General features: G+C 39.0%; 1 protein-coding gene and 1 long non-coding RNA gene across 7 annotated transcripts; one reads left to right on the top strand and one right to left on the bottom strand.

The window, feature by feature from the left end:
* Window positions 1-23,172: 23,172 nt before the first annotated feature.
* On the bottom strand, window positions 23,173-112,233 carry qkia (QKI, KH domain containing, RNA binding a). 6 transcript variants are annotated; one of them, XM_028001373.1, is made up of 8 exons: window positions 111,833-112,231; window positions 80,813-80,955; window positions 68,868-68,984; window positions 59,275-59,418; window positions 35,289-35,376; window positions 33,142-33,441; window positions 29,773-29,847; window positions 23,173-26,636 (listed from the first exon to the last, which is right to left on the bottom strand). In XM_028001373.1, the coding sequence occupies exons 1-8, from the start codon at window positions 111,975-111,977 to the stop codon at window positions 26,620-26,622; spliced, it is 1,029 nt and encodes a 342-aa protein (XP_027857174.1). In that variant the 5' UTR covers window positions 111,978-112,231; the 3' UTR covers window positions 23,173-26,619. The 6 variants fall into 6 exon arrangements, with proteins under 6 accessions (XP_027857174.1, XP_027857171.1, XP_027857170.1 ...); XM_028001370.1 differs by having other exon boundaries at window positions 33,010-33,441; window positions 111,833-111,977; XM_028001369.1 differs by lacking the exon at window positions 23,173-26,636 and having other exon boundaries at window positions 28,138-29,847; window positions 33,010-33,441; window positions 111,833-111,977.
* A 225-nt stretch (window positions 112,234-112,458) lies between these two features.
* Window positions 112,459-113,228, top strand: LOC114134653 (uncharacterized). Its single transcript, XR_003593436.1, has 2 exons — window positions 112,459-112,697; window positions 112,777-113,228. It is a non-coding gene; the product is annotated as an uncharacterized LOC114134653 (long non-coding RNA).
* Window positions 113,229-144,179: the final 30,951 nt, after the last annotated feature.

Here is a 144,179-nt window from a genome sequence, read left to right as displayed (position 1 = left end):
GATGGAATTCAGAAATTATGGCAGAAAACTTAACTTCTAATGAGTTCATTGTAATAAAAACTCTGCTTCTGTAGAAAAACAGTTGGGCTTAAAAATGACTATTTGTGTGAAATAAAATCATGGACCTGTTTAATTTTATATAAAATGCAAACAAACTGAAGCATTTTGTATTATAATGTGTTGAATGCTTGATGATGAAGGATTCATTTAAATTCCCTTCACGTCTTCCTCAGCGAATAAAGGCCGATAAAAAGACACTCCAGCTGTTGAACAGCAGCAATGACGCGAGAATCAAACATATAAAATTAGGTTCGTATTTTTTTCCCTCCTACTTTGAATTTGCTTTTAACCTCCTGAATTACTACATACAAACCTACAACATTTCATTAAAGGTGCTTCAAGCTCTTTAGAAGATTAAGGCAAAACTGAAACATTTGTGTTGGTCTTTGCACTGGTTAAAAGGGTGGAGGTGCAGTTTTACCAAAGGAGATAATCTTATGAGACTTTCAATGATTATAAATGTTGCTAAGAAACACATTTCAATGCAGGTTTTAGCAACAAATGATGAGGAAACGGGGATTATCTGGAAGGGAGTGAAACACGCTCCCTGGAAGAGAGCGTGTTTCACGAAGAAGGTAAGTTAAGATTTAGCAAAGAAAGGGAGTGTTGTGCATGCGTGTGTGTGTGTGATATTGTTAAGGCGTCCAACTGCTTTTAGATGAGATTGCACACTGCTGCAGAGGCTGAAGAATTTTATTAAGAGTCTTTATGTCTTCTGCCTTAAGACGCAGCGATCAGCATAATCCCTGTTTAAACAAGAGATAATGAATCTCCTCCTTTCGATAGAGGAAAGCATGATGCCAGCGAACGGAGGGAGAGTTGCAGAAATTATTGAATTTGGATTAGGAGAGGCCCATTTTAATAAGTCTGAAGTTATGTCACAGCATTAATGATAAGTTGCTTCAGGTCTGCATGACTGAGCACAGTGCCATGTGTGTGTGTACTTTACATGCTACAAACAGACAATCAAAAATGTGTCTAAACAACAAAGGGAGATTTTGTGTGTGTGTGTGTGTGTGTGTAAAAATAATGACATTTTCCTGATCCTCACTTTTTTCCAGTTGTTCTGATTTCTACTAGATAAATTTAGAGGTGTGGTTTGAATTACGTTTTGGTTAAGGTTAGGAATGGTCAGTGCTAGGGAAAATTTCTGAGTTGGGTATAAATACATTTACAAAAATGAATGGAATTCAATGCAAAGTCCTCAGTTTGCAGGTGTGTGTGGGGGTGTGTATGTATGTGTTCATTTGTTTATGTATCCTGATCAGGACCATTTCTGGTACACTTACCAACCACCTGAAGACCAATAGGCCTGATGGGGACCATATATTGTCATGCGGCAGACTCTCTTGTATGGTTTAGGGTAAGGCATAAATATGGCTACTGACTAAATAAGTGTTTTAGTATAGACTTCTTTCTCAAGTTTGTTCAAGCTGAAATAAAACCCATGAAATACCCATCCATCCATCCATCCATCCATCTATCAATTTTCTTACACTCTAGCGGGTTTGGGAGGGGTGCTGGTGCCCATCTATAGCGAGGCATTTTGAGCGAGAGGCAGGGTATACCCTGGACAGTCTATCGCAGAGCAACACAGAGACAGACAGGACAAATCCATGAAATACCATTTAGTTTAATATCTTTAACCCTAAAGTGTGAGTATTTTGGTACTGGAGCAGAACTTCCACCAACAAAATCAATCCAAACATCTGAATGTGAAGTGGAAAGACTCGTCTAAATGACAGAAACAACATTCTTCAACAAAATACGACACAATCATATACACCAAGCAGCTAAAAATACACAAATAGACGCTAAGGATACATACTAGGGATGCATCAATTTATCTCCCAGTCAATATATCGGTGCCAATTTTCTTAATTTTAGGAGATCGGAGATTGGCTCATTTTTACATGTGAATCTGATCTTACCCACAGATCTTATCTAAAAATCAACCACTGTCCCAACTCTCCCTTGAAAAAAAGGTTTGATTGATAAACCTGCTCACCAGGTCATGTCTGCAAATTTACAGTGAACAATAGTGACCTCATTGTTGCCAGTTCAGCAACTTTCTCGCTGTAGTGAGCAACATTTCAGACAAAAAATTGGTGTTGGTCAAAATCGGAATTGGCAGGTTAGCCTTTTAAAAAGACTGGTAATCAGCGAGCAGCCAAAAAACTGCAATCATTGCACCCCTAACACATACCTGGAAAAACACACAGCAATGACTGTGCAACACAGCTCTACCCACAAAGCAACCCTTTACAAGAGAGCCCAAACTCTGCTCTTCTATAAATGTCACTACTCTACGTGTAAAACTCACTGAACCAGCAGCCAAAGACGAGGAAAAATAAAACTTATTTCATGAAGCCAAAAACCTAAAATAGTTTCAAGCATATCTCTCAGAAAGAGGCCTTGCTGTTGATCTACTTTGTAAAGATTTCCTGTGAAACAGATTTCAGCAAACTGATCATGTGCTGCTTATTGAATGTAAACATTGTTTTTACTTTTGTTCAAGAATACATTGAAGTCCTTACAGACGCTGGTTTTTGCTTCTTAACTTCTTCTTTTCAGTTCTTTTTTGTTATTACTCTGCAGCCTTCCTGCAATGTCAGATAAAACTAGGCGGTATTCCTGAGGGGTGCAGCTAATTTATTTATTCAGACATAAAGATGGGGTGCTAAAATTATGCAGAAATAATAAAACATACCTTGGTTATTTTCGATTTGTTTGTAGCCTATAGTTTCTTTGTTTCTTTTTACACCAAAAGAACTGGATGTAGCGCAAGTTTTCAGAAGCAGGAGCAATAAACATAAAATAGGCATAACATTATGACCACTGACAAGTGAAGGGAATCACCCAGATTAACATTTTGTCATGGCACCTGTTAGGGAGCAGGTGAACATTTTGTCCTCAAAGTTCATATAGAAGAAGAAGGTTTATAGATTTAAATGAGTTTGACAAGGTAAGAATTATGTAGCGATTGGTGGTTATCAAAATTCAAAACAATTTCATCACTTATCATGAAAGCTCATTTCTGCTGAAACGTGAATTATATCTTCCCACTGAGTTAATAACTCCATTCACAAAAAAGTTAATTTTTCTTAATGTCAATTTAAATTGAAAGAGAAAGTTTATCTTTATCTATTGCTGTATTTTATATTTAAGTAAAACAATTTTATTTTATCTTTAAAATACAATTGTCCTAGAAAAACTTTTTTTTTTTACTGACTTTACATTTTGGCCTTTTTTTAGGCCAACTAGGAGTTCAATTTGTTTTATTTTTAAATGGACAAAGCTAAGAAACTCACAAATGGTGAACATGACAGAAACATGTAGGAGGTGGGAGTTGTTTTACCAGCTGCTGTGGATTGGCAGATATGAGCAAAATGTGAGACAGGCAGAGTTGCAGACTTTGATAAGAACAGACATGTACAAGCCTCTCTGCGGCCTCCATGTCTACAGTGAGCATAAACCACATTTGCTGCGCCCACAACAGTTGTTACATTGTGCAAGTGCAAACACCTTGCTTTCCTCGTCTCTGTTGGGTCTGTGATGTCTCCTCATCTGCAAAACAGATTCAGTTCACTCATCTTGAGGTTGTATCCAAACAATGTGGTCACTTAGTGCAAATAAATAGTAAGATTAGACTCTAAATGAGTCAGATATTAAAAACAATTGACATTAATAAACATAATTTATTAATTATGGTTACATTACAGCCACATAATAAAGGTTTGATCAGAGTATGTGGTATCTTGACAGCTGAGTGATTACAAATGAGCAAAACATGCAGCAATTAGCAATCAGTGAGAAATCTGTCCTGCTGAGGAAATACGATGGTTGACCAGCAACGAAACAACAAACAAGACAAAAGAAAAGCAGCTGTTAAGGATAAAAAGGATATGCAAATAAATTCAAATACAATTTCAATACTTAAATCTTATTTGCTTCTTAACTGTAATGGGGAAAAAAGAGAATGAGTTATTTTGAAAAATATTGAGTTGAGAAAAGAAGAAAAAAGCAAAAGCAAAAGGAGGGAAACACTTTATAACTATTATTCCATATAGATATACAGCTCTGGAAAAAATTAAGAGACCACTGCAAAAATAATCAGTTTCTCTGATTTTACTTTTTATCCATCCATCCATTTTCTTACACCACACCAGAACCAAAGACCTGGGCTGATGAGCTGATGGGTTACAGGTGTGGGGAGAGAGAGAGAGAGAGAGGAAATGACACAGGGGGCGAGCAAAGTCTGATTCATTCTCCAATGTGGAAGGTGGCGGTAATGCACCTATAAGTTGTTTGCCAACCGCCATAAAAAAGGAAAGAAGAAGAAGAAAAAGAAGGAGAAAGAAGCAAGGGAAAGCACACTGGGGACTAGGAAATAAATCTAACAAAATAACTAGACATAAGAAGCATCATAAAAACTTCTGACTAGGAAAAGGACTAGACACTGACAGGACCTGAAGTAAAAATAGAAACAAGGCAGAACTAATAGAACTAAGGAACACAAATAATAACAAAACTCAAACAAGATCCTGACATTTTTATAATTTTGACCATCATACAGCTCAAAATTACCAGCCTAGTTTGTCTTATGTATTTTTTATTTCAATGAGAAAAAGTTTAAGGAAGTTTAAGTTTGACTGACAACAGAAAAACAGAACAACCACAGAGAAAAAATTAGATGATGTAATTATCATATTCTACTTTCAGAAGCAGACTTTCACATAAATAAAAAGGTTTGGAGCGTGTCGTATTTTGTTAATATCTTTGAATCTCTTCAATATGAATCAGTAAGGCAGAGATCAAAAGTCACCAATTCATCAAAAACATGGTCACACAACCTTTTTAATATCCTTAAACGTTTTGTCTCTTCATGTGAAGAGATATAGTTTCCTTTGCCAGGTTCTCTTGTCGAAGGAGAAATGAAATAAATTCCCCAGAGGAGTCTACAGGTCCAAACTCGTCTGTTTGTGTATTTACTGTCAAGAGAAAAAACATTCTAAAGTGACATTCAACACATCACAAACTGACAAGAAGGTGAGAGACAGAAGGCAGAGAGCGAATTTATCCGTTTTTATCTCTGAATACTGCAGGCGCAGGAGGCGGAGAGGCTAAAGAACTAGTTTGAACCAGAACGTATGTAAACAGAGCAGAAACACGGTGACCTCGGCTTCGTTACAGGAGTTATTTAGACACGACTAAAGAATGCTTCAACACCCACAATTTGTTTTGGTATTTGTTGGGGTTTTGTGTCCGTTTCTTTTCTGGTCATAGCTGAGTTGCTTATTGTTATTGTTAGAAAGACCTTAACATATTCAGTTAATTTAAAATATTTAGTGTTGTTTATTATTCCTTTGTTTTTTTAGTTAGACTTTTTTCCTTTGGTTTGTAGATCCTTTCTATTTAGTCTAGATCTCTTCGTGTTAATTAGTTTCTGGAAGTTATCGAGTAATGAGTTGATTTAACATTGATTGATCTCATTGATCAACTATGTATTAATTGATAAGCAGCCATTTTCTCTTGTATCAAGAGGGACGACCATCTTTCCATAACACTGAAATACTGTCTGAATAAATAGAAAAGTGTGGTTTTTCTCACATTATTAAACTTAGACATATTTATAAAATATAACAAAACAGTTACTGTAATTTTTCTCTGTTATGTCATATTACCCTCGCCTTTGGAGCACATCAGTCATTTTTGAATGAAAAAATGATGCTGCTCTGCTGTGCAGCACGGCTGAATGAGTGCTATTAAGTTGAAACTGAAGAAGCCTTTTGAGTGCTTATATTTCATATTTCATATATTTTATATTTCATAACAAAAACAAAGTGCATCCTAAATCGGACTCTGTTTGGAGTTCTTCTCTGTCCCGTTATGGGATGACCTGACCATCTTTGTTCTCTATCAACTGGCTTCGCTTAAAGATGACCTCTGCTGGATGGAGGCCGAACTGCAACATAAAAGACGGTCAAAGCTGACGTTAATCGACTGAAACTAATTTTCACCTAAAAAAATAATCAAAAATTAATTATACGTTAACTGTTTGCATCCCTCAGACCATCTGCTCAGAACCCTCTCTCAGCTGTTTAGCACTCCCCTGATTAGACTCAACTGGTTTCCATGTCACATTTAAGGTTTTCCTCAAGACCTGTAACTTTTCCTATTTTTTTCCTTTAAACCCTTTTCTTCTGCAGTTGGTTCTTCCAACAACTACAGCTAGTTTCCTTCCTGCACTGACTCAGCTGTATGTGGTAGGAGCCTACATAGATTTCCCTGTTCTCACTGAGGGTTTGCCTCTTCAGAGCTGTGTGTAAGTACAGCAGCATGGTGCTATATCTCAGCAGACTGTGGAACTGATGTGGCTGTCAGCTTGAATTAGACAACCCTCTTTGATCAGAGGTGAGCCTGCCTGGAGAAGGTTCAGAAGAGGAGGAGGAGAGGGTAGGAGGGAGGAAATGTTGGGGCTCGCAGTGAAGGGCAGCGATGGAGGAGGGGTGGAGGGGTCAGAGGACAGTGGCCGGTGTGGTGGAGGTCGGGAGAAGAGATGTGGGTGACTGGACATTTACAGAACTGATTGGTAGATAAAAACTGAGGTTAAAGGTTAGAGAGCCGTAACGTGTAACGCGGATAAATATCGGTTGTGTGTCTGGATCGCTGGTGCAGCATTTTCAAAGCTGCATTGGGGTTTCAGGTTTTTACAAGTCCAATTAATCTGCATCCAATCTGAACAACTACAAATAATTTATAACTTCACACTTAACCATTCAACACCAGATATATGACCTTCTAGGCAAGTATAATTATTCCCAAAATGCTTCATACTGCAAGCAAAATTCTGTTTTTAAGTAATCTTTTAATTTTGCCAACACATTTATGCTGACTGGAAGTAATGTTATTGCTTTGAAGCAGTAAGATTTAAAAATTAGGGTGCTGGAAAGGAGGTGTTTCAACTTCAAAGGGTTGATTGCTGTAATACCAATTAAATAATTCCAGGTTTATTGAAATGACTTTCAATATGCAATGCCTTTCTTGATAAAAGGCAAGTGATAGTCCTTTTGCAACTTTATTTTACTATTTGAGAAATGCCAGGCCTCATTTCCAATCAAAAGCAAACGTCTTAGTTGAATAAAAATAATTTTAAGCCTGAATCTGTCAGCAAAATGAAGAATTTTATCAGTCAGTTACCAGTTTTATCAGTTATCATTATGACTAAATGTTTAAAGTTCCAGGGTGCAGCTGCAGGTTTTGCCAATTGTGACGTTATGCTTGATATATTCTCCAGAGTGGGAGAGAACGTTGCCTCATTTCTGAAGCCTTGACCTCGTAAACAGAATTAATACTTTTCTCAGAAATGTTGCCAATATATATGTCATTAAACATAGTTTTACAATTTCAAAAGGAAAAAGATCCTTTTGCATCTGGTGTTTACATGGCCACAAAACCAGATGTGTCATTGGTGCTTTTTTGTGCTTTTTCTTTAAGGCAATGTTTGAAAAATCTGTTTTGTTTGTTTCTTTAAAAGCCTCTTAAGAACATCTTGAGATAAAATAAGCATTTTTGACTACTTTTATATCAGGCTTTACTGGTTCTGACTCTTGAATCATTTTCTCTTTTTATATGTAAACATCTCCTAAATATTTCATTAACTGGCATCAGCGTGTTTGTATGTTACTGGTTTATCCAATAATTTCCCCTTACAGACACAGAGACAGCTGCTCTTAATAAACGTCAAGCTTGATTTTTAAAACCTCTGAGCCCCGCGGCTTTTCCTGCCGTCGGCCCAGAGGCTTCGCCTTTCCCTGAGGCCGGGTATTAAAATGCTGCTGGCTGCTCTTCCAGGCCGCCAGAGCTGCAGAAGTCAGACGTTGTTAGTAAAGCCAGGAAAAAAGATATTGGGAAGCATATTTTCCAGCTAATATTACTTCAAACAAAACATATACTGTTTATGAATGAGATATTGTGATAAAAAGTACGTTATATATGAACTTTGAAGGTAGAAAGTGTAAGACAATTGTTTCTAAATGAGGCTCGGCAGCCTGTTGCGAACCATGTACTGATTTTGTGCAGCCCACAATTGCTGCAAAAATGATAACAATTTGACTTTCTATTGTTAATCAGGGCAAAATTATTACACCAAGTGTTCAGTGACTAGGATTTTTGGAGCACATCTATCCATCAGGCACTGATGCACCCAGATGTGCTTTTAAGGAATTTATTAAGCTTTGCTCCTAAACAACCTAAATTATGCTTTTATTACTAAGATTTTACAGAAACAATTACATTATGGTATTGTAAAAAATAATAATTTTTACATTTTGGATCTAGAATAATTTGCACATCCCTTTCCAAGAAAAATTTTACTATTTTACTTATTCAATTAAATTATTGCAGCTTAGTTTATTATTGAGCAGGTAAAAAAAAAGACGGTATTTGTATCTTTTTTCTTCCTCATGTTTTTGGCCTGCAAGTCTTTCTGATTGGACAATTTTAGCCCATAGGACAAAAGGTTGTGGTGTAAGAAGTTGGTGTTGTGAATCTGATGCATTCTGGTCTGATGATGTGAAAAATAAACCTGCATTCGGAGTTTGCACAGCAAGAGCAGCTCACGCCAAGTTTATTGGTTTAAAACAGCTTCATTCGGTTCAAATCAATAAAAAGTTCAGTTGAATTGAACCTGAGTCACAACAAAGATCTCACCTGTGATGCAAACAGTATTAAAGTACAATATGAAAACTTTATTGAGGCAAATATCATCACAAAGCTGAGAATATTTAAAAAATACTTTTTACATAGAGTCACATTGAGCCTAGATCAAAAGGAACACAGTTGCTTAATCTGTGCATGATGCAACGTCTTTACACAGAGGATGCAATACGACCCGATGGAGTTACAGAAGTTCAAGCTTTTCACTGACAGAGTCCATGTCCCAAAGTTTTTTATTTTAGATTCTTAATTTATACATATAAAAAGTGATTTATGAGTGATGTTTTTCTTCCTTTTGTTTTATTGAGCGAAAAGCGAACAGAAAATGTCTAAAAGCACAAGAACCTAAAGGCAGCAGTCAGAATGGAGAGTTCTGTTCGCTCAGTCCATCTCTGAATTATTATAACGCTCTTACATTATTTTGACTCATAAGTGCAGTTAAAAAGCAGAGCAGAAAGAGTCAGAACGGACTGGAAACACTCCGTCTTTATTTTGTGAGTAAATGGCCTGCGTTCATGAACACCTGCCGGGTCAGCGCTTTGAGATTTAGTGCCAGTCCAGAACTTACGAGACAAATTAATCCAAGAGAGAGAGAGAGAGAGAAAGAGAGCGAGAGAGAGAGAAACAGAGAGAGAGAGAGAAAGAACCTTTTTGATGTTTACAGCAGATGCAGGCAGAATTAATTGCACCCACGCGTAGAAAGTACAAATCCAGATACAAAGCCTTCATTTGTCTTATTGAAAACACACAAAGGAAACCCAGTTTTCAGAGTTACTGTCTTCTGTAGGTAATTAGTTGCATTTGATTTTATTCATAGATTAAATGGGGTCTGCTGATTCTGAGGCCGAACCTGAGTGAAGTTTTTCCTCACCCTTTCTTCAAATTAAACAAAACTGGCATCAAACGTTTGTGCTGTTATCGTTTTAAAGATGTTCATAAACATTTCCAGAGGTCATCAAAGGTCAACCAGTTACCATATTTACAAAATCAGATGGAATATGGTGTCAGTCAGCTGGTTTGTGCAGCACAAAAAATTTGTTTGTGCCTTATAATGTTTATGATTGAAAAAAGTTTCCAAATCAGTGATTTTGATGACAAAAAAATGACAAAACAATTGCAAAATGCTGGAGGGACTGATCATTGTGAAAAGATGTTAAATATTATTTAATTTTAAGAAGAACTTATCAACTTCTTAACAGTTTTTTTAACAGATTCTTGGGAACATTCGTGATCATTATGTGGCCCAAAATGAAAAACCATCTTCATGTGTTCAAATGGCCTAGTCAAAGTCCAGACCACTTTTACTGAAATATCACATTGAAAAGCCAATAACAACATTGAAATGTGTGGTTGGGATGTAACACAAGGTGAAAAAGGTTAAGGGGGAGTAAATACATTTGCTTGGCTACTCTGAAGGTAAGTGAGGTTCATTACCCCCCTGTGTAGGTCACTCGACACTGAGCCGCACACCGGGACCTGCACGGCATGCTGGCAAATCAATCTGAGCAGGAAAACAGTCAGTATGGATTCACTTACACAAAAACAACCTGAAACAAACAAATCCCACCCAGTTTCTGCTCCTCAGCATCATTACAGCCTCAGCACTGTCATTAAATATCTTCACAGCTTCAACCTGCAGATGATTACATCCTCACAGCTTCTTTTTGCTCAATTATCAGGAGCGGGAATCTGACTCAGAGGCATGCAGCTTGACTCCAGCTTCCGCTCACACCTGCAGTCATGCGCAGAAAGAACAGAAAGAAATCTGTGATCAGGATGAAGTTTTATTATTCCACGCTTTTTGTGGCAGAGAATAAACGATTGTGTGTTTGAATCGTCAGAGTTTATCTGCAGAGCCGAGTCAGAGGATAATGTGGTTTCTGAGAGCTGTGCTCCACTGCAGCTGGGTTAAGATGCGTGTGTGTGTGTGTGGGTGTGTGTGTGTGTGTGTGTTAGATTGAGTGCTGGGCCAGAGTGCAGCGAGACACAGGTGTATTAAATTGGGTCAGCGTTTTCATTTCCCAGGGTGAGCACCCAAACACACATTAACACCATTCACTGTGAACCCTGACGTAAACACACCTCCACATCTACACACACTTATACAATCCACATCAGCTCACACACTCCGCTGATAAGTCAGATTAAGAGTTATTTTTTGCATCGAGACAAAGATTCCTCCTGAATCAGAGAGTAGAAAAGGAAGGGAGGTTGCTCCTTGGCCCAACATTTGTGTCTCTGTTTGTGTTGAGTGTGTGTGAGGAAGCTGTGTTCACACACAGTTCAAACCTCCGGAGAGCCAAAGTCAGAGAAAGGTCGCTTCCCATCAAAGATGCTCCAGCTTCCGTCAAAAAAGCCAGCGAAGTTTTCAGCCGTGTGCCCATTTTTATGGTGACCGCCCTTCCTCATGTTTACTTCCGCATGACTGAACTCCATCATGAAAGCCGCTCCATGATGGCAGCAGCAACAATGGAGGAAAGCAGCGGGAATGTACAGTACAGCGAAGCTGAACAAATATCAAAGAAGACAAAGAAAAATAGCTGAGAGAGACTCAAAGCGGCACGGAGTTGGCTGTTGCCAGACAGTGGAAACCTGGTCGATTCACGCTGGCGACACTTTGTCAGCCTGCAGTTTGATTCTGCATGAAAAAAAAATACAGCTTTGGAGTCTGTTTTTAATAAAAGAAACGGCACAGACATGAGAATAAGGATCTAAAAGGACGTGAAGCTGTAGCTGCTGACATGCACACAATGCAGACATAATTAGACTATTAGAAACATATAAATGCAGGCTAATTAGCTGAATATATAATCATAATCTCTGTTTTTTTGTAGTAGATGGTTGCGCAAGTCTGATTTATGTTTATTCATGCAAAGCAGTTCTTATGCAAATGAAAAGATTAAAATTCAAACGACACGTTTGTCAGTGAAGGCAGAAAATGATGACATTCCCTTTTATTGCTGTTTTGGTTTGATGCACTGAGCAGCAGGTATTCAGAGAAAGTGTGAGAATTTCGGACGCGTCGATCAACTCTTTCCACCTCCGATATATGTTTAGTATCGATCGATAACGATCTGCTACAGAAAAAAAGTGCTGAATTTACTTACAACGTTTCTGTTTTTTAACATAGAGGTACTGAATGACAAATCTATTTGATAACTCTCCACCAATACAGAACTCTTAGACACACCTATAACAACACAAGCTTGATAAAACATGTAAAAACAACTCAGCTTTAATTTGTTCAGTCAATTCAATTAGGAGTTTAACAGCCAATGTAAAATAAATAATAAAGAAACTCAAAAAATCAATAGGTTCCCTACATTGGTCAAACTTGTAAAATTAAACTGCAACAAATGGTTCAGAAATGCAATTAGGAATTGTAAATTTAATACAAAATAAATAATAAAGCATGACGTTGCTCAGAGCACAAAGCATAGAACTAGATTGAATAGATGATCCCTTATAGAACCAGCAGATTTTCACACAATCTAGATTTTTTTTAATGTCAGGACTGATGTAGATATTGGATCAGGTCATCTCTAGTAAGAAAGCAATAAATCTGACCGTTCAGAAAATCAGACATCTAACTAAAAATGATCCCAAACTATCCAATTTAGCTGTAAGAAGGAAGCAGGGTCTTTTATTTTATTATTATTATTATTATCATTTATTTTATTTTTTTCACAGAAAGTCGCGAAAGATAAAATCAGTACATGATGTAAGAGCAGGAGTTTAACTGAAATACATTGGTACAGAAAATAAGGCAGTCAGAGCAGAGAGTGAATTCAGGTGGAAGTCATCATAAAAGAAATTCTTTTAGAGTTTCAGAGAGACGAAGATAAGAAACAGAATAATAAACATCTCAGAGGTTTTATGCCGTAAAGTTGTTCCAGAGCAAAGAAAGCAGCTAATTTGACTTTACAAATTCTGCCAAGAAGATCCAGAAGTTTACCAAGGTATCTGATTTCTATGCAGTTTACAAGAAATATTTGAGCATGCATGTTCAAATATGGAGCATGTGTGCAGGTGCATGCATGCTCCTAAATCTTATTTTTAGGAGGATCAAATTCATCAGTCTTTCTCTTCTTTTCAGGTTTTCCTATTTTGAGGTCGTCACAGTGAATCATCTGTCTCCATTTAGCCCCGCCCTCTGGTCCTCCACCCTCACACCAACTAACTTCATGTCCTCTTCATGACCTAAAACTAATAGGATATTGATTCTCATGATGACTGGATGTAAACACACGACTGTAGCTGTAGCTTAGCAAACTAAACTTGATTGATGTCCGGCTTAAAAGCTTTTGTTTCAGAGCTGCTGGACTTCTGGAGTAGATAAGGAAAGGATATATTTTCTTACTTGCATAAGAAAGGAAATTTGAGCACAAAGGCAGGAGGAAAAAAATATTTCAGCATCAAATCTAGCAGCTGTAGCAGCATGGTCAGTGAAGCTCGACAATGAGGATTTTATGAGGTTTTGTTCATTTGAGTAATATGTGCCACTTTGTCTCGTCTCTGTTCTGTTCTTCTGCCTGAGACCTAAAAATTGATCCTAGATGATCATCCTGAAGAATGTTTTCTGACAGGAGACCGACTGAAGGAGCTGGAACTCCAGAGTTTGTGTGTTAAATATTTGTTTGACATCCATGTCATGTCGTTTTGTTTTCACTTTCTCTTCTCTCTCTTCATATTTGCATTTAGAGGAAGAAAGGATTTTCTCGTCCATGTTTTGACCTTCTAAATGACCCGTGACATGAAGGTCACTTTGATAGAGGAGACTGTCAGGTCAACATTGCAGCTGCTTCACGTTTCCTCCAGAAATGTCACCCAGTGTGCACCAGCAGATCAGCTAACAGTAATAATAATGATAGTAATCCAGTTTGCAACATACATCCACTTTAATACAGCTGCAAAATCACCTTATTTAGCACAAAAATGTTACATGGAAAGGCTCGGATTTGATTTTTTTTATTATTATCATTTTTTGGGTTGACTTTAATAAACTGAAATGTAAAGGTGTGTTGGTTTTGTATTTTTTTAACCATTATTATTTTCTTTCCCCCTGATGTTAAAGACTGAAAACTTGTGCACTATTATATTTTTTTATACAGTAATTTGTCAGTATTGTGAAGTGTGTCAGTAGGTGCATAGGTTCAATAGGACTTATCTATTCATTATAATCTGTTTGAGTGGCTCTAACAAAAACATTTCGGCGGTGATTTGAACCAAAATCTTCTTATTGCAAGGAAACCAACCGCTCCTCCATGCAGCAGCTGAGAAAAATTATTTACGGCAAAAAATCTGACACCCATACTTTGTGAGATGCATAATTACAACAGTAAAATGCTGTTCTGTTCTGTTTGTTCCTCAAACGCGTCACACTTACGTTATTCATCCATTTCTCGCTACAGCGGGGTCACCTCATCCTGTTTGCTTTTTCTAGTTTGGTATCAAATCTGCCAATTAGAGTGAATTTACCTCAACAGGGAAGCAAAGCGCTGTGCTGTTCTTGGAGGGGGATATGAAGTCAGTAACACACACACACACACACACACCTGTTAGACGATGTCTGTCAGCATTCAGTGACACAGCAGGCCTGCAGTATTCACACCTGTCTGGATCACTCAACACAGAAACAGAGCAGAAGCTGCACTGGTGAGGAGGATTCATCATTTTGTCTAAACAGAAGCGGCGTGACGAACAGTTCAGCGGTTTGGCTTCGGTGTGTCTGTATGGGAACCGTCAGCCGAGCTGTCTGCGGTTTTTCTCCTCCACATGAAGACATTTGAGCCTGGAGATCTTATGACACATCCGCCAACAACTCATGTGTTTTCCAAGAGCTTTTCTTGGAACTGTGGATTCCCTTCAAAGGAAACCGTCACCTGTGCTCTTTGGTAGTTTGGTGATGAATTTCACAAAGTGTCAGAAGCGACTCCTACTTATTCCGTCTGCCTCCAAATAAACTAAAGTTGCTTTTTTTAGTTTGTTTTTTTTCTCGCTGCATATTCTGAAAAACAAAATCCAACAGCTTTTACTGTCACTTTTCACAGGTGTCCAAAAGAAAAAATAGAGATCCATTCATCAACATGTGAGCCTGAGTCCTGCAACAACTGTGGCCTCTGAAGGCCTTTAAGTCTCATGTGGAGTGAGAGACAGAGAGAAACAGCTGCACGCTGATGAATGCCTCGTATTCTTTCCACAGGAAGCAGGTTCATCTGTCACCACTGATGCAACCCTTCCAGTCTCGCCATTCAAAACACACGCGGGCGCTAACGCCGCTTCTCTTTCTGCCATTATACTCCCAGCTGGTCTCTGCAACAAATGCTCCTTTGATGCATCTTCCCGGGGGCCAACGCCAGCATCACCACCCTCCTCCTTTGCTCTTCCTCACTACCCGCTTCCTGCATAACATTAAAGTCACTTCCAGAAGCCCCTTCCACCCTTTCATAAACTGTTGCTCCCCATTGACCCATTCAGAGGCGGCTCCGTCCTCCAGCAATGAGAGAGGAAGACATCCTGTCGTTCTTGCAGAGGAGCCAGCAGGAGCTGCAATCAGACATCTAATTCCAACCATTTAGCTTATTTGTCTTTACTAAATACGGATAAAATAAGAGCAAATGCAAAATATCTGGATTTCCATGTTGATAAATTGAGTAATTTGGCTGATGTATTGTATGGATTCATGCCAGGGCAGCAACGCATAGGGGGGCCACAAAAAGTCAGCAAATCTGTGAAAAAAGATTTTTAAAAAGTGAATAATTTAGAAAAAAAACATACAGATAAAATATTTTGATGGTGTTCTTGGTATTGTACGTTCTTATATTAAGACAAATGTAAAAAAGGGTCTGGATTAATCAATATAAAATCAATGATTTTCTACCATGGTGTCATTTTTGCAGGAACCACCTCTGGAATCCAGCCACTTATTTATCTGCATCTCCTTTACTTCTACAGGTGGATGTATGTTGCCCTTAACTTTCCACTAAAATCATCATTTTCACAGAGTGAAATATAAAATTACCCCCTAAAAAAGATTTTGATGCAGTAAATCTCATTAACCCACAGTGGAGATTATGTGTGTTTATCAGGGTAAATGAGAAACAGCACTTTACATCCAGCTGGCGGATCCACAGGAGGAAAATCCAGAGCCCAGATTAGAGTGAACATACATACCTTTACTCATTTCCCGATGATAGGATTAAGCTTCTGTTTTCGGTCTTTAGTCCTCGCAGGTTGTTTGGACGGCGGCAGCAGCAGAGATTTTCAGGTTTTACACGTCTGTTCTTACCTTTCTGGAAGATTAGAGGCTGTCTCCTGCATCAGGCAGGATGCTATTTGGGTAACAAACCATGAAATCCGGTCATGATTATGGATGTCAAACCTGTGCTATTGATTGCTGCCTTCTGTTTTTAGCTTAGGGGCCACAGACAGAAAGGATTATATCAATATCTTTCCGTTTGTTTCTTTGACCTTTTGAGGCCTGACCATGTAAATTATATTCAGAGTGTGTTTGATGAAAGGGGCAACACAGAATTAAGCTTCAAGTATCTTTATTATTGAGAGACACACTTTATTAAAAAGACAAGGCATGGCGAATGAATGATATGATAAATCATCAGAAGATTATTCAGAGGAATCTGAGCTTTTGTTTAAAATTTGATCAGGTTACTGATACTCCGAGATTCTTTCTGTTTCTGATGCTTGCATGTGCAGAGCTTTGCAAGCTTGAATTTTTTCCGCAATCTGTCACTTTATAACCACAAACTTCAATGGATCTTATGCAAAATTCCATCATAAAGTATAGTTTTGTTTTGTGAGGGAAACTGATCCACATTTTTGCAAGTTTTGTCCAAGAAAATCCAACAGCAATAGATTAGTCGATACTTTATAGAAGCACCTTAGTCTGCAATTACAGCTTCAAGCTTCAGATCCTGAGTTGGTTGGTTCTGCAGGAAGTTTCTTCCTATTGAAAGGTTTTTCTCTTTTCACTGATTGCATTATGGTTGATGATTCAATGCAATCATCAACCATAATGCAACTTTAAGGGAACAGAGTTAAAAAACGAATCTTGGCATCAGTGATTACAGAGCAGACGTTTGGCATTTAGCACTTTTTATATTGTTGTAATTTTATGAGTTTGTACAGTGAATGCAGGTTATATGGGGACTTTCAATGTAGGTTTTATGATAAAAGTTTTATTAGCTCACCTGTTCAGTGACTACAGATGGAAACTAGCTTAAGCTAAATCTTGTACAAAGCATCTTTTATTAATGTTTTTAGCACATTTTCACCTGTTTTAAATAAATGAAACTAAGTAATACAAAGGTCCATCCATCCATCCATCCATTTTCTTACACCCTTGTCCCTAATGGGGTCGGGAGGTGCTGGTGTCTATCTTCAGCTAACGTTCCGGGCAAGAGGCGGGGTTCACCCTGGACAGGTCGCCAGTCTGTCGCAGGGCAACACAGAGACAGACAAGACAAACAACAACCTAGGGAAAATTTAGAGAGACCAATTAACCTAACAGTCATGTTTTTGGACTGTGGGAGGAAGCCGGAGTACCCGGAGAGAACCCACGCATGCACAGGGAGAACATGCAAACTCCATGCAGAAAGACTGCATGGAGTCGAACCCAGGATCTTCTTGCTGCAAGACAACAGTGCTACCAACTGCGCCACTGTGCAGCCCCAATACAAATGTCTACCAGCTAAATCTGCTCATTTTTATCCTAACTGCAACAAAACCAACTTCAACCACTTTTATAAAAATGCTTTATGCTACTTAACATACACTCTGGTAAAATATTAACAAACAGAATTAATTTTAGTCAAATTTGTAGTTTTTAGACTGAACAAAAATACAAATAGAAGCTAATTTAGAAAGTTTCTTGCATTTTAATGAAAATGTCACCACACTACAGCTGGATTTATAGGGAGAGTAAATTACATTCACATAGATTCATTAGGCCACTTATGAAGACAGTTAGTTCCACTTCTTGTTTAAGGAAGTTATCCTGAAAACACAATGGTCCATCACATAAAATTCAATAAAATACACTCAGGTTGGAGGTTGCAATGTGACAAAATGTGGAAAAATTTTGTGAAGAACAACACGATTGCAGGTCACTGCATAAACAGCATTCGGCTCATTCAGGTTGACGTGAGGCTGTTAGCGAGTGGCTGACCTCTGCTATGACTTTGCTGCATGCAGCAAAGATGAGATGACATATTTGTCTCTTCAGCCTCATTTAAGCTGATCTTGCAGAGTGGAAACACTGCTCTGTTAACTTTAAGCCTGATATATGACTGCTAAAGGTACAAAACCAGAAAAATAGGAAAGAGAAAATCTTTATCAAGGCAAAAAATGGCTCAGTTTAATCTGAACTCTTAAGGTCAGCTTTTTGTTCTCCCTTTAATTCCCTGTTGAAGTGTTTCACCTACCTGAAATCTCAGAGCAAATTCAAAGACAGGATGTCACGGATAAAGAAGCAATCATCAGTCCAGGTAGAGCAGTCAGAGTGATGCTTGAAAATATGGTTTTTTTATTGCACACTTCAGGTATTTTTATTTTTTTTTGGAGGGAAAGTGGGCAACAAAAAGTGGCAATACATGTTCAACAACCTCTGAATTTATTACCTTCAATAACAAAAGAAAACACACACAAATAAAGGCTACTTCACATAAAAACTCAAACATAATTCCCAGGTATTAGTGCACCACTATATGAATAAGAAACTAGCAGTTTACAGTCATGCTAGCATAGGTTTCTGAAAAACGTTTAATACTTTTAACTGCATATTCATCACAGTAATAAAAACGAGACAAAGTAAAATCCAGTGGGGATAAACTTGTTTCCATTTTGAATCTTGTTAGCTTTTACTGTTTAACCACCCAGAAGGGTTAACCTGCAGTCTGACTGAACAGAGGAATGTTTGTTAAACAGAAGGAAAAGTCAAGGATTGTTGGTAGATGAACACATTTAAATGCCCCGATAATAACTGAGAACTGAGCCAGAGATGTCAGCAGTGTGCAAACAGCCGTTTCCTGCCCACTGTGGTCCAGTCAGACAAGAAGAAGAAGAAACGAGTTCTCAGTGGTGCAAACAGAAAACAGAAACTATAAATTCAAAGTTTAATGGTGGAAAGCCTTCCAGTTTAAAGTATATTTACACATTACCCTGAATAATTTTTTTTATGAGATAAAGGGAAAGACACAAATTAGCTCATTAATAACAAAAAGGTACAAAAATATATATATTCCAAATCTGAGAGAAAAAGGCACTTCTACAGTCTAACTGAAACACTTTAGGCAGTGATTTTAGTACAAAGTGTAATTAAAATACGATTGAAAGAATTATTTATTTCAGCAATTCATTTGAAAAGGGGAAATTCACATAGATTAAAAACAGACCGATTTATTACTAACTTTTATTTGTTTTAATTTTGATGATTATGGATTACAGCATAATCACAATAAAAAAATTTTTTAGGTAGAAATGCATTGGCCGACAAGACTGAAGAAGAATGCTACCTTGGACTTACTGGAAAGTACAGTGGAAGGAAAACCTGTGCTAGATCACAGGTAACAGCACACTGCAAAAATATAAAATCTTACCAAGTATTTTGGTCCAGTTTCTAGAGCAAATGTCTTAGTACAAGACAAACCTAATTTACAAGTAACTCATCAGCAAGAAATAGGAGCTTGTTTTAAGTTGATAATTCCTTAAAAGAAAAAAGCAGATTATTTCACTCATGAGAAAAAAATATTTTTATTAAATAATCTGCCAGAGAAAGTAGTAGTTTTTCAAAAATATTAAGAAAGTGTTGACTTAAAACACACTCCTACATCTGGCTGAAAATATTAGTTTTGTCTTATTTAAAGTATAATAAGATATTTGCTTTATAAACTAGACCAAAATACTTGGGAAGATTTTGAGTATTTGCAGTGCAGCTGCAGAATGAGCCGCAAAAAGGCCATTACCAAAGATGTTGGTTGAATACAGGGTGCGCTATCCAAGTATATTGATAGAAAATTTAGTGGAAGGAAAAACTGTGTCAGGGAAATGCCCATTCAAGAGTTTGGATGATAATCACAAGGACTTTGACTGAATTTGTTGAATTAGATTTTGGGTTTAATTCAAAACGTAAAGTCTCAGAGTCTGAATGAAGACAGAATCCAGCCGTGTTGGAGTCCACTGGGTTTACGTTTCTTCTGCTGTAATCATCAACATCAACGCAAAACTGGTTGACATTTATCCCTCTGTGTCTAATCTATATAAAATATGAATTTCCCTCTAATTTAATTACTGAAATAATAATTTTTTTCCTATAATATTCTAATTTACTGAGATGCATCTGTATGTGCTTCACAAAAATGAGAAATTCTCTCTGATCTGAACAAAATGGACGGATTTGAGCTGAAGTCGCTTGATGTCATAAGGAAGAGGAAAAACACAAAAAACCAATCAGAGACGAGTAAGTCTGACAACCCTACATTCATAAAGAAAGAAAACTATTTTGGTGCCTGTAATTACATCTCTGCTTCTGCTCGCAAGTTTTAAAGCTGATCAGTCTTCAGATCAAAGCAACAATCTGAATGTTAATTTCAGAGAGTAGAGATGTTAGCTCTGATGTTTTTGTTTTGTTCTTGCTGAGACATAAATGGAATCACCGCGTTTAATGGCAAGGTTATTTTTGCAGTGAAGTGGGGAGGAAAAAAAAGGGGAGAAAAGAGTGTAAAACAAAATAACTCCGGAAGTGCCAGTTGTTGTGTTAAGGAATCAGGATTAATATCGTTAATCGTTTGGTTGAGTCAGTGTCAATACCCCGAATTAGTGGAAAGAGGAAAAAAGCTGAGTGAACCCAGGGAGGAGAAATGATCAAGCAGTACTGGCGGCGCTTCAAATAGAAAAAAAAAAAATAAAACTACCAGAAAAACAATAAGTGGCGGCCAGCTGAAAGCCAAACATTTTCCACTGAAAGTCTGAAACACTGAGCTTGTTTTGATCCCAGAGTACTTCATATTGGCACGGTGCACTGGTGTGTGTCTAAGCAGCATAGATGCTCCCAAATGGCCCAGCCGTAGTTGTTCCATCAATAAGCTGAACGGGGAGAAGTGCTCGTCGAACAGACAACAGCTGGAGATAACCATAACGCCGCCGTTCCCGCGGGAACAACAAAAATGGCCGGCTTTAGACCGTCTTCCATAAATCTGCTCAGAGTGTCAGCTGTAAATAACTCTCCCTTTTTTTTTTTAAATAAATGTGTGCTGATGAGGCTTTCTGCTCTACACGTTCACAGTAACTTTAATCCCTCTGAGATGACTAATGTGAAGTATTTTTTGAACAGATTGTGATGAGTGCTGCAGTAACTAATGGCAGGAGAAAAGCTTTATCTTCGGGGATTAGAGCGGCTCTTAAAAGTGGACACATCCCAGTTAGAAAAGACCGTTTTTATGGTGGAAAATAACAAGAGCCAGGAAAAGTTTCACTGCATTTGATAAGATAAATATCCTGAACAACTTAGCTGAAAATAAATAGCTTAAACTATTCAATTTAAAAGGAGCATTCAGTCCTCCTTGGTAGGTGGCACAAAATTTTGATTTAGCTCTGGATTTTGGCTTTTAAACTTCAGATTTTTTCCGGGTGTCATTTTTTGTTTTTAGTTTGGACTCAATGTCAGCCTGAAATATAAAATTCTTCTTTATCTTCAACTTTGTAGCAAACACCTGAAGGTTTTGGGTTAAAAATGACTTACTTGGAACTCTATCAAAAGAAAAAAGGAACCCCCGTTCCTGATGCCACCACCACCATGCTTAACTGTGTGAATAATATTCATTTTGTGATGTTTAGTTTTGTTTTTGGAGTAAATATTAGAAATGTGGAACAAAGATAAAATTTTAGATTCATCAGATCATAAAATCAACTTTTATTATTTAATTTTAGTCGTGTTGTGATGTTTTTGTTGGAGGGAAAAATGGTTTTCAGGAAGAAAACAATCAGTTGTGGTTCTGCAGCTTCCTCTGTGTTGCTGTTGGCTTTCTCAGAGCCAGATTAGCCTATTTTCAGCTAAACTGTACAGGATATCGGTCACATTAAGATTTTAATATGCTTTGCAATGATTGAGAAAAATCACAAAATTCAAGCAATTTGACACTTTTGAGATCCACATTATGCAGATTTTTAAGAGCAGCCCCCGACTCACAACTGCAAACTCAGACATACAAGCATGTAGCTTACCCTCTCCTTCCTTTCCTGCAGGGTTCAGTGACACAGAAGGACTAAGATTTGTCCATAAAGGAGACGACTGGACGCAGCAGCAGTGCTGGAACCGAGCAGACAGCGTGACAGCAGCAGTGACCACCATCCCAACCGAACCGTGCTCTCTCCTCTGAGGTCAGGGGTGTCCAAACTTTTTGTCATGTTTGACAAAATCACAGTCAAAAGTAAAAAACTGAACATTTTTCATGTTTGCTGTATTAAAAGAAAGGAATCTAGCTTTCAACTTATTTTGACTTCACCTCAACAAGTTTATTCCCAGCTTGAAGAACACTTGTTGATAGATTTAGCCAACTTTCATAAATAAAATAAAAACTGATTTGGGTGCAGCAAAGTCAACTTTTCAGTAAAAGTTTAATTTGTTTAGTTATAAAAAAGTTTAGTTATGAAAAAACTAATCCTTTGTGCCACATTTAACATTTTGCATTGTGTGAAAATTATGCTGGTAACAAATAAAATGTCTCCTTCTGCATCAACCACCTGTGCTGCACTGCAAAAACACAAAATCTTACCATGTATTTTTGGTCCAGTGTGTCATGCAAATATCTTTGTATACGTGAAGTAAGACAAAACTAACTTGCAATTAAAGAGCTTGTTGTAATGTAAATAATTGTGTAAACTTGACAAAAAACTAATAGTTTCCCTAACAGATTATTTCACTTAACACATGGGAAAATGTTTGGTTGTAAGTGAAATAATCTGCTAGTGAACCTAGTACTTTTTAAAATAAATATTAAGGAATTATCAACAAACTCTTCTACCTTGCTGAAAAGCTACTTGTAAGTTAGTTTTGTCTTAATTCAAGTGTAGTAAGATATTTGGACTGGAGACTAGACTAAAAATACTTGGTATGATTTAGTTTTTGCAGTGTGGACAGACCAAATTTGAATTATTGTTGAACAAAATCAGTTAAGAGCCACAAATGGCCCTCAAGCCGCACTTTGGACACCCCTGAGTTAGGTTGTGTCTGTGTGTGCATATGCGTGTGTGTCCCCATGTGTCGGTGAGTAAAAGTCGTGGCCATACGCTGGTTTTAATTGTGTTAGTCCGTGAACCAGACCAGGGTAATAACATTCATGAAACAGGTTAAAAACACAAGACAAAATATCAGCAAGTTAGTAAAATTCTTACTAAGAATGTTTTATTAAAATAAATGCCAAGAGGTTAATAAGAAAAATAACAGCATACACCATGAAAACTAAATGCAAGCATGTAAAAATACTTATGACAAGGAAACTAATAAAGTCGCTAATGAGTTAAACAAGCTGGGAGTTGGCAAGAAAAACAAAAATCTAACAGAAGAAGGCAAAACTCCCCACAGGAGACAGGTTGAGATGGAGAAGAGGTGGTGGGAGGGCAGGGGGAGCTGTGGGTTTCATAAAAATTAAGAAAAAAAAACACTCAGAAACATGATTAATATACATATAAAATGAGATTAGAAAAATACATTATAAACCTGTAACAATGGCTGTTAATTACATTATCATACATGTAGTAGGCAGGCCAGAGAGAATACGGTAGGTATAGAGTCAACCTTTCACCTGATGGACTTATCCAGCCTTTCACAATGACACAGCATGGTGGAACATTGCAGAGGGGATTTTCTTAATACTGTCAGATGCTGATTTGCCATCTCTTTCTCCACTTTAATATTGCATTTCAATTTAAAATAATAACACTGAAGTAGAAAACAAAAAAGAGAATAATAATAATTCATTGACCTTTTGGTGTAACAGCGAGAAAGTGAAAACAGACTGCCGACGGCTCTGTTGGATCCAAGAATTTCTCAATTTAATTTTTCTTTTCACCTTTCAGCAATAAGCTGTCAGTCGTTTCAATAACTGGAAACTATCTGACTGTGAAGCAGGTGCTTGTTTCATTACCCAGCGCTTCCTTTGTCCATTAGAAATCTCATTACTGTACTGATAGTTTGTTGTCAAATTGACACAGAGATATGTGGACCGGATGACGCTGTTAAAACAAACACTTTCCCGTTCGTTTCCCTGAACGCTGCGTATTTTTCTCAGCTCATCATCAGAGCATCTCATGGCAGACTACTTGGTTGCTAATGGCAGTTCAATTTGTTCAAGATACAAAGTAAAAAAATTGTTAAAAAAAGACAATAATTCATATCATCAATAAAATCTAAATTAAAAGACAAGATCTGCTCGTACAGCAGAGTAAAGGGCCATCAAGTGAAGGAAAAGAAATACTTAAAATCATTTTCAGGAAGACAAAAACCATGGCACATATTTTAGCTGGTCAAAACGACTGCTATTCTTTTTGCATAGAGTAACTTGGGCGGCGCCACGGTACGGCGGCGGAGGCCCAGCTCGACTTTTTCCGAGTGTGTAACACTTGCCGTTCCTCTCTGCGCCATCTTGGTGGGTGCTGGATATCCTCTTTTGTTTTTTTTTCTATTTGTTTTATTTTAAAACACAACTGGAGTACTAAAAAACAGAAACCACTGTTGATAAGGCACTTTGATTTGATCATGTCTCGCTCTGATCTCCCATGGTTCTGACTGCTTTAGTCTTTCCTTTTTCCAATTAGATTCCAGGCAACTTTTCCTCACCCACTCGCGTTCAGTTTTCCTCCGTCGGAAAAATTTTTTGTTAATTTTTTTTATTATTATTATTTTATAACTACAAGTAAAGTATCAAAAGCTAAAATTGCCAAAAATAGATTGATTTTTTATCATCTCCAGCACCCTGTAAAATTATCTATTTTTTGTTCTCATCTGTATTTTTATATGCATTGACAGATATCTACATTTTTATATATTTGTTTATATTTATAGATATATATATAAGACGTATGTATAAAGCAATTTGAACAGGCAGGCATGGCTTTCACATCCTATTTTTTCTTGAGATTTAAACAAAGGATCGTGGGCTCAGAAGCTGGACTACCATCAGAGGGAGGTGTGACACATTGTGGATGCACTTATGGATGGTTTGGCATATGTTAGGTTTCATTAGTAAAATAATTAAAAGAATAATATGCAGAAAGGTCAGGATTATGTCGACCTCATGTCCCAACTTACACACACATAACACAGAGGACAAAAATTAAAACTAAACGGAAAAAAAGGAGAAAACAAATCCACTGTAGTAGGAATAAATCTGCAGAAATTGGCCAAAAAAACAACAAACAAAAACAATAAACCTCTTGCTTGTCATGAGTGTCTTTTCCCCTGGCACTTCACTATAATCGAGAAGCATGTAATTTTAGTGTTAATTGCCTGTTTTGACCTCAGGAAAATAAGAACAAATAAAACTGAGCGGGAAAGGGTAAAACTCCTGTTTCAGCTGAAGGCAGGCACCCAAACTAAAAATCACAAAGAGAGCCCTCTGCCAAACAGATGCATAACTGCAGATATATTAGTCACTGAAAACCCTTTGGCTAAATATGCACACAATACTTTTTTTTGTTTTAATCTTTGTGATCACAGCTCAGCTAACTCATGGAGATATTCTTCTAAATGCATCAGGCACTGGATAGTGGATGTAGTGTGGATGGGGCCCACGTCCCCGAAGCCTCACCCCACGTTCGCTGTAGTATTAATCAAAAACACACACACACACGCACACAAACCCATCAACCCAAACTAACCCCTCCCATCACGCCTTTCGTTTTCAGCCTCAAACACTAAAACTCTGTTCTGACTTCCAGAGATAACCACCTGCTTTGTTTCAGTGACTGAAGCTAATTAGTTCAATCTGAACTGAAAAATTAAAAACAATAAAAGTGAAAAAAAAAAAAGAAAAGCATTAAATCAAGACAGGGAAAAAACATAAATCATAAAAAAAGCTCTTTTTGCAATCATTTTAGCCATGCTTTAAAAAAAATAAACGGACAGGAAGCCATTTAGAGGGGCACACCCAGAATGTGTCAGCTCATAATTACAAGCTCAACAACTGAAATACATGTTTGGGGGGGGGAGGGGGTTGGTAAAAAAAATGACAGAAATTAAACATGTTAATGCAAGTGAACGTTCCCGTTCCTTCTGTTTCTTTCTCCGTTGCGGCAGACGGGTCTGAGGGGCGGGCGGGGCAGGTAGGGTGTTGCTAAAGGAAGGTTCTGGGGCAATTTGTGGGTGATCCCTTCGAAACCAAAACGGTCTGCGTCTCAGACTGGAGATGGAGAGCGAGTGAGGTCACCTAATCAGAGTAATTAAAGGTGGATAGGTTCAGGGGTTCTTTATTGCTTTATAATTCAGTGCAGATTCATGAGTAATACCACAAGCAGATCCGCCCGGTGCGTGATTCATGAGGAAAAAGAAAGAGAAAGAATGGGAACTGAACTAATGAACAGAGGAAAAAAAAATAAAATGAATAATCCACAGCTGTGTTGGGTTTTTTTTGTTGTGTTTCAGTGAAGAGTCTGCGTTGGTTTCTATCTTTTTGTCAGAACGTGTTAGGGTAACTGTATGGGCAGGCGCCTCTCTCTCTGCCACTTGCGTCCGAGAGGCTAGCAAAAGGCAATTACCAGTTAACTGATCAGCAGGCAGGCTTGGGGCGGCTCGTCATTGGGTGAAGAGTTCAGAGGTCAGAAGGTCATGTGTTAGTTGCCGGTGGCGGCTAGGTGGTTAGAAACAAAAACAAAAACAAACAGAAACAAAAAAAGATAGAAAGGATATTAGTGTCAGCAAGAAGAGACTGGAATGACATCATTTTAACAATAAAATGAATGCAATCTCACATGTGGTCCCTCCCAACCCGCTGCTATGTGGTGAACCTAGCCTAAGCCACACCCCCTGAATCAGGTCGCTAGGCGGTTGGTTTAATTTAAGCGCACACTGCCCCCGAAACCACAAAACAGAAGCAAAGAAAAGCCGAACCAAAAAAATTAAATAAATAAATAAAAAAAGACAAATTAACAAAAATCTAGTGTTTTAGTGTCTTTCACAAACAGTGTGATTAGTAGTAAGCTGATCAAAATAACTAGTTACGAGGTGCAATAAATAGATGAATCAATGCTTTCTGATTCTCTCTCTCTTTATTTCGCAGTATATTTTTATAGAATATAAATATACACAAAACCATAAATACATTTGATATAAAATGTTCCAAATATAAAATGACAGTACCTCGTGTACAACTGAAATATAAAAAAAAAAGTATTTAGCTTTTTTTCTCAATATATTTGCAATACACTGCAGAGAACGCAAGCTACCTCAGCTAATGTCTGCGCGCGTCTATCTTTTCTAGAAAAATAATAAAGAAATTTAAATCCCGTAGGTGAAATGGTGGCTGGCAGCAGCACAGCTACTTGTCTCTCAGATACAGGATAGAAAAGCTCCCCCTTTGTCTCTGCTCCTTATGAGCAGAGGAGATAAATGATGGATAGGAGCAAGCTTGCTCCTTTTTTTGGGGGGCTGTAATTTCACATCAGAGGAATGTCATTCTACATATTAAACACTGCCTGCAAACTATTCATCTCTTTTAGCTTCACAGCTGCATGAACCGAATCTCTTAAGATCGTTTTTGCCTGAGCTTTGACTTAAACACACACTGTATCTGTTCAGTACTACATGTAAACAAAATGTGCATACCACACTCACCCATTTAGCAGGTGTGTGGATGTACAAGTGCATCTCAATAAATGAGGATATAATTTATTTCAGTGATTCATTAAAAAAGAAACTCATCTAGCATATTGATTCATGACACACAAAGTGACATACTGTTTATTTCTGTTCTTTTAAAGACACTGCTTACAGCTTATGAAAGCCCAACATTCAGTTTTAGCTTTTTGCTAAATAAATTAGCTGCATTTCCATTGACCATATAATTGCGCAAGTTAACATTTTGAAATTAAACCCAATTGATGGAAACACAGCAATTTTGAAAACTCTCATTTTTTGACAAGTTTGGCTCTAGGGTGAGACAGTTTTTTTGGCCCATATGGAAATTGGATTATTTCACAAAACTGCAATGGAAAATCTTTATTTACATGAGTCACATGATCAACAACTGGATGTTGCCTCTGGCACAAAGAAGAAGAAGACGACAGGAAGTAGTACAGTGTCATAGTGCGGCAGTTTTGTAATGACTTATCGCATGGACAAACTTATTCACGTGTGATTTTAATTGTGTTAATGTAAACACAATGTGAGATAGTATTTTTCAAATTGACAAATTTTGTGTACATTTGCAATGAAAACGCAGCTAAAGACTACAACCTACCATATTAACAAAGTTCAGTGGAAGAAAAACGTTTGGCAGAATGAAAATCCCAAACAAGGCTGAAATAAAATATATACACAGATTACGTGTAGCCTTAATATTTGCCTAGCAGATAGTCACTTTACTTATTTGAGGGTTAGCCACAATAGCCATTGCCAATAATAAAAAAATTCAATGGAAGAAAAAAGTGTGGTAAAAAACATGCTTAAGAAGCACCTCCAAAACTATCAAAACCTGCTTTAGTCTCCATTTTACCACAGCAGGTAGTTTGCCAGTAAATTAATCTGGCCTAATCTCCGTGGAGAACCCATGGAGCAAGACAGACCCAACAATGCAGACAAACTGAAGGCCAATATTAAAGCAACCTGGGCTTCCTGAACACCTCAGCAGAACCATGCTATGCTGCATTGATGCAGTAAATCATGCAAATCACAAAGTATTGAGTGCCATACTGAATATACTATTACATGCTGTCAATAGGTTCACATTTCTGTTTTAAAATGCTTACCGACCAGATGTAACATTTAGTTTTTTGGGGTTTTCATTCGCTGCAAGCAATAATCATCAACATCATCAGAAATCATGGCTGGGTGAAAAACGATTTAGTGGATTACCCAAATTTTTTTTTTTTTTAACAATGCAATTTTTGGGTTTTCAGAGCGATGTCAGAGCTCCCAGGTCGGCCATTTTGTTTGACAATCGTGTTTTACAACTTCTATGTATTTGAAGTCTAAGGATCAGGGCCAGACTACAATTTTTACAAGAATAAAGTTGTAATATTGTGAGAATAAAGTAGTAATTTATAGAGAACTCTCATGTGAAAAATAAAAAATTAAAATGATGAATGTTGAGCATCTTGAAGTTGTACTTTGGTATACGTCTTACATATAACACTTAACAGAAATATTAATCATTTAACATGTCAGCATCAAACTATTATCTGTAGCTGGACTTTGAAATTATCTCACAAACAACTGTCTGTTTTAAAGAAAAACAAATTCAGCTGGTCATGTCAGATCCTGATAACTAAGCTTTTTTTCCTCATTAAAATGTTTTTACATTTTTTTTCCTAATAAAATTGCTAATATTATGACTAATTCTCATCGGTGAACAATAAACTGCCCAAATACTCTGTCGCACAAGTCACTGAAAGGATGATTGAAATAAGGGCCATTAAAATCGTAAATCGGATCTGGTATTAAAACATCTGAGATTTTATTTTTATGCCATATTTCCCAGCACTACCAGAAATAAACACTGAAAATGTGTCACTTTGTGTGTAATGGATCACTGTAATAAAAGGCTTTAAATTTCTAATTTTCTTACTAAAATAAATGATTTTTTCAACAATATTCTAATTTATTGAGATTCTCTGCATAGGGCCGGTAAGGTGGGGGAGGAAAACAAAGAAAATAGTACAATACAGACAATGTACAAGTTTCTGACTAAGGCAGTGAGGCATAATAGGCATAATATTCATATAAATGCATCAGTCAATAGCAAAATGTAGCTAGGAGACTAAACTGACCTCTGTCAGCGGTCACAATCCTTTGGTAAGGATGGACCCGCGTGTCATGCCGTCTCACTTTAGTAGCCATTGCACCTAGATTGTAACAGGTCCACAAGGTTAGAAACCGTTCACTTTGAAGAAGGAAAAAAACAGTCATCTTTTACAGTAACAACATTCACATTTCAACCATTAGGACTTATAATGCTTGGATTACACAATACAATTAACATAATACAGATTATGGTACATATACACAACACATATATCTTTTTTTTTTCTTTTTACAAGTAGAAAAACTTGGTAGAAAAAAAATAATACATCTTTTTGGAGATTTGCTTTAAAAACTGTATAACTTAAGTACTAAACTTCCACAGTGCTCAGAGATATATGGAGTGGTAAAGAGTAGGGGGTGCTGGGCTGTCTACAGGAATAATGTGACTCTCCCCGTGGGATCCAGAAGGGAACCGAGAGAAATTTGTCTCTTTATTTTGAAAGGTGGGGAAATCCAATCCAGCTCTGATGGTAATTGAATCGTGGCAGACACCACCTGCCTCTCCACCTCTCCTTCATTTTCTCCTTCCAGCTTTTCACCATTTCTCTCCTGGTCAATCTGCTCACTGACGGCACAGCCAGTCATTTTCCACCTATATCTGTCACAACTGATTTTCCCCCTGCTGCAGAGGTTGACACAGCTTCATATGCATGACACAAACAAACTGTTTGCGTGTCGCAGGACGTGCAAGAGTTATTTTAAAAAGTGATGTGTGCAGGGATTAAAACAAAAACAGAAAGTCTCCCAGAGAAAGCATTGCCATATTATTTGAGGTCTAAATTCAACAAGATTGTTGTTCTGAAACTGTTGCGACGAGTTGGGGTTGTGTCTACATATGTTTACAGAGAATCTACAAAGTCTACACACCCATGGAAACAGGTTATGCTTCTTTTTAAGTAATGATACCAAAACAAATAATTTCACAACATTTTCCACCTTGAATGTGGCTTTACATCTTTCTAACACCTATAGTGTCGCCTTTACTCAGCTCCTTAAGTAGTTTAACAGAAACTCACACCTCAAGATATGCAAACAAAACAATGCACATGTTGGTATTGTTGGGGACTCATTTGAATCATCAGTGTTAAATGGCACCAAAAGAGAATTAAATAGACATTTGGGCCAGTGGTCTGTTTGAAATCAGTGAGATTGTTTCTGATAACTTGCCAGGCTGATACTTCCAAAGTTTCAATCCTCTTGGATCAGAGCTGAAACGATATTAAGATAACAAGAGATAACCAGCTGCAGTCATTCATAACTCTCTGAACCTTTACTAAATGTTCTCAGTCACACCTCCATCCACAAAGATATAATTTTTTTGTAGTTATCAAAACCACCGTTGGACATAATCCAAACTCCACCAACTGTGCTGAATGCCAAACCCTACAGTTCACATCATCAAAAGATCATCATGTCCACAGTGAAGCATGGTGATGGCTGCGTAATGCTTTGCGCCTATTCTTCTTCATCTCATGCTGAAAATTAGTCAAGGTGGAAGGAATTATGAAAAGCCCAAATTCAAGTCAATGTTGGCACAAATTCAGTAACAGGAAGAGGAATTTCCACTTACACCTGGGTGACCAAGATGAAAGCACAGAAAATTCTTTCCACAAATAAACTTCTCGTGCCTTTTTTATTATGTCTGCTCAATAATAAACTAAATGTGCAAGACTTTACCGAAACACACAAAATAGGTAGTGTACAAGACCCAAAGCACACAACTTGCAGCACGGCTCCAAATGAACAAAAGAAAAGCTTCAACAGAGGAGGACTGAAGTCTATAATGGCCCGGCCCGGCCCAAACACAGACCTGAAGAAGGTTGTGCAAAGGAAATGTTCTCTCAATCTGACAGATTTGGAGCATTTTTGCAAAGAAGAGTGAACAAATGTTGTCATGTCAGTACCTCAAAGCAAAAACACAGAACATAGCACTATAATAAAATTATTTCCATACTATAATTTATTATAGTATGTAATAAATTACAGTATTATTCCAAACTATTTATGACCTGTTTTTCACTGAAATGATTGATCTGTGTCTCATTGACCAGGGGTGTGTATACGTTTTATATTCACTGAGCACAACTCTAAAGAAGCCGACGACCTGCCAGTGCCTGGACACAGAACTGCATAAAGCAGAGCCACATCCGTGAGAGTGTGTGAATGCGAGAGGTGTGTGTTGCTGAAGGCACCGATCGATAGTGTGAGTAAATAAAATGCACTAAGCTGGTGTAACCCTGCAAGTCAAAGAGAGAAAAGCCAGTCAGCTGTCCCTGCCTGTTCTACACATGTTTCCCAGCGGCACCCATGACGCTCGGGTCAACTAAAAAAAACAAAAACAAAAAAAAAACGCACACAAAAAAAAGCTGCCGGCATGAGATCTTAGAGACATTAGAGGAGTTTGTGTCAAATAGAGATCCGCACAAACTGACAGAGGCTCTTTTGTCTCAACCTGGGAGGAACATTCCAACAGTCAATAGAACAACATATGCTGCACATGTCAGAATATTCAACAGATGTCTCTTTGGTAGCAGATGTGTTGAGCTTTAAGCACCATTGAGAATAAGAATAATATGTGGAGCTAAATATTTAACTGTCCCTCCTGACAGAAACTAAGGAGGATGTCAGGTAAAAGGTAGAGAAAGCTCAAGTTTAACAGGGGTGAAGCTAAGACGATGTGAGGAAGGGAGGGGGGAGAAAAAAGGGCATACTGGAGGAATTTAATGAACATCCCCAGTGGGAGCGAGAGAGGGACCGTCTCTAGGCATCAAGGCCTGCCCGCAGAGAACAGCGCGCAGAAATGATTTCAAAAGCTGCAGAAATCCGAGGGGATCTGCCGCCAGACTGAATATGCCTCCAGGCCAGTGCATGAAAAGGTTAGAGAGCAGGCTGCATGTACGAAAGTGTGTTTCTGTCAGTGTGTCTCACTTCATACTGAGGCAGATTCTGCTATAAACCTTGCAGAGAAGAGGCGATGTAAACCTGAGAGCGGATTTGTTTGGCCAGAGAGAAACTAAAAACAGTGAAATAAGCTCACTTTTGGAGTAAAAAGAGACTTCAACAGCCCAGCGTTCACACTGTAACGTCTGTCCCCCTTTCAGTATATTGCAGTGTCCATATGAGCCATCACCAAGAGCTCCACCAGCACATCCACCCTGTGAGTTTTATCTGTTTTTATTTTCAGGTGGTCACAACATATTTACCTTTCAACAAGTCCTGACTGTGGCTCATGGTAGCTGCGTCCAGCACCCCGACTCCGGGGTAAAACAAGCTGCCCTCCTGTCCAGGCTGGCCAAAGTTGACCGCTGTACCCAAGCTCCCCCAGGCTCTCTTACCTAGAACCCCACTGTGCTCGATGGGGTACTCCAGCAGCGAGGTGGGTGCCAAGGCGTAGGGGTACTCGTAAGGGGTGGTGTAGATTAGTCCGCCGTCTGGTGTGGGAGGCACCAAGGTGGGGGTGCCGTTGGGCAGCATAGCGGCCATCTGAGTGGGCCGGATGAGGTTCATGATGGGGGTCCCGGCCGGCGTCGGGGGCCGGAGTGCCTGGGGAGGCAACACCTGACCCGCGGGGGCCGCTATGAGGCGGGGGCCCTGAGCGGCCGCTGCCGCTGCTGCAAGAGAGAACGCAAGGGGGGCTGCCATAAGCAAGAGAGCAAAGGACAGGCGCAGAAAGAAAGAAGGAAGATCAAGTGCAGCGTGGTCGATCAATATCACAGATGGACAGAAAAAGGGTGGAAACACAGAGGAGGAAAAGAAAGGTGAATGGGAAGGAAAGGGGGAGTAGGGGAGAGGACAAAAAGAGGAGAGGAGCAAAAAGGAAAATTAGTCCATGCAATGATCATGGTGGTGAACCACAAAAGCGACAGTCTGTTGCAAAAAATCTTTATCAATACAACAAATCAACACAGCCAAAAATAAAAAGTTAATGAAACCCTCCCCACACCAAAACAGAAAAAGCACAAAATACAGCTGTGACCCACTGGACGAGCCCCCATCACCTCCACAGCTACAACCTTAATGGGAACAGTGAGGTACAGAAAACACATGGCAACAGAAATGACCGCAGACAACACCGATAAAAACAGCCACAGTAGAAACACTGTGGGTTTACCACACAAAGGTTGATATTGCAACATATTGCTGATCAATTCAATTTAAATGGATTGTTAGCAGTCAGCTTCTGTTGGATGTGAAAAACATTTTCTAGCAGTTTTCTAAATAAATCAAGTGCTTCAGTGACTGCAGTTAGTTGCTTAGCTTAATGTAACACAAAAAAGAAACAAATAAATAAATAAATGCTTAAATTGATCAATTAAAATGCAAATTTCACACATTGAAGCGCAAATGTGCAGAATAATGAACTCTAGAACCATTTGAAATGAAAGCAGAGATCACAAAGAATCAAAACATGCACAGGTTCTGGACTGGCTGGCGTAAAAGCTCAATGTTAATGAAACCATGTGACTGACATGCAGAATCAAGCGGATGAAAACAAGTGAGGAGGAGGATGTACAGGGGTCTCTCAAAAATTCTAAATATCATTAAAATGTTTGTTTATTTCAGTATTTCAATTCAAAAAGTGAACCCACTACAAGTGGGACACATTTTGAGTGCTAATTCAGATGATTGCAACTTAGAACTAATGAAAACCCACAATTAGATTTCAGAAAATTAGAATAAAAACAAGGCTTTTAATACAGTAATATTGCTCTATTAAACACAATGCCCACCTACTGCACTGTAAAAGATCTCAATACGTGGTCTGGGCTCATTTTGCATTAATTCTTAAGAATCACTGCAAAACACTTGCTCAAGTTTCAAGGACTTAAAAATGCATTAAAAATATACAAAGCCATAAAAATAGACTCACTTTTAATATTTAGCAACACACTACAGAATCACTCACGCATGGGGTGTGGATCTGGTGATGTGCTTTTTTCTACCACAGTTTTTCCTTCCACTCAATTTTCTGTTAATCTTGTTGGTTATCTTAATCCAGCTTATTTAGAGGTGACATATCCCTGAATAATAATTTGGGGTTTTTATTAGTTGTAGGCCATTATTGTCAAAATCAACAGATACTCATACATTTTGGCATAATGAATTGATTTAATGCATAATTTTCACTTTTAAAAAATTAATTACTGAAATAAATAATGTTTTTGATGATATCCAATGTACGGAGATGTATTTATGGATAACAAAGGGCAGGATGAATGGATAATTGTTGAGAAGGAAAGAAACATATAAAAACAGAAGTGGTCCTGGATGTAATGCAGACAACAATCTGATTGTTTAGAAAGCTTGTTAATCGTTTGCTGTGGTCTAAGTTAATGTGACAGCATGAAAACACTAAATCTTGTTACAAATTAATCTGCTGTTAGTTCACAAGTAAGATGAACTTCTGGCCTGGTTACATATGGTGTGTGTTATGAAGATATTAGCCATGTATGCTGCCTACTAGACCGATCAGCTGACTTACGTGTTTTGACATTGTTGTCTCTGTATGTCCCGTTGAGAATAGCCAGCTCCATCAGCTGCATCTTCTTCAAATTGTCTTCACCCTCAGCCTGAAAGAGAGAACCAGACAAATATTTATACATTTATATATATATTTCAGCGACAGACTTCAGACCTAATCCAAACTAGAACTGAAACTAACGATTATTTTAGCAATGGGTTACTATATAAATTAATCTGATGATTAATCAATTAATCACATTAAAAAAACTGGCACATTCTGCATATTTTTCATTTAACTACTTAAGTTTTTTAGAAATATATTCATAGATTCAAATAAATAACTAGAAAATTTCGGAAGAAATTTAGCCGGGGCCTGCCGAGGCGCGCCCGGGGGGTTTGGGCCCGGCGTCGTCTCGCTACAAATCGGCATCGACGCTAAAGAACGCCGCGACGTAATCAGTGGCACGCGGAGAACCGCAAGAACGTTAAGCGAGGCGGACGCGCACCATTCGGTACGATTTAAAATGTTGTCAAGGCTTTTATTTTGGAAGTTTTGTTAAACTTCATTTCAAAGGGCCAAACTAATCCCATGCGTAATAGTCCTTGGGTTAAAATAGTTATATAATGCTCAAAACGCAAGTAGCTGATGTAAAAATATTCAAGGCTTTTATTTTGAAATTTTCAGTATGCTTCATTTCAAAGGGCCAACCTAATCCCATGAATAACAGTCATTGGATAAAATCAGTTATTTAATGCTCAAAACACAAGTAGTAGATGTAAAAATATTCAAGGCTTCTATTTTGAAATGTTAAGCTTCATTTCAAAGGGCCAAACTAATCCCATGTGTAGCAATGCTTTGGATGAAAAAGTCAAATAAAGCTAAAAAGAGCAATTACGTCATGTAAAAATATTAAAGGCTTTTATTTTGGAATTTTTGTTAGACTTCATTTCAAAGGGCCAAACTAATACCACGTGTAACAGTGCTTTGGATGAAAAAGTCACATAAAGCCAAAAAGAGCAATTACATGATGTAAAAATATTCAAGGCTTTTATTTTGAAATTTTCAGTATGCTTCATTTCAAAGGGCCAAACTAATATCATGTGTAACAGTGCTTTGGATGAAAAAGTCAAATAAAGCCAAAAAGAGCAATTACGTCATGTAAAAATATTCAGGGCTTTTATTGTGAAATTTTCAATATGCTTAATTTTAAAGTTCAAAACTAATCCCATGTGTAACAGATACTGAGTTAAATCAGTTATATACAGCCCATAGCAGCAATTAGTTCTAAAGGCCAGTTCAGTCCTGATCTGTTTCAACTGAGGGTTCCACTATAGTTAGAACTACAATGATGCGTATTTTGTAGTCCTAATCAGCAGCCAATAGCCTCTTGAGTTCCGTTGCTATGGTAAATAATGGTCTCAGCAGGTGCGAGCTGTGAGTCATACATGCTGCAGACACAATTGTGTGTTTGAGCCAACACGTTTTACTGAAAAAAAGCATTGGAAACAAATCCTTCCTGTTCGGGAACCGTAATACATATTCGAAAAGCGTTTGGAGCGTATGAGAGGCCTATGTGTCTTCTGCGATAGTCCCGAGATTCATATCTGTACCTCACTCAGAGCATTTACAGCGATGAGAGAAAGAAATGTTGTGCCCAGATCTGAAATTGTATTCAAATACATTGGAGAAAGCCTGAGAGAGCCTGAGAAAATCCTGTCGCATGACTGTGCTCTGAAGCACCGTGACAGAAAACCGTACGATCTAGATAAATTTCGAAAACATTTTACCGGAGCAGACAGGCGTATCAATGTCAGGACCGATTTTGATACCAATCGTGCGATATTTGTGGGCGTGATGGCGATTTCAAAATTATTTTGGGGTGAAAAATTCTCTTCATTTCTCACTCTAGCAGAGGGGCAATCAGTCAGAGACACACTCTAATTTGAGGAAAAATGAGAAACTTTGGGTCGCTTAGAGACAAATTGTGGACAAACCGTAACTGGTATCGACGAGCCGTCTTCACTTTCGAAGAGATCACAGACGTATCTACAAAATGAAATTTGAATGGCATTTCTAGGTGAATTTGTGACGACACAGCAAATCCTCAAAAATAGGGTATTTCTAGGATTTTTCCCATTGACTTATAATGGGATTTTTTTCGTAGTTTTTTGCGAATTATGTCGCCACGTTAACCCCAAATCCCACCAAAAGTAATAGCAATAATGGCGTGAATTTTCTGCACGTTTTGATACCTCATTTGTAGGTGTGCACCAAGCGGTATGAGCCGCATTAACGGTTACGGAAGAAAAATAAAGAATTATAATAATAAAGAGACGCTTCTCTCCGACAATAGTAATAGGTTCCTGCCATTGCATGGCAGGCCCCAATAATAATAATAATAATAAAGAAACCTTTCTTGGGAGAATAGCAATAGGTTCCTGCCATTGCTTTGCATGGTAGGCCCCAATTCAACTCTTTAAAAAAATAAAATAAAGAGACCATTTTATTGCCTTTAGTGAAGGCTTAATCTTTTGTAGCACAGGATGCATCTGCAGCTAAAAAATACTTCCAATACTTCCTAGGGTTGGTTTGTTAATTATTTTTTGGATTAATTGGCTAGAAAAAGGTGCTTATTAGGAAATTTGGAAAAGGTATATAGTTTTTATACAATTTTGGCTTAATTACCGCTATTGCTCTTTGAGCAAAGAGCCCTTTTTTGAGTCTGTACACCCCAGTTAACAATTAATCGATTACTAAATTAGCTGGTGATTCTTTCAGTAATCGATTAATCACAATTAATCGTTTCAGTCTTAATCCCAACACAGTAAAGGAACCTACATGCCAGGCGTTTATGTGCTCCCATGGAGCCGCTGAATCGTTTCAACACGACATGTTAATGTTCTCTACAAGCACTGCCTGGACAGGGCTTAGTCAAACATGGATGGGGATAAGCTAAAGTGCCGTTGTCATTCCAGAGTGGCTTGTTGTTGCTAAAATGCTGACAGAGACATTAAGTGTGAGAATGCATATTCATAATCCATATCAGAATGATAATTACTGTAATTTTCTTTGCTCCCCTGTGCGCAATCAAACTCGCAATAACCGCCCTAGCTAATGTCAGTCCTGTCAATTAATGTTTGGATAAATAAATACAAAAGCAGCAGCCACTGTCATTATTGCCAAATTAGGGAACTGAAATTATTCACGGAAAGCAATTAAGATAGCAACCTCCCGCCCCCCCCACCCTCCTCCTAACACCCATCTCTCCCTCCGTCGCCTCAATCCCTCCCCCATCACCTTGAAACTCCATTTCCCCCAGAGCTACCAGACACTCAATAACCATGACAACACAAAAGCCCCTGTAATTTCCCAGGTAGTGCATCATATTTAAGCTTGGCTGGTATGTGAATCATTTTCCAAAGTGAGGAGAACAAAAGTGTTAGCGGCAAGTTTCACTGACCTCACTCCAACCTAACGTAACTATCGATTTCATGGCTTTTTTGTATCTTTTTGCTAAACGTTTCAATTCAAAAACGCGGACTGGCTGTTCCACCGTGCGCACACCGCATCTTCATGTGAACGCAACAGAAAGAAATAAAAGGCAGCTGACTCCGTTCCTCTATTCAGTCCCGGAGCAGAGGGCCTCTTCGACAAATTGGTAGTTCAGCAACAGCGTGTCACATTCAGAGGATGATGAGGAAAGAATGGATGTGGAGGGGGGAAGAAAAGGAGAACTCAGAGTTAAGCCCTCCCTTGAGACCTCTCATCAACACAGCCACAGTGAGAGAGAGTGACAGAGGCTGGTCTCCTCTGACTAAATATAAGGCTGCAAAGCTGTGTACTGTTTAGTCCGTCACACAACTTCCACTTAATAAAATAATTCTGCCTTCATTTCCTCTGCAGACATCTGCCTGCTTTCTTTTTACAGGAGCACTTTAACAGGGTATCTGTAGGTTTCAGAAAGTTAACTTTAAGACTTTTCAAAGCCTTTTTAATGCCAGCTTGAATGAACGGCTGAAAAAACTATAAAATGTAGGGGATGATTTGGGGATCCTACGGGCTCGTTAGGGATGGCAACAGAAGCAAACCAGTGGCAAAAACAAACACTGTTCACCCAGTTGGTGAAACATCTACACTTACCTGTGATAGACATAAAAAAAAAAGCTAGCTAGCTAGAAAAGGGGTATATTAGCAGATGGCTACCAACCACCACGAGTCACAAAACACACTGAAGATGCCTATGTGCGCCTTTGCAAGATAAAAATGCCCCACAAGAAAAAGTAAAGCTACATATGAGATTATATTGGGCAGCCAGGCCAAAATTTAAGACTTTTGATTAGGCCGAGCTACATTTTTTAATGATTTTAAGGTCTTAATTTTAGATAAATTAAGTTAGGGATTTTTATGGATGTTTAAAATTATATGCCACACATATGTAAGACAGATTTATACATCAAAAGAGATAACTGATTACAATAATCCTAGTTAGATTGCATCTTTATAATATTTATTTATGAAAAAGTCCACCGCACCTTGACCACACCATTCTGTGTTTTCTCTGAAAAGAGTCAGCAGTTGTTTGAAAGTAGGTCATGCCAATGGAGAATAAGAAGTTGCCATAAAAATTCTGAACAATACATTCGTTGCTTTCTCAAGTTGATTTTTTTGGGACTACATTTATCTTTGCCATGGTGATGTATAAAAAGCTGCATGAGAAGAATTATGGCAGGGAATCTCTGGGTATCAACGAACACAAACCTGCTGCCCAATGGAAACGCAGAAAAAAACGGGAAACATCACAACAATGTTTTCATATTTAAAGCGTTGTTGGAAGAAAAAACTGAAGAAAAAAAAGAAGCTCGGCAGCAGAAATGTTAGAGAAGCTTATGTGCATCTACTGTATGTGCATTTTATTATGACAGACGTACAGGTGTGCAGGGGTTTAACAGGCACACACAAAAAGATCCCAATCCAACCTACTCTGTATAGGTGGCAAGCTGCCTGTTGAGAGCAGAGAGAGACAAAACAGAGAGCAGAAAGACAGGGGAGCTCAGATGCTGCAGCTAGGATGAGGTGAGCGCTGCTCTGTGGAGAGGCTCAGCGGAGGGCAGATGATACAGCTTCATGTTCACTAAGAGTGTGCTAGCAAAGCCAGCCAATACAATTGGATTGAGCTTTTAGATCTGAAATAAGATAATTTATGACATGAAGTTATTAAACCAATAGTTCCTCTCTTATTTTAGGCCATACTTTTTCACACTTAGAGTACTGGTAATCATTTACCTATATTTCAAATTTAACGTTAAAGCTTACTGTAAAACGCTCTTCAGATGATGGATGTATAGATGGAAGGAAGCACAATAAATAGGTGGATAGATGGATTATTGAACAAATGATTTTACAAATGAGTGAATTGCTAAACTGATGTGCAGTCAAACGACTATATGAATAAATAGACAAATGGGAAAACAAATGAATAAATGTTAGCAGATCATAAATTGCTTGATCAGTGATTTGAATTTAGATTGGGCCTAAAAAAAAGTTCAACCTGATCCCAAAGTAAACATATTTTGACATATTTTTTAAAAAGCTTTTGCTGATTTTGGTTTTAGATCACCAGTTGAGTGATCTAAAAGTGCAACTTCTCCAGTTTTTAGCTTTTGTTTAACGTCTTCCAGCTCCAACTAGTCTCTTGTTGGGAAAGGACAGCTGCATAAAGAAGTGGATTTAGACAATGGAACATGTAAAGAATACAGAATTTTTTTTCTATCAAACAAATTAAACTCCGTTTTTCTAGACCGCACAAGATTCCTGTGAAACTCCCCCCGCTTCCATCCAGTATTGTGATTCCTGGAAAGGTTTTTAGGAAAAGATGATAAACTCAAAGTGAATGCACACAGGATCATAAAGCAAACAATGATCCTGCCGACTCTGCTGTGGAGAAGCTGGGTTGACTTTCATCATGTTGCCTCATGTACGCTGGGCGGAAGCACAACTTTTACACCACCATGAAGAGCAGTTAAATGTTTAACGTCAACTTGCTCACGGTGTCGTCACAATTAACACACTTCTCAGTCAGCATGCAGAAGCCATAATATGTCAGTCACTCAGACGATGGCGGTGTTGCGATCCCGCAAGAGTTTGTAATGCTGCGACTTTTGAATACCCGGGAGAGGGACGGATGCTGGATTAGAGGACAAGGGGGATCGAGGGGAGGAAGTTTTAGCTTTTCCCTGCCGTTCACACATGCGTGCATGTGACAAACATACACACCCTCCTGTTGCTGTCCATCAGTGGAAAAGCCACTCAATAAAGCCGCTCTATCCACAAGAATCTGATTCAATCAATGAGGCCTATTTGTGAAATCAGCAGAGCGGTAAAAGCTATCAGAGACAAGCAAGACAGAGGGATGAGGGGAACGAGGGATAAATAGGAAGGGAAGAGGACGGAGATGAGCTCTAGTAGGTGAGCCATGTCCTACCTGACAAGCCTGCAATGAGGTCAGCTGACACAAACTACATCATTGTCATGTTTCTGTGTTTAGCGTAGAGGTCCCACGGCCTGGATTTGGATGCAAATTAGGTCCATCTTGGTTGGGTGATTATGTGTTAAACTGTATGTCTTTTAAACTGTATAGGTTCTAGAATATCTCAGAGTTTTAAACCTGTTTAAGAAATATGTTCATCAAAACATATTTGATTAATCATACCAACTTAAGTATAAATAAGTATAAAATGATCAAAGAACCCAATCTGAAAGATCTCACAGTGTACATGCAGTCATTAAAATCCAGTATGCTGATGGATTGTTGAGTCATCCGCGTCAGCAGCTATTGAAGAGCACATTACGGACCAATAACTATCTTTGGTGGAATTATTTCAATTTAAAAATAAAGAGAAAAGCAGGCACAACAATATATTTGGGAATATTTATTGTCTTCTATATCAAACACTTGTCACTTACATTCATCCTTATTTCAAAACAAGACTATGATAGTAAAGTTTTAGTTGTTTCCATTAACCAGATCAATCATTATTTTTGGTAGATATTATATGGAAAAATGTGGGAAGTGTAGAAGAGTAATAGAAAGTCAACACACTCAAAACTCCTAGCATGCGTCCATATTCTGATTAGAGTGAGACCCTTATATTTGCGGGGACTAAGGAGCACAACCACAAGTACTTGAGACTTTCTCTAAAAATGCTTAAAGCTACCAATTTTAATAGTTCAAACAGCAAATGTACACTAATACATTTTAATACACACAATGGAAAACATCTTAGAATCACTGCAGAAGCTTGGGCATACAGTCAATCAGTGCTAAGAAAATGTAATGGTGCTCTTGGGTTGGCTAAATAGCAAATACCAGCCAATAGCTGGTATTTGGTAGTTTAATTAGTGTAGAATTAAACCTTCTTATTTCAGCTTCCCAAACAAAATTTATGGCAAATCAGGCAAATTTTCTGCAAATAATTTGGGGTTGTGTTCCAGAAGAAACCTGGAAACACTAAACCGCAAATAGGTGGAGGTCCAGCAGGCCATTAATGCTAAAACTGATAGCAGCATGGTCATTAATTTTGTAAAAACAGGTAAAAGTGTGTTTGGGAATCTCTCCAAGAAATCTTGTTGAGGCTCCTTACTTTGATGCCTGTTCTGACCCAAGCTTGCTACAATACGAATACATATACAAACTGCAGCTAAAGCCAGATTTCTGTTTATTGCTTTGTTCTGTAGGCGCGTTTGAAATACAACAAGAAACAGATGACTGAGTGTCTGTCTGCACCCAAACTCCCCTTCTGACGCTCCACTTTCAGGCCCTGTCTTTGCCAAAGCAACTGATGTAAACAGCCACTTGGGTTGGGTCGGCTGAATTCGCTCATGTTTATAGCCACAGCTGAGGGGTGGGGGGGATTTTTGCTCATATCTGGAGGGAGTGACTGTGAATGCAGCTGAGCTCAGAAAACAGAATGAAAAGGAAGGGAACAAATAAGTCTAGAAGGAGAAAAGGCCCACATAGCACATATAAGAGGCAGAATGAAAGATCATCTTTGAGTTAGTGAGGAGATGGAGAGATATATACAGAGAAGAAAAGGACTGCTAGAGAATAGGAGACAAGAAAAGACAGAAAGAATAGTGAAAGCCAATTTGTCTGCTCCCCAGTGGCCTGACACTGGCTAAGGCCTGCTTTCCTTCCCTGGCCTTGCTGCCCGTCATCACAAACAAACGCGAGTGTGCACGCCCAACCTCACAAACACACACACACATTTCTGAGGTCTCAGCAGGGCCAGGGTCAGACTCTCTCCAAACTACTCCAATTACCTGAGCAGTAAACACAGCCTGCCCTGGCTGCCACCTGGGAAACAGAGGCTGTGTGTGCAGAGTCCAGAACGGGGAGAGGAAGGGAACGGAGGAGCGGCTGACTACATGTACAGGGCTGGAACTAGTGGTACCAGCACAACTTTACCCCTCCTCCCTGTCACCGCTCCCCTTTTGGTTCCTTCCCAAACTCCAACATCTGGAGGGAAATGATTACTCCTGCCAAGCTGCCAAGACGTCTTATCAACAATTCCACACTCTCCAGAAGCAGAGGGTGAGAGAAGAGGAAGGAATGAGTACTTGTAGCAGGCTTCAAAACATTTCCACACAAAATAAATTACTGACAAGAAGTTTAATCGATTCAAGTCGACTAAAGCAAACTTGGAACATGTATCGCAAACAGAAATAAAAACATATGCAGCTAACTTTCTCCTGGCATTTTCATGGGAGAGACTGTAAATCCGACAACTGCACAGCAAATAAAGTCAGAACATGCTGCTAAACACATTCTTATTCTTTAGGAATTACAGAGGAACCAAAACAAAAAAAATCCATAAAAATGTATTTTCTATGATGAGACTTTCGATAATTCATGGGAGGGTAAAAATAGACAAATGAGCTCAATTTATTTTTCTGTTCCCTTTAATAGACAGAACATTTAATGTCTGTGCTGGAGCACATTATGTTCATGCTTTTAAAAAGAAAAAAAAAATCAGTGCTGTACTTTCAAAGGCAATTTTCTTTCGTCTGCCTTGCTCCTTAGCTTTTGTGATCATATCTACCAGGGGAATTAGGCCTCCACTGGATTTTCTTTTTCCACCAATGACTAACAATGCAATCTCCTGCAACTCTCCTCTCTGGCTTTCTTATACCTTCAGAGTCCTCATGCAAAGCCTCTTTTTATCCTTTGCACACAGCTCTTTTAGTAGTGTGTGCCATTAGCCATGCAAAACCAACAACACACCGGCTCATTAGCATAGAAGGGAACCTGACTGCAGTCAGATTATTACAAACGTATCAGGGCTGCTCCGCCCCATTACTGTCAATCCTGCAGCTTAGCGAAGTACAGAACAGAGTGGCAGATTACAAAGTGAGGAATGAACTGTTCCAATAAAGCCTTTATTTCTGCATCATAACCAACCTCACTAGTGCAGACGCCTCAAACTGAAAAAGTTAGCTCTCTGCTGTCATTGTTTTCTTCTTCCTGCTTCACTGCTGCGCCTCTACTCCACCTGCTATTTCCCATTGCTATGCTTTTCCTGACTTACTTTTGGTCAGATAACTGACAGTTAAACCTACAATTACCTTATGAATGAAAGATCACATGTGGGGTTGCACAAAGCTCTGTTTTCAGGCCACTTTCAATCAACACCTGCATGTTCCTTTAAAAAGAATGATCAAGTCTGATTTACGATTCAGTATTTGTGGATTTTTCAGTAGATCGTACCCAAAATTATTCAGAAAAATCCAGGCTATCTACATATTTTTTCGTAGCGCGTGTCCATGATATTTGAATAAAAATGAAGCTTTGGAACTTGATGCTACTTGACACACTACTGACTGGCTTTTGCAAAGAGAAGAGGAAGACAGTAGATATTACCTTCTGCAGTACTGATAAGATGGTTTCAACTGTGTGTATTGATCGTGTTACATTTCAAAGTCTGCATGGAGTCCATTACTAAATCAGTCTACAACTATTTTTGATAAATTGTCAGAATAAAATAATTCAGGCAGCTGCAGCTAATCCAAAGTGGTCCTCTTGGGACCTGAGCAACACCAAGGAAATGGATCATATCACATCAATCCTTAAATCAAAAGATGGAGTGTAAAATCTTATGATTGCTCTATAAGGCACTAAACTGTGTTGGTTTGGAAAAAGTGTGCATCCGTAATACCAACAACATCCTGAAAATGTAATCCAAGCAGAAAATGTTGGTCTTGGTTATTTATTGGTTGTAAATGTATTTATGTTTAAGTGATGCTTACATTTTTTTTTAGATTCTTTAAGAATTTTTCTCTTAAATATAGATTTTTTCACAAATGGTCCTTTATTTTTCCATAAACCACTTTGAGTTACCTTGTGCCTGAAGGTTGCTAATAAAGTTGCCCAGGCTAGGATAACACTGGTGGGTACTTTGTATGTAAGGCAGAATGCTCAAGAAAAGCGGTAATTTAATTGGAAAAGCATAGTTTCACGCCAACAGCTACTCCCCGCTGTTGTCAGGAGAAATGGGCAATGTATGGGTGGCAAGCACAGTCTGTGCCCCAGACCTGGCAATAGTTCCTAGATCTATGGGGCTTATTACAGCCTTTTATTGGACTGCAGGAGAGTGAAGTGGGCTGCCCTGGTGCTGTGTGCTAACCCCATCAATATCTGCTGACAGACTTATACATAGACTCAGTGCCACCAAAACTAGAAAAGAGAAAAACAATGGGGCAAAAGAGAATTTGTCCTTCAACCCGTTACCTGCACATATAAAGACTCAGAAAGAAGAAAAAGTTGATTTTCTCTAATAAAGACGTTGGCTTGTGGAAAAAAAAATTATTTGTTGACCCGTACAGAATGGGCTGGGATTCCATTTGTTAATCATTACCAGCAGATCAGAGTTCAGTAATAACCTAGAAAATTAAACCTAGATTTTACAACTCAAGTTAGATAAATTACTCAGGCTTATCCATCTGCATCCGTTTTAAGGAACATCTGATGCCAAGTTGTGTCTCATGATATCTCCGTGTTGAACAGCCCAACAAATAAATGCTATCTATCTATCTAAACAGCTGTTAGTTTATCCTCTCCTCTCTTTTAATCATCAACATTTCTCTGCATGGAAATAAAAAAATCTCCACCCTCTCACTCAATCTGCTCTTGCAACCTTTAGAGTAACAGTCCGTTTTTGTTCCATTTCTCTTTCCCCTCGCTCCCCACCCCTGCTTTTATACCTCATTCTGCCATACTGGCAGACGATGTATTGTTCTGTCGCCACGATCCTTTAATGCCATCCAATCGAGCGGGGAATATCTTGAAGGGATTTGGGCAGGGATGATTTGGGAGGTTTAAATGCTGCAAAAGGATTTGCATCAGATTCAGAGATCCTGACTCAAAGCAGATCACTGAAGCCTTCTCTTATAACAGAGATTTGAGAATCTCATGTGAGATGTTAATGCAAACCTTTTGAAGGTTTGTGTGTGTATGTTAGCAAACAGGGATACATTTTGGAGACACCGTCTTCAGGTTGTGTGTCTTAATGGAACCTGACAATGCCAAACATTTGAGATTATTCATTAAGTCCAAAGCTGGCATCAACAACAACCTATTTTCTTATATTTCTGAATTTCTCCAAATAACTAAGCATACTTCAATCAGAAGTAAAATTTGGTCTGCTTCTTAATTTATTTTTGTTTTAAGTTTGTTTGGATCACTAAAATTATAACCATTTGCTGAATGCCAAAAGATTTGCCAGGTATAGATATTAATCAGATTTATAGAGTTCCATGATATCTTTCCATATTTTATTAGATTTTTACATAATGTCCATAATGTAAACTTCTGACTTTGAAGAAAGAAAAAAAAATCTTTAAAATCTCTCACTGTAGCAGTTAGGAATGCTTTTTTTAAATTCCAAATGATATAAACCACACCTGTCTTTTATCAGGTGTGTAAATATCTGGATTATACTGTGAAAATAAAATCCATTAATTTTATCAATGTTTTTGTTTATGTCAAACATGCTATAACTGAAATAGAAACAAGCCAAAATAGCACAAATTTCAATCAGGAACACAACCGAACCACAACAATAAGCACTGGATGTTCTATAACGAAGTAAGAATGTTTTTATTTTAATTTCCTAAGGAATCTGCAAAATGTCTGTTTGAGAAGCAAAGTTCTTTCAAGGTTTTGCAGGGGAGGAATGAATACTTGAACATTGTAGTCTTGTTACAATGCAAAATAACAACCAAATTCCTCAGTAAGAGCTGCATTAAATGAAACAAATTAATGCCACACTGTGGAGGATTAAACAGCGCCACATGTTTAAGATGTGCCTAAATGGAATTTAGGAGCCATTACAAACAATTTGTCCATATTTAAGACTTTTTGTTGTCTAAAGTTGACTTTTAAATCTAAGAGATTAAAAGCACTTTAAGAGACCTTGTGAGTTGGTTTTATGTTCTTTGATGGCTCATTATTATTAGCAGGATGTATATCTGAGATGTTCTGTGTTAAACCATTAAAACATCCCAATTATTCAACTTTAGACCTAATCAGTCTTTTTTTTTTTTAAAACATGCATATCTGTCAGAAAAAAATACTTATTTTTGGACACTGTAAAAAAAGATACACTGATAAAAAATAATGTTAACTAAAAATATTAATAGTGAATTATATCTAATGTCATTGATGACAACTAGTTTAGCACAATATACATCAGAAATTCTCCTATATTTGCATTTGTCAACAAGGTTAGTTTAAGGGGCAATGTTATGTTCTTCAGGCACATAGTGCCATTTTATAGCACAAAAAAGTAACTGTTTTCCTTCAGTTGTCATAAAATTTCTACCTATATCTCCAGATAATCTTGAAATTGGGTGTCTATCTCTTTAAAAACTCAAGTTTTCAGGTGGTCATCCCAACATCGCTCTTTTAACAATGTTTTTACCAGCGTTGCACTGAGAAGAAGCTTACGTAAGGAGCTCAGCAGATGCACAGGTCCACTAGGTGTTTGCCATTGCTGCTGGCTAGTCTGAAGGAGCTGAGGAGTGCAGTCACAGGAGAGGACTACTCTATGAGGCAGCAGCTTGGGAACCTGGAAACTGCAGCTCAGAGGAGCTGGCACTAGATAAGCCCACCTAGGAGTTTTGGACACCTGAATGGTTGCCACGGTAGATTAAAGGATTTCTCAAACGTGCATGAAAGAATCAAGGCAGCACTCCAGGTATATTCTTGATGAAGGAATAGCATTATAACATAATGTAAAGTTCATAAAAGCTGATTTAACATAATTCTGCCCCTTTAATAACATCATGTCATTCACAGAGTATCAAAATGTTTTTTGCTCCATTGGTAGAACTTAACAACCTTCATGTGCAACCACCAAGAGGGTGCAGAAAGCCAATGGTGGGGCAACTATTTGAGCCATTGCCACTCGAATGATGCAGGCTGAGGAAAGAGCTGAATTTGACGAGCAGCCTTCAGGCGCTCTAAATGCTCTACAATCCTATTTCCCTGCCTCCAACACTAGGGCGCATGGTCGCTGGAGGAGGAGACATGAAAGCCATGCGTGTGCGCACGTGTGGGTGTTTGTTCTGACTTCAAATGTTGAACCTTGGCCGCAGAACGGTTCCATCACAAGTTCAGAAACTACTGTGGGAGGATTTGCATGTGTAAGACAAAAAGACAAAGTGGCAGAGAGACGCCGAGGGTTCTGTCAGCAGTCGGCCTTTAGAGTCCTGACTGCGACTCTCTTGAAATCAACCCACGGGAGTATGCACACTTCTGCATTTCCTTGCCTCTCTGTAAAGGGATTAGGGGAACCTTCAAAGAGAGGCAAAGATTGGCCGGGGGCCTGCTTGGTCCCTCTCCACGCCACAGGAGGACAAGGGCAGATTAAAACTGTCCGGGCCTTTTAGCCATCCTTGTTAGTGGACTTCTTTTGGTGTGTAGTGCATTAGGAATCTCCAATCCCCTTCCCCCCTGAAGGAGCCAAACACAACCAGGTAGATTAAGTAGGTGGTTATTTCACAATGATGTGAGGGATTTGGGCGGTTGGGGACCGGAATGCGCGTGTGTATGACTGAACTGAAATTAACAGGACAAGTCGTCAAAGCATTTTTAGACATGCTGCAAGGGGCCTGCTTACACAGAATGCACCTGCACTGGGGACTGAGGCCAATTAAAAACTTACATATGAAACCAAGAAACTAACCAAACCATCTGACCTCAGATGAACAGAATGTATAAAATGATTAGGAACAGGTTAACCCCAGGAGAACATGTTTAAGACAAGATGAAGCTGAACCCATTTATGTTTTTTGCCTGCAAGTTGGTGAAGACGGAGTGAGACAAAAGGTGGTTTTATTCGCGCCACTCCGATGGGAAAGGAGTTCAAACATGCTGTTAGGGACTAATGTTACTGCAGTCGGAATCTCCACTCTGCCATGGATTTTCACCACTTCCTGTGGCTGTATGCGTGAGGAGAGTGGTGATGAGAAGGGAAACAGGAGCAGTGAAATTAACAGAAATCACACCCCGATGTTTCCTGTTCTTGTTTTTCTGAAGCCTTCTACAGGCGCACCCCCGGGTGGATGAACACAAACATTTCATCTGGACAGATCAGATTTTCTTTCAGATTGGAGTGTTGATTTTTTTTTTTTCCAAACACAGAGGAAACAAATATGCAGCTAGTTCTATTATAGAGCTAGCAGATTTTAATCCAACAGAAAATGATCGGATTGAAAGATTATCCCCATTTATGCATTTAAAAATATGAGCCGTGTTCGGTGTAATCCACCTCTTGCCCTTTTGACTGCCCTTCTCAGTATGTTTTCTCAAGAAATTGGGAGCTAGAAGTATCAAACTGCTGCCTTTCTCACCTGGTGCTACACACTCCAGAGCCCCTGGAGTGTGTAGCACCATTCAAAATTCAAAAATTCTTTATACGGCAAGAAGGAAATTAAATGCTGTAACTCATATCATCCAAGTATCATCAAAGTGATGTTGTGGACAGGAAGTAGTAGCAGTCAGTCTTGCAATGAATCTGAAGAAGACTGACTGAAGACGTTTGAGTCGAGCTATGTTTCCTCAACTCAAACGTTGATGAAAGAAATGGTTTGAACTTTCTCCTTCTCTGTTTGCTCTTTGGTCCTGCTCTACATCCATGAAGAACAGGATGTGGAGTGGTTGTTTTCAACCACTCTGGACATGGGGTTGTAGTTTGGGTAAAATTTGACATTTTGGAATGTCAATCAGCTATTCTCAGTAGTTAAAAATGTTAGAATGTTAGAAATAATCATATACTAACAGTAGTAATAATGTATTAACATATTGGTACTGGTTTCATAAGTAAAACTGGGTCGATATTACCAGCCCCTTTGTGTTTCTGGAGGGCAAGGGGAGTGGGTTGATTATGTGGTATTTGCTTGGTCATATATATATATATATATATATATATATATATATATATATATATGATAATGGTGATGATGGTAAATATCTGCAACAAAAGCAATAATATCGGATGTTGGTATTGGTACCAATTTTCATATCGGTGCATTACTAACAATCAATATGCTTTCTTTTTAGCAGCAAAGCAAATAATCAGGATCTTTTTCTGTTAGAAATGAGTAATTAGAGTAAACTATAATTTTGAAAAAACATTTGTTCTTGCAGTAGTGCCATTTTTTCCCAAGGTTATCACACAAAGAGAATTTCATAGCAGAACAAACTAAATTTGGCATTTCCGAACCAACTATGTTGTTTCTAATTCAGGTGGCAAAGAATCTGAAACTGTTTTATTGGGACCAAATTTCACCACTCTGATTTAAACATTTAAATCATGACTTTTGTTATTTCTTTTTTAAAAGACATCTGACAGCTTTTTACTTTTCAAGCCAGTAATTTGGGAGCAGAGGCACAAGCTCATGGAAGGTGGAGATCAGGTAGGTTGTTCCCCATGAGGTTACAGTTTTTTAAGGCCAGTAACACCTGTCTGCCCCTCAGGAGAGCCGCAAAGCTGAAGATGAGAAGGGATGGCCAGATGGAGGTGTAGAGAGGAAGGATAGCAGGGGACGAGAGCAGAGAAGGCCAGGTCTCCAGGCACACGAGAAAGCACTTGCTAGTAACTGAATGCAATAATAGAATAAAAACTAGAGTAAAGAGGGCTTTAGGTTAGTTTCTGCTATGCAAGTCACTCACATATACTTTTGTGTCCTTTTGTGTGTGACTGGAGCAGCAGAAGAAGACATCTCAAGCCTCTTCAGTGGTTTTTAAGATGTGTGTTATTAACGGGATGAGGTCGCCTTAAGGCCACCGCAGATGGAGTAATACAACAGAGTGGTGAATGCCTTGTCCCTGCAGTCACCCGCAGAGTGAAAGAACAGCGAACAGCAGGAGAGCGAGAAAAAAATACAGAGCAATAACAAAAATATAGAGAAAAAAACCCCACGAAGATGGAAGATGAAGAAAGATGGCAAGACAGCGACAGAGCAAGAAAGAAAGTGTTAAATTTCTCAGAAAACATCAAGTCTTTTAGTTGAAAATGGAATGAAAATCACTGAAACATAAAAAGACCATTAATAAGAGCTAATTTGTTAGTTTGATAGGTGTGAAAGTGTGTTATAAGTGTAATAATCAATCGAGTTATGGCAGATATTTATATTTCAATTAATAAAATAAGGAGCTCTAAGCAGAATTCCCTTTGATGCAGTTACTTGATACATAGAATCTTTAAGGGGCACCGAATACAAGAATGAAGGCCAGCTGAAACAGAAGAAGACAACACTTGCAGTCGGCTAAAAGTAGATGGCCTCATTCTGTGATCATGCATGAAAATGCCCAAAAATGATTTTATAATATTATGTGTTTAATATAATGCGAACAGACCAGAAAGGAATGCTTATTTGTGAATCCAGCAAAAAGATGCATCTTCTCTTAACTCCCTGTCTAATTCTGAAAACCCAGAGTTAATGCCCACAAAGAAATTAAGTGAAATAAATGTTGATGTGATTGTAGAAATAATCAGCAACTCTATAAATGGCATGCAGTAGTGGTTATTGTTGGCACCAATGCAAAAAGGATGGCCTTAGGTTGTAGTTCACTTCCTGCTTTTGGAGCGGACTCTGTTCCGCTTAGCATTCACATATCCATTCAAACCACGGTAGAGTTCACTTCAACAGAACCGAGACCTAGGTTTTTAGGCAAACTAGGGTTAATTTGTTGGTCCATATCAGAGTTTGATTGCACATTCAACACCTCCTCAAACAAACCGGACTTTCTAGACAAACAAACCAAAGTTCCATTAAAGCAAACTAAACAGGGCTGGTGTGAATGCACACTAAATTACACACAGCTGAACTCCACTGGTTCTGTCTACTGGTTTACAAAACAAATTTGCTTTATAAACGATTAAAGGGAGTAATGAGAAATACTGAGTAATGTGGAAGATAAGAACAACAGCAGCTTGTAGACAAATATAAACTCTTCAGGCTTGACTCCTGTGTGTAGTCTATTAAAAAATAGACTACACACACATAAAGTAGACTAAGAGCAGTGCAGAAGGGGCCCAGCAATGGAGTCTGGCTGTATCAAGCAGAGGTCACCGAGTCGAGGAAGTCAATTAAAAAGATGATTAACATCCATGTGGGAGGTGTGATGTGTTCGTGCAGGTGGGATGGGCCGAACACTCTCCTCTTTACACACACGCTCATACATATATTTAGATACATAATGGGAGCAGTGAATAGTGCAGTCCAGACTTTTGTAACTGGTGTCCAGGGAGGTGGAGATCAGAAGGTTAATATGATCCAGCCCAGCTCCTTCATTAGCCTGATGAAGGCAATAACAGCCTACAGGGAGAGGAAGGCTGTCAGGTTGACGAAAACTAGCAACCTACAACCAGACTGCAAGGTTGTATTTTGTTAGCAGAGCACGCCTGTTTTTATTATCCGTTTATTCACTAAATGCAGCAAAAATAGATATTTTGCGAGCTGTCACATGACAGCTCGCAAAAGTCCTGCAAAACCTAATCCCCTATAAAGATATGTGCAAGTTTCAGCAAGTCAAATTTGAGACTTTTTAATACCTTTTTAATGCAACCTTGAACAAAATGTAAGATAGAAAAATATTAATATTACAATCAAGAATAGCAACAAAGAAAATTTCTGGAGCCAGTGGCGAAAACGAAAGTTGTCCAGCTAACTGGCAATAAAAGTGCACTTACCCATAATTGAGGCAAAAAAGATAGCCAACTAGCTATCGAAGCCTGCTTTTGCCAGACAGAAAAATCTCACGGGGGAAAAATAAAACTACATACATGAGATTAAATGACTAAATTTAAGTCCTGTGATTAGGGTATTTAAGGTGAAATTATTTTTTTTTTAATTAATGAAAAATATTAAGACCTCTTAAGGTTGAGCAGACACCCTGTTTATATATAATGACTGAAAGCAGGTACATTTTACAGTGTAAAGACACAAAAACATGAGTAATTAAGCTAATCAGGGAGGCTTACTGATAAATGTGAGCTTCTGATCATAAATACAGGTGGATCTCATGCATGGACTAAAACACAAGGCGGCAAAGTAGATTAAGAGCAAATAAGAAGAGAATGGTAGTGATATGTAGGCCTAATAGACAATAAACATCATTAATTGGCAAAGCACACATGGATGGGTGCAGCCAGATGGTGTTTTGTACTCATTTGTCATACACTGCTGACGGAGAGGGAAAGGCGGCGAGAGCAGGAGCTCGAAGAGGAGGAACAAAAAGGAACATTTACGGATTGTGGAGTCGGAACACGGTGGCCTAGAACACACTTCCACTGCTTAAATGAAGTTCTGCATCATCCTCCCTGCCTGCCTCTCCAGACGGAGCGGTTCTGATGGCGCCGCCATACCGCACTCTGCCAAGCCGGATACATACTGGTGAGTACAGACACAACACCCCACAGATAGCCAAGCTTGGCATCTATTGAGGTCCATCTGTCTGCTTTAGACCAAAAAAAAAAACACTATCTACTTTATCTTTCCTCACAAAGGTGGAGGACGGCAGCGAGAAGAAACAAGAAAGGGACTGACGGAAGGCAAGAGGGGTGGGGAACTTAAGGATCCAAAGCTTCGTTAAGAAATACACCGTCTTAGTGTATAATACCTGCACTACAACCCCTTTAAAAAGGGTTAAAAATAGATCTTAAGAAAATTGTGACAGGAAAATGGAGTGGAATGTGAGTGGAGAAGGAGGGGGGGAATGAGAGCAGCGTGTTGGGCTCAGGAGGCAGGACTGGGTTTCCACAAATGGAGATTAGTGCTCCAGGCCACTGTCTGGCCAGGCTGCTAGCATGCTCACTTTGTTCTCGGCAATGACAGCTTCAGTCAGAGTGGGGTTGGGGGGTGTACATGGTCCACCATGTTCACAGTGGCTCTTTGCTTTCTGTGGGCCGTTTCCCTTCCAGCTCTTTCTAACGTTTTGTTCGTCTATATGGGGTTGAGCTCAGAGATTGAAATTGACCAAGTTTTTATCTGGTTTAAGAGGACAGCTTGAGACAACAAACTGACACTGAGCAAGAGTGTAAACTTTTTAAGCAGCCGACTTCTCGCTCTACAGCAACAACTTGATCTCAGAAAACATGGGGTGCGATACTGAGGGCTTGTTTTCAACACTAACTCCACATTTACAAACAAGATTTAGGATTAACTCTTCTTAGGATTTACAGAATCAATCAAAATGGGAAGCAAAGAAATTCAAGACATTATTTTGAAGATTAGCAGCTTTCCTCCAGAGAAATGTGGTCAAATCTCTTTTGGGAATTCAAATGACTGGCATATTGATGTTTGGTTCAGGAAGACAACAGAAAAACAAAATTATAGCCTTCAATTTTTTTCATCCAACAACTTATAACAGATATGGACCACTCTGGCCTTAAGATTAACAACAGTTCTGAAACAATAACAATCAATCATGTCATTCCTAAAACTCAAAGTGATCAGACTTCTCTGTATCTATTTATCATAGACTAGGACATGTGCACTGCTGGTCAGCTGGCTTTTAAAAAACCAAAAAACAAGACAGACTCAAACTTTTAAAATCCTTACAAGACTCTCTGAACTTCTTGGAAATATTTCTGGCCGTGTATAAGAATCGCAATTCCTAATCGTGGAAATCCTGAATCTATTTTAAGCTCAAAAATCTATTTTAGTCTGCCTATTTTTTATATAAAATTATATGTTCAATAATTCTATAATAATAATAGTTTAAACAGAATTGTTAGACTAGAATAGAAAAATTGGCTTCTGAATTAAAACATTTCTGAATAAAATCATGCCCCTAAGAATCTGATTCTAATCACGAGACAATAAAAGATTGGAATCTATATTGTCTATAAATGTCAAATACAGCAGCTTCAAGTAGAAGCCTACACTTTGTGTAAAAACTGTGCAGTGGAATCATTTGTGTGGCTTTTCATGAAAATTTTCATTTTGTTAAATTGAGCAATGTCACAACAGTAATTTTTCTGTCAGTAAAACTGAAGGGAGAATCCTGGCAGCTTTGTGGCCAACAGTAAACCATTCCTACTTGGTTCAGGCCGAACGGAGGCCAGCCAGGTCCTTCATTGAGCCAAATGTCAGCTTTACATCTCACAAGTCATCCGGTTGTGGCAGTTTTCACTGTTGACAGGCAAATATTTATCATTCAGCAGAAGAATTACAGTGTTTTGCCATCTGTGCATTGTTTGGCTTGTGTCACACAACTCAGCAGAAGATCACTGACAACATATGGAGGTAATTCAGCTGGAGTTGGACTTAAGCGACGGAATGTTTACCCCAGACTTTACATAATTTTAGACATTTCTGCATCTTTCATTGTTGGCAAATGTTTCCCTGTCGCTCGTGGGGCTCAGACTACCCACAGGCCAAATATTATTGACTCTGCAGCACTTGAAGGGGCAGGGAGGCAAAGTGGAACAGGCTGCTCAGGATTCATGCAGACGCCGCTGCTGAGTGGAGGTTACCTAAAGTGCAGAGAGACTCCGCCGTAAGGCTCGGTTTGAGGGCCTTAACAAGAGACTCAGGCGATGAGCGGAGCATTTTAGTAGTGTGAGTAGAGACACATGTAAATCCTTTTTTCTTTTTGAGAATGTGTATTTGTAGGGGTGTGCATGTGTGTGTGTGCAGTATGCCTGGATCAGTTGAATAAATCCACACTTGAAAGAGGAGCTCAATCAAGCTCTCCCACCCATCTCCCCTCTGTCTCTGCTTCTCTCACCTCAACGATGCTTCACTGCTCACAGTTCATTTTGAGTTAAAGAGTTCAAGGATCTAAAGGGCAAAGGGGCAAAAGCAGGGGCAACAGGGGGCAAGTGTGTGTATTTAAAGGTTTGCAATGATACTTTTATTCTGGACTCCACAGACATAATGAAACTAAAAAGTGTACACCCTCGTGAGAAAACAACAGATTTAGAGAGTAAAAATTGACAACAAGGATAAATAACTTTAAAATTTCCCCCTAAAAAATAAATTAAAGCAAATTATTATGCAATTGCTAAATTCAGGATCCTTTGATGGAAGCCTACCAACACATCACATGCTTGATTTAGCAATATTTGCAGAGCGTCTTGCAAAAGTTGCCCAAATCTCGCAGTACGGAAATCACATGGTTTTTGTCTCCAGCCACAGATTTTCTCTAAGATTTAGTTCCTGTTTCTGGCTAGAACTTTTTTTGTTTTGGATAAATGCCTGATCTCACTGTAATGTGAAACAAACTAAAGACTATCTTCATTTTTCCAGCAGAGCAGACAACCTAATGCTTTGGGTCAAAACTGACAAAAATACTATCCAGATTTAAAAAACGAGTGCGGAATATGGGTAACACAAAAGATGGGAAAAGATTTGTAGTTTTAGTCACGACCAACTGGTGTTTTGGGAGGACCGTATACAATCCTGAAATCAATTTTATTTGAAGAGAACCCAGTCATTTTGGTCAGAATATTTTTACTGTATTATTTTGTTGTCAAGGTGATCTTTGTCATGTTTCATACAGTGAAGGAATGATTCATTCAGCTTTTAACAGTTTCTCTTTTCCCAGTGAAAATAAACTGTTAAAAGCCCCTAATACTAAAGCTGCACACAGCAACACAGCCTCTTTCTGGAGAGAGTTTCATGGAGAAGCAGAATTCAGTTTTTATGCACCACAAATCTGGAACAAACTTTCAGAAAACTGCAAAGCAGCTGAAACACTCAGTTCCTTTAAATTCAGACTAAAAACCCACCTGTTTAGAGTTGCTTTTGAACCATAATAAATGAAACACTGACTAACATTTTGATGTGTAATGATGATATTTGTCAAAATGTAATGTTTACTGGTTTTCTCAATTGTTGACTGTGTGGTCCCTTCTACTACTTTGTATTTGTGTTTTTATGATGTAAAGTGCCTTGACCTGCATTGTTGCTGAAATGTGCCATACAAATAAACTTCACTTAAAGCAGCAGTTTCCATATGACACAATTGTTCACTTTATACTTAAAACCGAATTGTTAATGGTATTTAAATGGCAAATATCATTATTTTTAGCTATTCGTTTGACTGAATCCAAACTGGAAATGAGCAAACTGATGAGAGAAAACCCTGAACAATTTCTTTAAAAGGTAACAAAAAATTTAGAGAAAAGGATTTCATTGGTGTCTGGTTTCTCGCAAAAGGCCTTGAAGCTGCTTCCCCACGTCGGAGGAATAAAAAAAAGCTTCTTTTTAACCCACCCAGTGGATCAGGTAATGACTCACAGCCATCTTTGATGTACTCGTTAGGACGCAAAATGCACACACAGTAGATTTCTCAAAGAGTGAAGATGCTATTTTTATGGCCCTTTTTTCATGAATTTTATATTCAGAGAGCTGTCAGTGATGTAAAAGCATTGCTGTGAATGTGGCAACGGATCTGCATGAATAGTGATTCATTCTTCAGGTTATAGTGCACACAAATGTTGAACATATGTCTACATGTGCATGCAGATGTTAAGAGATTTATTTGAGTACAAAAATGCTGGAAACATCAAATGTTCAAGGTTTAAAACCTTAACAGCATTAAATGGATTTGATACACACAGACAGTAATCCAAGGTCTCATTGTGGTTAGTTTTGATTATTATGGCTTAATAATGGGGGAGATGTATTAACTGCAGGCCATAATCATCAAAATAAACAGAAAAGGAAAAATGAAGCAATTTTAAAAGGAAAAACTAAATCCTGAGTCACCAAAATAGTATTTCAGTGACAAATACAAGAACTGGGCAGTATGGGCAAATAAGATAAAATAAAAATAAAAATCATGAACAATTTATGCTGGCAGAAAACCTTTTTGTGGTTTTACTAATTTCATTACAGAACATGTAGAATTTATTTTTGCCTTAAAATCACTGACTAGCTGATAGCATAATTCAAGGTTAATGTAATGTAACAATGCTCCAAATGTAAAACTGCAGTACATTTCCTTAAAGCTCTCACACTTGGTCAGGTCCCACCCAGCTCTGTTCGTTGCCACCTGGTGGCAAACCGCAACCCTCAGCTGCTCTGTCCACCTGTTCCCCACAGTCAAATCACAAAACACAAACTCCACGCCAGCAAAGCTACCAGCAGCCGCCACCGGGAGCACAGCATTAAGGAAGTCTGGCCTGAGGAGGAGCGGAGATGAAATGTGGCCGGCACCGGAGGTGTGTGCAGCTCGCTCTCAACTGGAGGTACTGCCAACCTGTTCCCCTCGTCCATATATGGAGGTAAACAGGATACTAACAGTGGGGTGGAGTTATTGTGCCATATGCAGTGGCATTATTGTGCTATGAAAATATGGGAAACCTTCCCAGCAGATATTAAAGCTCTTCATCTCCCTGTGACACCCAAATGATGGAGGACAGCAAGGCGCTGGCAGCTGGGAAAGCGTCAACAATGTAACGCATGTTGGCGATTCTGCAGGAAATATACTCACAGCAGGCACGAGGAGCTTCTTGACTTCCTCTACTGCTCTCCTCATCTTGATCTCTGCTCTGTTTTGTGTGTCTTCAACGGTGATTAGGACGTGAAGGTCTTCATTTAGGTGTTCCCAGTTTGGCTTCCCTCTGTTCTGCTCCTCCTGGACAGAAACACAGAGAGAGAGAGACGGTGAGTGGATGTGACAGCGCGGGCGTGCTGGAGCAGCAGCGGTACCGCTGCGTTATAAGACAGAGGAGAAAAGAGACGGGCCGCTGCGAGAAGAAGCAGGATGACAGGACCGGCCCGTTAGTCAGCTATTTAACTGGAACTTTGAAAGGACACCCTTCTTTAATAGATCCCATGCTTCACAGAGACAAAGATGACAGCGAGCCCTGCAGCAATTAATATCAGAGAGAGATGAATGAATGCAGGGATCAGAGAGAGATGGATCTGGATTTTAACCTACATTAATGCAACTTGTGGGAAAGGATTTATGGCACATATAGTTCAAAGTTATTTGTGGGTTCTAATTAGAATACACAGTTTATCTTAGGGGTGGGCATTCATCGTATCATTTATCATGAAAAATTTTGTATCATGATAGGGATATTGGTCTATTGTTGTCATGATAAATTTCAGTGATTGTAAATTTTATTTTTGCTATTTATTCAAGTTTCTTTCAAAAGTGAATCAATAAATATCAGTAAATTCAAAAGAAAGATTAAAACAGTTACCCTGTGCAGCTTAGGAATATAAATCAATCTTTTTTTTATTAAGTGGTTTGAAGAAGCCTATTAAAAATGGGAATGTTTTTCAAGAACAATATGAACTGCACCATGCAGTTACAGCAATACAGTTACCTAAAAAATAATAAATATCTTTTAGCATAATTTTTTCATTACCACAATATTACCACAAAATATTGTGATAAAATTATCAATACATAAACACTAGTTTCCTTTGTTTTTCTCACATATAGAGTAAAATATTATTATTTTCTTTTTATAAAACTGAACCAAAGTAGAAAAAGAAATGTACTGAAAAAGCAGCAATGAAAGCAAACACAAAATCTTTGGAAATGAATTCATAATTTTAATTAGCAGCTCATATTTCCTGTCAGTCAGATAGCACTGGCCTATGCTGCAGGCTGTGGTTTCCCTTCAGACCACATGTGTAGCTAAATCTGTCTGCTGCTCTTGTCTTACCATTTCCATAATGCACCCTTACAGTTTGTTTTCACCTCAAATGAAATGGTTTTGTTTTTACCTCAACAAGTCAATGCTTTCTTTGTGTTTTGATTTTATCTCCTCTGTTGAAAAAATAAAAACATGCTAAAGCAGCTGGAGGTTATGGTCCCGTGCCAACAATCCCCAGATCCACTCTGAGCAGAACTCAACCCGAACCAAACGCTGGAGTCAAACATGGAATTTATAGTGATTAATGAGCGAGTCTCATGCGGCAAAAGCAAACATGGTGGATTAGCAGTACTTGTCAACAACTGACATTGCTGTAGAATGTTGTCTCTGCTTCCTGGATATTGAGCCATCATGAATCTGTCACATAGCAGCAATCTTCAGTCAGAAGCCTCTGTACATTTGTTGAAACACTGACTGCTATAGGATTTCCTTGCTACCTACAGAACAGCCATCCACAACAACTCTTTGAAGATACTTGGATGATATGATTTATGACGACATCTAATTTCCCTGTGGGATAAATAAAGTATTTTCAAAATGAATTGTAAAATAAGATAAATAATTATTTTTCTTTTCTCCCCAGGGTTGCATACCAAAAAAAAACAACTAAATATTACAAATGTCGTTTTCAAACTTTAATAATCCCAGTGTTGACATAATTGCACAGTGGTAGGAATCATTTTTAATTTTTAGTTTAAAATCAATTATATCAATCAATTAAAGCATTTAAATCATGTTATCCATTACATTTTTCGACTTTTGTATAATTATCTCTTAGTCCAGATGAGCATCAGTCAGACAGTCAGAGTCAGAGTCTGATGTCCTCCCATGGCTATTTGAGACAAATGTTTTATATTTGATGCATTTAATGTTAAATAATAACTACTTAATCCAGAAAGTTAGCAGTGAGAGTGCTGTATGGCAAAGAGTTGCACAACTTATTTTGAAACCAACCATTAACCTAAAGGGGTCTGCATTAATTTGATCAATATTGATCAATAAGGACAAAAGTAGATAAAATATCCACTTAAAAAGAGAAAAAAAGTTTTCAAAACCTCATGTTGACAAGTTCTTACCCCCCTGCTGGTGGCGCCGATTAGCAGACTAGTGATTAAAGCAGAGTTGTTTACTTCAACTCCTAAAAACCAGCCTCAACTTCAGATCAGACTTTATTTGAGTGGTGAGCTACTGTGAGTGTGTCTAATTACTAACAATACACAGCGTTGCTCTGCAGGCGTCCTGTCGACTTCGCTTCTATACGGTCAACAAGACCTGCAAAGTAAAGGAGAGGAGGCACGCACGCACACAGCTTCAGAGTCTGAGCTGAGTGCCACCCACCTGCTTTATACTCCACACAGAGCTGTTTCCATGGCACTGCTCTTTACAACACACGCACACAAGTTCGTTCAATATTCTGCTCTCGCGTTTTCCCCTTTTCTGCATGTGGGTGGGGCGATGGAGGGAGTGATGGGGGCTAGTTTAGGCAGCGGAGCCACTATTTGTTGGGGGGGGATCAGGATTTCTAGACAGGCGATTTACTCTGTTCCTGTTCAAAAGTATGACGATAATAAACACACACATCTGTAATTTCAGCTACAGGCTGTTGAATTCAGTCAAGCTGGAGTTTAGTTCAGACTGCAGTCGATTAGAGTTGCAGAGGATGCACTAACCTGCACGCGAAGCTTCACAAAACGCAAATGCACCCAACACACACCATGACAAGGTCACCGCACGCCCTCTGAGAGAAAGTGACAGCATGACAAACAGGATGAAGGCCAGAGGGGGGAGGCAGGTTAGAAAGGCGAGAACAGAGACGAGAGCCGGGAGGAAAACTCTGAAGTGTCCAGACAAACCGCTCCGCTGGAACCGTACGAAGGGGAGCTGGTTTCAGTCAAATACGATAAGAGTTCTACATTTTTTGAGACTAAATCTCAGCACAAATTCAGAGAGTGAACGTTGCTTACAGGAGCACCTCAAATCAGAAAATAGTTTGTTTACTTCAGGAATCCAATTCAAAAAGTAAATGCTGTGTATTAGAATTTTAAGCTGTTATTTCTGTTACAGGAAGCAGAATTTTCTTTGACTATTACAATATGGCATGAAACCCAATAAAAATAAGAATTTTTAAAATGAAATGGTGGCCTTCTGAAACAGCATACACTCAATGCTTCAGGATGGAGAAATCCACAAGGCTTATCAGGGCAGAGAAACAGGAAGTGCTCTAAAATATCCTGGTAGACCTTACAGGCTGAACACAGCGGTCCAACCAAAGCAGGTGACATGGCTCCCAAACTGGTTTCTGACTTCACACTGGACCTGGAGTCCAAATCAACTTAAATTCTGTCAATACCAGCCTTTTTCCTTCCACTTAACTTCCCAATGATATGACTGGATATAGTGACCTTCTTTAGCAATAAGCGTGTCTGCTTTACAAATAGAAACTTCATCTTCCATTTTCTGTACCAATACATTGTACAGCACATGGATATACATTTCAGTAAGCCAACGTTTAATGCGTTTTTTGGGAGATTTTTATGTAATATACTTTTCTGAGGAATTTTGTTTTCATTAGCTGAAATAAAATGCTTGCAATATATCAATCTGTGTGTAATGAATATATGGGATATTTTCAGTAATATGGTCATTTATTGAGATGCACTTGTTTGTAGTATACAGTTTACAACCTTCAGTTTGAGTCCAGTAAACCTAAATACCTGACTCTTCCCATCATCGACAAAGCTACATGAAAAGAAGATATTATAAAACACTTCAGGTGTTTTTTTCCCCCCTCAAACTGCCTTCTTTCTCATCAGTTTTTAAAAGAAGCTTTCACCATCAACGTCTTCCATCTTTATTCAAACCATAAAGTCCACATCAGAAACCAAATAGAATTTCATCCATTCCTGAAGGACGCACCTAATTTCAGTCAAAGCCTTTGCATGAAGCCTATATGCTACTTTGGACTATATGTAAGGATTCAACCTGGCCCTTGAAATTATAAACCTTTATGACCATATGTTAAACTACATGCATTATTTTGCATTGCTCCATAGTACCCATTGTAGATAAAAGAAAAATAATGGCGGAAATAATTTTTTCCACCAAAAAAACCCGTAACTTTTGAGATTAAATTCATATGTTTGCAAGGGAAAAGTTTCGTATTCTCTGATTACAAAAAAAATTAAAAGCCCAAACTTACAATATTAAAACCAAGATGCTAACACATCATAACATTAGAACTTTGTATAAAAATAACTCTTAAAGTTAGAGGAAAATAACAGAAACGTACCAAGATTGAGGTCCGAAAAATGACAGAAGTCTTCTAAGGGATGCAGAACTTTTTTTATATCAGAGCATTTTTTTCTGTATCAGAATATCTATAGGGTGCCGACTCTATATTCATTTATACCTTGGAAAATATTCAGGTGTGCATCTTCTAAATTTACCACTTCAGTATTAGAAGATTTCTGTTGCTTTTTGTAACAAATACTTACTTTAAAATCTTAGTAAACTTTCTGTTGTTATTTTTGAAACGTCAAACTTTATAATAATATCAAAAGACATCTATTGCATCATTGTAAAATTATGCCTGTAACTATGGAGAATTTTACTTTATGTCTTGCAAATTAACTTTTCAAAATCAGTGAATATACAAGTTGTTTTGTAAATATGTTAAATTAAACTAGAAATTTAAGAGGGTTTTTTTGTCAGAAATGTTCTCCTCTATGGACTTTTTTTCTTCTATCAACAATGCCACTTAATGCTCTGTTGTACCTTTACCATAAAGACTTTTCCAAATCAGGAAGAAGTAATTAAGGCCAAGCAAAATAATAAAGATGATTTAAAATACCCGCAGGAAAAAAAAAAAAAGAGGTTAAATGTTTATAAGTCTAGATATAGGGGTGGATTTCTTTTTAATAATACGAATATAATAACATACAACATGATCGCTAAAATCTGAAAGGTCAGAGAGGGCAAGAAGAAGGGCATTGAACAGTTCATTTAAATGCCACGACTTCTAGCTCTTCCTGGAAAGATGATACAGCAGCACATCTGAGCCCAGGTTATTAAAAAGTAAGGCGAACATTGAGCAGTAGCCTAACCTTCAGCCGTATGTCACCATCGTGCCCTGAATGATCACATTAGTTTCTTGTCATTTGCAGACAACGGGGGGAAATGTGATAACAGCAATACCGATGCAGGAACAAAGGTTTCAGTGAACATAGTCGAGGATGAGAAATAGAAAAAGAAAAACTAAAATTGATTTACTTTAGTGCCAAGAGGCTAATAAAATGTAGCACACAGGCTGCAAATGTCGTGGTAGTTGGTAGGGAACGAAATGTACGAGGCACGCTGTAACAACATCTACTGGCTGGCAGCAGCTGAAGACCAATTCTGTTCTGTCAGAGATCGTGCTGATACGACAGTTTTAGTTGTTATGTGTTGGCACAATCAGCAAAAAAAAGAAAAAAGAAATAAAAATTCATTTGATGGAGAGCGTTTCTTAAACTGCAAGCCTGAAAGGATTTTCAGAGTGGGTCTAAATAAAACAGATGTCTGCACCACTGACTGTAATCGCACTGTGAAGGAGACTAAATAGAATTAGGGAATTGCTTTGGCAAACGGGAAGGGGAATCCCCTCTGTGCGTGTGCAGTGGTCGATAGAACAAATCTGTAATTTAATTGATGTTGTTCTTGCCGTTGTTCGGCATTATTCGTGGGTGAAATGAATAAAAGGAGACCAAAGCTATAACAACATATGGTGCTTTGATAGGAAGATGGCTTCTGAGAGTCCTTCTGGATGTTAGTAACAATGATTACAGAAATGAAAAATGATTTTAAAAAAAAAAGAGAAACCACTTGAAAATCCTTTATCCAGAGAAACTATGAAATATGAGTCAGTTCCATGTGACTGACCAAAACTAACCAGAAAAAAAACTTAAACTGAAGAAAGTTTGGAAACTTTTTATGGTTTTAAAACCATAAGTTTTCCAAATATTGGTATACCTTGTGCAACACAGCAGTGTTGCAGTTATAAACACATTCAATATATTGTGCAGCTCTTATAAGAAGGCAGACACGATTCCACATTTTTCATTAAGCTGCCATATTATTAAAAACCTAAATATTTCATAATGTGAGCAGGGACTAGATGCTTTGATTTGTTAACAACAGAAACTCCAAGCACAGCATCAGTGACAGAGTCAAATAATAAATTTCTCTTTGGTTTAATGTTTTACCGGTGAAGTACAGCAAGAACTAAAAAGCATAGAAGAAATTAAATCTTTTCTCTAATAATGTAGCAGAGGTGAACTATTACAGAGTTTCTACAGGTTTCCCCAACTCAAATTTAAGACCTTTTTAAGACCATTATGAATTAAATTTAAGGCCTGCACTGTGACAGAAATGTACAAAAAAAAGAGCTAACCCACGATAAATTTGTACATAACCCATGATAAATAAGCTAGCAAGGGTACATTAGCAGCTAGCTACTGGTGGCCTCAACTGCCTGGAGTCGCAGAACGCAATGTCGTCGTTTCTGTACAACTCAAACTTTTGCCTGACAGAGAAGAAAAAGAAAAAGAAAAAAAATGCAAAAAACCAAAATCATAGGATATCCAGGATTAAATAGTCTTACTATGGCAACATTTAAGACCTGAGATTAAGGTATATAAGGCCATCTTAAGACTTTTTAAGGATGTGCAGGTGTCTTGTATTAGTGTTTGGTAATTACAGGCTTGAGCAGTACCTGTTGTAAATAATTAAACTTTAAACAGGAAATGTTCAACCATCCCTTCCATAGGATAAAGGTTGTAGAAACGGTGCAATATTGTGTAATACACACAAATTATTATGCAATTATTTCTGCAAGTTCTCAGAAGAGGTAAAAGTGTTTCACACACTTCAAATTATTCACCATATTTTTATCATTTTCCGTACCGACTTTGTATCCTCTTCTTCACTATTGTGCTTTATGTAACATTGCTGCTTCATCCCCTCCGCCTGCCTGACTCTCTCCCACTGCGGAGCTCCAGTGAGCCGGCTCCCTGTCAGGCAGCGCGGCCCAAGGGGGAGTAACCAGCTGAATTATTGAGAGCATAAAAATGCTGCCGCTAATGGATCCTGAATAAACACACTGGCTTTGCTGCTGCTGTGGCATCCTCCGCTGCCACAGGGCATCAGGCTGAATATACTGAGGTTGAGGAACCGGTGACTGGAAGCTACTTCTGCGGCTTTGTTCGTGGCTGAGCCACAGCTATGACACACATACGTGGTCTGATCCAGGCACTGCTGGGGCCCTGCAAGCAAATCTTTCAGCCCATTATTCTGATTATGGATGTAAATGCTGGGAGACAGCAAGATCCTTTCCACATGATGTTTTTAACAGCTTATCAGCACTTTAATGGAATATTCGGAGGACTGACAAGGAGGAAGGAAGGTCATGATTTATTGAGGATTAAAAAACAGATGTACCAATCAGCCCGAGGTCAGAATTCAACACTGATTGGCTCTAAATGGTCATTTGTGAGCCAAGAAGTTTTTTTTTCTTTTCTTTATTGAATAAATCAAAATTCAGAAATCTTTCTTCTTTAAACTCACCCTCCAGCTGCATGTACTTTAATGTACTTAAGCCAAAAAAGGAAGAAAAAAAAAAAACTATAGGCATATAATTTGATACACAAATCTAGATAAGTTTACAATTCTTTACTTTCTGTAAAAACTTGTACTTCTAGAAAAGAACCAGGGAAACCCTTTTGTTGTATTACAGTCCTTAGGATAAAAAACTGAATCAAAGTCAAGATCAGCATGAAGAAAACTGGAAATCAGGCCATGGTAAAGAAAATAAATGCTGATTAAAGTTGTAAAACTATTTCATATTTCAGGTGATCCTCTGATTTGATAAGAAAAACCATGCCTCCAAAGTGCATCTCAGTGTTCAACATTACAGTATATTCTCCTTTTTGTCAGCAGAGTACATAAAAAAGCCTGCAGCAGAACCAGCTGCAGCACCAGACAGAAAAGAAATACATAAACCAGCATGCATCATTAAGTTTTAGAAGAGACGGAGATTAGGAACAAAATCATAGATTTTAGCAATGAACTAAGACTAATGTCTAAAGAACGTGTCTGCTTAACGATTCTCAATCTCTTTTAACCATTTCTGGATCAAACTCAAAACAAAAAGAAATAAATAAAAAACATTGCAGAGGGTCTTCATCTCATTCTGCTAGAAAACATACGTACCAAAGGGAATGAAAGGAGAGAGAAGGGAAGGGATGGAAAAGCTGTCCCTGCAGCACAGTGGCATTTCTAAGATTATGACTCAACTGAAAATCTGTGTCGCTCTGTGTTTTCATCTGCTCGGGCACTGTCAGGTTTTCATGATGCATCATACGCTCAGTGGGGTGGGGGAGCGGCCAGAAAAGGTGCCTGTCACTCCAAAGAGTGGTCTGACTTATTTGAATGAACTGCAATATAGCACCCCTGTCTGGCAAAGCAGAGCAACTAAAGCCTCTGCAGGTGCATCTCAATAAATCAACAGGTCAGCAGAAAGGTGATTTAATTTAGTAATTCAGTTCAAAAAGTTACATTTATCTATTATTTATGTGGAGTAATATATTTCAAGTTTTTATTTCTGTTAATTTCAATGCTTAGCGATTGGAGCTAGTAGTACAGAAATGTTATTCGCTGGTCAACACAATTATGTTGTACACAGTTGAAAGAGGGAAAGCCACAAAATCTAAGAGTGATGTACCCAGGCATATCAATGAGAGGTTTAGTGGAAGAAAAAAGTGTGTATACACCCAATTTGTGGTTCAGCATTCTCAGATTTTTCAAAATGTAGGTGTTCATAGTTGCAAATTGCAAAAGGTTAAAAGGTTTTAGTAGATAGAGTAAATAACATAAGGTCTTATTTCAATTTTGTTTTTGATGGTCTGAATTTAATGGATGAAGAGTTTGTTTAAACTTGACAACCTTATTTTTCTGGTATGAGGGGAGAAGGAGGAAAGTTTTTTGCAGAGCTGTACACATTTCTATGTGTTTAACACTGTATACGGTTATTTGTATGTTTCCAATCTCAGCACAGAAGCTCCAGATATAGACACGGCCCCCGGCATGAGCCGTTACTACCGCCTCCTGCACTTTCTGCTGCGCAGCGCTTTGCAAACAGCGCTATCAGATGTTACAGCAGGCATCAACTGAGCGTGTCCCTGCCTCGTGTTTCTGGAGGCCCACTGGGAAGTTCTTGTGTGACCAGCATACCACCAAATTTCATAATGTCGTGTAACATTCCCAAAGAGACAATAAATCATTGCAGACAGAGAGGAGAAAAAAAATAAGCCAGTAGAAGCAAAACACATTTGGTATTAATTGTGTGGAAGAAGAATCAGAGAAAGGCTGATGAGCTTACCTTCTTCTTGTCTCTCATGGAGCTCTTTCCTCGCACCATAATTTTGCATCCCGTCTCTGCTTCCAACTGTTTGGCAGTGAGTCCCCGGGGACCGAGGATTCTTCCCACAAAGTTATACTGTGAATACAGACAAGAAAATAAAACCGGTGAATCTCCTGGAATCACACAGGGTATGAAAGAAAGGACTGATCTGTGAGGAAATGTGACTGACAGCAGCTTCTTACCTAAAGTACTGCTAAAAATCGTAAAATGGCTCACATGAAGAAGTTTTTTTTTTCTTTTTAGTTGAGTTAAAAATAGCTTAAATGGCAAAAAAAAATTTAACCTCTTGCATTACCGTCTAAAAAAATAACTATGGGTTAAGTTTGGTCAAATATTCTGAACTTTTTGTTTCCAGAAGTTTATATAGCTGTTAATTTTAAATTATGCAAGAGGAGCAAATACTACTTTTGTTTTCAAACAGTCAATGCCAGGCATTCATAATGGATTTATGGTGCTTGAATTCAAATGCATTATTGAAATCACCAAACCTTAGCAGAGAATCAAATACAGAATGAAATCTTAGGATCTGTGGCAGTGGAGAAGCCATTTACAAAGCTTTTTTTGGGAGGGGGTAGGAAGGTTTTCAAACAAGTAATCTTAAACTGCATCAATCTCAAATATTAAAACTCTGTAGATATTACAAACTTTCTGTGTTAGAAATTACTTCAATTCAAACTCGGAGCATAAAAGCTTTGAAATGATGAGTTATGTCTTTAAAAGAACAGGCTGTGATTCCAACTCCTGCTTTAGATTATGTTCTTAATACCATTTTAAAATACATATATCTCTGAATATAAAAGAAAAGCAAGAGTGTGGAAGTGTGAATCAGTGAAATTTGGTTCATTCGATCCAGTGACACCTTTCCATAAAGATTTGAGTTAGGATACACAAGTCAGAAAATATAACCACTAAAAATCACAGCTTTGGGAACAAGAAATACTCCCAGCGACTAAATTAGACCCTCACAAGCTGAGAAAGATGTTTGTCTATTCTCCAGCATTAGGAGGCATGACCCTTTTTAGCTTTGACATATATAATTTAAACATACTGCTCATTTTTAGATCCCACAATGGAAACAGACAAAAAAACCACCTGGGCAATTTGGAAGATCCTGAGATATTAAGCTGCACGGGAAAATCGTCAAAATGTGTCTTTAATACAATCAGAGAAATTACATTTGGTTACAGAAGGATTTGAGATTTTATAGTTTTCCAACACAGTTTGATCAAAAACAAGTGAGGAGAATCTAAAACTCCAGGCTGTTGTTGTTTTTGTCCTTGTCAGACAAACTTGCCTGCATCCCTGGCCAGTCTCCACCAGGAAGGACACACCCTGTGGCCAGAAAGACGCCGGCACCCTACGAATAATCAAAGCATGTGGCCACACATGCTTTAAGCCCGTTTCTTTGTCACAAGGCAACTGTCTGTTTGATTAACTCTAATCAGAGAACTAGTGCAGAGGGTACGTTCTGCGGAGCGTGCCAGCGGAGGGATGTGAGGACACACGTCCTCGGTGGTCAGCGCGTGGCTCTGCTTCTGGCTTGTAGGTAAATAAAAGCCCAGAACACAGCTGTCTGTCTGCATCACACAACCAAAGCGAACAAGGGTGAGCCCCTCGCTCTGAGCTTTACAGTGGTGCTCCAACACCACACATAGCTTCTAACCTGGAAGCTGCAGTGACAGAAACGTGGGTGTTAAACTCCTTTACTACTGGCAGGGTTTCTTGTTTGCTTGTTGTAGGAATGATTTTAAAAATAATTACAGTTTTGTTTTTATTTTGGGGGGGGGGGTTGGGGGGGGGGGGTTGAGAAACTATGACATTTCACACTATTCTAATGGCTGCAAAAATCTTCCATCATTTTAAATCCCATAAGATTTACAACCATGAATACATTAAACACATACAGTGAATTACAAATTAAGCTCCACACATCAAACAGACTGAAAAAGAAGCAGCAAATAATGCCTGAGGTTCAGTCTGGCTGTAAAAACCTGAAAGTACTGCAGAGCACATTCAATGTCCTGCTCTTTGCACAGCTCAGAGTCACTAATATCTCCGTACAAGTGATGGCAGAAAGTGTTCACAGGGACATAAATGTTGATGAGAATCGCTTCCGACAGACAGCAGCAGCCTGATGGAGGGAAGAAGAGAGACGTGGAGAAAGGCCAGGCCGGGTGAGCTGACCCTCTTCTGCCGAGGACGGCAGCTAAATCTACTAAATCGGAGTCTCCATTCCTTTTCCAAGTGTCAAGTTATCTATAACAGCCTGCCATACTAAGGGTAAAATATACATTTATTCTAAAGGCTTTGGATAGTGGAAATAATTATTTTACTAAAAAACTTAAATCTCGCACATTCACACAGCTGTGTACATACAAAGCCCCCTTCAAGACAAAGGCTCAGTCTGACATTAAAGGGCTTTTGTTTGGCCATAGTTATCACTGCTCCACAGGCGGGTTATGTTGTGACCATCTCCCCTGTGTGTGTGTGTGTGTGTGTGTGTGTGTGTGTGTGTGTGTGTGTGTGTGTGTGTGTGTGTGTGTGTGTGTGTGTGAGAAACACAAAGTACAGAGTGAACTCTTGTAGACGTCCTCGACACCTACAGCTGATGGTCGTAGAAGTTTCTGTGCACAGATTTCTACTTTTGGCATTTTTCTTCCACAGATGCGAGCGAACAAAAGAGAGACGACAGCAGCTCCATGAACAATGGTCACAACAATTGTGTCTTTGACTGCGTTTGTTTGTGGTAGTGGGGAGACAGGAAATGAGATCATGCTGAGGGCTCTGGCTGTGTACGCGGAAGGCTTATCGAAGAGCGGGGCGAGGCCGGCACCAGAATACCAATCGTGTATTAGCCAGTCGGGCTTATGGAAATAGGACGGAGTTCATTCAGTGCATCGCATCAAAGTAAGGTGGAACGGCGGTGCACCAGGTTCCATCATCCTGCTCAATCTCTCAATTTCTCTACATCTTCTCACTTACCCTGAACTTATCATACCAATCATTTTAACACTGCACTGCTCTGCAGTTCCCCAGGCTTCTGTTGAGTCTTGTTTCAAGTAAGTATTTTGGAATTTACAGTGGAATAACTTGCATAACACCCTCCAACATCTTCCTTTCTACATCCATTCATAGCTCCTGGTGACTACACAGGCTTCCCTTTCCTCTTTCGCTTACAAAACAGGATCTTGCCTTTCCTGATGTGCTTATCTCTCATCCTCCTGTGTTTAATGCTCTCTAAATGCACAAATCAATCTCTTTTTTTTTTATCACACACAACCCCTCTGGCCACCAGCTGGCTTCATCCCTTTAAATCACTGGTTCATCTTTAGGCTGGAATATTTACTTTCAGTTTGTTGACAAGGTCCCACAACCACAATCATATTTACTAGAAATGTAGAGAAGTCAACTGGAGACTGAGTTTGGTTGATTTTCAGCTTGATCGACGCAGATCGTTGATCAGCTGGTTGAAAACTACAAATGCACCACACCTAAGACTAAGAGCTAACAACTTTTGCTAACAACGCTCCTGTGAAAAAGATGCTAACTGCTGGGAAAAACACTCAAAGTTTGTCATTTTCAGCAGCAGTGAGGTGTTAAAAAATGAATTCACAGGAAGCACAGAGAGTGAAAATAGCCATTCGGAAGAAAACAGTGTTAGCTGTTCAGAGAGTTAGGAGTTCAGCAGACAACAGGAAGGGCATTCAAGGTAACTGTTAACCAGCTCAAAGGGAGGTCAGGGGTGTTACAAATCAAGCTGATCATGCAAAATACTAATAAGATGTTAAAGACAGTTGAAAGTGTTGCCTTTGCTGACTAGGTTTTGAAATGTCAGTGAAACCCTGAAGAACTGCAGAACCCCTCTCACACAGTGGGACATCACCATCAATGTAAACAACTGACAGATAATTGACAGGCTCCTGCACAGTTACCATAAATGAAGAAGTGATTTGAGAATAAATCACAACTAACAGTCAATTAACACCAAGTTATAAAAAGCTGTGATGTGACTAAATTGATTTTGGTGCTCTGGAGGTGAGTAGGTAATTTTTTAATTTTCAATGTTTGTGCAAATTAAAGTTAAAGTCTTTTGCTTTAAAGACGTTAACTTGATTTTTAAAGTCAATTAATTTGACTTTAATTAAAATTAAAGTCAAATTCAAACATGGAATTTGACTTTAGTTTCACTTTGCTCTCAGTATGGAAGCTTGAAATATAAATGTATGAAAAAAGCAAAATAAGGGTTGAATTAGAGAAATATGCATGGTATTAATCAGAGTTCATCAGAGACACAGCCTGAGGGAAGAAACTGTTTTAGCAAATAGTGCAAGTCTGTGGGCAAAAATCCAACCAATTTGTGTCCAGCATGTGTGGGGTCTACAGAAATCTTGGAAATCATTTTCAGGACTCTAGATCATGTATAACATTTAAAACAAAATATGTCATAACTGTGTTCCACAATATGGAGGAATTTCTTGTATTCGTAGTTTTTAATTGCCAATAGAGACACAGACAGTCTTGTATCTTTTGGCAGTTTTTGAGAAATCATAGTTTTATATTAGACTTTATTGTTAAAAGTTAAATGTTTAATTATCTTTATTGTCCATCCAATCAAAACTACTTGGAGATGTGAGGCAGCAGCCATTTTATTTAGGATGTCTCACAAGGAACTAGAGTGGTAAAGAAGTGAAAATTAAGGATTCAAGTGGTGACATGTTCACCCCAAAACCCTGCAGGAGTTAAATCCCTCTCTAATCAACATACCTGGCGTGCTGCTCCTAATCTATAGCTCTATTTGTGGATTCTGTTGAAGTTTATTTTAGGGTTACAATCCGGATGGAAATGCAAAAGACGGAGAATAAAAGGAGTGACGCTCATTTGAATTATCCATCCATCCATCCATCTTAGTGCATCAGTTTGAGTAATACGTTTTTATTCGTACCCCAGTGGTCACATTATTATCATCAAACCACAGGGAATAAATCCTCGCCAATCATTTCCCTTCTTTAATTATTCAGAGGTGTCACTGTTGTATTGGTCTCAGGAATCCTCTATCAGTGGGATCTGGCATGTGAACGCTGTATCCGATACTGCAGATAAAAGCCGACACCGTGTCCCCAGTGACACTTGTGATCCGTGTGTGGTCAACCTGTTTCCTTCGTCCTTCCTCCTCGTTTTTCCACATCTCTGCCTCTCAGCTTAATGATGCACAGACAGACGGGGTGAGGAAGCACAGAGGACTGTTCGCTTACAGTATCAAAGCACCGGTACGCAAGCTGCTGTTGGAGGTGTTCCCATTAATGCCCTGAAAGCTTATACTGTTGTCATTTATCAAGTTAACTGGCTTCAAACGAAAAAAAACTAAATTATCCTTGTTTAAGTTATTATTATAATTACTTATCGAATAGGTAAGTAGAAAGCCATCAGTTCATTAAATATTGTCCCCATCCATAATTGCTGGATAGCTGCAGTTAGTAAAATCCTCTAACCTACCACTCTGAAGTGAGTTGAGGTGAGTGTTTCGGCACGTTGCCAGCGCTGGTAATGACTTAAGGGGGTCAGGAAGATATCAGAAGCTGGCATGATAAGTGATGACACCCTTCTGGGAACAACTTTAATGACTTTTCTTGTCCAGGGAAAATGGACCAGGAAAGTCCGCACAGTTATACTGCAGAGAAACAGAGTCGAGATTTTCTCTCTGCAAACTATTAAAAGTCTTTAATTCTCAAAGCGTGAAACACTACAGCACGGCACAATGATTCAAAGTGCTCCATCACTACCTTTTCACACACACTTTAGGTTTCACCTGTTCTGATGACAAATTGTTAAAGATGCACTCTGAGATTAGCTGCAGACCAGAAGCAAACAATTTTCAGCTTGATCTGCCCTCAGAAACTTAAAATCTGATCAGTTTCCTGTCAGTGAATGCACCACACCAACAGGCCACACTCACAACACTCTTCAGTGTGGATATTGAGTGAAGATGAATAAAAGTTAGCCAGGTGGATAAAATGAAGAGTTAAGAAGTTATTTTAAAGAAATGCCAAAGGAGATAAAAGGGAAGTTTAATGGATGCAGAAAGATTTCAAACCATCTCTTCCATCCATCGTTTTAATCACCAGAAATCATTCCTGCCCACAACATCACCATCTACAACAACTATTTTAAGATACTCAGATGACACAAGTTACGGCGACATTTAATTTCCCTTCAGGTTAAATGAAAGTGTTTTTGAATTGAATCAATAAATATGTAAGGTTCATGTTCAAAAGCTGTTGAATCAAATCTTTGTTCAAGCTGTACGGCTAACAAAAGTTTAGCCAATTTTTTGTTGTCTAAAACAACAAAGCAGACAGCTACTGGGTCTGTTGTTTAATGAACAAAACTGATTTAAAATCCAACATTGATTATTGTCCCTGAGTAATACAAGCCAATTATAAAAATATGCAGATGTCCTCAAGGCTATTTAGTTCAGAGACGACAGTTGGGCCACAGGAGGGAAGACTGGGGCTTAAAGGTGTCTCATTAGAAAGGTAAACAAGCTCAAGTGACATAACTCGCTGAACGTGGGAAAACATCAGAAGCTGATGTTTTTACACTCCTCACTGTGAGAACCAGCTACTTCTGCGCTCACAAGCTTGAAGGCATTCTAGAGTTCAGACGGTGATGTTGACCAGTTAACTCAGAGTCCAGTTTCACACAGTCAGCACAGCAGAGGTGATTTCCACAATCGTGTGTGTTTGCAGCCAGCAGCTGACCAGTCCTCCTGCTCACCACTGCGTTCTGCTTCAACAAACATAAATACCAAGCAGGGGACTAGAGCAGAAACAGACATGCGATCAAAAGACCTGCGACACATGCGATCAGACGCCTGAAGGTCAGTGGAAATGACACGCAGAGCTGCCAGTCAGCTGCCTTGCGATGTGCATGTGCTTGCTCGGAGAGCAGCCCAGCCATAGATACGGTTTAATTGAAGGTTGAAGTTATCAGATAGCATGCGACTCGGCTGTCAGTCAAGATGCAGTCACCGTGGTGGCGCTTGACAGTGTTCTGCACCGCTGACGACATCAGGAAATGGCTGACTTTCAAGAATGGTGAGGGGGCGGTTAGACAGACAGAATGATGGCGATAAGTCATACTCACAAACACATTAGCAGACTGATGTGGAGGGAGGTGGAGTGGGGAGCACAAAATCAGAGGAGGGACACACTTAAGGGAATTAGAGCAGAGGTGGGCTGGCAAGGAGAGTTATTCTGGTAGAGTCAACATAGGAACCAGGCACCAGGACAATCTAATTATCTAGAGAAACCTGGACCTGGCACATGCAGCCGGGTAGCAGGAGGCCTGGTGAGTGGGTGGGACCTTAGCCTGAAGAGATGGCAAATCGTTGGAAGAGTTTTGTTTTTAAATCTGAGGAAAAAGTGAGCAGAAGTGCTCCAAAAAAATGAGAAAAAAACCCCCATCAACGCTGCCAAATCTTCTACAGCAGATGACGTGATGCCAAATCAGAGAACATCATTATCTGCTTTCATTGGAGAACCTGGAAGTCAGGAAGATGCGAACCTTTGGATATTTTTAAGAATTGTGCAATTTGGGAAATGAGCTTGAAAGTTTTGAGTCCTCAGCAGGGTCTCTTCTCCTTTAGCAGCAGACACAAAGTGACAGATTTCCCTTTCTTTGTTATTCATTTATTTTCTCTCTCCCTTTTTGCATCATCCACTCCCTTACCTTGCATCTAATTAGATACGCTCTTTATCCTTCCTAAAAATACAAACGGGATATGAAGACATCGTGACTCACTTTGTTCAGACTTCTTAAATCTCAGAACATGACAAGCTCAGCTCGAGGAAGTCCGCTAAACATTTTTCCACTGGTCGTCTGCAATACCCAGTTTTTTACTCCAGCTACAGTTTTTATAAGTTCCAGCAGTTGCATTTAAAGCTGCAGCTTATTAGGCAAACATGTAAATATAATCATTTTGCAGAATATTAAGACAGATCAGTATTTTTATGGATATCACAAGCAGTTAAGAGTTCATCCAACTAGCAACATATATATCTGGGGTGCAAACCATGAATGTTACACAATATTAGGAAGTGATGTGCTGGTTGGAGGTGGAGGAAAGAATACATTTTTCAACATCGAGATGCAGATATGGAGAAGTCAGACTAAATTAAACCTTATGTTAAAGTTAAACTATGACCTCATTTGAAGGAAAGCAGAAGGTGTGAGAACGGTGAATGAGAGTCACATGGCTTAAATATAAATGAGCTGTAAGAATGTAGCATAGATGAGGAGGTTATCTTAGACTTGTTATGTAGAAGTTCAGATTTAGTGACCAGTGTGCAGAGACCACTGGTGGTACAGATGTTTCTGATGCTTATTCGGTGATTTTTTGTCTAAAATATTTAATCTCATATGTTTGTATGTTTGTGTACGGCAGCGGTCTGTGACCTTTACAAGCTAAAGAGCCATGTTTGTCCTCAGTCCAGTTAAATAAGCCTCGTTTAGAGTTAGACCTCGTTTAGATCTTTTCAAAAAGACAAAATAAAAATCTACTACAGGAAATTTGTCTTAAAAAAACCAAACACAGTTTGTGTGTCTATCTTTAGATTTTAAAATAAAGAAAAACACAAAACCTTTATAAAAAACAGATGAATTTACTTTTATGGGATGTTAATATTTTTGGAAAATATTAACATGCTGTAGTTGGAAAAATACTGCTTGCAGATTTTGTTTCTCCATGCCATTCTTTAGTAATTTTCTCTATTCGTTCCTTATAGGAACATGCTGTAGATAAAAAAACATGCTGTAGATATTAGACCTAGAAAATATTACTGGTTATTTTGTGTCATTCTTTTATGAAAATTCAATGCAATTATGACAAAAAAACCCACTAAAACAAATATTTGTTACAGTATGTACATTTAAGAGTAATTGTTACTTCTTTATCAAGCAAGGTGGGTGGGTGATCTGGGGATGCGGTGACATCAATAACCAATTTATTACAACATTGAAGCATATTAAATCATAATTGAATCCTGATTCCCAGACGTGGTGATGGTGATGTAGTTAAATATTATGATAGAAATGCAGTTTTTGTCCACTCCTCTGTTTCTCATCCATCATCAACACTTCATACTCTCTTTCTGACCTTTAGTATCTGAAGCGCCGTCGTCTGTGTCAAGTGAGGGAAACTAACCGAGAGAACAAGCTAAACCTTCCTGACACTTAGAAAAGATGAGACAAATAAAGCATCCAAGCAGCTCTTTGGGATAATCACACCGATGCTGTGGTGACTTTAAATCTGCTAATTATCTAGGAGCTCTGACTGCATTACAGTTTTCTTAATTGTTGGGGGGGTTTCTCTCACCATGCAAAACTAGTTTCACAGAAAGTAGGATTTACTTCATTCAGCTCGGCGGCTGGCAGCTCCTGTCTGGCATTTACAGTTTTCCGTCTCTACTTAGAAATCTCACAAGGTTGGAGGTTATATGTAGACGCAGGAGAGCTAAAACAGGAATGAGAAATGTGCGTGTTCCTTTGCTGTGTCATTTTTAGGCTGTGAATCTCCAGAAGTCATCATGACCAAAATGGGGAAACCTAATTAATTTAGTGGCTTACTTGACAGCTTGTTGTAAACACAACTCAGAGTCACCGCCACAATTCTGCACGAAGCTCAGCAGAATTGGATGCTGCACTTCACACTCTGTAGTGGGAATGATTTAGTTAACGTTGCAGGTGGCAATTATCGTGAGCTTTAACAACAACAAACAAATGTAGTGAAAACCTTAACACAGGGTGTCAGCAAGTTCAATTTGAGACTTTTTAAGACTATTTGAATGGCGCCTTGAATGAGAGTTAAGATAGAACAAAAATATAAATATAGGAGATGGTCGAGGTATCTGTTATATTACAATCAAGAATAACAAAAACTGAAGTGTCGAGGTCTTTTTGTGGATCTTGACTTTGTGCTTCTGACTGCATATAGGTCTACAACCTTAACCAACAGTGCCAGGATTAAAACGGTTTTTTGTTTGTTTGTTTTTCTGTTATTTTGTGCACAGAGTGCACCTATGAATAAATAAATGTGTATCTATTCGTGATAGATGCAAAAGAAGCTAGCTAAATAGCAAGGGTATATCAGTAACTAGCTAGCCTCAATTGCCTTAAGTCACAGAAAGCAATGAAGATGTCTGCGCAACTCAAATTTTGTTTGACAGAAAAGTCAAGCGAGGAAAAAAAACATACGAGATTGAGTAGCAAAACTTAAGACCCTCAACTTACTCTGTTTTTAAGAATTTAAGACTAAAGATCCGCTGACACCAAGTGTGCAGCAGCCTTAGTTACAGGTTCAAACACCAAGTGGAAACATGTACACAAGTTCACTGTGGAAATTTAGCAGGAAGAAACAATGAAAGATCTGACGTGGAGGACTGACTAAGCCCAAGTTCAGACACTGGAACCCGGTTCTAGTGTCAGCTGCAGCTGAGCTCAGCGTCTTATCAAGTCAGGAGGAAAAAACTCATTCCATGTCCTGCTGGGTTCTGACCTGCTCTATCTGCACCATCTCTTCTCATCAACGACGATATCTAAATACATCATACTCTAAAAAAAAACATCATGGGGTTTAAAGAGAAACATGGCTCCACAGAAAAAATATTATTTGTTTTCATCTTCATCTCGAAATAAAGAATAAAGCCGCATGAAAAAGATATTATGTAGTTGTGACACTTGAGCAAAACTGCGATGATGGTATTACTCCATCAGCTTCAGTATCTCAGGTTTTATGACAGACAAGCAAACAGCATCAAACTACAGGCTGTACCAGCTATTAGAACCAAATAATATCAATTTCTTTGACTCCCAGTGTTACACTGGAAAAGGCTAAATAGTCCACAGCACCAGCAGCTTTACTTTAGGGTTGAAACGATTCCTCGAATTATTCGAGTACCTCGATTATTAAAATTCCTCGAGGAAAATGTATCTGCCTCGAAGCTTTGTTAATTTATGTTTTATTATTTAGAGCACCGTGTTCCAGTCAGGACATTATTTGCGTTGTGTGGCGCTCTCACTTGAGTTGTTGACGAAATTAAAGTGTTACCATCATAACATCCAATTTTCAAGTTTTTCCTGTGGGGATTTTATTGATTGATGATAATGCCCAGGTTTTTCGGGGGACCAATAAGCATCCTTAAAATGATGGGAGCGATGCCTGGAATCCAGCACCCTTTCTCCTCCCGGAGCTGCTGGTTCAAAGCGAACGGCGGGGACAAGCAAGGCGGGAGTTTTTGTACAGGTAAGTGGATAGACTGAATATGGCGGGCGGCTGAGTAGTTGATGCTTACAGTATAAGTGTAGCTTTACGGACGAACCGCACAATAAATTTCATATCATCCCGGTCTGAACAAACGGGTGGAGGAGTGCACCCACGGTTCATGACTGGTAGATGAGTTTCCGAGTGTGACAAACGAAGGTGCCGTAAATATTCCGTATTGCTTCCCCCGCCTGGTCTTTTGTTTGTCCCCTGGTCTACTGGTCGTGTCTCTCCCTCCCCCCCAGACATTAGGTTTGTTCGTTTGTCTGTCCCCTGGTCTATTTCCTCCTCTAAACCCCCATTTTACGTTCATTCGTTCGCCTGTCCCCCACCAGTACCACCCCAAGCCCCCCACTCCAGGCGACATTTCCCGTATTCTCAAACCTAAAGCTTAATAAAGCACAATAAAGGTCATTTCACTTCTATCTAATTTAAATTGGTGTTTACCTACATTTTCGCCCAAGTACACACATCAAAGTAACTATAAATATAAATGTATTATTCTGATATGAAACAAATTTGATCATTTGTTTCAAAGTTTTAACACTGAGAAGAACAAAAAGAGGCTCAGAGTTGCTGAACTTACGTCTGGGTACTCTTTGACAGGCACAAACAGTTTCTCCTGCAGGTGAACGATGGGTCCGATGGGTTCGGGCAGCTCCAGCGGGTGTCTGTCCACAAGGCCGTTCACTGTGTCGCTGTACATATCTTTACGCACTCTGTTGATCTCTGAAACACAATTAAAAAGGAACAAAGATTACTAACAGGGCAATTACATGGTTTTGGTTTTATTTACATAAAGTAAAAATGCTGCCATATTCACTTGACTGGTGTGCAAAAACCTAAAGTGATATGTGAACTCCTGATAAACAGAAATCTAAGGTAAATACACTGAAGCACAGAATAGGATTACATTTGTTAAAGATGTTACAGATAAGGACGACACCATTAGTAAAACATGCACACTTTCACTAGTAGTGAATGTTACCATGACAATATTGGCAGCGATTCACTGACATTTCGCCTAATCTTCCCTTTTCCTTCCATCAGAGATGCACCAATCAGATTTGTTATGCCGAATTACAATTTCCTGCTTTCTAAGAGGTCAGACCTGCTGAATTTTTTACATTTATTTAAAAGGACTGAAACGTCTTTGACCGAGATAATTGTTTTGAATCTAACACAGAAAGAGGGAATTACAAGATTACCTCAGAGTGCATCAAAAGTACAAATTTGTGGTTCTGAAGCATTTAAATAACTGGGACTAATCTATGTTCCTGCTTGAAGGAAGTCAAGAAGTGACAGCCCAATCAGCTAGTTAAACTGATTCTTTATAAAAAAAAAAAAAAGAGAATGTCAACATGGCAATAAACATAATAGTGGGCCTGTCACAATGTAACAACAACTTTTGCTGGACGATAAATTGTCCCAGAAGTTACTGTGATAAACGATATAATTTTCAACTACGATAATGGTAACGGTGGTATAATAATCTAATAACATAATCACAAATATCAATAAACTTTACATTCTAATGAACATTTAACACAGCTGGACAATATTTTAAATATACAAAATAAATGAAATTTAAACTATAAATAAAATGAATTATCAAGTCTCTGTAAACAAAATGTCATTCAAAAAGGGGGCTAGTTGTGACTAAAGCACCAGACTGAAGACTTCTGCCATTCAGTGTTTGGTAGAAAGAGAAAAAGAAAAGAGAAAAACAATAAATAGAAAGTATTGAGCTTATTGTATTGCACCCAAGCACTTCCTTTGCGATTGCAATGCAATTTAATATACTGTGCATCTGTACCACAGCAACTGTAAGGGTTAAGACCACTGCTGTTCTCCTCAGAAATCTGAGTGAGATGGAAAATAATAAGACCAGACAGCCCTGTCTAACTAATACACCTCTTCTTACTGAAGCACTCTGTTACACACATGCATGAAAAACCATTTCCAGTTGTTTGGAAGACCAACAACCTCCCACAACAGAAGAAAAGAATCAAGACAAAGAAATGTTGTTTTTTTGAATGTCCACATGTGTGGAAATGTCACTGAAGACTGACAACTGCAGTTATGACATACATAAAAAGACAAAAGACTCGGGTTACACAGCAACTTGCCAAGACGCTATTATTGCACGATCACACCGTCACCGAGCCAAAAGAGAGAGAAAAATCGGATCAATAGGCAGAGATCGGAGGAGACAGGTTTGAGAGAGAAAAGGCTCAGTGTCTCAGAAGGATTTAAGGAGGATGTTAGGTGTTGTACGCAGCAGGTGTCATCCTGAAACTTTTCCCCTGTAGGAGCTTCTAAATTAACCCAAAGCTAACTATAGTCGCACTAAGCCGAGCCTCCCTGACCGCCAAAGAAATGATGGAAAACCTGAAGCCAGGCCAGACTTGCATTAGATTTTACTGTCATTCTGAAACATATTTGGTGTTTAAAGTTACACTGGGGTCATTTCAGGTCAAGGAGCCACACTTTTCCAGCACACAATTTCCAATGAATGGATTCAAGCAATAGACAGGAAAATAAATCTGATGAAATTTCTGTTGGAAAGAAAAACTATCCTGAAACTGTAAAAAAAACAAACCACCTGCTAAAGTCATCTCCAGTCTACTTGTATAGCTTCAGAGTGACACTTTTACGAGTCACATGACCTTAGCTCTGCAGGATTCAAAGATAGCCTCAGTCTTTCCATATGATGACTTCCTTCTCCTGGTATCTAACCCAGAAATAAGATTATATCACTTCTACGCAGGAGGCAAGCCACATTATGCCCTACTTTTATCTCTGTAATGGCTATTCAGCTTACAGTTTTGAGAATTACATGTTTTGTCTCTTTAAGTGAACATTTACAGACCCTGCTACACACATGTTGTATTGTTGCAAACAGTTAAGAGACAAGATGAGCTAATATTGTGCAGCTTAGATCATTACCTCATTTTAAAAGTTAAATTATTTAGAAGAAAAACACTACGGATCCAAAGTATCTAAGGAATATTTGTTCTCTGATAAAAGGTGAGAAAAAAGCCTTATTCATATTTGACAATGCAACCCAACAAACACCAGTAGCAATCCCACCTCTTCCAAATTGTTATTTCCTCTTGCTGAAATGCCACATTAACATAAGGGGGCCGAACCGGGCCATCAACGGAGACGTGCGGCATTTGACAACCTCTAATTTTAGTGCTGCAACTCTTTTCTGAAGCACTGCATTCACCTAAAAATTACCCCCTGCTTTACAAGGCCGACAAAAATAATTTATCTATCTGTCCACCCCGGCAGAAAGCCTCATAAGTGTGGAGACATGGGTTTTAAGTGTGGATCACCAACTTGAGTGAGCGGGGCGGTGTTAAAGGAGGAAGGAATAAACAAAAGAAGGAGAAAATAAACTGGGCTGTCAGAAAAGGACTTTCAGTGAACTCTGCTACGAGCAGATTTTGAGGGCAGAGTCGTCTCCGGTGTTTGCTAACAGATTGAGTTAAGCAGAGCTCCGTTTTCCGCAGAACCATGAAGACATGTGCCACTCTGGACCGGCAAGTTTCAGCAAGTTAAAACACATCCACATCTTGTTCTGCATACTTCATCACCATTAACACACATTGGACACATTGTGCTGCAGTTTGCCAAAGCAGAACGGATTAATGGACTTCAACTGCCACTTGAAGTCCATTGTGCAGGAATTGGTGATCAGTACCATAAACCTTTGGTGTTGCTTCTTATAATTTACAGGTTCTCGCAACAGAAAACTACATTTAAAAAATGATGACCAATGGTTAAAGGATTAGACACCCACCAAAATAACCATCCCATGTAGTCTTAATAAATACGTACTAGGAAGGAAGTTAAAGGAACTTTGTAGTGTCTTCAGATGTTAGTGTTTTAAAGTGACTTAACATGGGTTTTTGAAACCAAACGGAACAATTTGTGTTATTTCTGTTTTTATTTCCATCTTCCTGGATGAAATGTGTGAATTTCATGCTAACATTTTCCACTAGGCGAAGATATTTTTGATCACAAATCAATTTGCATAAATATTAGACTTGGAGCTTCTATTATCTTCCGCTGTATTGGTATCCACTCCATGTATTAATGCATATTTAGTGTTTCAACTATTAAACCAAGCAGTCCAATAATTTGAGAAGGAGTCTCAAGTATTAACTTATTTTACCTATTTGTGGTGTGGCTGTGGTCCCCAAATCAACTTTCAACTTGGTGATTCTTTTTGTCTAAAACAAAGAGACTTTTATAGCTAAAACTGGCATTGGAGATGTTTAAAGCAGTGTTTAAGCATTATCTGGCATCAACTTTTTGTTCCAGTATATAAAAGATATTTTCTTGACAATTTTGTATCAAAGGGAAACAGGTGGAGCACAAAATGAAAGGATCCCGAGAGCTAAATATGAAATAAAATTAAACTAAAGACAAAACATCAACCTTCATCATTATTATAGGGTGTGTGGAAGGTCGATCAGATCAAAAAAGTAAAACTTAAAGCCAGAGTGGAGTGATTCAGGCTTAGATGTGCCTCCAGACTCTAACAGCTCATTTCTGCCTTGATAAAAGTTAAAACATGTCTCACTTTATCCATCTCTTTTTGTTTCGCTCAGTTTCTGCGGTTGTCAAACTCTGAAGAGAAAAGGAAAATGTTACAGACAGTGCCTGCATATCTATCTGCCCTTTGTCAGGAAAAGAAATTATTTCTCCTCATCTTCTGTTATCTTGTTCCCAGGGAGAAAGAGGGGAGGATGACAGGTGGAGGGGTCCGAGGTCTGACAGCAAGATACTTCAAGGGAGAAACTTTACTCACAACCTCAAAAAACCAAGTGCTATATTAAAAAACAATGGACAAGTCCAGGAGGAGCTGCTGTAATCAGGTTAAAGACAGGTGAACATCACACAATGAGAGCTGCTCCATAGGAGAATGGGAACAGGTCCGTTAAGAGGCCAAAAATAGACGTGCTCTGTAACTGCTTTGTCCTCGGCGCGTGGGCTCAGAGCCAACCATCCCCTGACCAAGCAGCGCACCTCTGTCCGCACGCAAAGCAGAGAAAAGGAGAGCAGAGCACCAGAGCAAAGGAGCGTAATGGCCAAATAATCAATGCTGTCCACTTTACAAGAGAAAAGCTGCTTTGGTTGCCTTGTGATGCCTGGTATTAGGCTGATAAAATCTGGCACCTGAAACAGATCCGATTCCAACACCAATTAATCTGTAAACCAAAATGATCAAATGTTCAGAGTCCTGCAGATAGTTTGAAAGTCTTCTTTCATGGGGTGATTTAAGATCAAAAACTGTTCAGATGCCTGCACATGTCACTTTGCTCCAGCCATCGTTTCCACCGGGGAGGAGAACTTCTACAAAGCTGAGGTAACGTAATGAGATTCCCTCCAAAAAACGGAAGCTACTGCAATCATAAAGGCACCTAAATGTGGCGGTGGTGAGTAAAACAAGACTCTCTGGAGAAACACGCTTTTTCACTTTAAAGCTGAGCACTTTAGCCATCACAAAGCCTGGTTACCCTTTGCAAACTGAAAGGATTTGGGTGTTTAATGCATTCCTGGCCTTTATTCACGGCACAGACAACTTTATCCAAGATGACACTCCGCCTCAGCCGTTTAGGGTTCTGATAGGACAAGCATATAGGAGAGGGGGTGAGCTTTTAAAGAGGAAGTCTACTGTGCATTTGGGAGGAGACTGAAACTTAAAAGTGTCTGCATTTCTAGGTTTTATCAACAACTCACAGCCCATCTTTCCTCGCTCTCTGTCTCTGTCTGCAGCTGCACAATCCTTCGATATTCATACTTAAAACTATTCATGTTCCTTCAATGACTTTGCTGTGCTCACAACATAGTTAAGCACAGTTTGTCCTTCATTCTTAAAATTAAAAATAAGTATAAGTTATGAGATATGCTGCAGCAACCAATAGATGTGAACCAGTTTTATAATTCTGATAAGTCCAATTCCAGTCCTGAACATTCTGGATCAGGGAACGTTGGCAATCTTTTGGAAACTACATGGGTCATGGTCTCCAAACTTCAGAATGCCACTTCTAATCATTTCTGTGTATTTTGAAATACAAAATGTTGTGACACAACAGAGCTGTGTAACAAACTTCCCTCTCACACACACTACAACAGCAATCAATCAAATACATGACAGAAAATCAGTCTTTTTGTCAAAAAGTTATTTTGTGGATCTTGTTGAAAGAAAACAATGTTATATTTTGCAATCTATTTTCAAAAGTGCCAAAAAATGGTAGATATTGAGTGAGCTATATTGTGTCATGAAGATATGTTATTGTTTTCAGTAGAGGTTTATTAGTACAGATACAGTATGTCTGTAGAGTAACTGGCAGTATATGGCTCTATGGAGAAAAAGACAGCTATGTAACTTTGGTCTGCTTTTTGAAAACCTCTGTTTTAGGAGAAACCTTTACTAAGGCGGTTTATCATTTTATCCAGATACAGTGGACCCCAGCCTTTTTGCAGTTCACTATTCACTGATTTTTCTGTGAAATTTGACTCCAAGGAAAAGTCGTTCATTAGCGGCTTGTTTCAGAGGGCATTTCTAAAATATGTGAAAGAACATCTAGCTTGGGAACCAGAAATACCTAGACGCAATGCTGCTTGAGATGCTATTGGCTGGCTTTTCCAAAGCAGCCAATCCAGGAGCAGCATTTATTTTCCTTTGAGGAAAAAAGGAAGACTGAGGATGTTTAGCTTCTATAGTACAGAAGTGCCAAGACAATTTCCACTGTATTAATGGATATTAATATATATTTGGTGTTTGGACTACTGAAACATGTTTTTAAAAGGTGTCTCAACTATTTGTGGATTTTAGCAACCAGTGGTCAGCTGTGGTTCCTAACCCTCATGGATACTGAAGGTCCACTCTATATTGTTGTCATATTTAGTTGTTGAAGCAAAGAAAATGGCAATTATCCATCTCAGCAGGACATGGCTTTACAAATCTATATTAACCATCTGGATTTTCCTTCCCACTGTTAACCACAGACTAAACTAATGGTCCTGTCAATCTGTGACTTTGTACATAATACTTAACTAAACCACAATAAATAACATCTGTAATGCACTGTTTCACAACCAATCCAGCCTAATGAAGGCTGTGAAATAGCCTTAGTCAAGCTGTGAAGATTGTTAAATCAAACATCAAAACTCATTTTGAAATGCATAATCCAAATAGGCGCTGCTTTCAATAATTCATCACAGCCTACCAGTTTCTAACTGGCGAATCCGTCTTGTCTATCCTCCGTATGCATGAGAAAGTAACCTGGAGCACAGTTCTAACTCTGTTATAAAACAGTGACTGGAAAATAGAAAGAATGTAATATAGCAAGGCTGAACTTTGGGCACAGAAAAGGGACTGGGGATTTCATCACAAATTCTTTTGGGACTCTGAAACTGCTGCTTCAGGCATTTTGCTTTCGCAAAGCAACAGAAGAAATTTTGCACAACGGGAACGAAACTCCTCAAAACCTGTGAGTCAAGTCATACAAAACTGTAACATATGTAGGCACATCCTGAGAACTAAAAGCAGATAGCAACCAAGCTGGAATATGAGAAGCTGGAGTTGGAGTTTGGACTCAAACAAATAAATATTGATTTTATTTTTCCTGTTCCTAGAGCTACAGTACACTGTGGGGTTCACAGTGCACTGCTGCCACTGGGCTCTTAAAGTGTATGGGTCCAGATTGGATCACATTGTGCTTGAATTGTGTTTCACTTTTAGTTAATCTGTATAACCAACAGAAATATGATTCAACCTTAAATACAAACACAAACTGAAATTTAGCCACTCTAAATTAGGGATGCACCACTTTTTTATAACGATAAAATACCTAAGGTTTAGTATCGACCGATCCCAGTCCAATGCAGAAATTACTGAATGAACTTAAAATGTTTCTATTTTTAAAAACAGACCATAAATGTACTAAATAAAAAAAACTTATTTGATAACTGCACCAGTACAGAACACTTACAAAGCATGGAATTAGACTGAATAAATCTGCTCTTATCAATGATGTAGAAGATCTAGAATTTTTTTAACCAACAACTAGATGATATAAAAGCACTTTTAACAGTATTCTTAGCTAGAGAGGAACATGTATCGAACAACATTTGTGGTAATTTGGACACTAGTTTGGCTGCATTCATAACAAAACTAATTAGTATAACTCATTCATAAGAGGTCAAACTTTTAACGACAGCCTTTTGTTATTGTTAAAAGCCTTAGCTTTAAAGCCAGACATTATTCCAATATATTCACAGACTGTCTAGGAAAGCCACTGAAAACAAGCCTTCAGTGGCTTTAGGAGGAAAGAGACACACTTTTATCCCAAAGAGTAGATTTTGTCTCAATATTTTTTATTAAAGCAGGTAACGTGACAGTGTTCAGGATCAGGTTAGGCCACAAAGTATGGAACTGACCTAAGAAGGCTGCTGGACTCCTCTGTCTGAGTCAGGTAAAAAATAAACACACACCAGCACATGGGTAAATAGAAAATCAGCATAGGAGTTATTCATCCACACAAATTGAGGACAGGCTTTGTCTTCTAGAAAACTGCTTACACACTGTAACAGAAACACAACCTTTCTGAAGCAAACCGTGTGGCTAAAAATGCTGGCTTTAAGTGTGCACATGAACATATATACATAACTCAGCCAACTCCATCCTTGAAAGCAGCTCGTTCTGCTCTGTGATCCTCAATAATGAGCTGCAGCTGCTGAAAATAACAACACAGCCTAGAAAACAACTACAGCCAACACCGTCCTGGACAGTGTCCCCGCAAAAACTTCAAGTATACACACAAGACTTAAAAAACAAACACCTAACTCCTAACTAAACATTAAAACACCCACACACATGAGCTAATGAGCCTGTGTGCGTTTGTAGGCAAGGCTCCCCCGAGAGCATATACCCACAAAAATAACGGAGGGAGGAGGAAGACTGCCTGGGAGAAAAAGCTGTTAAACAAATACAGGAGGAAGTTCCACTAGCTTGCATTACTAGCCACCGGTTCATGTTCAAGTTACAGATTGAGAGATTTAAAACAAAACGCCATAGCTACTCAGAGACAAAAGAGCTCTAATAATCCAGATTATTATAACCAAACAAATACCTAAACTGCATTCACGGTTCCCCATAAACAATACTGAAGTTTGAAGACATAGGAGAAAGACTAGTATGTTTTACAACCAGTTTACATTACATATCCATTCTCTAATTTCAATACTTAAATTCCTAATTTTCTTTCAAAATCTTTTTTATCTCTGGAAATATTAACTTTAAGCTGCTTTAAACTTTAGATTCATATTCATCTTAAACTACCACAAAACCAAGGTAGTGATTGAATAGCAGTAACGCCTCTTGATGCATAATCTATGCATACCAAGCAGTTAACTGGAAGTACTTTGCTGCCATCTAGTGTTCAGAGTTATGTCCAGCTGTGCTTAAATCCGGTAATTTGCATATTTAATAATTAACCCTAACTTGTTGGGTTTGTGTAATATTAAAAATAATCTACATTTAAAAACATTAATAATTTAGTATTTTATATAATGAAACAAATTCAGACAATGAGGGGTTAAATAAAAAAAGAAAAGAAAAAACAGTGTTCTATTTCAAAATTCACAAACCTTGGTACTGACTGGAGAATCCTACCAGAAATGGAGCACTGTTCTGGATAGTTTGCATTTTAAATCTGTTTATATTAAGAAAAACCCGAGTAAACTTAGCAAATTAAGAGATTTTTTTTTTTTAGTATTTTAGTCAGACCACCTTTAATCACAACAGATCTAGCTCAGTCTTTTTTTTTTTCTTGGGGGCAAAAAACAAACAAAAAAACATAACTCTTTCTATCTCTATCAAAAACCTGGCATTACTTAACTTGTCAAAACCAGAGTCAATGTGTTAAGATCTTAAAGAAACCAGAAATTGGTACTGCAAATCTGTTTGATTGATGCACCTCTAATTGTTACTTTATTGTAAGTCAGAAACAACAAGAAGTCTAGTGCATCTTCTATTCTGCCTAAAGCCTTGAGAATATGTATTCTAAAATGGGAACATGTAGGTGTGGTGATGGCCAAGAACAGCAATCACCAAAGCCATTTATCATAATCGGTGGCAAACGCAATGTTTTCTGGGGCTGTCAGCGTGACTGGGTGCAGGAAGAGAAAAAAAGATTTCTGGCTGAATGGGGCTTTCTGTGACTGCTGGCAGTAATGGGGACAGTGTGCTAGAAAAAAAAGTGTCAGAGCGTGTTAGTTTGGTGATTAAACAAAGCAAACAGATGATGCAGACAAGGAGAGAAGGAAAGGCAGAGCTAAACAGAGACGGGTGAGAGGCAGAAACGGAGACAAGAGAAACTATCAAATCTCTGGAGATGTTCAGATTCTTATCCACGTAATACGATCATGTAGACGTCTGATTAGACTCAAATTAATTCTGCAGGATGGCCGCAGTCTTAATCATACAATTGGAGCCAAACTATCGCCCATGACAGGAAACAGAGAATCGGTCTTGGAGCCATTAGCAGGTTAGCGGACCTGAAGAAAGCTCTCAAGGGGGCCTTTAAAAATCTCACATTGTAAAGTAAAAACTGTTCTTGTATCTAATGCTGACTTTATTAAAAGTAAAGCATTAGACTTGTTAAAACTTGTTAGTCTTAATGTCTTTCTAACAGCTAAGTATTGCATGCTAAGCAATACTTAGCATACAGATATACTAATCAATTGACCAGTGATTGGAATCATCCAATTTTCTTTTAATTTAAGTAAAATCAGTTTTGTTTTGTTTTTTACTTTTAATTTAATGGTTTAAAACTAAGAGCACAGACTATTCAGTTTCTTAAAAAGCAGATAAAGTTTTGGAGCTGATGGCTTGATGCTTAAATGAGGATAGTTTTGTTTTTTTGTCCATCAAGTTCTTTTATTCAGAATATAAAAATAACTCCCTTCACCTCAGAAACTAGAATATTAAATTCCATAACGTGACCTCCCCAAAATGGCAGGTTGGACCTCAAACTGAAATCTGTACTGACCAGAAAAGCCTGTATTTTAAAACACCAATCAATCAGTTGGTCAGAATCAAACATTTCTACTTAGAACAACTCTGATCTGGGATCAGCAGGTCAACAACAACAACTCAACATCTTTAGTCTAGGAATGCATCAAAAACATGAAAATCCTAATCAGTGCATCTTGTTGTTTAATACTAGCAACAGAAGAAACAATATAACTAGAAAAAGGGTGTAGTTTACTGTGTCATTTGTAAATTTTTTAAACCGAATTAAATGTGTTAATAGATCCAGGTGGTCATATAAATGTAATCAGGGCTGTGAGTTAAAACTTCTCTCTCCCAGTCACAACCACACCATCAAAGCCCCCAGCTTAAAAGTAAAAGAGCTTCTGATAGTATCTAGAGAGCCATTAGGACCCCGATCTAAAATTAGAAAAACGGGATCATCTCCATCTTTGATGATGTGGAACTGCTTTATGGGGCTGTCTGTTAGTGGGAGGGGGGGGGCAAGCTGGCGGCTCAATGAGCCGTGGGAGTGGCAGTTTTCTGCACTTATTGGGGTCTGCCACAGAGCGTGCTGGTACTGAAAGGGAGGGTTAACTTGATACAGGACCATAATGGTTCGCTTCTAATGGCTGCTGCAAGTGGCTAAGCTTTAATACTCCCAGCAGGAGGCAGTGGGGCTGTGCTTCTATATGTACAGTCACTTATGTACGTTTGAGGGAGTCACCCCAAGATGGGAGATAGATGGACATTCAAGAAGTAGTGTGGTGGGAACAGGAAGCCAGCAGTTTTTTCTCACAACTTTAACCTTTTTAGTAATTTTTAAGAAGTTCTCTGCAGCTCCCTTTCTTCTTGTTTCACTTTGTAAAGCAAACCAATTTGCTACCTCAGCCAAATCAGCCAACCTAATGCACACAATTGCAGACTCAGACTCCTTCAAAAATATCAAGCGAATGCAGACGACTTGAGCGCAGTTTCCTGCACCTAAAGGAGAGGCGGATGTAGCGTTAAATTGGAATCCAAAGCGATTGTCATTTAACAGCCTGGCTTTCACAGAGAAGCCTCATGAGCTTAAAATGGTTTCACAAATTTCACAGAGTACATACTGTCAAAACAGAAGAAAAGAATCCGCCTCAATTAGGAATCAGAGAGCAGAGGTTTTATGAAATAAAAACGTACAAATGTTGAGAGAGGAGCAGCTGGAATGAGGTGCTTAAGCAGCACAAAGAGCAGGAAGGATGCAGAAAAAAAGTACTTAATTCTGATTTCAGTGTTTAACCCAATCACCTGATACAGCTCCAATAATTTTCTCCTCATCTCTACCCGCGTTACACAACCTGAATGGGCCGACCTTCCCTCCATTCAGGACTTGTATGGAGGTCTAGTGTCAAGAAGAAGGCAGATACCACACATCCTGGACACAAACTGTTTCAACTTTTACATTGAGGCTGTCACAACAGAGACAGCTTTGTCACCTTTTATATATTTATACTTTAAAGTTCTTCACTGAGACTGATGTGGAACAAAAGTCAGATTTGTTGTTTGTGTGCAAACCTGGCAAATAAACATGATTCTGATTCAGAATACTGAGTAAGTACTTAATTTCTGGGTTTACTTAAACTTTTAGAAAGGGAGATTGGATCTATTTTCTTTAAGTGAAAGTACACACTTATGGAGAATGTAGAAAAATTATAAAGTTATGTAAAGTTACATAAAAACAGAAAACAAATAGTGCATGAAAATACACAAAAATCCTGCTAAAATCAGAAGCATTTTTATTAAAGGGTAAAAGCGGAATATGATGAGATTGATTTTTTATGCTTTGTAAAGTATTTGTCATTTTACAAAGCATAAATCATTATTCAATAGGCTGATATTGCAGTGATATAACTGATGTCATACCTCAGACATCAGAGGTATCTGATAAATAAATATTAAATAAAAATTGGATTTGATCATTTTTGGTCAACATAGGGCTAAATATGTTAATATAGGTAAAAGTAAACAATAATTATCAGGTCATCGTTGTTAAGAAAAAGGAGGAGTCTGGATGTCAGAAGTGTCTATCTGACCAAGTAGGCACCTGGAGTCACAGCCTTACAAACAAGCATTCATATTCCCCATACACACACACACACACCACAGGAATGCGTTTGAGGGGAGGGGTTCTGAGTGAAATGAAGTACAGGATGTCTGCAACAAGATGTGAGAATATAAGATAAGGAATGTTAAGAATAACAGGATGCAAAGTCAGGAAGCATGCCCATGGGGTGTTATGTCTGAGTATGAACTGCGGATCTGAGCAATCCTTTGTCCCGTTTCAGTCTGGAGTTCTCCAGGAATCTTACTGCTACGCAGGGAAACATGCAGCAGTTCTTCACCAAACCGTATCAGAATTAAAACAACGGGTCTGAATAAATAATGAAGTAAGAGTTACACAGAATAAATAGGAGTTTAAATAAGGAGGACCAAAAATAGTTCTAAAAATGATGGTCATTGTTCTCTGCAAGTGTGTTTACACATGGCCGCCTCTTTGGTCCCACAACAATAACAGGAAAGGTCCAGCTGTCAGGAGAGGAAACAGCAGAGGAAAAGGATGGGGACATGAGAGGACATGATAAGACGCATTGCACTTCCTGTTCCCACCCCGGTCGCCCAGGCGACCACAGTCCACACAACCTCCAGCAGGAACGGACAATAGGAAAATCTGTCATGCTTGATTTTGACCATCTGTGTAATATACACTTCAAGTGATCCAGCTCTTTTTTTTAATGCCCTGATCTGAGGTTTCCTGCCTGATAACAACTGGCCGTTTTCTTTGAGGTCAGACTCAAACTGGAACACAAAAAACTAAATTGGAGGAGCTTTGAATCAAACAGAACATGAAAGAATTGTAAGATCGCTCCCATTTCTGCATCAAAGCTTCAGTCCTCAACTATTATCTGACTTTTTTAAAAAAGTTCAAAGCGTATGCTGTGGGCTGATGTGTTTCTATACTGAAAACAGTGAGAGTTTTGGCTATGATGGATTTTATAAACATCATAGCCAAAATGATGTTTATAAACATAATTTTGTTTATAAAATAAAATCATTTTGTTTTTGTCCTTTCAAATACAGATTTGAAAAGCCAAATCTGTATTTGGCCTTTCATTATGAATGTATACAAGTAGGCCAGAGCAGAAAAAATACAACGTGACTATTTACATATGGAAAACAACACAGTATGAGACATCCTAACTGTAAATGTTGGCGGAATCTTTGCATGATTGGAGCTCATGATTTTTTGTATGTAACAGATGGAAGCAACAGTCAGAGTCACACAGATTTAAAAAAAATAAATAAAGATACAACACCATACACAGGTTTATTGGGTGTACGTTTGGTAGGGCGGTGACTGACAGAATGAGGTAAAATCACATCTTTTTTCCTCATTATCAGGAAATCGCGTCACAAGATCACAACACGCGGAACAAAAAGATCAATGTTTGGGTCATATTTTAAACATCCGTTCTCCTGTCCGTCCGTCTGTGGGTCTAGAGAGTTGAGTTAAAACTCAGTCACCAACAGTGAGGCATCACTGATCTCAATGGGATTAATGACATCACTTTAAATCAGGGGTGGCTCAGGGACATATGTTTATTAAACTTTTTATTTTTAATCATGGTAAAATTATTACCAACATAATTTTCCTACAACGTACTGGTCAACTTTTATTGAAAAGCAGACTTTGCTGCACCTAAGTCAGTTTTTATTTACATTATTAAACTCAGCTAAATATAGCAAGCATTTTGAAGAAAGTGACCCAAATCCTGTTTTATGACTGAATAAATTTGTTCACATAGCCTAAAGGAATTTGAAAACTAAATGCTTTTTTTTTTTTTTTTTAACATAGCAAACGTGCAAAATCATTTTTACATTTGGATCTACATTGAATAACATCCCTTTCCTATAAAATAAAAAAGGAGAACTTAATTTGCTTGGAAATCTCTGCATTATAGGATGACTTAATGTCTAACTAAATGGTTCACTGACAACATAAAGTGAAACTAAAATCTAAATATATTTCAAATGAATGTTATCAGCAAACAAGAGGAAAAGCGTCATATTTTCAGGCCCTATTAGCAGTGTTTTGGAAAAGTATTAATACCTTTTGACTCTTTCACATTTTGTTGTCACAACCACAAATGTCAATGTATTTGATCAGTATACTAAACACAGTGCACAATTATGAAGTAGGAAGGAAGGAATACATAGCAATGATATTTTAAATATAAAAATCTGAAAAGATACTAAACCTCAGACATTGGTAATGAAAAACCGATGCATCTCTACAACGCAGCACAGATCACAACAAAATGGAAGCAGTAAGGCACCATTGAGAGGTGCGGCAGAGCGGCCAAAAGGCTCATGGTCTGTAGAGATCCACACCTCAGGTGGGAGAATTTGTCCTCCACAACATAAAAGCCATTATTGAAAGAAAGACAAGAGTCCTGCTTGCTGTTTGCCAGAAACTGTGTAGGAAAGACAGCAAACATGAGGAAGAACCTGCTCTGGTCAGATAAGGCTTGAACTGAACTTTTCAACAGCATAACCTGTTAGACGCTGCAGACTTGAGACTGGGACGGAGGAGACGACATTCAGAAAACAGTGGTATGTGAAAAAGTTCAAGGGGAGTAAAAGATTTTTGAAGGCACTTTATACGCCTCCATAATTAACATTACCTTTGTTGGCAATAAACTCAAGTGTGTGCATTAAGACTCCCCCTCCTTCACAGAAAAAGTCTAGAAAGAACAGGAGTCAGGAAGGAAGACAAACAGGTTACACAACAAAGAGCCTGTCTGCGTTGATCTTAAGAGCCAGCTGAGGCGGGTTGGGACCTGCTGCTTTATCTGAAGCTCCCATCGGACTGCCAATCCCAGTCCCAGGCATTCAGTAACAATCAAATCACGGCTATTGTTGAGTCTTAATGCTAGATTTGTTTTTTTTCCTGAATTTCTCCAGAAGTCTAAACAAAAAAAAAATAAAATAAAATAGTGACATAATGGACTGCAAGCACATTTGGCTGTCAATAAGCCTGCAGATTAGCAACGGTGAGAAACTGAAGCAGTAAAAAAAAAACCGAGGTCTGCCCCGATCTACTCGCATCTATTTACAGAACACAACAGAAACCGTTCGTTGTGCATCTGCTGAAGATTACCTTCATCATCTGTTTAGTCTGCCAAGAAAGGATGACCTCGGTTTTAGAGCTAAAAAGAAAGAAGGAAGCGTCATACCTCCTGGGTCAGAATGCTAGACTGGGAGGGGAGGAGTGGGATAAAAGAAAAGGCAAGAACCCTTCTCGCTGACTCAACTGTCATTAACCATGCTTTCGCTAAGCTTAAGCTTTTAAACATTGATCTGCCTCAAAGCACTTGGGTGTGAGGGCTTAACAAATGTGCAAGCGCATATATGCATGTACACAATTTCAGCCGGCGGGTGCGGACACGTCGTCTCCGCTAACTGATGTCTGAGACCGGCCATGAGTGAGTAGCAGAGGCGAGCAGATGCTGCGATCCCTGAGCGCAGTTACTGAGAGCCGGGCTGATGCAAACAGACAGAGCACGATGCAGGCCTTTAATGTCACCACTGGTCCTCACATGAAAGAGGCAATGTAGCCCCAAGGCTGGATTTTTACCACACAGTCGCACAAACACAGAAGGAAGCTGCAAAGGGGGGGAAAAAAACAATTGGAAAAATAAGAAAACGGCAAGACGGAAAGGACATGAAGGTGGTGGGAGCGGTGGAGGGACTCTGCTAAAATAAATAGAGAAGAAAAAGACAAAGCTGGGAAAAATGAGTCATCCCCTTGGGAGAAACCACGCTGGAAACACCGCTACAATTAAATAGTTCTTGTATTGACTGCTGCATTATAAATAAGGAAGGACGAGCAGAAGGGTTTCTCCACATTTAAGGCTTAAAGAGAAAGAAGAAAGTAAAGTGAACGTGTCTGTCGGAGGTGAACAGCCCAGGGTTTTACATGAAGCGTCGATAAAACCGGGCCCCGGTTCATCGACGGTGTCAGTTACTCAATAAAAATAAGGTTGCGGGAAGAAACACCACAACAGGCTAAACTTGAACGGCGGGAGAGGAGGAGAGGAACAGAGGGAGGAAGATTAAAGGGGACAGAATGAGACAAGTCCATCTCCTACCAGACTATTCTTCACCTTAAGGTGTCAACAGCAGCTGACACCTTCATCATGCCCACACCTGCCCCACCTGCTGCTGTCCATCCCCAGCTGCAGTCAATCTTCCCTTCCCCAAAGGGTCATTCATATTTAAAGAAAATTGATCTATTTATAAACTTAGTACACACGTCAAGAGGATCAAATTTAAATTTTAAACATTCGTCAGTCAATTCTCAAAGTCACCACCATCACAGAAAAGAAAACTCAGAGGTAAAGAGGAGGCTGTTGGGGATGGGGATGGAACGATTCATCCGTGTTCCAGTAAATTTAAAATATTTGCACTAAACGGTGCTTAAAGTTTGAGCTGAAAATCTTTCAGTGTAAGGGTAGCTGATTATATCACAATCATTTCAATATCAGTGTGTGCAATATTATCATATTATAATCAGACTGCAACTAAGCCTCTCACAATAAGCAATACATCAATTAATCACACTATAAATGAAGATGGGTGTGATGATTTCCACTTCCATGATAGTTTTTGTAGTTCATGTAAGTGATGCTGCCCTTTATAATTGAAAAGCAGCCATTTTGAAAAATGTTGCCAATATTTGACACAGTTTATCATTTTATTTATCGTTGTGGTTGTTTTGGTTATTTATTTTGGATGCATTTAAAAAGTATTCTACTTTCAGTGTTAAATGTTCTCCGGAAATTAAAGCTTACTGATGCATTGAGCTTATTGTACTTGGATTACTATGCCTTTATTATTATATTACTTGAAAATGGTCTCAAAATGACAATATTATTGTTTATCGCAATAGTTTCTGGGACAATTCATCATCCAGCAAAATTGTTCTCTTTGCAAAAACCCGCCTCCACAGAGGCAGTTTCTTCCCCCCCAGTCTGAACACAATGAACCCCTGAGAAAGTCAGCTACTCTACGGTGAAAAACATAACCATATTTTCACTGTCACAATCCTTCTTTTGTTCCTTCTATATAAAAGTATGGCTGCAAATACATCTATACATTGTTCCCCTATTCTTATTTTAATACAACTGAAGATTATATATTTATACTTGCTGACTGCACACAGTGAGAACCTGAAACCAAAGTCAAATTTCTTGTTTGTGCAAATAGCTGATTATAATTGTCAGAATGAACTTCTTGCACCGTGTTAAATATTACCTCATAATATAAATACCATGTTGCTCCATCTCAGGGGTCTGCGGCTGCAATAAACCCAAAATAACGTAACACGCTCACAGAAGACACAAGTATTTGTTTGTTTATTGCAAATCCCGTCATCATCATGACATTCATCTAAATTGGATGTTTTTCTGATATTGTGTATTACTGCTAGGTTAGGTATCCAGTTCTAGAATCTTCTCCATATTGAGGGTTGGCTGATATAAATTTGTGCTGTTTTTGCTGCCAGCAACAGTGTATACTTTACAAATTTTTGAACAGGCATATCTTTGGGCAACACATTGTTCCTGCTGTTGTCTTCAAGTGAACTTTATCTTTTCTACTGAACAGCAAGTAAACCATTTAGATGAGCAGTCTGCAGGTTTTGTGCCAGTTTCTGGAAAAACAACTGCAAAGCAAAAGGGGATGATTTGTAATCTTATTTTTCTAACCAATTTCTTACTATATTAAATATCAAATGCAACTTTTAGAAAAAAATATGCCTAATGTTTAGAAGTTTCTTAATTACGATTGGTTTCCAGCTGGCATTAGGTTTGAGATATCAGTCACTCAAAACGTGTAGCTCCATTTATGCTTTTATAAGCACAGACTGGCAGAGTAGTGGAGAGCTCACTCAGTCTCTGAGAAGAGAGAGAAATAGAAAAATATATTTTCTCACGAGGCAGACACTAATGTCACGTACAGGAGCATTTAAACACAACGTGCCGCACTTTCACAGATTTGCTGATATTTAAAATGTTGGGCTGGTGAGACTTAATGCTAAAAGTCTGATTATAACTTGAACAAAAAGGAAGGACTATGAATGAATAACTGACATTTTTTGCAAAATAAGAGCCCTTTGGTGTTTACACAATCAGATGTGTGTGAGTGCTAATCAGCATCATCTGCTGTGTGATGTTCTGCACGTTGAGACTATCAGATGAGCGTAGTGCTGTCTAACAACACAGATGACACTGAAAGGAAATCTATATGTAAATATTCTCTTACTGAAAAAGAAGAACATTCTTTTAGGGCGCTTTGTTTTTTACTGTATCTTTTAAAAATGAAAGCAGGGAAGAAACAATGTTGAGCAAAGTGAAATATTTCCACTACCACAATTGCAGAAGGGAAAGTGAGTCAATCCACTTTAAATGTGAAAAAATGCAGAAAATAAATGTGATCCAAGGTTGAAGAAAAAAACATAGCATAACATAAAGTTTGGCAAACTGAAATATTATGACATTAACAAACCCTACATTGGTCAAACTATACTCAATACTTCCAGTGTTGCCTCAAAGTAGGAAGTCACTAGTTTCACTGTTAGACACATTATTCAAAGTCAGAATAATTACACAAATATGGTCACAGTATTATCACATTTACTTTTACGCATAGCAACTATCCTCACTGTGCTATGCTAACTCCTGCACTCCAAAGGCCTGTTCTGACCACAGAAAACCACCCAGTAAGCCGTGTAGCTAAAAGCAAGCTAAAACAATGTGTTAGTCACTGCTATGACCCAAAGCTCAAATCCCAAATACAAGCCCCAGGATTTAAGAGCATGGTAGGGTCAGAGGGGAAAAGCATCAATGAGGTAAAGCTCTAAAACACCAAGATGAGCTAGCAGCTACTCTATTACATCATCTTGCATTGCCAGCATCTGGACAGACTGCAATGACATCCAACACCAAGGAAGAATGTACAACATGTGCCTGTGAGAGGACATAGACATGCAACACAGAGCAGAGTGACACGCTATACATAACTCGCAAAATTACAAACATGAACTGTGCAGATAAAGGAATATTGGATGAGTTTTGAAGCAGCCAATGTAGCTGATAATATAATTAGGCTGAGAACCTGTTGCACTTTAAACCAACACATCATATGGATTGTTATGTGATTATTAAGCTTCACGCATCGAAAAGCAGTAGAGTTAATTGCGCATTAAGTTGCAACACAGTTCATTCACAGCACTAAACAAGCAAACAGGGATCGCACTTAGAGGTCTTCCCGATACTAATTCAATATGTTGATTTGGCTGAAAAATAAAAGCATTAATGGGGTCAGCTGGAGCCAACGGTGCATTACACGCTGAAAACACTAGAGACACAGATGCACACATTGATTCAGACATTTCTGCTGGACAGCTTTTTGTGTGGTGTATGAAGTCTATAAAGCAATGTTGCAATAAGGGATGAAGCAATCGCGCTCTTCCTGGCCCACAGAATTCAGATTCTCAGTGAGGTCTGACCTGCAGGGACAGATTTTAAATGACGCATTTAATGAACAGAAAGAGACATCAGACTTTTTTCAATACTTAGCCTGCTGATTAACAGTCAAAAATTTGTCCCATTTAGATCTCTGGCCATTTGATTTGTTGCTTTATTGTTGTAGTTTTTTTCCTGCCATTAATCCTATTTTTTCCCTTTTTTTATTTGTTTGTGTTTATATCTTGTCCTCATTTCCTTTTTTAATATTTGTCAGTCTTCTTGTTTTTTCATATATTAATTTTTCTTTTTTAGATTTTTCAATTTGTTTTATTTTCTTACTTTTTCAATTTATCTTTTTTCAATGATCATTTTCCCTATTATTCCTACTATTTTTTCTTACTATTCTTATTTATTTCAATTTTCTTACTTCTTATGTTATCCCCCACATACACAAAGGATGGTGCCAACATTACCTAAAAATAAAAAGGCAACAAAAAGCGATAGATGACATAAATACACAGATTTACCATATTACTGTTTTAAAACAAATTACCGTTAAAATGTGAGAGAATTACACTCATGTTATGATATAATGCTACTGATGGATGAAGTCCTAGTTGCACTGTTTCTGAATCTTGACAAATTATTATTTTTTTGTTAACTGAAAATCCAAAAGCACAAACAAAAAAAACCTATTTGTTATTTCCACAACTGCAACATCTTCAAAACCAAAACAATGTACAGAGTGTATTGCAGTGTGAGCACAATAGCTATGGTTCAATTTTCATTGCAGATACCAGTCAAGCAAAGATATTTGCACCCAATTTATCACACTTAATATTGGAGTTCAATTTGTCTTCAAATACCATTTACTGTATTTGGTTTAGGAGTGACAATGTTGCAGACTGGAAGGCAAATAACTAAATCCAGACAATGTGTTAAAAAAAATGTATAGAAGGTTTCGAGTTGGATGAATGTTGCAGCTAAGACAAATAAATGCAGAAAGTAACAAATGCAATGCATTGTTGTGGGACACTCTGACACAGAACAATGCTTGTGTGCATTCTTCTTCTATGTGAACTTGCTGGAATGCTACAGTGTCAGTGTGTCAGGCCCATTAAAACACAAAAAGCCATTGTGTAACGTTTGCAGAGGACACAGAGGGCCGGCCTGTGGAGCTGAGGAGGGGTCAGCGACCCTTTCATATCCAACCAGATGACCTCATTCACAGAGCATAGAAACGCCGTCTCCCCCCATGAGCAACCTTGGTTGCCATTTTTGCTCACAGTCGACATAATCGATCGACAAAGCAGCACTGAGGGTCACACACACTAACCCTTTAGTCAACACATTCTTTCCTGCTAGTTATCTGTAAAATTCTGATGTCAGTCCTTCCTGTTGCACTGTGGGCTACAGAGGCTCTTTGTCTAACTAATCAAAGTTAAATCACACAACAGCAACTACTGTCTAATCTCCAAACCAGTCCAGTGATTAGGTTAGACCCACTTTAAGTGCTACTACAAGAATGACAGTCTTTAGCAAAATAACTAGCAAGATGCAAAACTGGTTTGCTAGCTGTTGCACAACCCTGACTTCATTTATGTGCTGCAACTGCTGCTGGGTGTGCTGCATGTGGGCATAAATTATGCTAAACAAACCGTGTTCTACATTAGAGCACAAGAGTGTTAGGCAGAAAGCCAGAGGAAAAAAATACAACTGTGCAACAGATGTAACTGGAGTTGGGTCAGACAGCCTGCAACACCGCAGAATACACGAGGAACATGCATGACAACATTTTAGCTAAGAAGTTTAATCCTTAGATGCAAAATCAATTAAAAATGTCAAAGTCCTCTAATCATAGAAAAAGTATTTTTAATAACAGGAAGCATTACAGATTAAATTGTTCAGTAATATCTGACAGACACATTGACTGGTTTACAGGTTTTCTCAAGAAGCAGTTGAGCATCTACTATCCTCCAATTTCATCCCGGACATTCTTCCAGCTCTGCATTTACATTTAAACATACATGTATAGCTTTGTGTGTTATGGAAAAGATAAAAATTGTACAAAAGAGTCGGATCACTGATGCACGCACCTTCAGGCCTGAGCATTTTCACAACTCAAAGTCAAAACACTGATAAACTTTCAGTCCCATAAAGAGGTCAGTGTGCTCCAATGACCGACCGTAATCAGCTGTAAGGAGAAGCATTAGTAGCTTTATGTTTGGGTTGCTGGTGTACACAAGTAGCAATTCGTTTTATTTAGCTAGTTATTACTTATTTAATATGTGTATGTATGAATACTTTGACATAAGTCACTAAAAGAACATTTCTTTTTCAAAAAAACATTAACCAACACAGACTGACCTCTGGACTTGGCCACAAGTCAAACTGAGTTTGCCAACCTTTAGTCGAAAACATAGAATTAAAGTTAGAGAGTCACAGAAAACTAAAGCAGCACTTTTTATTTTTATTTTCCAGTGAACTGATGATTCACGTTTTCAGTCAAGACGCGAGCTAACTTAAGAAATTATTTTCAGTCGCTGAACCCAAAGCAGAAGTTGAAATACTTCACTGTGGCACTCGTGTTAAACTGAGCTGAGATGCACTATGTGAGTGTTTGTGGGGTAAACACACATCAGGCTGGAGGTTAAGTGCTCTGACTGTGCTCCTGGTAAAATTTCTGAGCCGGCTGCCAACGCTCGCCTGCCATTCCTCCTCTGAACCCAGAGAGAAAATGAATGCAGACTGGTGGGCGAGGAGGAGAGGAACAGAGGCAGCATTCAACAATTTATTTATTTTTTTAGCTCTTATGACAAACGAGAAAAAATTCAGGAAATACTGGAAAACTGCAAATATTATTCCTGAGAAAACACTATTGTGAGAAGTTGTACCTGTTGTGACAGCGCAGAAACCTGCAAACTACAGTGAGAGAAAGAAAGGGGAGGGGGTTTTGAGGGGTGGAGGGGTACTATAAGAATATGAGTGGGAGAGTTATCTGAAGCACTCCAAGAATGCAACAGGGCGGGTGAGCACTTCGAACAGAGAAATGCTGTTTAACTTCTTTATGCACGCAAATGAGTTAATGGAGCTATGCGATGAGAGAAGATCTGTGATGCAGCCTAAACAATTCAAAGGAAATCTCAGACAGACCCTCTCTGTGGAGCAGAATTAGAGAAGAGGAGCTTCTGTTGTCACCCCAGTGAGAAAAGAGCCCCCCTTTCTTGCTCCTCCTCCTCCATGTCTGTCAGAAAAACAAACCACTGACTTGTCCTCCCGGCCTGAAAAGCCTGTAACTTTCCGTACATGTTGTTTTCATTGGCGAAAACACACACACAAGTTTCATGCAGGGTGGAGCACAGCGTTCACAAAAAAAGAAGAGAAAAGTACGTCAATTTAAAGAACAAGTCTGAGTCAGGGGACTGTTGTAATAAAATGATTGCAACATCCTCATCCACATCTTCCTCTTTAACCCCGTTTGTCGTTGTGTAGTAAACACTCAGAGCTTTGACTCGAGCTTTAGCGGCTAAACATTGTCAGGAATAATCCCCGCGCAGCCAGGTTACCTTCTCCTCATCCTCTGTTGGTTTTGATGCAACAACTCGGCTTTAAATGCTTCAGGGGAGAAAGAAAGAAAGATAAACATGCTCTTGCAAAAACGACATATAGGGGACAACTCTAAGTGTTGGTGACAGTCAGATAGGCAGCCAGGGAGGCGGTTGGGGCAGGGCAGAAGACAGAAGGCCAGGCGGAGGCAGCGGCGATAAGGAGGCCCAGAACTCATGGGATGGAGGCCTGATAAGAGCGCTGAGCCGTCGCTGGATGACTTTATCATACAGCATCCCAGATAGGAGTGGCCAAGGCAAAGCAGAGGGAGTGACGAGGTTCCAAAGCTGGAGTCAAAACAGAAACCGGAGCAGAGGATGATTCCTTTCCTGATGTAAAGATGCCAACCTCACCCCGGCAGGCTTATTGGGCCTTCGGTTTGCCACAGATGTTGGAGCTCAACCAATCACAGTGCTGCATTTAATTTAACTCAGCAGTCAGACCTTAACAACAGGATTGACGTCACATCAGAGTTCACAGGTTGTTGGTTGCAAAGCAGAAAAAAAGTGGGATTCACCATTTGTTTTGGCAACAACTGTTAGCAACAGAAGCCATCTGAAGCATTAAACACTGACAGACCATGTTCACAAAGCTATTTCAGAGCACCAAAGTAGCAATGGTGGAATAAGATACAAACTCTCAAAAGTTTTAATAGTTAACACCCACAACTGTTACTAAGCAAAGTACGTACACAACCGTAGTAGGATTGCAACTAATGATTGTTTTCGTAATCGACTATTCTATCGATTAATGGGATTAAAAAAATGGCATATTCTGCAGACTTTTTTATTTAGTTACTTAGCCACTTCTTCAAATTCAGTGCAAGACTAGTTGGGTCTCCACTGATCATAAAATAGTGCAAACTGAAATCACAAAAATACATTTTTTTAATGGAAACACTGAAATTTTGGAAAAAGTCACGTTTTTAGACAAGTTTGATAGAAGTGCAATGGAAACACCTTTTCCGCCAGTGGAAACAATACTGCTGGAAAAGATTAAGGCAGTGGCAGGAACCAGTCGGTGGAGGTAACGCACTAATTTTGTTGTTTGTGAACCACCATCATTGAAAAAGGAGGAGGAAGTGGTAGGAGAACGACTCTAATGACTTATCGTGTGAACAAACATGTCCATATGTGATTTTATTTATGTTTTTCAGTTCATGGAAACACTGCAACTGTGTTTTTGTTTCAACATTAGGGGAATATCAGCAAAGTTTTTCGCACCTTTGTAATGGAAATGCAGCTACTGATTGCTGCTCCCCCGACAGTTGATTCAATGGCAACATTAATAGAAAAGGTCATTTTTTCCTACTAAATCCTCAGTCTTGTGATTAAAAGCACTGGATTATTCCACAAATTTCAACAGCTTAACAAAAGGACAAACCACATTGATTGGGATAACTCAATAATAGCTGAACCTTCACTGAAAAACCAAAGTGGTTAAAATATATTACTGGTGAGTTAGAATGCAAGGCGCCTGAAATGTTAAATTTTATTCAAACAGGACTTTATGATTGCAACATGGCGAACACTGACATTTCAATTATCGCTCTACTCTACAGTTTAACTCCAGAGGTTTGCAGATGCAAGTATAAATTTGCAGGCAGTGGATTAAGTAATAAATGTCAGAGTAAAAAATTGTAGAGTTGTTGAGTGTGTGTTTGAATAAGAATCTGGCAAGATAAAATAATTCATTTATCACAAAATCTTTGAAAGGCAATGCTGTCTATGTGCCAATGTTTGTTACTGATAATCACAATCTTTAATCCTGCTTTCTGCTTCATTGGATACTGAACTTGGTTCTCTTGATGTCATTTTCAACTTGATACTTGAAGAAGCCAAATTTTTATCACAAACAGAGCGCAGCGTTAATTGATCCCCGCAGAGGGGAAGCGAACAGGGGCCACATGAGGAGAAGCTAGTGGCAGACAACACAAAGCTTCCACTTCTCTCTTCACATTGGTGGCTGCAGCTCACTAAACCATCTCATAGAAGGGCTCTTAGTTAATTAAATTCCAGCTTCTAAGTGGAGTTCAGGGAGAGGAGAAAGGGTTGGCGTTTAACAGGTTCCTTCCTGCAACAACAATCCTGGCCTAACATCCCCAGATCTCGCAGTCTGTCTGTCTTTATCTGCGTTCCCTCAGCTGTAAGCAGCATCTCACACACAGATGTGCTAAATTGACTACAGGTCAAAAGGTTACTGGAGGTTCTCAATGGAAGGAGGATCACATTGGGTCAGCTTAGCCTGTGTAGTGCTTGTACAAAACAATACAAAGATGTTCAGAAAAAAAAAGCAGATCAGAACACAGACTTTTAGCATTCTCCCATTCATCACAATCCGCTCCCTAAACAGTTTTTCCCAAGGGAGCGGTTCTCTGCAGACAGTTTGTCCTCCAAACGCTGACAGCTCTCCCGGGAATGTCCCGGTAAAATCCTGTTGCAGAGATGCAGCGAGTAGATTCAAAACTGTCTGGCAGTGCAGATACAAACACGGGGAACATTTTCCACAGCGGCCATGTTCGGACACACAATGCTTCATTCTGGGTGTTTACACACCAGATAGTTCCTCAGACTTGGTTGGATTGGGGACCAAAAATTGCAACATTTGTTACATTTTCAGTTAGTGCAGTTGCTCTCACACTCCTGTTTCAAACAAAGCAAACCTTTTCAAAATCCTATTCCACCCCTCGCATGTGGCGGTGCTGCACCAAGAACCACTGAAGGAAATGACACAAAAACCTCTGAAGAAAAACAGGGAAATTTAATTCTTCATGAAATGAAAACAAAACTGGAGTGGCGTCAGATTTTAGCGATTGTATTTTTTCTCTTCTGTTTTCGGTAAATAAAAAGAAACAAGACATTTCTACTGCAAGCGCTAGACCAGCACGTTTGTTTTGGTTGTATTTACCCAGAATGCTCTGCACTATAGTTCATTTTCTGCTTTAGGAGCGATTTCCGGTAAACTTGGCGTTCACATATGCATTCAAACCACGCCAGAGTTCACTTCAACCAAACCAAGACTGAGGTTTTAGGCGGACCAGAGTTTGCTTTTGCGTTTAGAAAGTCTGGCTCCCTAAACGAACCAGACTTTCTGGGCAAACAAACTAGAGTTCAATTAAACTGGATTTCACAGGACTGGTGTGAATGCATCCTCAGTCTACTGGGCAAAACTCATAGGCAGGCCTCTGTCTATGAACCCTCAGAAAATAATGGTGATTGTTGTCATTTGTGTACTGTAACTATAAACAGAAACATTAAAAACTTTGCTTTTGTGTACCTTGATGACAATGACCCAGTAGTTTCCATCTGAACCGTGCCGCTTCCGTTTACAACGTCTCAGGTGCCAAACAGCTGGGCTGATCGGCCAACAAGCAAAATATTCCCTAATTCTGTGCAGACTGTCAGTTCTCCACTGGGACTCTTCCTAAAACTGAAACAGCTACAGATGTCCAGATTAATATGATTATATTCCTCCGAGCCAACAGAGACGCCCCCAACTCCCAGGATCATGTCCAAATAAACCACAATGTCTTAAACTGGTAAATTAAGCTCATCCAATCGGCCTCTTTAAGTGCCCTGCTGCTTCAAAACAGCACTTCTTGCTGGCAAGCTGCACCGCTACATGGTATATGGTCCAACTACATCTGCCAAGAAAAAAAAATATAGCAATTTGAAGCAGCTTGTTGGCAGGCGCCTCGTAAAGAAAAATAAAATATATAAAATACAAAAACCCCTCCACAGCAGGTGTCACTTCAAGGAGATGAACAACTGCAGCGCAATGGGATTTCTAACGAGGCCTGTCAATCGGGCAGCGTGACCTTCAGGGGCCACATACGCATCGGGAAAGTAAGGGCGGCCACGCGCACACACACACACACCACCGGAGCAGGGTGGGAGCAGCCGCCGCGCACAAGGGAGGTGTCGGCTTTCTTCCGCCATGGAAACAGCTGTGCAGACATGCATGAAATATTGGGTGGGTGAAGGAGACGTGCAGCTGTCGTGAGACGGACACAAAGTTAGAAGTGCTACAAGACGCTGGAGATCTTATTCAGTGCTCTAAGGTTGGATTGGTCACATTCCAACAACAAATCTGAGCTCACATGTTGATCTTATTGAGCGCGCTTTGAGCATGACCAGAAGGCTAAACGCTTGTTGAAAGAATGTGTTACGTTCTCTATGGATTGCTGACCTAATTTCAACAGCTTTTCAAATTGCTGCTGCATTAGTCGTTGTCTTGACAAAGCTGCTGATTTCACTGAGATAAGACAGACTGAGAAGCAAATGCACAAGAAAACAAGTAATATTACTAAAAAGTAATAATCAACAAGACTATTGTGGTAAAATGATCTTAGCTGATATTCTTCGCTGCTTTTGAAGTACAATAATCTGGACTGGACTAGACATGGCGTCATCCGTTTACTTGTAAAGGAGAACAACGGGGTTAAGAGCCTGACCCCAAAAATTCCCCATCCACAAAATAAACAAACCTGCACAAAAACACCACCAGTCCAACAAGCTGCACTGGTTTGGCCTTCAGCTCACATGCAATTTATGGCAGCAGGGGAAAGTTTGGACCAGCGCTGAGGAGACGCGTGTAAACCTCAGGAGGCGTCCGTTTAGACCAGAGAAACTGGGGCTGAAAGTTGCAAGTGTGCCGCCAAATTATTTCCCTTTCCTACAGCTTCTCAACCTGCTAAAGCTCATTTTTTCCTCAAGTTCTTACATTAGCCATGAGCTCAGTGAGTGAACTTTCTGACTGCAGAACCCTTCTAATAACCAACCGCTTTGAGGGAAAACCAAACGGAAGTGAAATTTTATTTTTACATCGCATCAAAGCGAAAATCTCCTGACCTCTCTTGAGCAATAAAGAAGCTTCTTGTTTTCAGTTAGAGCAGCAAGAAGAGATGCCTACTGAAAACCTCTTAAATCAAACCACAAACACACTTCAACAGAAAAAAGTAAAAAAGTTAGAGTTAAGCTTGCCCTGAGTGTGTGGAGAGAACTCTAAATGCTAAATTTCCAGAAGATTTGATTGATCCTCGGCTTTACTTTGAACATGTGCAGCCTACATATACATACATTAAAAGTCGTATATATTCATTAATCTAAAACAGGTCTGAAAAGGAATATAAAGAAGCATAATTGTTTACTAATCCAGTCTCTTTCTCCCAGACTTAAATATTCCTGTCACAACACATACTTAAAAGTATCTGAATACCTGCATGATCTATGAGAGCTTAAATATGAATATGAAGCACCATGTCTTCCGGTATGCACAAATTTAAAAATGAAATGAAAAACTAGTTCATAAAGACGTCTATATTGGGTTTTTTTTCTTCTTGGAGCTAAAATGAAGACGTGTTGTCTATTTCTGTCCTAAGTGTTTTGTTTATCAGCAATCAGAACAGGCAAAAAAATCCTTTCAGACCGGTTTAGCAACTACATACTACAGAGCCAACTCATCCAGACATGCAACCGAAACCACAAAGTATGCGCTGCTCTTTGCCTCCTCCGCTGCTTGCAGTAATCCCTGCTTATCCTGTAGCTTCCTAAATACTATATCATCACACATTATGCTTATTTACTGTGCTGTCCAGGTCAAACGTTTCCCACAATACGGGGACAGTGGCGCTCTCTAGTGTCCCCTACTTTCTTACATAAACCATAGGGTCCAACATACCGCTCCGACCAGCTTATGTTTTTCATACTATCAACAGAAAAGCATGAAACCAGATGAAGCCCACCAGAGGAAGAGGAAGAGGAAACCCACCTGGTTAATCTTGACTGCCAATAAGAAAATGTATATTAAAAAAAATAAATAAATACGAGTAGTACACGAGAAAGAAAAGGGGGGTGTATTTAAAGCACATCGTGGCTGGTGGGACAAACGTTCAAGCAGAGGAGAAACTACGGGGCGCCACGTTTGGAGAAAAAGTTGGAGGGCTGAGTAATCCCGGTGAAGCCCCCCTCCTCCCTCCCAGCGGCGGCACCTCGCTGCCCATTGTTCGGGCAACAAGCTGCACATTCCACCGCACTGGTAGCCTCCGCAGCTGGGGGACAACTAAACCAAGCCTGGACTAAATAAAGGGCACGACTGGAGGCGGGATTCAGAAAAAATACATCATCCAGTGACAGAAATAAAGCTACAGCCCTGGTCGAGTTTTCAAGACATACGTAGCTGAATTGACGACGCTGAAGTTGGTGTCCGATTCGCAGCGTGACCAAACTGCATGAGAATCTGGTCAAACTTGAACTGGAAATGGGGCCATTTTAAGGTTTGTTGGCCTCTTCACCTCTTGGTTTCCAAGATGAGCCCCATTTACACCAATCAGGAGGCAAGACAATAAAACTAAACTGTGATTTTCTCTTAATTTCCAGGCTTTACCAGCCATTGTATTTCTAGTTTTCAAGTTAAACCTCATCCAAGTTAGTGAAGAAGTCGCATACCTTGCAAAAATCAACTTTGATGTTTCACAAATTGTATTTCATAGTTGTGATCAGTGTTGAATAAATCTGTCCAGGTTTGATCTGTCTAGTTACCGTAGCGTACCGTTTTGTTTTTTAAGGATGCTGTTTTTTGTCTAAGAAGCTTAACCAAAAATGAAATCCTTAAAAGAACCGCTTTTACAAACCACAAAGTGTATTTTATCTAATTTGAATAAAAAATATTCTGTTCCAGTATGACCTTTTTATGCATTTTAGTTTTCAATCTGAATCTCATCTAAGGACATAACATTTTCAGCTTTTAAGTTTTAACAGATCACAAGTTGTATTGGCAAGAACTTATAAACTTTTAAGCAATATTCCAATACAATTTGACCACTCGAGGTGGTTTATGTATCAAACTAGTGCAGATCAAAGGTATCTTGGTTAAATAAAATGAAACAAGCTTTTTATAGTCTTGAGAAGTCAAATCGGATACCAACTTCAGCAACGTACCGAGAGTTCAGCGGAACGCAGGAGTCTTCAGCTAGCTTCAAATCTGGCTAACTCAAGCTAAACTGCTGTGAAACATGTGAGAAGAAGCTCTATCGATAAAAAACCACGACTTCCTAACCCCAACTAACCCTTTACCCACTCGTCTCAGAATACTTTTGAAGGGTATTATGTGGTTTTGCTTTCTCTAAGTGAGTCTAGCAAAGTTTTCCGCTCGCCAAACTCCCTCGCTGTGATCTCAAACAGGGCAGAACTGGATTTTTTTTTATTCGGGTGGGGTTATTTTTTTAAGTTTAGTGTCCCTGCTACTCCAGACAGTATGAGAGCGCCCGTTCCGCAGCGGGGACACCCGGAGAAGTGGTACCGACATCGGACTGCGCCGTGGTCACGCTCCCCCTTCCACGGCGCCACCCCCCCGTCACCCGCATGATCCAAACGCAGTTTACCTTCATCCAGGAGCCGCTCCAGGTGCGTGAAGATCCCGCAGAGATTTGGCAAACTGGTCATGAGCTTCTTTTCGTTTAATAATTGCATCAAATAGTCCGGACTCGGCCTCGGTCGCTCCTTCACTTCGACCTCTCCGACCATCATCTTTGCGGCGAGAGCGAAGAGCGAACCACCGTGAAAACAGAAAATCCTCTTTTAAGAAAAAGAGAAAAAAAAAAGAAAAAGAATAAAAAAAGAACTTGCTGCTTCAATCCCTCGCTTCCCTCCTCCTTTAGAGCAGAAGAAGGTTGTGTAAGCCCCTCTAAAATTCAGGTTCTTGTTGGTTCTTGTTGTCTGAGTGGAGAGGGGGGCCGAAAAGAAAACCGTTATGTCCCTTCCACAGACTCTCCTTTACGCCGTGTGCGCTCGGGGACGTTCGATTCCACCACTGTAGAAAGGAACCCGCCCCCTAAACGCTTATTGGTCCGCTTGTGTTTCGGGGACTAATTTTTAAACCAATCAAATTGAGCGTTGATGCCAAGAGGGCGGAGACACATTGTTTCATCGAATGATGAACAGGGGCTGCAACCAAAAGCGAGCTGTATGCAGGAATGCACATAATGCCACCGAAGTGTTGCCAACACAGAATGAAGAAAATTATTTATTTCTTCTTTACGTCGTTTACGGCTACTGGCATATTTCTGAACGTGCCCATTCCGCCGAAGTTGAACCACAAAGAGAGAGGACCGCTTACCTTGAACTGTAAGCAAAGGGCAAAGATAAACACACAAAGACTCCATAGGGGGTAAAGACAAGGGGATACTGTATGTGAAGGAACGTTCTCTCAAAAAGGGGCGAAATGGCTGGAAAGTCATGAAAGGCAAGGTGAGCATTTAACACAAAATGAACACTTCACCCAAACAAGGTGATGACAGCAGTTTGCTGAAGATATGCTTTCCTTCAGCAGGGACAAAAATTAGATAGTCCAGGAAGAGAACCTAAAGTTGCTTAGAAGATTTGAAAATGAAGCAGAGGTTCATCTATCTGCAGGACAACAACACGTGTCTCCTGCCCACAGCATCAACCTCATCGACTCTTTTAAGATCGTAGAGTAATATGTGTTACGTTAACATATCATTTCAGTCTGGGATAAATTAAGTATTTTTGAAATGAATTGAACTGAACTGAGTTAAACATTCAGCTGGAGTAAAAATGTAATGGTCTAGATCAAAGCACATTCATGCTCCAGAAAATGGAAAATGTGAAGAAAGACTTGTAAACTGATGTTTTATATCCAGATGTGGAAAACTGTGGAAACATACAACTAAACATTGAACTGGAAGAGTTTTCCTCTTGAACCTCAGGTTGCATATTTGTAAAAATAATAATAATAATAAAAAAGAATTGAGAACCATGTTTCATTGTCCTACAACAAATATACGCTAATTGTGTTGGTCTATCATATAAAAATCACCACAAACTTAATTAGTTTGTGGATGTAAGATAAAACATGCAACAGTTGAAGATGTGTTATTGCTTCTACAAGATATTCTAAGAAAGGGATAAAAAGCAATAATGATTGACAAAGCAAGCAAAATGTGATTAAATTACATGGTTACTACTAATTATTTGGCTCATCATCAATAGTTCTATGATTCCATACATCATAACAGCTTATATAGTAACTTTAGTTTTGAAGATTTTAGTTCAAAAAGTTATTGACATCATTCTTTTTTGTTTCAAATGCTAGAAAAATAGATTAGGTTTTATTTTATTATATGTTACACGAATGACTCACATCCATACACAAGTAGTGATACAGCAATTCAGAGGATTCCCTTCCCATAATCCGTAGGTCTGGTGAAGATGTAAGGTTTTTGAAATGACGTACACGTCTCCTAATCTGGTGTAGTGAGCTGGTATGAATACTCATACGTGGGTTGAGTGTGTGTTCAGTCTTTTTGTGTGTGACAGACATACTGTAGCTCCTCACTTGCCAAGACCAGCCCACGAATAGGAACATAAAATCATTTTTGTGTGAGTTTCAGTTAGGTTGTTGAAATGCGAATAAAACAAAACATTAAGTCTATTTCCTGACATGAATCCTATACCTCAAGATATCTTGTTACCCACTGATTGATTGATCAGTACTCCACTGATCAATGTTGCCTTTCATTGTCCTGTCCTTGGAAGCACCTTTCCACGAATGCTCCAGAGGTTAGCATACTTGATCAATGCAACACACAATGACGTTCAGGTATTCACGTCCTGCTGTGATGAACCACAAGTGGTACATTCTGATTGTAACACCTGTTGGTTGAGAGGCACCCGGCTAAATCTGAGCCCTGACCTTGGCCGCCATTCAATTTGTCCACTGACCCAGTGAAGTGTTTGGAAGTGCTGTGGCTACATGGGTGCATGAGTGCTTAAACAGCTGCACCAGAATCCTGTAGCTGCAGTTTGTCTCCATGCGCTTGTGAAAACTCTTACAATTGTTACAGTCAAATACCATTTCTGGTATTGACTGTAATCCTTCTGCTAGCTGTCTATTCTTATGGTCGACTGGATAAAGGTCTTGTAAGCCGGACCTGTTTTACTACCCCATCAAATACTGTATATTGTTCTGTGCTTGTGTAAGATGGAGAAACAAAAGATTTAAAAGGCAGTATTGTGCATTTTCCAGGCACAAAGTGCATTTTCCAGGTCAATCAGTGGGTAACAAGATATCTTGAGGTATAGGATTCTTGTCAGGAAATAGACTTAATGTTTTTTTTGTGCTATCAAAAGTGCCATTTGATAGCACAATCAAATAACAATGTTACCCTCAGTTGTAATAGAAATACTATACATATATTAAACGTGATTTTAAAAAAGTTTTACTTTGAAATTGGGCCTCTTTCTCTTTAAAAACTCTTGCTCTTTCTGAAACTCCGCCTTCAGGAAGTTATCATAACATCACAACATTGCTCCTCTATTAACCTTTTAACAACATTTTTACTAGAGTTTCACTGAAGAGTAGTTTGTATTTTGAGCTCAACAGATACGCATTTCCAAAAATTGTTTGCTAATTGCTGCTGGCTAGTCTGAAGGAGCTGAGTGGGGGAGTTGCAGGACTAAGGTGCTTAAAAATTCATGAAAAAATGGAGGTAGCATTCCAGGTATGTTTTTGATGAGAGAATAACTTTATAACTTGATGTAAATCTCAAAAAAGTAAATTTTACATAGTACTGCCCCTTTAAAGACAGAATTACATAGCACAAAAATGTAATTTGGTTATGCAATGGCAAAAGAGATATGAGATGGTGAGACCTTTTGGCTTGTTCAAACATCTAACTTTCAATTCAATTCAATACAAGAATATGTCACCTATCCCAAGGGAAAGCATAATATTCACGCATATGTCTTGCAAAGAATCTGAAGAGGTCTCTCACTAGTCTCCTGACTATGCCATGATTACTGCCCAGCTCAATATCTGGGCAGTAATGTTTCCTGGGTGACACCATCAGTTGTTGGCAACCACCACTAATCACTAAGCCAAGTCATTTGCTTTTACTACTCCTCTTTAAATTTCTATCTGGCTGAATGGTTTGACAGATGTTGGAGTAGGGGATATGATCTTTGCCCATTGTGATTGAGAGAAATGATGGTGTGAACTCCCTCCATCTCTCTCTGCTCTTTGGTCCTGCTCTGCACCCACGAAGCCTCATTTTAAACTATTCTGGGATTTGGGTCAGATATTATTTGAGCTTTTGAGTTGCTAATCAGTTGCTCTCAGTTGTAACTGCTCATCCTTTCCGGATTGCAGATTAGCTTGGGGTTGGGGGGCACACCATGCACATAAATACTTATTTACAATGGCAACCTGGAGAGACTAATTAACCCAATGTGCATATTTATGGAAAAAGGAGGGATCTGGAGCACCCAGAGAGAGCCCAATCTGAGAACCCCTGCTGGGATTTAAACCCAACAACTTGTTGCATTTCAACAGTGTAAACAACTGCCTTGTGGTTTAGTAGAGAGCAACATATTATCCTGAACTTAATAATTAAATAATTTCTTAATGTTTTCATACAAAAAGAACAATATAGTCTATAAAAAACATGGCATACATCATTACACATAATAATCAGTGAATTTTTGTTTTTTCCTGATGTTTTTTCATGTATTTGTCCCATTTGTTGATTTTCTTTTTTCAAAATAACTTTCCTCCTTAGTCATCATTGAGTTTGCTGGTTGGTGGAGGATTTTTGTTTTGCTTTGTTTTTTAACCAGCAACCAATGACCCTGATGAATAACAATGATTTTATTTGAATTATCATGTAAAATAAAACATTCCTATCCAAGATGCCTTTGATTATTTTTATGGCCACAATATTTTTGCATTCCCAATCACAAAAGCTACAAGTCATCATTCATGGTAAAATCCCATGACTAAAAAGTTGTTTCAGATGTAATTTGACACCTGAAAAAGGATACAGTCATAACATCATCAGGTTTAAATGCTGCAGTGAAAGTAGAAGCTGAATTTTTCCAAACTATGCTAACAGTTTAATAAAAGGGAATTGCATGCTTTTTATCTTCACAGAAATGTGGCATGCTCTCAGTCTCTGGCAGAGCATCAAAGGAGTCTCAGTGGCGGTGTGTGTGTGTGTGGGGGGGTGGGGGTGGGGGTGGGTGGGGGGTGTATGTGTTTTCATCAGTTACACAGCGATGACCTCTAACACTGGTCACAAGTACAGTTTTGATCAAGTGGCAGCAGTTTTTGTCTGCAGAATAAATGTGTTGCCACCTTTGTATGGGGGCATGTCTTCCTAATTGCAACAGAAACACAGTGAGCCAGACTTACCTGACATTGATCCTTTGTTGTTGTTTTTTTACTGTCAACACCTTATAGTAAAATATGAATATCCTTTGAACATTTCCACATTTTGTCACTTTAAACTTCAAAGTATTTTATTTGGGTTTTATGTGATAGATCAACACATGCATTTGTATTCTGTCCCCTGAGTCAACAATTTGTGGAATCACATTTTACTGCAATTACAGTCGCAAGTCTTTTGAGGTATTTCACAACTAGTTTTGCACATTGAAATTTCAACTCATTCTTTTCTTAGTCGGTTTAGAGAGACATCATCTTTTCATATTTCGTTGCAAATTCTGAAGTTTAGTTTTGATTCTGGACTTTGACTAGGTCATTCTAAGTCATAGATATGCTCTTATCTATCCCATTCTATAGTAACACTGAATGTTTAGCGTTGTTGTTCATAGGGCCAACCTCCATCTCAGTCTAAAGTTTTTTCCAGTTTTCATCTATCTCCCTATAAACTAAAAAGTAAAAAGCTTCATCTTTGTGCTGAAGAAAAGCAGAAGTTATTACTACTTTTTTAAATAGATGACTTTTGAAAGTGATTGGCTCCTCTGGAAACTAACAAACTTTTGAGCTATATTTCTAAAAAAAAGAAAAAAAGTTTCATAAGCCAGAAGATTTTCCTCCTACTTCACTATTATGCTTTGTTTTTGTTTATCTATCAAATAAAATTCCAATTCAACACAATCAAATTTGAAAAAAATGTGACAAATTGTGGAGCAGTTCAATGGATGTTAATACTTTTGTATGAAACAGAATAAAAGGTCGCTGAAGGACAACATCCAGTCACCTTCATGGCTCCTGCAGCGCATTTGGATGCCGACTGTTTTGACACAAACTAAAAAAAGGCAAAAACTACTATTGAACGCGATTAAAATTAAGCATCACTGAATGAGTTCAGTGAAATTGGCTGCTGGGTGTCAGTCCTTTTCAGCCCAAAGATATTTCTTCTACATTTTATTAGTTGTAATTAAAAAGCAAGTAGTCAAAGAGTCAAGAATTTACTATCTGGCTCAGAATCAACAATGCCAGGAAATGACAGACAACTGAATTTATCATATTGTCATTTCCACCACCACCAATTACCCAGGCCACATGAAATGGGTCCCATCATCCAGACGGTCTGCAGTATCGGCGCGCCATCTTAAAGCAGGGATGATGAAGCATCCCTTGAAGTCAAACGCTGATAAGTGATTTTGGCAGATAAGTCTTTGCAGATAGACCACAGCAATAAGAAACCAAGTTTAACATGTGGCTTGGAGATAGCTAAATTGTTCGCGGTTTTGACTTCACGTTTCCCTTTCTTCCATCCTTCCTCTGTGACTGTAAGCGTCGGAAAAGTCACAGTCCTCCAGCATCAAAAAGAATCTGGCATTTATTTTGAGCTTTGAAAATGGGTTTAGTTCTTATCGCTGACGGTGTGCATGGTAATTTGCACCTTGCCTCTCACTCATTCTTCTGAGGAGGGTCACATGCAGTATGCGTGTAAACGTTAAGATTTGTGTGAAATAATGATAGAGAGTGATGTGGCAGTGCACTCCTAAACGTGTGTGTGTGTGTGTGTGTGTGCCATCTCCTTCTGTTCTGACACCCTCAGAGTAAACAGAAACAATATTAATCCCCCCTTTTGCTCCCCCTGCCCTTGTGTTTTCGTCATTTTTAATAACACGGTTTCTATTCAACAATTAATCCAATTAACAAGGATTCAGATAATTAATGAACATGCGTTCAGCCTCTTTTGAGGAGAGGCTGTTAGCACAGTCACAATGAGCTCGGAGAGAGCGCCCTGGGTTTTCGACTCAAAGTATGCTGATGGAGACAATCGGGCTCCTCAGCAGGGGCCCCGAAGCTTGTTGCGGCTCGCCTCGGGGGCCGCAGGCACAAGAAGTGAGCGGGAGCCGGTGATGGTGAGGTATGGTTCAGTTCTGATAATGCCTGTGGCTGTGAAGGAAGCGAACAGCCTCTGATATACAAACAAGAACAACATCGCTCATTCTTTCTTCTGACTTGTGAGTTTGGGGACTGTGGGGAAAACGTGCTGGTAGAATCTAGGTCATTTACATCTTGAGGAAGGTGGGAGTGGAGCAGAAATTAAATAAATGCCTCTCTAGAAACTAAAACATACACAGAGAATAAAGAGAGAGCACACACCTATCATTCATTGCAGCATCAACAGCCACTTTATTAGATACACCTTACTAGAAACAGGTTGGAGCCCGTTTTACCTCCAGAACCGTTTTAATTCTTGGTGGCATAGATTCAATAGTTCTCTGTCCAAATTAAATGGTAATTTCATGCAGCTGCTGCAGATTTGCTTGCTGCACATCTGTAGCTGCGTTTCCATTATAAATGACTGCAAGTCCTCATAGAAAAAGCACAATTTTGTAATTGCGGTGTTTCCATTAAATAAGAAATTAAATTAAAATCACATATGAATAAGCTTGTCATGCAATATCATGGCAGCAACAGATGTGAACACTTGCATGAGATATGTACAGTACATTTGTATTCCCTTTATATCAATTGAAAAATATTATGCAATTTTTCATAAAAATACATTTTATTTTGAGTTTTCACACTGCATTAAATGAAACATTTCAATGTGTAATTATATCTGTTTAAATATACATTTTGATGATCTATTTGATGCAATAAATCAATCAGTCAAGTTTATTTGTAAAGGACATTTGCAACAAGGCAGTTCCAGTGCTTTACATCACAAAACACGCAAAAAAAAATCAACAATTGAAACATTACATTTTTCCAAGTGCTGTCACTTAAATAGGTGAGACAAATTCAAATTGTGCTATCTTCATAAAATGCCTCATTTGAACTATTCGTCTCAGTTGACCTGAGTAATGGCTGAGTATAAAAATCCCAGGAGATCAGCAGTTACTGAAATACTCACAGCAGCCTGTCTGGCACTAACAACCACACCAACTTTAAAGTCAATTTAATCACCTTTCCTGTTCAGTCTGATGCTTACTTTGAAGCCAACCTCATCACATCATGTGATTGGCTGATTCAGTATTTGTGAACTTGTGTACCTAATAAAGTGGCCGGTGAGGGTGTTGCTTGTTTCACCAGCATGACAGAGACCCAAATTGCTCGGAACAACATTCTGTTGCATTTGTTAGCGACTGGAGATTGTTTATCTACAGATCAGTGAAAGAAACACAAAGATATGGAGGATGAGAGCAAAACTAATGGGAAAAAAATAAAAGCAAAGGTAGCTCATGCTGGGCAAAGATAGCTAACCCCACAGGGTTTACTTTGTAGTCTGTAAAGAAAAATTCAATAAGAAGTTTTAACTTGCTCTGTGCACGCCTTGTTTTTGATGCCATTATTGAAGAAACAATACAAATGTTACAGCCATTAAGACAGGATGCAACATATGTGCCTGACTGTGTTGAGACGCAGCCTCAGGCCTCTCACTGAGAGAAACTAACCACATGGAAGAGATGTAGAAGGACTATTCTTAGTCTGAGATGATTTTACTACACATTCAATGCAAGACCAGGCTGACAGTTAAATAGCCCACTCATAATACTCAATTTGTTTATATAAAAACAGTGATAATAACCTTTAAGAAACAAATCGTTATGCTGCGTTCGTAAAGATTCAGTCAGCAAGCACCAGATTTGGTGTTTCACACAACTCTGGGCGACAGAAATCTGTTGGCAGCACTGATGAACATCTCAGCCATCTGTCAGAGATTTTAATCAACCCAAATTGCTCTGTTCCGACTTCATTTTACCTCTCGTTTTATTAAGCTTACAGAAACACAAACTGTGGTAATAACTAATGCTTTTAGCTGTAGGGCTTGGAGCAATTAAACAGATGCAGGCTCACTGGAAAACCAAATGACTATCCTGCACACAGTGAGTACTGGTGTTAGAATACAAACACAAGTTTCAATTTATTTATTTTATTGGTATTCTTTTTATTTTGTAGGTCTCATTAAAGTATGTCACCCATAAACATAAAGTTTAAGGAGCATGAACTGTCAGATTACATAAAAAAAACATCTATGAAACTCCAGTCTTGTCATAGATTCTATTGGATTTACATCTTGACTTTGACTAGGCCATTCCAACGCATGCATATGCTTTGATCAATGCATTTTTAGGATAATTTTCCAGATGAAAGGTGCACCTCCTTTCCAATCTCAATTGTTTTTGCAGCCTCTGTTTTGTATTTAGCTCTATCCATCTTCACATCAACTTTGACCCCACAGTATGATGCTGCTACCACCATGTGCCAGGGTAACCAAAGTAAAATGGCTGAACACAAATATATGTCAGACTTTGAAGGTCATAGAATATTTATTTCCCTTTACAGTTGTGCATTTTTTTGTTTAGGTTTATTGTCAAATCACAATAGAATATCCTAAAATGTAAAAATGTTCAAGGGTTGTGAATACTTTTGCTGATCCCAGAATCTTGCCATGATTTTCTTATATTTTCACACTGGTACGCACTTATCTTTAACAATTTTATAAAGTGGGAGAATTGTTTTGCAGGTCTACACCTGAAAAGGTAGAAATGTTGCATCTGGGAACATAAATTAATTTATTCAGTTTCCAAAAATTGAAGTGAATCCTAGATTCTTAAAAAAAGAGAGAGAATAGTATGGATTTTTTTTGTTGTTGTTTCAGTTTTTCACAAATGAGACTTTGCTGCAGAAAAAGGTTATAGTGTCTGTTGGATTATTTCTGAACAATAAAAAATGGCATGAGGAAAAAAATATCTATCACAATTCATTCAGCTGGTGCTACATTCCAGCTCTGCAGTGTTTTCAATAACCCTTTCCTCTCCGCCGTACACCGTGCTGTATTTTGTTAAAGGTCACCTTGGGTGTTGTAGAGTAGACGGTCCAATGGTTTGGCAATCTGGTGATGGAAATACCTGTTGGCGCGCCTGAGACATGGCGAGGAGGACAGCTGGAGCTACTTATGACAGACGGCTGAGATGGGAAAACCTCTCGTCTGAATTCCTACCTTTAACCTGCACAACACATAAAAATCACAGGAAGGGAAACTTAAAAGTGGCTGGAGATAAACAAGTTCCACACCCTCCTCATCCTCCTCCTTGTGGAGAGCTCGCTGGTGTCATTACAGCTCAGAGAAGTCCAGCTGACGCCACGTCTGTCTCGAATTGTTAACAGCGAGGATCTGCTCCGCATTTGTTTACCTGCCTGTGTGAGCGTGCCCGCTAACCCATAAGAAAGAAATGAGTGTTTGTGAGAGATAAAACCTGAGAGGAGGAGAAGAAAAACAGATCACAGAAAAAAGAAAGCACTGCGAAGGAAGAGTGACAAAAGAGAAAGAGGCAGAGGATTCTCATTGACTGAATCTGCCCAGAGAGGCATTGATACTGTGGTAGGGTCTGAAGTTTCACAGAAAGAATCAAAGCAACAATCAAAAACCGCTTTTAGCTTTTCTGCCATAAATGTTTCAGATGATCAAAGCATTTCCATAACAGACATACTGAATTAACTGTGATTGACCTCAGTTACTCTAGTCACACCCAGTTACAATTATTGCCAGACCTTAATCAAGAAATGACTTACATAGGACCTGTGTGACAACATGAAGTAGACCAAATGTTCTAAATAAAACACAGATACATGAAAATACCTACGGAGCCCCTTAGGACACCTGGGAAAAAATTTTCTTTTGCGCTACCTCGCAAAGGTATTGCATTCCCTCATAATAAGTTTCGTGTTCCCTAGCAATAAATTAGCAAATACACTCAGGTCTATTTTGTATACAGACACAAATGTCAGTTTAAAATTGCAAATATATACACATTTAAAGAGCCTCAGTGAAAGCGTGTTTATATATTCTTAATTCTTTGGTACAGAAAGGAATACAATACTTTTGTGAGGTAACGCAAAAGAAAAGAAATCCCCCATGTCTCCTAGGGGACTCCGTAGAGAACAGATAGGAAACAAAGTCAATTATATCAGTCTGAAATAGGTTGCAAAGTGATTTATGAGGATTTTGAATTATTACAGCTAAGTAGGTAAATCTCTACTGTGCCATTCTGTTGGACACATCAGAGTTTCTCCCCAGATGAGGATGGAGTCTATAGGCACATGTGAAAAAGAGCAATCATTCCCAGGGGAGCATTTATTTCCGTTGCACATCACAATCCCCTCGCTGCAGATTCTAACAACCTGCCTTCTGAGAGCAAACCACAACCACCGAAATAAGAGCGACAGGAGAAGAAGCAAGAGACAAAATAAAAAGAGGAAGTGAGTGATAAAGGGGGAAGATGGATGAAGACTTCCTGAATGCTTAATAAATCCGTCACTGGTTGGAGCCGAAACGTGCAACGCACAATCTGGCTTTGATCAAGTGTGACCCTTATAGATGAATTATGGGATTTTCAACATGGCTAGAAATTACAAGTGAACTGGGGCATTCCCATTCAGCTTGTTTGTTCAGATAAGGGAGTGTGGTGATGTTGTTAGGTGACAGCTGTCGGCTCGATTCTCTTGTTTTTCACTCCGGAGGAAGAAAAACAGCTAAGAATGTAGTTTCATCTTCAGTTTTCTCCGCCCTCTGTAGATAACAGATCTCAAATCTCAGCTCTTGGTTGATGCAATCTTCTTTGCAAAGTGACACAGCATCCCATTTCCCTCCGTCCGTCTGTCTCGACGCGGGCCACACAGCCTCTCCTTCTCTTCCTTTCTCTCCATGCTGGATTCCTGTTAGACTGTTGGTCTGTCGTTTCTCTCAGCTGCAACTTATCACTGTGTCTTTCCCTTTATTCAGCATGTTCTCCTCCTCAAATACAACCCCAAAACAGCATCATGGTGCCTTTCCTCTGCTATAATTGTTTTTCCCTTCCATCCTCAGACTTGGCCTTTTCTCTGCCTTCCACGGTTTCTCTCCCCCCCCCTCGTTAACAGAGAGCTATCGCCATGTTTGTGTAGCTTTTGTTGTGCAGCTCAGTGCAGCATAAAAGCCTTTGTTGGCCTACCATAACAGTGATGTGGTGAGACGAAGATGCACAAGGACAAACTTGAGCTCCATGAAGCCCACTTTAAGAAAATTGCGTCTGATTGTGACGCAGCGCCTCAACCTGAAGGCAGCAGAAAGGAGCCAGACGTCCTGTGCTTATCTGAGCCGTGTGAATTCTGCACATTGTGGCGATGCTTGTGGTGCTTTCCACGGTGAGATGACTTGAATTTGTGCCTCAGTGGGAGCTATGGCCGGCTGTAGGGCAGCAGCAGCTGTTGTGAGAGGCGGCGCTAACTTAGCTAATAATAGTTGTAGAGTTGAGTGAGTGCCCATGGGCCCCACATCATGTAGAGTTGACCATCGGGTTCCAGTTGCAATGAAGAGTAGCAATCAGGTCAGGTCCTGGATTACAGATCATAGCTTCCCCACTTGTAAGGATGGAAGGCCAGTGGCGGTCTGTGGAAAACATAAAAAGTTATTGCGTGACATAAATAAAGTCATGCCAAGAAAATATTAATTGTAGAGATACAAGAAGTTATGATCACTTTTATGGAGTGCTGCAACAGATGGAACTTCAAACAAAATCATAAATAGCTCAGTTAAATATTTATATTTGAGGTTATTAGGGTAATAGGCAAATTTCAACATCTTTTAGAGAAACAAATCTTTTAAAAGATTTTAAGTTTTAAGTTTCAGCAACAACAGAAACGTTATTGGAAATGCCTTCATGTACTTAGTCATGAACGTGTCTGTTTTTGAGTAAAAAGATGTTGTATATTTGTGGACCTACTTACCATGATAAAAAAGAAGAGATTAAAAGTTTCTTTATTTCAGAAACTCAGCTCACATTGCATAGATTAATTGCAACTATGTGCAACAGAATTATTGCTAATTTAAATGTATAATATTCACAGAGTAATAATGTGCTTGTTCCTCAGTAGATATTATAATATTTTCCTGAATGCTGCTAAAATGTTGGTTTTTAAATTCTAGTTTTTATCATAAGCATGCATTTATGACACTGCTGAATTACAGATAGATTGATTTCACCACAAGTACTTTTAATTTCTCAATAGGGTGCCGGTTTTGTAAGTATCCAAGCCCCAAGACAACGTTTTTCCTTACTATCCATGTAATCATCACATTGTGGACTCACTCTGGAGCTGGAGTCTTTGCTATCAGTTTTATCATTTCGTATAACATAATGTTCCACTTGTAGCATTTTTACTCCTGGTTAATTTTCAGCGGTGTTCTTGGCTGCCTTAGGCTTACCTTTGGACTTTGATCATTTAAATTTTCTCATCCTCAGACATAAAAGTGTATATAAACTACAAGGCCCTACAAGACTGAAGAGAAGTAAAAAAGTAGATGTAAAAATATTATATATGCCACATGATGTATAAAATTGATTAGTGTTCAACTCTGCTTTTAATTTAGCTTGATAACACACCAAAATGTAACGCAGAACAATTATATCTTGTCGAAATAAGCATATTATGCTTTATTAAAAAAAACAGGGAGAAAATGGAAAAACTCAAATGCTAATGTAAAAATATGTTTAGTTAAAGAAAGAAAAAGATAGCAAAAAAATACCAAAATACATGAGAAAAAGTAAAAAAAAAAGAAGAAGCAAATTTATTTATTTTCTCCATATTATTTGTTTAAACATTTAACAAAATAGTTGTAATTTATGGGTCAGACAGTTTCAGTCCTCTAAGTTTACTAATTCTCAAAATTTATAATTATATGCAATAATTATATGACTATATAAAATGACCATATAATTGTTGCTTAACTGAATGAGGCTAACTCTAAAAGTGTAGTGGGATAAGATCAAGTTGTTAGAATACCATCAACTCAACATTTTATCTTAAATATCTTTTAATAAGAATGAACAAACGACATTAAAAAAAAAGAACAAAGGGCTTTGGGAATCCTCTTGGCTGAAAATAATAATGTGCCTTTATCTGTGACAGATAATATCTGCTGTTGGGAAGCAGAGCAGGATGTTATAGCCTGTTCTCTATGACCGCAGGAAATACACTGAATGTGCTACAATTTATTTCCTGCTGTATAGTGGGGCACCTGCAGTCACAGAATGATCAATAGCTCATCATGAGGAAGGGGAAAAAGGTCAGAATATTATGATTAGAATCATTTTAACTCTACTGTAAATGTGTTGTTGGTGGGTTTTTTCTCCTGCGTGAGAACATGGCGAGATAAGGAAGAAATTCAAGGAATGCCACGCTGTGCGTTTCTGGCCTGCAGGTCTGAAGCAGTCATGCGGCCATGTTGTTGATAGACCAAATAAACTTGATGTTTGCCTCCATTTCTGTTCATTTCCCAGCTCATTTTGTTAGGCGCATGAGCAATTACAGCTGGCTGCTGTTGTTTAGCATCGTTGACTGTTATTGTGTGTATGTCGAAATGTAATGTAATGTTTTGGGGGCGTAAATACAATAATTTGTAGTGTCTCCATCCTTAGGGAGGCTGAAAGAAATTCTCTATAATGTTAGCATTAAATCTTGAACACGGGGTGCATCAAAAATCTCATTTATTCAAACAATTCTACTCAGAAACCGAAACGTGCCATATCAAAGTGACCTATTTCACATGTTTACTTCTGTTTATTATGATACATTTTAGAGATAACATAAACCCAAAATTCCCTTTCACTGAAAATCTGAATATAACATAAAAACAATAAAAAGGGTTTTTAATTCAGAAATGTCATGCAACAGCCCAAACAATTATGTGGACCATTGGGAAGTTATCCAGCAGGCAGGCAACAGGCCATTGCTAAAGAAGCTAGTTGTTCACAGATGTCAATGGAAAGTTAAGTGGAAGGAAAATGTGTGTCAGAAAAAGGTGCACAAGTAACAGGCAGTGATGGCAACCTTTAAAGTATTTTGAAGCAAAACTTGTTCAATAATGTAATGGAGATTCACCAGGTGTGGACTGGTGCTGGAGTCAGAGTTTAAACATACAGACGGTTCCAGGACTTGTGCTACAAGTGTCACATTTCTCATAAACCGCAGATGTCTCAAAGTGTCTTAACTAAGCTGAAAAAAACATATTGAATTGCTGCTCAATGGTCCACACCGTCCACAAAGTAAGACAAGACATTTTTCATTATTTAGAGCCCAAAGGAACAGAGTCTGGAGAATCGCTGCTGCTTGAGATTCATCTTGACATTTTCACGATCAATGAAGATTTAAACCATGTTATCTGCTGTCGTTGATATATAGCAGATCAAAATGGCAAAAAATGCATTTAATCACATTTTCAAATGTACTGATATTTATTAATGCCTTCATGAAACTAACAGTGAGGCAAATAGCAAAAATAAAATGTCAGTTTTTTTTCCATCAATAACTAAAACTTCTGATAATAAAAAATCTAAATTCACAATAAATGATAAACGATATGATAAATGCCCACGACTAGGCCAATATTTGCAATAAATCACTTAAGTCATCTACTTTTGGTAAAACTCTGATTTATTGTGATGCATCTGTGTATTATACCTCGCATAAACCAAGAGTAGAACAAAAAACAAAACAAAGAAAGCTTATAGTCAAACAATAATATACCATCTAATACTCTTTTTTTCCTCGCCATCTTTCTGTTTCCAAGCTCTCCTTCTGCTGCCAGCCTGTGGCTCAGTAAAATTGGACAGGTGAAGCGGGACAGCGGGGCGTCATTGATACAGTTCGACAGAACTGCAGGCTATTCAGGGTTCGATCTGCTCATTAACCAAGAACAGAGGTGAAAATGCGCCCTCCCCTCTCCCCCATTAAGGTGCTTGCTCTGTATTTGCTTTGCTTTTCATGCTCAGTTATTGAGGTAAAGCATGCATTTTTGGGGGGGGAAAAGAGAACCTCCTTTCACTCGTTTCTCGTTGCCAAGATCAAGCAGCAGGCAGAGAGCAGCTCATCTGTGTGGAACGCCTATTCAGTAACATTCTTTTCAGGATGTGCTGAGGTTGAAATATGGGCATTATGAACCTGTCTCCTGGTTGAGAATAGATTCCTCCGCAGGCCTGTAAACTTGCTTTTGCTGGAGACATGACTTATACTAAGAGACAGTGCAAGTGTCCTTGTGCGTTTCAGAAATCAATTACACTATGTTTCCCCTGTGGACTGCAGGGCCGTATATGTATATGTGTCAGAGTGGGAGAAATATGGCTGCTGAGTCGTCCGTTGTGTCTGTGGAAAAGTTTGACTTTAATGCATTTGGTGATAAACCGGCTCCAACGGCAGAAGATGCTTACATAGTTACTGATTGGTCTTGGTGAACAAACAACACGTCTCTGCTTCATGCGCGAACGCTAACAAATGAGCCCGCATGTGCTCACCAACGATCACTGTGGGATACGGAGAGTTCAAAGCATGTTCACCAAACACGTGTGTGTGCGTGTGTGTGTTTGTCTGGAGGAATGCTGTCAGTCGTCATTGCCGAGCGTCGTCCCCTGCGTGTTTCGGCAGACTCTGTCTCCAGCTGGGTTTGTGACAGAATGGGTACAGTAGTACAACACAAAACAATGCCACACTAGCTGCGTCAGCGCAGTGTTTATCGCATCTCTCTCTGGAACAGCATTTGGAGATTATCAAATGATAACTTTAGGTGTTTCATTAATGCATGCCTCACATCCACATGCAGGCTTTACAGGCGTGCAAAAGGAGAAGATAAATTACATGAATAAAAGTTTTCCTTTTTCACTCCAGCTGCCATAAATCTGAGCTCACAGTGGCTTCATTTTCCTCTGACTGAAGGAAAAACAAACACTTTATTCTAGAGTCAAGCACCATGGGAGGTAAGTGTTTGACACTCAAAGAGCATCTTTGGATTTATAAATGAATAAAACACTCTAAAACTTTGAAGCAAAACTCAAAGAATATTTTTTATAGCTTGTCCACACTGCAAAAAATACTAACTGTTACCAACTGAGATTTTAAAAAACGTTATTTGCTGAAAGATCAACACACTCTGAGCTGTTATTAAGCCAAAACTGTAGAAAAATATATTTTGAATTTAAGGTTTATTTTATTTGTGTTTTTGCAGCTTTTGATGTATTTCTAACATTGTATAAAATAAGCTTAAATGAAAAATCAGCAGAATGTGCCAATGTTTTAGAACCGATTAATCCGATTAAAAAGCAGAACTTTCGAGTCTAATGGATTTTGTGCCATCCACAAAATCCATTAGACTTTGGATTGCGGCTGTTTTTGCTGAAAATGTCTGACCACTTACATCAGTAGGCAGGTAGTCATAACGGTAAGTATGATTGGTGTATCTAGAACATAAAAACAAATACAGAAAAACATTATAAGAGAGAGCAGCCTCCAAATAATTTTTTTTTGGATCTGGTCAGGAACGTTCTCCGAGACAGAAGAAAGTGGAGAAAAACAAATCTAACTCAGCTCAGTTTGGGTCATGCTGTTGTGTGAGGTTAGCGTTAAGGTTCAGAAAGCGCCACCTGTGGCCACGCAGCGCTGCTTAGCTTAGATTTGGCAAATGCCATCCTTCCGTCTGGCTTCAAACCCAGTGGACAGGCTGAATCTAATTTGGTCCTCTGCTGTGGACTGTAGGGACAGAGCGGCAGAAGAGTTTTTAACTGTTCAACTGGAAGTTTAATGAGGCGGCCCACGGAGAGGAGGACGCACAACTTAGTGACGGCTCTGCTGCTGCACGATGCTGCACCGCTGCACCCGAGGCATGAGCAATGACCTGGAGTGGTGCTGCACAGGTAGGTGTGTCAGTTTGTGCTGCTCAAAAAAACAACAAAGAACCACTAACTAATCAGCTTTGTGCTCACATTTTTCAGAGTGAGCTGGAGTTTTCAATCACAGTTTACATCTGAAATGCAACAATACACTCATGACCGATTGTAATTGTAACAAGAAAGCTGTAAAGCCCTCCCTGTCCCTTCGGATACTCTCTCTCACACACGCACACACGCACACACACACACACACACACACACACACCCACACACACACACACACACACACACACACACACACAAAGACAACACAGTAAAACAACAGAAGCCTAGTGCGCTTGGGGAACTTGTTATCGAAAACACATTCCTGAGGTTTTCAGCTTCCACCCCTTTCCTTTCCATCAGCACACACACACATGCACGCCTCCACCAATGCAGATGGTGTGTGTGTAAGCTGACTTTATCAGCTCACTGTAAACTGCCAATCTCTTGCCATGGCACTCGGGGCTCAAAATACAATTCTTTTTTTTCTTGAACAACGAGACAGGAACGGATCTGCACGCCGACGTCAAAACTTTGTTCAACAAATAAAGATTTGCTTGCAAAAATATCCCGGAAAGCAAAAGGATTGATTTTATTTCTGGATGCTGTAAAACTGAAGAAAGAGAAACAAACCAGCGTTTTGATCTAAAAGGGAGCTGCAGCAAACCAGATATAGATCCAGAAGAGAAGAAGTGAAAAATTAAAGGGAGCAGTTACATGCGGTATCGCCCCCCTCCCCTCTTCACCAGTAATTAGACCTGAAGTGAAAAGCGGGAATTAAAACCTCACGACTCCTCTCCAACAGCCTGTCCTTTATTCCTCCTCAATCTTTTCTAATCTCTCATCTTCCCTGACAAAATCACCCTGTCTTACCACCCATCCATGGCCTCCTCATTAAAACACACAAAAAGCTGGTCTCATAAAGTGGGCAGAAAACTCCTAAGATCTGAGTCTATTGCACTTTCTTTCTGTTTGGAGCTCACTGGACATGAGAGCAATGCAGGAAACCATGTTCAGTCCAACTATGGCCACTTTTACAGCTTCGGCTTTATTTAGCTGCTATTTACTGTTTTCTATTTAGAGAGGCCATTTACATGAAGGAATGCCGATTTTAGTGGCTGTTTTTTTCAGCCATTTTGGAAATCAGGCTGTTTTTTTTATGCACCAGTTGCCCACATCACAGACATCTGCGCTCAACTAGTCAGCAAACGGTTACAGCGCTCCGCTCTGCACACCAGGCGTCTCACTGTCATGTAGCTGGGGGTTACATGGCAGAGCAATAGAAAATGGTGCAGAATTGTAAAGTGAAAGGGAAACTATACATAGTTTTCAAACATTTTTACACATAAAATCTGAAAATTTTGGCTTATAATTTGTATTTATCTTCCCTGAGTTGATAGTTTGTTGAATCACCTCTGAAGTGTCAACTGGGGTATGTCTATCAGCTTTAAACATGAAAACATGGAGAGTGTACATCAGTTTTTAAGTTTTGTCACAATTTCTTAGTTGGATTTATATCTGGACTTTGAGTAGGCCATTCTAAGACACAAATTGCTTTGATCTAAATCATTACACAGCAGCTCTGGCAGTATGTTAAGTGTCTTTATCCCATTGCTAACAGGTTTTCCAGGACTGACCTGATGTATTCAGGATTTCATCAACTGACTGGCTTTTCTGTTTTTTTCTAAAGAAAAGCATCTCAACTGCATGATGCTGCCACCACCATGTGCCAAGGTGGGAATGGTGTTCAGGATGATTTGTATATTCTGTTAGTGTAAGACAATAAAATCACATCAAAATGCCATCAGGTTTGAAGGAATTTTCTTTCGAAAACCTTCAAAGAACATGAAAACATTTGCAGGGCACTATCAGTGATTCCATTAAAATGTGTGAAAAGGTCGTGCCATGGTGGATTGCGCAACTCATGTTTGGAGGCCTTGAGTCCTTGACGCAGCTGTTGCGGGTTCGACTCCTGGACCCGACAATATTTGCCGCATGTCTTCCCCCGTCTCCTTCCCCCTTTCCCGTCAGCCTACTTTCAAATAAGGGACACTAGAGCCCACAAAAGACCCCCTGGAGGGGTAAAAACCATAAAAAACACGCCATCATATATACTGTTGCTATACTGTTGTCCTCTTCACCTTGTCTGCCAGTAGCATCCTGTTATTGATCACACGACTTGTGTGATGAGAAAAAAATGTTTCCAAAGCAGTTTTGCAAAATACTCTTAATTATGATACAGCTGAAAAACCTCCTCATCATAGTGCAAAAAAATTTAAGACTTTTCTAAATAGGTGTGTTTTCTCTAAGCAAATTACTTTTTGTAATTCCAATTTGTGCAATGTATGCACATATAGTGAATAAATGCAGATAGGACTATGAGGTGGTGTAGTCAGAGTTTCTCTGCCATGTTGGTTTTCTGACATCTTAATCTCCCAGTAGCCAAAATCTTACTGGTTTTACACTGAATTGGAAACCCACCTGCACTGAATTAGACTGTACTTAGAAAACAAACAACAACATCTAAAATAAAAAAAAGCAGGAGTAAGATTATTAATCTAATTTACAAACTCTTCTACACAACTTAAAACATTTAATACTGGGCTTCTCAAAAGGAAACCTGCTGGCTCCTCCTATATTCCTGCTCAGGCTGAAGTAACTAAAGGAATAAACAACGGTGAGTATAAAAGAAACAAACAAAACCAATTTACCAGAAATGTACATTGTCACAGAAGAAACAGACTGATATTTATCTAATGGTTTAGAAGTGTTAGCTTTAAAAAACATGCTTGGTGACATAATGCTACCACAAACAAACCTGGGATAGTGAGTGAAGCAGTTACAACAGCAATGTTCAAACCACAGCATTATAAAAAGATGAAATAAATCAGAAATATGTGTAAATTGGGGACTGAAAACAATATGCTTATATTAGTAGAAGGTAAAGATTTGTGACTCAAGTCATTTGGGTATTCCTGTGTGTTTGTGTGTTGGCTGGAAACTCACCCCCTGTTAGAGGAGAAATGAGCAGCCAAATCCAGCCCAGAGGGGGAGTTTGGCCTGCAGACGGAGAACATGGAGATCTGGGGAAAAGGTGCAGCTTGGGAACCAACAAAGATCAGACCAGTTTATAGAGGCCTAGGGGTGAAGGCTTGGAGGGGGTGAGAAGGTCTTGCATAGGGGGAATTTTTGCTGTTGCTATATACTGAGCCGTTCAGCTCCAAGTGCACTTCTCTGCTGAGCTGTTGAAGGGGCAGCGGCTTCAAAAGGAGGGCAGGGGAACTCGCAGTGATTCTCAATATTTAAAGAGCAGAAAAGGGAGAAGTGTGTTTAAGGAGGGATGGAGGGCAAAGGAAGAGAAGGGGTGGGGAGGGGTGTTAAAAGCTGCCTCTGTGAATGTCCTTCAGCAAAATATCTTCAATTTCAACTTCTCTTTCCTTTTCTTTCCCCACCACGTCCTTTTATTTTCCTTCCCTGCTTTCCTGAAATGTGTGCTGCGTTGGGCAGAAACTGAGAAAAAAAAATCTTTAAAAACAATCACAATAAAAACTCTTGCCCTGCGAGCTGAAGGGGGGCCGCTTGGCAGGAGCTGGATGTCAGCTTCTCCCGCAGCAGAGGAAGGGTCGATACAGGCCGGAAGACACTCAGCGAAGCAACATTTGCAGAACAAACCGCAGAAGGACCTATGTATCAATCTATGCAGCAATCTGTCCATTCATCTATCATTTCAACCTGGCAACAGTGGCTGTGCCGCTCCGGCTCTGTTGTGATTTCTGGCAAACCGCAGTAGACCACTAAACTACACAAAACAACAGCTGCAGCCCTTTTCCTCCTCCTTCTCCATCCTCTTCCTCCATCCTGTAGTCCCCACGGTCCTAAACAATCTGTCTTTCCACATCAAGCTGAAGACAAGTCGCCACAGATGGAAGAAGTTCTCAGGGTTCCTCCAAATGTGCAGACCTCAGAGGCTTTATTGGCCATCTCGTTACACTACAGCTGTCCTGTCTGTCACCCAAAAACTGATTTATGTCCATGTTTTGAGGGCGTAATCCCCCATTTTTCTGCAAAGAAGCAAATGACACACACAGACCGCAGCAGCAGCAGCTTTGGGAAATAAAACTCAGGAAAGCAGAGCTGATTCAACATAGCATCAGCCCACCTGCCATTGTTTCTAATCATCTTACCCTGATTGTGGAGGCTCCTCATGAAAGCAGCTTATTGAGGAGGCCACCCAGCACAATAGCTCTTTCATCACGGCAGCAGGATGCGTGAAGAGGAGATTCACTGAGTCTGAGATTCTGTTTTTTTTTTTTATCCAAAAGGTTTGTCCTTGCTGGAAAAGGGAAACGAAGGAATGCAGAGTAAGCTGAAACAGCTTGAGTTCCAGGAATATTTTCTCCACGGCGTTGCAGTGGAGTAAGCTTGTTGCCATTCTCACTTATCACCTCCCTGATAATACTCCAGCTGCATATTTTCAAAGCTTGTTGTTATCTTAGCACATATTCCACATGCACATGCTTCCACTTTTCCCAAAAGAAAATGTATATGTAAGCGAATAAAAGTAAAATAATCAACATGTGCCACCAGGAATAATAACTTAAAAGCATGCTGAGGGTTGTTTTTGTGCCTCTTCTTGCTCAATTAGATTTTCAGAATTCCATTTTTGTTCAATGAAACCATGCTTGATGGACAATCAGAGAATAGAGGGCCTCAGCGCTGGTGCGTGTGTGAGACAGAGTGTGTAGGCTGCAGGAAAGAGTTGATGAGGAGTGGATTGGACTGCTGGAGTTGGTCTGTGCTTAACAGCAGGGCTCTAATTAAAAGGGCCTCACAGTTGGGCGACAGGCAGGCTTCTCATAAAGAGACTCACACTCTGGCATAAAGGTGGGAGAGACCAGGTGTATGTGTCTGAAAAGGAAAGGAAGAGAGAAAGTGGGGGAGAAAGAAGGAAAGAGTGTGTTTATGTTCCCGTAACTGCAGGTGTGTTTGTGAGGGAGGAAGAGGAGAAGGAAAATACGGGCCTAACAATGTTTATGTAGGGATCAGCAGAAAAACTTCTAGAGAGAGAATAAGTGTACTTAAATGTTCCCTGTGATATGCAAAGAAGGAACTGGGAAGCAACAGAAAACCTCAATTTAAGAAAAAAATACTGGTCCACATTTGTAAATAAAAAAAAGCAATATCCCATAAGAAAATGAAATTCTGCTCATTTATAAAGCGCCAATTCACAACAAATCATTCCAACGGCTTGGAATTCAATGACATACATTCAAATTTGATCATGTGTTTGATCATTACAATACAATTTAGTCAAGCTCAGTTTATTAAACCAGTATGAACCCAGATGACTCGATTGAGTTGGAAATTTAGCAATAATCTGAAAGTGAACAAGCATGTGGCCACAGTGGAAAGAAATGACTCCAGCAGAGCAGTTTGAGCCACCATAGAGTTTGAGAAGCGAGAACAAACACACAAAAAGCAAAGACTGATCCAGGAGTACTTTCTATGTTAAAGAAAAATTAAGATAGGTAACAGTAGAAGTCGCTGTAGCATTGGCTTCTGCTATGAAAAAAACACAGTTAAACAGAAAAGCTCTGAGCATAGTGCCAGTTTGTGCATAAATGGAAAGTGCAGTCACACAAACCATCCAAGTCACTTGTTATGTTTTTTTTTAAATCTAGCAAATGTGCCCTTCTTACGAATGCCACCCTGGGCAAGTGCCCATGATTGCCAGAGAGGGAGAATGTGAATTTATCGGCCGCAGTAGTGGCAATTAAAGGTCAATAATTGCAAATAATGCCTAATTAGATAGTAGTAGAAGAAAGTTTGAACTAGAGTCAGAAGACAGGGTGACCTAAGCAGCTCCAGGCGTAAAACCTCTGATGCTGGAAAGAGATATTTTTGCACACAATGTATGAAAGGACAAATAACTTTTCCCCTCATTCTTAGACATCAAATCACTCTAAACTTTGGGGCATTTTGGAACAACACAATGAAAGAATAAAGAGAATGTTTTTCTTTTTTTTTTCTGTTTTGAAAATTAGATTATTAATTAACTGTATTACTTTAAAAACGGAATACATTTAGTGCTTTAATTAATCCTTTAAAGACAGTGATTGTAGCTCTCAATGAAATAAACACAGGTCTAACAACGAAGAGATTTGTTCAAAAGATAATAGTTTTACTGCTGGAAAATACAGTTGTGATTAAAATCCTTTTGCGCTGGTGGAAATTAACCAGTTAATGAGCTGACCTTCAAAATGCAAAACGACCCAGGAATCACTGCACAGATGAAGAGCTTTGGCTGAGCAGGATCCCTGCTGCAGAGTCTCCACGCTGCCATCAGGGCAGTGTGACAAGATGAATGCCTGAGAGAAAACGACATTAAAACCAGGGTTCTACAGCTTTATAGAATTATTGTCTTTAGCTTTTGATTAGCTGCAGAAGAACTGTTTGACTTTAAATTAATTTGTCTGGTCACTGTTTATGTTCTTTTGCATTTTGAGGCTCTACTTGCAACCTGACAGAGATCCATCAGGGTGAAAGTTCTAAGAATATGATGAAGAGTGTGTTTACAAGGTGTCCAACAACTTGAATTTTGAAAAATAAAAATTAATGTCCTGCCTAATTTCTGTTTTTACAGGAAACCAATAACGTTAAGAAGATGCACAGGGAGTTCAGGCAAACGTCCCGAGGCAATAATTCAAGGATTTTCTTGCTGCAAGACATTAGTCCTTAAAGTTTAAATGAACTTACCAGGAGAGAAAATTATGCAAAATCAATTTTTTTGAGCTTTACATCATGGTGTAAAATTATTCTACCATCAAAAGCATACCTGGAGTGTTGCCTTGATTCTTTCATGCATGTTTGAGAAATCCTTTAATCTCCATGGCAACCAAGTCTAAATGCTTGCTTTCACAAACGCTAACTATTTCCACAAAGCTCAGTCCCCAGCCAAGCTTTCACCTCACAGAGCACCCTCACCCACTCCTTCCCCACTGAGCTCCTCCAGACTAGTGGCAGCAGCAGTTAAGAACTCATCAGAGTGGCTGTAAACAGCATAAAGAGAAATGCTGCTGTGATGATGGGCTCAAGGTGGAGTTTATGAAAGAGTAAGAGCTACTTAAAGAGACAGAGGCAAATTTCCTTCAGTTTACAGTTGATATATGCACCATGTTTATAACAACTGAAGGTAACAGTTACTTGATTGTACTCTAAAATGGCGCTATAGGCCTGGAAAATATATTATACCACGCTTTGAAATATTTATTTGAATTTTAGAGTGTAGTATTTTTGCCCATGGCTCTTACTGTGAAATTCAGGACCTTTCAGGCTCTGCAGAAAATAGAAGTGCTAACAGAATGAATGTGATGTCTTTTGTGGATGGTTTTTCTGTTTGCTACAAACCACTTTCTACTTAGGATATCAGTAAAATTTAACTGCATTGTTTCAGGTGTAAAGTTTCATATTTTATTCTGCATCTACATAGAATATGAGAAGACCCTCAGTGTTGGTAGACCAAGACCTTCAGCTGACTCTCCATCAGGTTTAAGGAGGCAGGGTTCTCTTGTTGATTTCTCCAGCATTTAATTCCCACATGCAAACTGCAGTTGGGGTGAATACTTGTTGGCTGAAATCCCCAAGCTGTACTTTCACTCGCCTGTGTCTGCTGATTGGGTTTCCATAATCAAGTACAGTTTTAATGGGAGTTTCTCTTTGAAAGCAGAAACACAAATTGCTAGAAATGTTCTCATCACGACCTTCATCCCAAATGAACACTGAAGACGGCTTAAAATGTTCACCGTGGTGAATGTGGGGCCACAACCTTCTAGTTTAAAATAGAAGTTTAACACATCAAAACATACGCGTTTTGTTTTGTCCTCTTACCCTGCATCCTTCTTTTCCTCTAGTGGATTAGTAAGATGCAGACAGACAGCACAGCTGGGTCTCACATGCTCAAACACACACACACACACACCCACCCACACACACACACACACACACACACACACACACACACACACACATATGCACACCTGGCACAGGACCCATTCCCAGTTTGTTGCTTTTCCATCACAACCTTTGTGTGTAATCAATAACAACATTTCAGCCTCGCTCAGCTACCGCCCAATGAGCCTCAGTAGCATCAAGCACACACATGCACAAACATCAACATGCCAGACTGCTAGGACAGAGCTAAAACAACAGGCTTACGTCCAGCAGCGGTTTATTAAACCCACAACCTCTCCACCAGCCATCGTCTAACTGCTCAGGCTTACTGAAGTCTAACCTTTGCTGTAGGTCACTGATCTCATTTTCCACGTGTTCATCCAGCACAGCAGGTCTCTGTCTATAGGCTAGCTGCAGCACAGGACCAGCAGAGGTTGGACATTAGCAAAGCAGAAATACATCAAGGTCAGTGAGAGTCAGCAGCAGCAGAAAGAGGAAGAATCTGTGGACATCATGGAAATAAAAACAAGACCTGCTAAGGATGTCTCTGAGCTGCACAGGAGTTAAAGCCGTTAGATTCCTATCGATCTCGGTCCCACTGGCTTACTAGGCTACATCTGTATGTAGGTAGACTGCAATTGGATTCCAATTCCACACTTCCGACAAAAATCATGCCATGTCTTTGGCTAATCTTCCTTTAGAGATACCGAGCTCTGGAGGGATCCAAGGTGAGAGATTCACTCCTGTTCACAGCACAAAACCCTCATTTCTGTAATTTATTTTTCAATTAGCCAACAAGGCCTCAGCATGACTCAGAGCAATATCCGCTTCACGATTGAGTCATGCTTTTATTGTACAAAGAGGAGCCATCTTAGATGATGGATCAATGCTATTTTCCAAGCTGTTACCATGCCCATTATTGTTTCAATTACCAGCACTGGGATGATGGTTATCCAAGCCTCATATTATCAACTTGTGTTTTTAATGAATTTATTTCTGAACCAGCAGCATTACACATGTCACAGGCATGGCATTTACCTGTAAAATCTAAATACTAATCCATGTTCAGAAAGCTGTCAACTATATGGTTATTTATATGTTTGGCTAACATCTTTATGTTACAATTAAACTAAAAGGAAACAAATCAAAGCTTTCCACAGTGCCATGTGCCGCAGAGGATCCAGCTTTTCCATCGCTGCCCATCTGTGTCACTCCCTCGCCACGAGCAGAGTGTCAGTGCTGTCAGGTGTGAGTCAATGCCGTCAGATGCGATCTCATTACGCCAGCTTACCTCAAGGTTAGTAGTGGGCTGCTGGCTAGGCACAAAATCGATCTGCACCGAGGACAGGCGTTAAAGGCCACCGCAGTGAGCTGTGTGCAGTGCGCACACGCCCGACAAGCGCTGCGCCTCAAAATGCAAAGTCGCTCCTGACAAGAGACAGTAAGAGTGTGTAAACAAAGCACTGGGAGCATAATGAGTGCAGGTTAATATGGGGATTTTTCTTTAGGCTGTTAAATGTAAATAAACAATTCGGGGCCTGCCTGTCAGTGAGTCCAAAGCCCTGCAGTGTCTGGTTTTATTAAGTGTATTTTCAAAAACATTTTATTGTCTTACAATAACATACTATAAGTTCAAGTTTATTTGTATAGAACATTTCAGCAACAAGGCAGTTCAAAGTGCCTTACAGGATAAAAGAAATCATACAGTCACCAATTGTGAAACAAGCAGTAAACGTTACATTTTGTCAACTATCATCATCAAAATCATCCATACACATCAAATATGTTGGTCACTGTTCTAATTAATGGAAACTGTAAGCAGATGGGTTTTTAGTCTAGATTCAAAGGCACTCAGTGTTTCGGCTGTTTTGCAGTTTTCTGGGAGTTTATTCCAGATTTGTGGTGCAAAGAAGCTGAATGCAGCTTCTCCATGTTTGGTTCTGGTTCTGGGGATGCAGAGCAGAACCAGAACCAGAAAACCTGAGAAGTCTGTAAGGTTGACACAACATCAGCAGATGTGGTGCTAAGCCGTTCAGAGATTTATAAACTAACATCAGTATTTTAAAGTCTATTCACCAATAAATGCATTGATGAGTTTTTCCAGCTCTTTTACAAAGAGCTTAAATTTGCACAAATTTGTACAACTTTTAATCTCTCAATGCCCCAAAGCTTTGGAGACTTAATGTCCAAAAAAACTGGCAACCGTAATTGAACAGGAAAGTGACTCTAAAAGCATTGATTCTGGGGGACTGAACATTTTTTAGGAATTAAATGTTGAAAAGCTCACAGTTTATTTTTAGTCAAACCCCATGAATCAATATTTTGTAATGTTCTTTCCATGTCACAATATTTTATGACTTTCTGTTAGTCTGTTACATAAAATCCTAGTAACATACGTTGGAGCTTGTGGTGGTAACAAGACAAAAATATGAAAAAGTTGAAAGGATGTGAATATTTTTGTAATTCACTGTCTACTAAAGTTTCCTGAAACCACAAAGATAAAATTGTCACAATCATTTCTTTTCAAATCCCAGCCTGTCGCTTGTAGTCCAAAGGAAACATCAAAACAATAAAATCCCTGACAGCAAAAACCTTTAATGATGTCGTCTCTTATTGCATAAAAAAAACAAATCTGTTGCAGGAGACAGGAGAGCAATCTCTTTTATGTGTCACAGATCACATCTACCTACAAAGAATTGAAGAAACATTTTTATCACAGTATAACATATGAATGCACAATCCTAGATGAGTTACTTAGCAGGTGGTTAATATCAGCAACAGAAACATACACCAATAATTTGCGATAATAATCCACTTTTTGATTATTTTTGTTCTCGGTGCAGGTGTCTATATATGGTAGATAGCAGAGCCTTGCAAAGGATAACAACATTTTCCCTTATTTACATCCCTCTGTGGGAGCACTCTGCATATGCTTAACCTAGTTATTGTTATTTAAAATGTACTTTCCTAGAGAAACACATGTTTCTAACTAAACAGTACAGCATATCTTAGGTTTTCTCTTCCTCTATAGTACGAAATTTAATCCATAAATAGCACATTCACAAATTAAATCTAGAACAGGGAATTAGGAGTAAACGGTGCTTAGCTAGATTATACAAGTACCACAACATAAAACAAAGAAAAGCACACTGTCTTTGTTGATCAGTTTCTGCATTCTCATCTTACAGAAAAACTAATTGTTGTGCACGTTTTACTATGTGGAGTTTAGGAATTTCTTTAATCTGTTATTTTCCCTCAGAGTTCAAAGAGGTGAATGTAATGAGAATTTTAGATTCCGAATCGGTTCTTTAGGTCCACGTTTGTGAATGATCAGGTGATGTCAATGCTTTTATCATAAAAACATACAGGTGTATTTTTTCCCACTACTAAAATTGTGCATGCCAAGAATGCCTGTGCTATGGGAAACAATTTTAATAAAATTTAAAATGAGGCAATATTTAAAATGTGCAACAACAAGGAAGGAAAAATATTAGTAAATAATTTGCTGCTACAAACATTTTGAAATTTATCACTGAGAAACAAAAAAACTGAACAAGAAATTAATCCAGTTTTTTCTCTCCCGCTTTCCTTTGACTAGAACAAAATCAAGTTTTAGGATGTACTTTGGTTTTAAATTAAAAAAGCAGTTACTATAAAAGTGACAAAAGATTTGGTTTGAGCTTTTAGAAATTAACACTCACTTGGGTTAGGATGATGGCTGGATAGATGGAATAACCTCACATTCACACAGCAGGTTTTGATTTTGATTCTGTTTTTCAGCTGAAATTAGATTTATATTTTTTGTTCTACTAATTAAATGAGACAGTCACACAGCAGTGAATTGTTTACCAGTAGCAGTGTCGCCGTCTATGAACCAATTTTAAAGCTGACAGCATCGTCACAAAATCATAACAAGTCAAAAGAAACAAAGAATTGAATTGTCCATGCACTAAGTCTAAATGGGTAGTATACCTAGAGACGCATGTTGAGCCCCATCAACAAATGAAAAGTTTAAATCTATACAATGAACTTTCATAATAAGAAGAGTTAAAGTCAATTCCAATTTGACCTTTGGATATATACATTTATGGATAAAACTGACTGGAAAATGTGAGGAGCAATAAAATCAGGGCACTCCTCATAAAACCAGAACATGTACAGAGTGACATTTGTCATAGTTTGAGGTGGAAAAACTGACAGAAAAAGAGATAAAAATGAGAATGAAAGAGAAGAAAAGCGGTCAGACAGGGTTGTAAATTCAAACAGTGATTCCATTTGTCCCCTTTGCATGTCAGAAGAAAAAAAATCATTTGAAGTGCCGTCTTTTTTTAACTCTGAGACAAATCAAAGTCTTCACCTGACAATAACGGAGAGCTCTCTGTAGATCCTCTGCTTCACATCTCTGCAAGTCAATGGAGGAGCTTAACTGCAGTTTAACCATCAAAGGAACAAAGTGTGGTACTGTACTGTCTCCCATCATGGAGAACAGGGTCATTACTGCACTTTGAAAAACCATCACACTCACACACACACTACGTTCACACAGACCCGCAGTCACACATTCATGCCAGTACTCAGTGATTTGCTACGTGCCTGGCTAATAAAATTACTTTCGTCTTCATAACCACTTTAGCCTTGGAAGCTGCCATCAGTGGAAGGACAAACACACACACACGCACTCAGGTAGAGCAACGAGTAGGGAGCGGTCCAGCTCTTCCATTAGCCAAATGAAGTGGCTCCCGAAGATGGATGACATGGCATCACCTCCACCACCAATCACAATATCACCCCTAAAAAACCTTTCACTAAAAGCCCCCTAAACCCCTCACTCCTCCTCCCAACCCACGCTTACTGCACCAAATGGACGATGAGCATTCCCGGGTCCATTCGACCCACAAGCAGCACTTTTATTGCCCTGGTTATTTATCTCTTTAATGCAATTGAATTGGCTGCAGTGGATGCCTATGGATGAGGAGAGATACTAAATCATGGTGGGTTGGGGCAACGCTGTGATTAAAAGAACTTTGGCTCCACAATGACAGCGGCAGTGAGGGGACAGCATGATGTCTGTCTGCATTCAAAACAGGTCCAAGCAGGGGGCGGCAACAGGAAGCCTGAGGACAGCACTTCCTGCTGGGAGATGACGCATTAAAATGTACTGTTACATTGACATTCAAAGGCAGGATTTTGGTTTAAATGGTGGATAATATGCAAAATTGACTTTTGGAGCTATAAATCATGTTAAAGGGTACATTCACACCAGCCATGTTTAGTCCATTTTAATCACACTCTAGTGCATTTGCCTAGAAATTTTGATTTGTTTGGCGAGGTGTGAATGTGCAATCGAACTCTGATGTAGACCAGAAAAGCAAACTCTGGCCCGCCTACAAATCTAGGTCTTGATTTTGACTACAGCGCAGGGCATTCTGGGTAAATACAACCAAAGCAAACACACGTGTCTGGTGTTAGCGGGAGAAATGGCTCATGGTTCTTCCTTAAAGGTAAAAAAAGAATCCTACAAACACTGAAATCTGAAACCACTCCATTTTTATTTAAATGAATTAAATAGAAAAAGGAAGTTGAGCTCATGTCTCCTTCAGAGGTTTTTGTGTTGTTTCTATCAATGGTTCTTGGTGCAGCACCACCACAGGCGAGGATCGTAACAGGTAAACTGAGTGCAGTGTGAAAGAGAACCACACCAGCTGAAAATATAATAAATGTTGCAGTTTTGGTCCCCAATCGAACCAAGTCTGCCGGACCATCTGGTGTGAAAATACCCTTAATGTTTATTTTATTTTGTGTTTTCAGACAACTTAACTTACAGGTATAGCTACAATCAGGCCTGGGTGTAGGTAGTGAAACTGGTCAGAGATTCATAATAGGTCATTTCCAATTTAACAAAACAGTCAATCATATTTATTTGGATAGCTTTAAGAAATGAATTAATAACTTAAGATCTATGGTTTGTGTTTATTCAGGCTATGTTGGGCCTACATTAAAAGTTGTGTGATTAATTTAAGTATTTAGATGTGAGAAAACAGCAAAAAAAGAAAAAAAATCTGTAAGGGGCAAACACTTATCAGTGACACACTGTGTCACTGACCTTATTAGAGGGCAGCAATTATCTGAAGCTATCCCTGCCTCCACACCTCACAATGGTTAATGGCTGTTTTCAGGATATTAAGGTGCTCCAATGATGTCTGACATGTTATATTAGGTGTTTTACATTGTATTTTTTAAGGCCTTCAGTCTTTGACCTGGTGTTGTCCTTCTGGATGTTGACTTGTGAACATGGCCTTACATACAACACACAGTATAAACTAATTTGATTCAACATTTTACACGCCTCTATGCCTAAGAACGTGGATGCATGAAAACAATGATTTTTCCCTTTTGTGACTATATAATCTGGTCCTTCTGTGCTCTTTGTTCTCTCCCAGAAGGTCAGAGAAAAGCGTTTACTGGTGGAGGTATGCATCCATAAAACAGCCAGTGTTTTATAGGCGGCGGCGAGGCCCGGGGGTCTGTCAAGGTTTACGAGTGCGGAGGCCCTTTAAAGCAGCAGTGTTTAAGTGAGGTATTTACATAAAACACGCCACTGTGTCTGTGTTAAGTGGATCTACAACTACAGCAGAAATCTTAGATTGAAGAAAATATTTTTTTTGTTTGTTTCTACTGAAGACAGACACGGTTCATGATGACTCATTTGGTGCAAACTTAATGGATTGGAAAAAAAAATAAATTTTCTTTTACTTTAGCAACTGTGTGGAATAAACCCCAAAAGCTTATATAATAATGTTTAAGCTGTGATGC

The sequence above is a fragment of the Xiphophorus couchianus genome, chromosome 19 (genome assembly GCF_001444195.1).
Source record: "Xiphophorus couchianus chromosome 19, X_couchianus-1.0, whole genome shotgun sequence".
Taxonomy (NCBI): Eukaryota; Metazoa; Chordata; class Actinopteri; order Cyprinodontiformes; family Poeciliidae; genus Xiphophorus; species Xiphophorus couchianus.
Note: the sequence above shows the minus strand (reverse complement) of the source record. Positions and strands in the feature narration are given on the sequence as shown.

Coding starts and splice junctions, on each gene's coding strand:
- qkia (XM_028001369.1), bottom strand. CDS start 111,977: ATGATGGTCGGAGAGGTCGAAGTGAAGGAGCGACCGAGGCCGAGTCCG. Junction 68,985..80,812: donor CTGTCAAAGAGTACCCAGAC/GTAAGTTCAGCA, acceptor CTGTATTCACAG/TATAACTTTGTGGGAAGAAT. Junction 35,377..59,274: donor AGAAGCTCCTCGTGCCTGCT/GTGAGTATATTT, acceptor TCTCTCTTTCAG/GCTGAGGGTGAAGACAATTT.